The sequence below is a fragment of the Rissa tridactyla genome, chromosome 10 (assembly GCF_028500815.1).
Source record: "Rissa tridactyla isolate bRisTri1 chromosome 10, bRisTri1.patW.cur.20221130, whole genome shotgun sequence".
NCBI classification, from domain to species: domain Eukaryota; kingdom Metazoa; phylum Chordata; class Aves; order Charadriiformes; family Laridae; genus Rissa; species Rissa tridactyla.
In genome coordinates, this window is record NC_071475.1 from 11968114 (window position 1) to 12102148 (window position 134035).

Here is a 134035-nt window from a genome sequence, read left to right on the forward strand (position 1 = left end):
GAAGGCTAATTGCGTAGTTTAAAAGCAAACTTAATAAGTAGTAACTATGAAAATGTTAGTTCTGAAGTTACAGGACTGCAAGAAAGCAGACTAGTCTATGCTGTATGGTAATGCCTCAATCAACGTATGAGAGCAATAATCTGCATTTGGTCTAGCTGTATAAACCTGCTCAATATTTCAGCAGCGAGATATTTTTGCCTTGGTTCTCACGGAGAAAAATACACTCATTTATTTCCCCGAAATAGCGTATTATGATGGATGCAACTGCCAAGCTATAGCTAATGGATGTAACATGATGGAAAACATCATTATTTAGGTGTGGGAAATTGTTCTTTAGGAACCCAGTGTCTGTAGCAAACCTGCACTCCTTGAACCTCAATTCCACAACGCATTTCAGATGTGGATTTTAAGTGACTGTTTCTAATTAGTGTATCACAGAGCCCTGTCAAAATACTTCTTGGTGAATAGCAATAATGTGCGCGCAGGATTTTAAATGGGATCTAGAGAGTGGCTGCGGAACTTGACGCTTGGCCGAGCAGCAAGGAGACGAATGTGGGGACCAGACGCAGCACTCGTGGGTGCTGCGGGTCCTGTGCCACTCCTGCCCCCATGCCCTTTTGCAGCGAAGGCACCTGGGGAGATGATGCAGCCAGCAGCGCAGATCAGGCTGGTATCGCTACATCGGCAAGAGGCTTCTCTCGCGGGCTGTGCATCTCCCAAGGGCTGTGCATCTCCCGTCTACCGCAGCACAGATACCCGAGGGCCACACTGCGGGGGTGAGATGCCTGGCACCGCTAAGAGATGTTCCCAGCTGCGCAGGGACATCGTAAGCTCCCTGGTGACACGCAGCACAGGAGGAAGGCTGTTTCTGCTATTTCCCGCAGGAAAATGAAAAGGAATGATCAAGGCATGTGAGTGCTGGGTACAGCCATGTGCCCAGGCAGCCCAGCTGCTACAGAGAAAATTCATTCTTCGTCTGGGATTTCTCTGGCTACCCAGACTAATGGAGTCAGCCTGGTGTAACACCTGCGGAGAGCTGCTCGCTGCCTGCCAGGGCTCAGGAACCAGCCCACACTGAGCTTCCTTTGGCCATTTATTCACGGTCCAGCAGCGACTCGCTGTAATGCCCCATCACGCCGCTCAGCACGAGTGACACAGGCCAGAGCCCCACAGCCCCGCTCCACGCGCACTTACTCGCAGCTTACACAGCACTTCCTTGCGGCGGAGGAAACCCCTCTCTGCTCCCCCAGCAAGGGCACGAGTATAAACATCTGCAGCTGGCTCCCATCAGCCGTGCAGAAGCGTGTGCTTCAGGTGTTTGATGAATGTCCCTCGCTTTCTATGAATGCTTCTGCTGTGTATCAAAAGAGGCATTAAACCTGCCTCTCCAGCCCTAGCAGGGGCACTCCTGATGGTTTCGGCTGTGCCAGAATAACACGCTTTGCTACTTCAGTGCTTGTTTGTGCTCCCGGAGGTTGTACAAGCAACTCCCATTGAATCCAGTTGGTTCAAGGGACGGGTTTCCAAGCACTTCACGGGTGCCTTAGACGGTTTTGAGAAGTGCATAGCACCCAAAAGCTGGGTGCTTTGGGATGCAGCCAAATCATCCCTGTGCTCAAACAGGAGGGAAACTCCAGCTGTAGTTGTGTGGGCTGAGCCCTTCTCGTCACTCAGGCTTGGCTGGCATCAGAGTGACCACCAGACCCGGCTCTTACCGATGCTGCTAGCATTGAAAGGGCACTAGCATCATTATCTCACATTAGCTGATTGGGAAATTAATGATAATCCACCTTACAAAACTTCCAACTCCAGCAGTCGTGTGAATCCCAATTCTTAGATCACCATCACTATTTCTAGCACCCACTATATTTTTTTAAGCCCTTGGCATAGCCACAACTGTTAGAGGAAAATACCATGCTGGATCCGTCACCCTGAGACAGGAGAGGAAGGCATGGAAGGAAAGGACGGGATGGAAGTCCGCCAGAGAGAATGCGTGTGTACAGGGTGGGCCATGGACCTCGCCTCCTGCCAGCAGCAATCCCAATGCCCCACGCAGACCTTGCCGGGGAAGCTGTCACGCTGGGAGCCGGCCGAACGCAACGGCTCAGTCGTATCTCAAGCCCCCGCGCGTAGCCTTGGGAGTTAACCTCGTTAGAGCTGGTACCTGTTGCAGAGCCAGGCTGGAAGGGGAATCACATTAAGCTGTGTAATGACGAGAGCGAAGCTGTCGGGCAGAGGAGAGCCGTGCCGCTGCTGCAGCCACCCGCCGGGCAGGGGAAGCCACCCCAGAGGCAGCTTTCCCAGCCCGGCAGCCGGGAGTCACGGCCACCAGTCGCGGGAGCAGCACCCACACAGGGCCAGCCCCTTCGAACAGCCCTCGTGCAGGGGGGTCCCAAAAGAATAGGAACACCTCCTCCGAGCCATCAGCAGCACCCGGCTCTGGGCATTGTTCTTGCCACGCTTTTTGCTGGCTGGCATGCGTGGCGAGGGCTTGCCTGCCTGGGCTGCTGAGCAGCTGCTGGGGGGTTTTGTTTGGCTTTTTTATTTTCTCTCTCTCTCTCTCTGTCTCTCCCTCTTAGCTGGGAGCTTATTGTGCATTTCCAACAGCAACAGGGTGACCCAGGTGATAATTCAGCTGCCACTCGGCCTGGCACCGGCACAACTTGGACACGTTTTAGGCACCTGGCATCAGGCAAGGAGGGAGGGAGGACAAAGGGGATCGATACCCTCTGCCCCAAAGGCAAACAAACTGCATCGATTAACTGCAGCGGCCACAGCGACTTGCAGAAATGATCTGGTTTTTAGCAGGTCTCACGAAGACAGACTCCTCTACATTTTTCTCTCCTTAGGGACGTGGTTCAGTAGCCCCCTGTGCCTCCATCTCCAAGGAGAGCCGTGGGATGAGCCCCCCTTTGCTCCATCTCTCAGATGTCTGAGGCCAAACCCTCCAGGAGCACACAGAGGGACAAGAGAACCCAAAAACCTGCCAGCACTCCTGGGATCAAACATTAGGTATAAAACACATTTCTCTGCCGCAGCCTAAATATGAACAATGCAGTTACAAGCTTTGGAGACAGGTGTGCACGGAGAGAAGTGATCCCTGCCTGTAGCTGCCAACGCTTCATTTCAGCTACAGAGCATCCCTGTTTGAAGTGGCTGCGCAGCTGCCGAGATGCACACACAGCTCCCGCGGCTGCGGTCTGGGGCGGCAGGCTGGGTCCTGCTTTCGTGGAAATGGCTCTTGCTCCAAGGGTCTTTACATGCACATTCTGCTGCTGGGGTTCAGCTCAGGCTCAGACCTTCCCCTTCGCCCTCCCCTTCCCCACCTGCCCCCCAGCATTTCCTGCAATTCATGACTCCGTGATTGACGGAGGTCAGGATTTAACGCTTTTCTCTAAATTGCTCAATTTTGGAGCTTCTGGGATGCCTCTGGCACAGCTCTGTGGGACCACCCTGGCCAAGCAAGGAGCAAAACTCCCCAAACCCTGTCTCAGCACATGCCTGTAGACAGGTCTCAGCCCCTGACAGGGGGATGCTGCTTTGTAGGACAAAATCCCATCCTCACCAGAACCGCACTGAGCCTGTGTGTGATACAGCCACGTAAAATGACGAGCAGCCCTTATACAAGCTCACCCTGCAGGTAAGGTACTGATTTCTCTCAGCGCACCCCAAAATGGTGCCGGGTGGCAGGGTTTGTGGATGAGGGTGGCTGATAACCATGGCTCCCAGGGGCCGGGGCCAGGCCAGCTGTGCTGCTGGCAGCCCCTCTGCCACTCTTGGGGGTCCCAGGGGCTTCCCCACAGAGTTGTTGTGCTCCCACTGCCTTTCCCTCTCCTCTCCCTTCACCCTTACACTGTTCTTCTGGCTGCCCGGCTTGATACTCAGCCAGCGAGGACATAAGCCACTGATAAAAGGAGAGAGGCTTTTATTTATTATTCAGCCATCTCCAGGGTTTCGGTGCCACAATGCATTACCCTACTTCCCATATACATTATTTATTTCCTGGTTCAACACAGGTAAAGCTGAAGTGAATGTGAAAGATGTTTGAAGCCCGTACACAAAAGACTAATCCAGCCCAGCTTCCCCAAGCTGAAATCCCTTCCCTGCTCAAAACCCAGCCTAAAGAAGAAATCCTGCTCTTGCTGAAGTCAAAGAGAGTTTTTAATAATGGATTGCCAAGGGCTCAAAGCTTTAACAGATGTCTGAAGGAGAAGCGGTCCTGGATGCAGATGTCCCCTCCCAGGCAGCCCAAAGTGGGTCTGCCCAGCCACCGGTCCCGTTTGGGGCAGGGCTGCCCTCACCGCCTCCAGCACGAGTGATGACGAGCTCTCAGGCAGCAGTGACACCAGCCTCACAAAACCAAAACGTCTTGGGATCTTGCTACTTCTTTTTTTTTTTTTTGGCATCGAGCGTTCAAAGGGAAGCAAATTCAGGAACCGGAGATGTTCCCGAGCCTTTGGGTCACAACCTTACTGCCATCTGCAAAGGAAGCAATCAAATTTCACCTCAACCCCGGTGAATCCCAGGCCAGCGCTGGTGGCTGTCCCCGCAGGCTGCCTGCACGGCAGCTGCCACGCTCCCGGCTCCCCGGGACGGGCACCGGCGCCAGTCGTTAGTGCTGAGTTCCTGTGGACACCATTTCTTTGGAGAACAACGGGATTCCTTTGGATATCACCAGGATTTCTTTGAATAAGCTGTGTTTCCAGGAAGGAGGGAGAGGAATTTGATCCTCCACGCCTCGGTCCCGAGAGGGGTGTGAGAAAAGATCAGCTGAGATTATTCAGGCATTTACTTCTTGATGAAAGCTGGCACTCGCCGGGAGTTACCGTGCCGAGGAAACGCTCCTTTTTCTGTCGTCTCTGATGCAGAGGGCTGAGCAGTCAGACAGGGTGGGCTTGGAGCACCCAGCCTTCAGCAGTGTGCTTTGCCACCCCTGCGCAGAGGCAGGGACGCTGGAGGGGACCTCCTCTGCGCAGGGACGCGCTGGGCTCCCTCTTCGACTTCTCCCACCCCTTCCCGCCTGCTGTTCCACCAGGCCCTGGCACCCTGACGGGTAATTATCAGAGCAATTAATGCACAGCATTTAGAGAACACTTCACCAGCATTCCCCGTCCTCCTCCTGGGAGGTAAATGAGCCCCTTACCTGGGCCTGGGGGCTTGTCCCCTGCGGTGGGGGCTCCCTGGGCAATGTCTGTGCCATGGAGGGCTCCAGGGATCCCACCTCCCCATGCCACCTCCATGCCTCATCCCATCTCTGTCCCCTGCCTCCTTGCTCCAGGACTGGCTTTTGAATGCAGGCCAGCTCTCTAATTCAGGCTTTTCCTTTGCCCAGCAGCAGCAGGATTTGGGGAGATGACCCACAGCTGCTTGCACTGGGTGTGAGCATCACGGAACCCCCCAGTCCCCCTTCTGGGGCCAGCTGGGAGGAGAGATGCCCCTCACGCAGGCAGGGTGATGCCGTCAGGCAGCAGCTGGCCACCAGCTCCCAAACCCTGTGTCCTCCTCCATGCCTCTGCGGCTGCTCAGCCAGGGCCTGCTGAAGAAGCATGGCAGAGGATGGAGATTTGCTGGGCACCTCCGTCCCCCACCCTTGTCACTCCCCCTGTCCCTGCCACCCACTTTGCCTGTGACAAAGCGTCACCACGCCAAGACCAGTGGCCCTCCCTGCAGCCAGCTCGCTGGGGCTGAAACCCTCCTCAGATATGCAAGATCTCCCAGCCAGGAGTGTTGATACAATGATTACCGTGTTTGTTATGTTAAATACCACTATTTAAACAAGCAATGCCCTTAAGCATGGTGTTTGGGAGCCCATGTCAATATTAGCTTGTGAGCAGCAGCGAGCAGATAAGCCCGAGGGGGTGAGGACGTCCTCTCCCATGTGCCTCTGCAAGTAACACCTTCGCCTTAACTTTCGAACCTTTGATCACTTCCCACAATTGTCTTGTCATCAGAAAAGGAATGTGGCTCTTTATAAATAACATTTGCTTTGATGTAATATCTCTACATTTTCTGCTAATAAAATGGCCTTGATTCAGCCCAGCCCTGAGTAAAGCCCATAAATATTGCTTTTTCCCTTCTTAAGAGCACGCTTAAGTCCCTGGGATTGCAAGGGAAGGTGAGCACATGCTGCGACGCTTTGCCGAACGTGGGGAGGATTCATCATGCGCTGCAATTTAACTGTGCACTTAAGTGATTTGCTGAACTGCAGCATTAAATGGGAAGCAGTGATTTCTTTTAACTGCCTATAAATACCATAACTTCTTCTCATAGCTGGAGCTATTTTTTAATGACTGGTGCTTAGCTACATTGAAGTTTAAAACCCCATGGAAAAAAAAAAAGAAGAAAAAAGCCCTACTTCAGCACACGGCTAACACAAAAGCAACATTTCTTGTCCATATGGAGAACATATTGGCTGAACTCAGCTATGAAGCGACCTTTATCTTCGCTCGTGAGATGAGACCAATTAAGTCAGTGGTGGCAGTGCTGCCGGTGAGTTATCGCTCTCCTTCCTCGGGCAGATAAAGGTCAGGCACGAGGTGATGCTGGCTGCGTGGCAGCTCACTCTGCTACCTGTTGCCCTGAGAAGACTGCAGATACCCACGGGTGGGTGGCCCAGAGGCTGATTTCCAGCTAACTGGGAGATTTTGAACTCCCCCACTTCAAGTGGGACGCTGCAGAGAGGGTCTTCAAATGCATGTGTATGTATATACATACATATATATATACACACACACACACAACATGGCACTGTGCCTACATGACTGAGCAGCCTGAACCCAACCCCTTCTGGAGCTCTCCCCCCACTGCCAGCCCCATCCGACCGTGGGGCACGGCTGGGGACCGCAGGGCACGCGGTGGCCTTCGAGCCATATATCACCATAGGCGGGTATCATGGTCGGGGCACGGGGCAGCCGCCTCCCTCGGGGGATGAATTACGGAGCAATAAACCACGCTCGTCTCAGCAGGAGGGTTTTATGCCCGCCATCAATCAGGAGTCACAAACAGCTCCGTTCCCAGCAGGACTGGCAGAAAGCGAGGCAGAAATGGGTGCACGGGGATCCTAGGGATTTACTGGGGGGTTCCTGGCCAGGATGGGAGTGCTGGGCACCTCAGCACCCCCCAGCCCTGGTGTCCCCACAGTATAAAGCCTTGCAGCATTGGGGATGTCGTAGAAACTCCCTTATTACCCGTCCAGCTTCTCTCGGCACCTGGGAACGGACGAGGTGGAGCCAACGGCTGTGGTTGTGGTGTCCTGGCTGCTGGGCTGCCGTGGGTCTCAATGAAGCCACTCACATTTAATGTGATGAAGTGCCAACAAGCCCAGCGGCTCCCAGGCGGGGGGCTCCTGGGGCTTGTACCCGTGTGCCCAATGCTGCCCAGATCAAAAATTCAAATCACAAAGTGAAAACCCAAAGCTGCCCCGAGGAGCCGGGGAGGTTTCAGGAGCTGGGGCCGGGGGGGCTGGGGCAGAGGCTGGTGGCAGCCTGCCCACAGCAGAGGTGTCGCAGGCAGTTTCACCAGCAGACGCCCGTCTCCCTGCTCCTCCATTAGATCTCTAATTGATAAAAGAGCATCACGTGAAAAAAAAACCCAAACAACCCAATATCCTCCTTGTAGAGATTTTGAAGGAAGGGAGTTAAAATGTGCGTTTGGGGCTGGCAAACCCTACAGCGGTAGTTAGATACCTAAGTGCCTTGATAAATATGGCCCTAAACATCTGCTTTCCCATTACTTACAATTAGGAGAAAGAGCAAAATCCAAGCCAGCACATCCAAACGACTGTATCCTAAGCACAAACACCTGGACGGAGAGAACATCTCGAGGTCCCTTCCAACCCTACGATTCTGTGATTCTGGGTAATATTTCTCACCTGATACCTGCTCTCTGGTGAATTTGCGTTTTCCTGACAGGCTTGTTTCACCAGCCGAGGGGAGCTGCTTTCTGAAGCATCCCCGGCAGCCCTCTGCCAGCTCTCTGGGGCGCTCAGCTGCCCACCAGCCTTCTTGTCAAGACCTTAACCAAGACGAAAAGGCAATAAAACTACAGACCCCACCTCATTCTTCAAGAGAAAAGCTCAGATACGAGCAGCAGAAAGGCTGCAAACCTGTTTCGCAGTGGTGCAAAGGGAAAACGAGGCACAGCAGTGCAGAGTCACATCTTAACCTTGAAACCCCTCGGGATGTCCCCCCGACATTTCTTGGGGCAGGAGAGCTGCCTCGCACCCCGGGGGAGCCGCAGACCATCGCCTCTCCTCCCGTAGCCCAGAGGGACGTTCAAGCCACCCTCCCGCTCCCCCGCCACGGCAGCACGAGTCCCACTCCTCACCACGGCATCCCAACACGCACTTTTTTTCCTGCAGGAGATACTTCAAGGACATGAATAAGATGGGATAACGACACAACAAAGCGCCATTCATGTATTTATGTACGGTCTTTTCCCTGGCTCCAGTTAGCTTCTATAAAGCCGTCAGTTTTAATGAGCATTTTGTTGTTACCGTAACGTCGCGGGATCTTCTATGTTTTCCTTGCTCGGCTATGAAAGTTTTCCTTGCTGTTGTATAGATGCTTTTCCAAGCTAAAAATAGGATTATCTTTTTACCGATCAAGTCTGTCTGGGATTATGTATTCAAAGAGCCTGATATAGAGACGTGGAATAAAGGTTTAATGAATCACAAAATTGAATTCTTTAGGGGCTGGCAGCATTTTTCTGAATAAAACAACAACTTAATGTCCTACGTGTTGTACTTTATGAACTGGGACCTAAACTTATCTTGTACAAAGGAAATTACAGAGGCAATCATGGGAGGTCTTTTATTAGTATTTCTTCTCTCCCCAGCACAGAGTAGAATATGAATTGATTGTCAGAGATTTTTTAAGTGCCTTTGATTGAAGAGATGATCTCTGATAAGCTGCTGGAGGAAAATAGAAGCCAACAGCTGCTCCATTTAACATCAGTTAGCCTCCAGTTCTGGCGGTTTGCTAAATAACTATTTTACATTCATAAACACATCTCTGTGTCACAGCCACACTTGCACACACCTCCCGCTTTCTGCGGAGCGCTGTGTGGTGCCAGCTCTTCAGTGGGGCTGGAGGAGAAGTTCAGTCATGATGCCGAAAACATGGGCAGGTCCTTCACCGTCTTACCAGCCTGGATGCCGGCATTTTAAAATACCCCAGCCTTTTCTGACAGCGCTATAACCCTTCTTAAAGTAGGGGAGAGATCATCGCCCATGTTTTAGAGCCGAGGGGAGAAAATAAGTCATTTCTTGTCTGCGGCATTGTGTCTAGCAGACAATTAAGACATAAATACTGAACCTTTGCGGTTAATAAATTTTGAGGGGGTTGCTGATCCCTGGATAACTCTGCCACGGTTTCCCCCTGCTTGCAGCATAGTACATCAAGTCATTGCCGGACCCATTTCATAAGCCTGATAGCTGCTTATTGCCATAAACCCCCTTCGCCCACTCCACACAAATTGCCTTTATTTTAAACACCATCCCTGCCCATTCGCTTCCCAATGGCTCACAGCCCTGAGGTTCCCGTCCCCAGCGGAGGGGACTGCCGTCTTCCCGCCTGGCTAGCAGGACGGACGTGGGCACGAGCTGCCCCAACACGTGGATGGGCACCGGGGAGAGAGGCAGCACGGGGCTCCGTGGCTGATGCTGCTGGGGCCGGGGAGCCCCAGCTGGGATCTGCTTCCCACAGGGAGCATCCCCTAGGGAGGCCCTTTCCTGATGCCATCTCCAGAGTGCTGCAGCTATAAAATGCATCTAAACGACCTCGAGTTCATCAAACAGCATGGCTGTACACCTGCGATGCTGACCTTTGCGTGCAAGAGCATCCCTGTGTGAGTGCAGCTATAGGATAAAAAGCCTCTCAGCCAGCGCTTTCCTGCAGCGGGCTCCAGGAGACTCCGCATCCCAGTCCCACGGCATACAGTCACCTCGTACACAAGGTCATGCCGCAGATGTGGGAGCAGGACCGGAGCGGTGGCCGGGGCATCAGCCTGCCCCCTGCTCCCCCCTCGCCGGCGGCAAAGCCTGACCCCACCGAGGAATTTATGTCCCACTGCTCCGCTGCAAGCAGTATGCCAAGGCACCAGAAATGAATCCCTCCACACAGTTTTATGACTCGGTTCAAGGCATACAGTTGAAAGATGTTGTCCAATGCGGCTCTACTTTCCTCCTCCTCCCTCCTTGCAAAGGAGAGGAGGAAAATCAAGTTTCTGGCTGCCGTTGGCGCCTTCCCTGCCCAGGGCACTCCTGTGCCAGACCCGTCAGCCTTCCGCACGTGTTGCAGCCTGCTCTATTGGCAGCCTGCAGTTGATGCTATCCTGGAAAGGCTCCGAGAAGCTCACAGCCTCCGCATTTAGCACGAGCAAAGCCTTTTCCAAAGGAAACACTTAAAGGCTCATGCAGGAACAAAGCTAAAAGGGCTTGTAATTATTTAGAGTTGGGCAGTGGTTAAATTAGGCAAGCAGAGTCATTACCCGCTTCAGATCTTCAGTGCAAGGCAAGGAGAGGATGCACATCTCCTCCAGCTACGTGCCGGTCAATTCAGAGCCTTTATTTATCCCAGGAAACCTCCAGTCTCCCAAACAAAGAGCAGCTTCAAGCCCCAGCTCTGCAGAGTGGCCTGCTGTAGCGGAGGAGGAGCTGGTGCTGAGCAGCTAGAACTTGCTCCAAACCGCCCCGGCCAGGCCTGGCCATGTTTTGCAGAAGATTTTGTGCCCTCTGGTCCCTCTCGCAGCCGACAGACCTCGCTGGGGCAGAGGGAGCGGAGCCACTGATAAACACTGGGGTGCAGCAGCCCTGGGAGAGACTTCGCAGGCTGCCTCCCTCCCCTCGCCCCCAATCGCTGTGGATTAAAGGATGAGTGGGAAGAAACAGTGTTTTTTGGCCATCTCTCCTGATGAAGCACTCACCAAGGCAGGACTGACTTCTTCCCTCTGCTGCAGGGCTTCTTCTGCTGGAAAAAAACCCTGGACTGTGCCTGGGATTGAGGGGGTAAAATACGTCCCACTGAGTGAAATATTTCTTCCTTATATCTAATCTAAATCTACCCTCTGGTACTTTAAAACCATTACCCCTTGTCCTATCGCAACAGGCCCTGCTAAAATGTTTGTCCCCATCTTTCTTATAAGCCCCCTTTAGGGACTGGAAGGGGCTCAAAGGTTTCCCCGGAGCCTTCTCTTCTCCAGGATGAACACCCCCAACTCTCTCAGCCTCATCACAGCAGAGGGGCTCCAGCCCTTGGATCATCTCCGTGGCCTCCTCTGGCTCCGCTCCAGCATCCTTCTGCTGTTGGTGCCCCAGAGCTGGAGGCAGCACTGCAGGGGGGTCTCCCCAGAACGGAGCAGAGGGGGACAATCCCCCCCTTCACTCTGCTGGCCATGCTGCTGGGGATGCAGCCCAGGATGCGGTTGGCCTTCTGCGAGCGCATGTTGCCGGCTCATGTTGAGCTTCTCACCCACCAACACCCCCAAGTCCTTCTCCTCAGGGCCGCTCTCAATCCATTCTCTGCCCAGCCGGTATTTATGCTTGGGATTGCCAAGGTCAGGTCTGCTCTTACCACGTCCTCCTAGCAGACAGGGAGAGGTGCTGTATTGGTACCATGGCAAAGTGTGAGCTTATTGCAGAGATGGCGGGGAAACTGAGGCAGCACTTTCTGCAGCACAAATGGCTCTCACGGTGCCGGAGGAGCATCGCTTTGGTGCCCTGGCCCAGACATGCATCCCTCATGGTGACAGTCCTGGGGAATGAACCTACCTGTTGCTGGAGGCCAGCCCTGTGGCTCGGGAAGGCATGGCACCGGGGCCAGGGGCTTAGCATGGTGGCTGCAGGACACTGTCCCCGCGCTGCCACTGACAGTCCGAACATGGGAGACCTCGTCTTTCCTGCAGCTGCTGAAATATAGAAACAAACCCGGCAGAATTTGGTTTCGAGACACAATTTCACCATAATTGACGTCATAAATAATAAGCCAAACAAGCCCCCCCACACCCTGCCACGCCGGCAGTTCTGCCTGCAAGAGGCGCCTGCGGCAGCACAGGATGGATTTCTGAGCGCTGTAGTTATAGCAACAGGCGCTGGTGTTCATCGGCAGCAGGTCTGCAACTCTCAGCTGCACCTCGGAAAGTGCAGCTCACTGCACAAAGCCTCTGAGCAGCCACAGCCACCAAAAAACGGTGGGCATGCCACGGGCATGGGCGAGGGGGTGGCTCGCGGGCATGGCACCGGCCCTGTGCTGCAAGATGCCTGCCTTGGGCGCCTTGGGCGCCCGGGGAGCTCCCCAACCACCTTTGTACTGTCCCCATGGGCACAGACCCACAAAAAAGCAAGCCCTGTGTGCATCTCCTGCTTGCACAGCCCCCAAAGTGTTCAATCGACGTGATGCAGAAACAATAGGGACGCCTGCTGCTGCCCGTGGAACAAAGATCTCTCTGGTACCCAGCGCGCGCGGGGTCGGCAAGGCACACTGGTGCCTTTAAATGACACTTTGTTGATTTTCTCCTCTTCACAACATGCAGCCAGGCTGAAGAGCAGTTCTCTTGCCTGCAACTCAGACGCCCTGCTAGAAAATCAATAGTCATTTGGTGATATTCTGGCACTCGGCTCCCGGCATTGCAATGCCTTGGGAGGAGCAGCTCCGATTTGCCAGTCTCCTGAGTAAGCAAAAACCAGTAAGGGTTGCACTGGCCTTGGGCAGACACTCTTGGGCCATTTGAGCAGCACAGCCTGATAAATCCATCCAAAACTTCAGGATCATGATTTTGTGCTTGTCCAAGGGACTGCCCCAGCCCATCAGATGGCAGAGAGCAGGCTAGAGGTGTCATAGGATCAATGAATGTGTTGGGTTGGAAGGGACATTTAAAGGTCATCTAGCCCAACACCCCTGCAGTTAGCAGGGACATCTTCAACTAGATCAGACTGCTGTCCCTTGGTTTGCCCACGTGCCCCGCCGGCAGCACAGTGCTTGCCCTGCTGCTGCCCGCTGGCTCATCCTAAACATCCTGAGAAACAGGGTGCACCCCTCACATCAGCCTCGCTAGAGCCTGGACAGGTTTATATGTTGGATTTAGAGGAAACACATCCCAGCTTACACCAGCAACAGGTATTGCCATCTGGCCCCAGTGTGGAGCGTGGATACTGGGAGCATCTGCGGCAGGAGAGCGGGCAGAGCTCCCCGGGGCTGGACGCAGCACGCACAGACCCGCTCCCGGGCGGCTCCGGGCAAGACGGGTAGGTACCAGCTCCTTTACCTTAGCTTATTTACCTACAGAAACAGAGAGAACAGGACTTACAGAATTCAGCGCTAGAAACAGGATCGCTGTGTCAGGGCTGGGGACTGACCATGGGTTTCTGAGTCGGCACCGGACCAGGCTAAAGCACCGTGTTTCTGTTCACCGGCTGGACCAGGGAGCCAGGGAGCAAGGGAGCAATGGCAGGTGGGCATGCCAAGCACCAGCCACGGTTTAAAACAATCAGGAAGCTTAAAATAGGTTTTGAGCAACTTTGAACCACAAAAATAAAAGCCGCCAGCATCTTTTTTTTTAATGAAGAACAGAAATTCCTCTTTCCTGTGAATTAAGGACAGCACCAGCAGGGCTGCATTTCAGCAGGTTTCAAAGGGCAGCAGACATATTATTTTTAAATGATAAATAAAATGTAATAGCCTGACCTCAGGAATACAATCATCTGCTTTCAATGCACTCCGGTTTCTTTAATTCTTCTCCATCGGCGCAGATATATGAACTGCCACGGATCCCTGCCACCTCCCTGTCCGCCTGCATTACAGCCCGAGGCACAGGAACCTGCTCTGGGTTACAACCTGCCCGGGAAGCAAATCCCTCCCAGAGTGCAGGAGGGGAAGGACATGACTCTTTCCCCTGGGCGCTGTCTGTGATAAGAGGAGAATTAAGACCTCCAATCTATTTCTAATGGAGAGGTTACGAGAGGGCATTTTGTAAGCAATTGAGAGGTTGGTGAAGGAGCTCGGCCAGGAAATGTATGGAGTCTCATTACCTTTTATCTTCCGAGCACATAAAGTTTGCAGAATCTCTGTTTGGGTTAGCAGGACACCTCTGCAAGAATTATACACGCTGCCCGCGTGCTTATTAAGGGAGAAAAGAGCCGTGCTCTATCAGCCAGCTGTGGGGCTCGGCGGAGATAAAGATATCCCCCTGCCCCGCAGTGACTTGGGATAAATCATCCTGTCCTCGTGCTGCCATCGCGCCTAACCTCTGCTCAGCCCCTTCCAGCCCTCGCATGATTTCAGCTGCAGGAGCCGGGACGAAGGAGCATGGCCGGGTCTTTTTCCAGAGTCCAAGTTCCCTCCCCCCTGTGTGGGAAAGAAGGGAGCGCTTAATTTACAGTTCAGCTATAAACACCTTGCTCTAGATAGCGTATCGAGGCCACAGCTTAAATACACACCTTGCTGGGCACCAGGAAAAACAGTGTTTGGATCCGGTTAGCTTTAGGCTGGATCCCAAGGCTGGAGGCTGAGGGGCAGCTGGGGACCAGGCGCCGGCTGGGAAATACCCTTTTTCCTGCAGACCAGCTTCACGGGTGTCACCGTCCCTTGTGCCTTCAACCCCAGCTCCCTGCCAGGCCCCACGGGAGGCCAGCATGTGCTGCTGCCCCACTGCACCACCGGACACAAACCCTATGGAAACGGCTGGATCCATGACATACATTTCCGCACTGAGACCTCCGACAGCCCCAGCCCCTCCGTGGGATGGAGAAAACCACGTGGGATGAAGCTCAGGTCACAGAATCACAGAATGATAGGGGTTGGAAGGGACCTCTGGAGATCATCTGGTTCAACCAGTCCAATAGGTCTGCCCTATTGCTATTGCAAAGAGGGTTTGCTCTGGCCCAAAGCACATCGGTGTTGCCGGCAGGGTTGGGATTGCCATCTGAGGGGATGCAGCACATCGGCCAGGCTGCTGGCAGAGCACCCTGGGCTTCACATGGGCGACTTCACCTCTAGCGCTTAGGGACTGTCACAGCCGTGAAGGCAGCACAGAGATGTCCTCAAGTGCGAGAAGTCAGTGCAAATCCCAGGTGATGCATGAAGGGAGAGACAGCCGCTGCCCGTAGCGCTTGGGCATCCGGAGCGTGGGCAGGGGATGATGCTAAGGGGACTTACGGCTGCCATGGCCACCCAGGGAAATCCGTCCCTTCCAATTGATCCAGCAATGGTTACGAGGCACGCAATATTCAAGAGGCTGCCAACGCAGCTGGCTGGGCATAGATATGTAGTGTAAGGCCTGCGATATCTGCTGTTGGCCAATGCCACCAAGTCATGAAAAGTAGTGATACATATAACCAAAATCCCCGAAGACTCATTGTTTTATCTAAGCACCATCTATACACCCAAAAAATAAAACTGTGTGTGTGAAAGAGAACAAATTAAAATCCAATTTGATCTATAGCAAATAGACGCTATCAAGGGTGGGAGGATGTTAGAGATATATTGGTACGCGCATAATTCCTCGGTGAACTTTTATGGGCCAATTGATAAAAAATATTCTCATGAGAGCAATGCACATTATTTTTAGAGCTGCAGTATTTTACTAGTGAGTCAGTGCAGAGACGTGTGATTTACACGTCGAACACAGAGGGCTACCTCGACATGGGAGGCAGAAGCACGAGTGCTCCATGGGGAATTCTCCCCTGGAATCAATGCACAAGGTCTCTGTTTGGCCTGCAGAGAGATGACAATCTACGCCAAGATTTAGGTGGATATCTCCTGTTAGAAAAGCAGCAGACACTTTTAACAGCTACGTTCCCAAGCAGGACAAAATCCAGTGTGATGAAAAAACTAAAATCCACAGCAGTCCTGCACCTTTTCTTACTATTGTCTTAAACGCCTTCAGCAGAGCAGAGCAATTTCCTCCAGCTCTCCATGTGTTCACAAAACCAAACGTGAAATTCTAGATAAAATATATTAATGTGTCTTCTTTCCAGATGTGTGGTACTGGGTTGAATTCTTGCAGAGAAACAGACTGCCCCGATAAGGCCGGTGCTGTTGGCTATCCGTGATGTCCGTCCTTGCACAGCACAGGGCGATGGCCAGCCGGCCCATGCTGTGTGCGGGCACAGCCACATCCAAGGTTCCTGACACCTCCCGTACTTTCTAAATACAATCATAAACTCATAGAATGGTTTGGGTTGGAAGGGACCTTTAAAGGCCATCTAGACCAACCCCTCTGCCATGAGCAGGGACATCTTCAACTAGATCAGGTTGCTCAGAGCCCCGTCCAACCTGGCCTTGGATGTTTCCAGGGATGGGGCACCTACCACCTCTCTGGGTAACCTGGGCTGGTGTTTCACCACCCACAGCGTAAAACATTTCTTCCTTATATCTAACCTAAATCTACCCTCTGGTACTTTAAAACCATTACCCCTTGTCCTATCACAACAGGCCCTGCTAAAATGTTTGTCCCCATCTTTCTTATAAGCCCCCTTTAGGGACTGGAAGGGGCTCGAAGGTTTCCCCGGAGCCTTCTCTTCTCCAGGATGAACACCCCCAACTCTCTCAGCCTGTCCTCACAGCAGAGGAGCTCCAGCCCTTGGATCATCTCCGTGGCCTCCTCTGGCTCTGCTCCAACAGCTCCGTGTCCTTCTGCTGTTGGTGGCCCCGGACCTGGAGGCAGCACTGCAGGGGGGTCTCACATACCGGAGCAGAAGGGCAGAATTCCCCCCTTGCCCTGCTGCCCACGCTGCTGGGGGTGCAGCCCAGGATGCGGTTGGCTTTCTGGGCTGAAATATCAGCGACATGCCAGCTCCTTGCCCTGATCCGACTGCAGCTCTCATGGAAATCCATCGCAAAGGTTCCTTGTGGGACAGAGGATGCTGGTTCAGACACCCCATACATCATATGGTCAGAATTTGCTTATGGAAAACAGATGGAATTTTTGCTGTTTAAAATAAGAACTACATTCTCTATTTTGGTCTCCTGGAGCTCAGGGCTAAGATTTCAGCTGAGAAGACTCTGGCTCTGCCTGTGGCAGGCCACGGTGCCGCGCAGAGCTCACAAGGGATGTTCATGCAGCCGACAGACGTGGCCGCCACTCTGCAGCACCTCCAGCGCGCTGGCTGGGCGCAGAAAGCCCTCCCTTAACTCGCTGTTCTCAAGGGACCCAAAATTTAAATAAAAGAAAACGAACATCGGCTTTCTGAGCTCACCCGCCAGGTGCGGTTCCTCATTTCTTTGAATTCACAAGTCCTCTGTATGTGGAAGAGGGCTCATTTAGTTAAATGGTGTCATTTACATAGAAAAGAGCATTCAAAACCAAACCTGAAGCAGAACAGGAAATTTACCCCGAAACTTGGAAATCAGGTGCTCAAATGATAACAGCATTTTTGCATGTTACTACACACACACTGCCCGCCCCTGCTCTGCTGACCCAGGCAAATCACAGGGACCAAGGACTCCAGGGTTGCTTTTCTGCATGATTCTTGCCAACTGCATCCTGGGCCGCATCAAAAGAAACGTGGCCAGCAGGTCGAGGGAGGTGATTCTGCCCCTTTGCTCTGCTCTGGTGAGACCCCACCTGGAGTACTGCATCCAGCTCTGGAGTCCTCAGCACAAGAAGGACGTGGAGCTGTTGGAATGGGTCCAGCAGAGGGCCATGAAGATGATCAGAGGGCTGGAGCCCCTCTGCTATGAGGACAGGCTGAGAGAATTGGGGTTGTTCAGCCTGGAGAAGAGAAGGCTCCAAGGAGACCTTATAGCAGCCTTCCAGTACCTAAAGGGGGCTACAGGAAAGCTGGGGAGGGACTCTGGATCAGGGAGTGTAATGATAGGACGAGAGGTAACGGTTTCAAACTGAAGGAGGGTAGATTTAGATTGGATATTAGGAAGAAATTCTTTACTGTGAGGGTGGTGAGGTACTGTAACAGGTTGCCCAGGGAAGCTGTCAATGCCCCATTCCTGCAGGTGTTCAAGGCCAGGTTGGACGGGGCTTTGAGCAACCTGGTCTGGTGGGAGGTGTCCCTGCCCAGGGCAGGGGGGTAGAACTAGGTGGTCTTCAAGGTCCCTTCCAACCCCAAACCATTCTGTGATTCTATGATTTACTTGTCCTTTCCCTGCAGCAGGAGCAGCCCAGCTCAAGATCTTCACCTGGGGCACAAAATAGTCCACAGGCAGAACATCTCACCCCCAGTGCCAGGAAGGAGATAAGTCGCTCTTTGTGCAGTGAGGGCTGCAAGGGGAGAGGGCTGTGTCAGGAAATATTTACTGGGGCTCAACATTCACCTGGGTTTTTTTTTAATTTATTTATGCATCTTTGCATTAACACGTATCAGAACTCAGCCAATTATTATTTTTTTTGGCAGAAATTTAAAATAAAATAATCCAAGATGGTTAAAACCAAAAAACTGAGGGTTTTATTTCTTCCATCCCAAAAACAGGTATTTTCTTCAATCCCAAGGAATTTCATGGGCTGGAGGAGGAGGCCTGTTAAGGCACAGCACGGATCCTGGCGGCTCTGCTCTGGCGGGACAGTGGCACGCAGCCAGCGGTGCCACCAGAAAAAGGATCCGGACAGGTGTCTAAGGAAAAAAAAAGCTGAACATAACGACTTCATTACTTCTAGCCAGCACGGTACTAGTCACCGTAATCAGCTTTGTTGTATTTTAGCCTATTCAGCAGTTTTGTCTCAGCTGGTCTGACTGTACTAACATATGTAATTATTTTACTAAAATCTAATCCAACTACAGAATAAAATAAAAATCCAATAGTAACACTGAGGTCTAATTAAAGACAAAAACCTGATGCCCTCTTTCTAGATTAAACTGTCTTCATTTTACTTCACAAATTTGTACTCACTTAAATCAGTCCATCAGGCTTTTTTAGGCGTGTAAATAACTCCAAGGAGGGGATGGGGGCCCTGGTGAGACCCCCCCGGGGTGACAGGACCCGAGTGCTGCTCACGCAGGTTCAGGTAAACAAGGATTTGATTTTGCTGATTGCATCTTGGGTTGCATGGATCACATCTTGCTTTCCCAAAGGCATTTCCCACGGCTGCTGACGACCTTACCCTTCTGCTTCATACCGGTCAGCAGGGTTTTCACCACGAGGGTTGATCGACCAAGGATCTGGGCTATTTCTTGGATGTTTTCAGCAGCAGGAATAGCTGCTGCATCCCTCAGCCAAGGATACCAAATTTAGCATCTTGTGGGAGGCAGCACCGGTTACAGCTCGCAGGACGGCAGCCTCAGCAGACCCTCTTTGTGCACACAGATCTGAACGTTGGCGATCTGATGCCATCTGGGTCTGCCAGATCCGGACACATTTTGCAGGTCCATGCACAAAGGTCGTCCCAGGTGGATCAGAGGTAGAGGATTTCCAGGCTGATCATTCGATTTGAAATCAGATGACATTGCTGTGTCCGCTTCGGCTTGGCCCCGCAACATCGTATTCTCTTCTCTGATCTCCCATTCCTTTCTTTAAATGGTAAAAGCAGCTTCTTAGAGTACCAAAAAAAAAGGTGAACTGTGAGAAAACACAAGGATGTGACCAGACACTTGCACAGTGCCGCACTGAGCAGGGACCGGAGCCTCGGGTCGCCGTAGCACCGATGATGGAAACGGCCCCAAATGGATTTACACCAGTTGCCTCCACCACGATGCGCCTGCGCTGTCCTGTGGGATTGGGGGGGTCTCTCTGCCTTCTCAAACTACCACAAACACACATAAAAACGTGTCCTAGTCAATAATTTATTATACTGAGATGGCAGCATAATTAAGTTACCGGGGGGGCTTTGGGCAAATATCTGGTAGCATAAGGTGCTACGTGCTTTTGGCATGAGCTTTATTTAAACACATTGGATCAATTTGAATCAATCTGACATGTAGACACTTCAGGGCATGGCTAGTTTCAAATCAATTAAACTCCTTATGACTTTATGATTAGAAACCTGAGGTTATAAAACATTAATATAAAATCACAGTTTATAAAGTGAAAAATAAAATCCCAGCGTAATGTTTCATGAAGATCACAGGAATCATTATATAAGCTTCATTAAACAAACAAGGTAAGGGTAATTAGGCTGTAAATTTGATACAGTACTTAAAAAAAGAGAAACTATAATTAGGAGGTGATGGCCACTTAACCAAAAATAAGGAAGTATGGAAAACCAGGTGCCTTCTGCACGATTTCAAACAAAAATGCAACCAATTCCTTCGGGAGATAGTGCGTCCGAACAAAACCTTCCGTCATGGAAGCTGGTTGCGGCAAACGGCTGCAGGACAAGCAAGGCAAAGAAATTGAATTGCAGTTTGTCTGGAAAGAGAGAAAAAAACCACGCTGAGCAGCAAAGTACATACAGGTCTTGCAGAAAATAGTGAATAAAATCCCAAATTGTGTTACAGGCACAAGTTGTGCTGTAAAGGTGCGATTCAGCAGAGCACTTGGGCAGGTGCTCGGGCACCTTCCCGTGCAGCCATCACATCTGCAGGCGCTCACCGGGAAGAGCTGGTGCACGTCCCGCTAACGTGGACCAGGACCGAAACGTGCACTTGTTGATGAGAACCGAGTTTAAGCTGGGGGTTTGGGAGCATTTCTGGGGGAAGATCTGCCAGTAGATTTCACCTTCTCACGCATTTAATGTAGGAATTGCCAAATTCAAAAGTGCTGCCCCCTGCTACACCAATTTTCTTTAACAGAAGTCCCAGGGGAACTAAATCCTTCCAATGAGCATTCAACCTGCGAAAGGAGCACAATGACCTTGCTTCTTCTCTGACTTGGCACAAATTACCCAAACAGATCAAAATTATCCCCAGGACAATGGCATTTCTTGGGCAGATTCAGGCCTGCACACCATTTCAAATGCCGCAAAAGACCCTGTAAGTGATTCTCCTTCAGAAATATGAATAACGATTTTGCAGATGCTTTTATCTGACCTACCCAATAAATACACATTAATACAATGAAGCGTCCAGCATTTAAAAAAAATGCCATGGATGGGAAAATGCATCTTCCCAGAGGGAAATGCAGGCTTTCCAGCAGTTCCCTCTCTTACACACGGGGTACAAATCGCTTCCTACAGCCCTCGCAGTGCGTGCCAAAGGGCAGGGGCCAAAGTCCACTAAGTTTGCAGAAGAACTCAGTGGCTTCAATGGACTTTGCACCGGGCCCGGCGCAGGCAGGAAATCTCCTTTGCTCTTTGTTATAATGCGATGGAAACCCGGGAGAGCCACACACAGCTTTTGTAGCTTAACCTTTGCTCACACCCGAATGGATGTTGGCTTAAAGATGTAGAAGGTCTGAAGAAAAAAAAAGGAAAATGTAGAATGGGACAAGAAGGAATCATAACTGATGGCAAACAGAGGAAAGCCCTTCCAGCAGACCCCGCTGTGCAGGGCTGAGGTCAGCCCCGGGCCAGCTGGGCTGCCCGGGTCAGATACCACCCTCGGTGGTGGACCTGCGAGTGGAGTCGGTCTCTTCTCCCAAGGAACAGGCGATAGGATGAGAGGAAACGGCCTCAAGTTGCGCCAGGGGAGGTTTAGGATGGACATGAGGAGAAATTTCTTTGCTGAAAGGGTTGTCAAGCATTGGAACAGGCTGCCCAGGGAAGCGGTTGAGTCACCATCCCTGGAGGTATTTAAAAGACGGGTAGACGTGGTGCTGAGGGACATGGTTTAGTGGTGGACTTGGCAGTGCTAGTTTAATGGTTGTACTTGATGATCTTAAAGGTCTCTTCCAGCCAAAACAATTCTATGATTCTACAAAACCCAGGCAGAGCAGCGTGCCCAGCCTGCCCAGTCGAATAAGAGACAATCCCTGCGCAGCACAGCCCAGCCGGGAAACACCAGGCGTTTTCATGCAGCCCAGCTCCACGTCCTCCTCTCCCCGTCCTCCTCCCCGGACAGCCCCCGTCGCCGGACCAGGCTCACACAGCCCACGTGGGATGCCTGCCTGTCTGTCTGTCTGTCTGTCGCCAGATGGTTTCACTTCACACATGACAGCATCCAGCCCCTCCTCCTGGCTCACCAGGGGCTGCTGCAGCAGTCAGCCACCAGCACCCCGGGGTTGGTGGCCAGAGGGGGTCCACGACAAACACACAACCCGTTTCGAAGCCAAGCAGCCAGCCAGGCCAGCAGAGCCTTCCAAACCCCGTAACCACATGGCTCGGAAAATAAGGTATCAAGACTCTCATGAGGCTCAAAATAAAACCCAAATCTGGATCGCTTCAGCCTCGCGCTGCCACTTTGAACTTCTTGGCAACCAGTTCAGAGCCTTTGAAGCTGCATCCCCGGTCCCACCTCCCTCCCAGTTCAAACGCGGCGCGGCCGGCATGCCTCCCTCAGCTGGCCGGCACATTGGCGACTGCTGGATGGGCAGCCGCGGCACCCCGGCAGCATCCTGGTCCAGGTGCCGTGTCTCGAAGGAGATTCATGGGTAAGGCATCAGCTTGGGGGGGGTTACTGCAGGGAATTAATAAGCAGAAAGAAAGGATAAGCCTTTGTGGTGAGCCATCAGGCCCCCAGGATCAGCCCTTAAAGGTCGAGGTATCCAATTCAGGCCCCCAAAATCACGACGTGGGTTTAGAGCACGGGGAGGTTTAACTCACTGCCCGAGGCTCGGCTCGTTTTCAAGGGTGGGATCAATCACTTTTCCACGCTTTCCCCCCCTGCCTGGAAAGGTGAGAAACAGCTAAAACCGAGAGAGACCCCAGAAGTCAGCGATATTTCCCGTGGCTTTGCCGCAGATGCCAGAAACCATAAAAAAGGGTTCCGTGTGTGTGTGTGTGCAAAGGCGGAGGAGAAAAACTGGTTCTGTCACAAAAGCGGTGGGGACGGGGTGGCCAGGTGACACTGTCCAGCCCTTGCCACCTCCCCACAGAGCACAGAGTCTCAAGTGGGACTTGGGGGGTCCCGGGGGCCCCCATACCTGGCTGTGCCACCCCAGGAGTCCCGAGTGGGGAGCGGGAGTGGGAGACGGCGAGGGAGGCTTCCAGGAGCCGGCGTGTGGCAACTGGCCAGGGACGCTGGAGTGCTGGCGGGGAGCCAGCACCAGGCTCCGGCATTTATTAGGGGACCCGCTGGCTTACCAGGAAATTACATAACAGTTAAATACTTTATACGTTGAACTAGTTTATTAAGGAGCTGCTCAAGATCTACTTTTTTTTTTTCTTTTTTTCCATAGAGGGACCGTTCTGGAAATTACGATGCTGTGAGCAGGAGCTGGCCCTGCGATGTGACAGGGCTCAGTGGCACGGTGCCACTGCATCGCCGCTCGCGAGGAACAGGAGCACGGTGAGCGGAAAAAAAGAGCCATAAAAGGGGAGATCTCCCCTAGAATTCTGCAAACACAGGCAGAAGAGCAAATGCCAGCGGGCAGGCGGGAGCAGGGCTGTACCCACGGCTCACACCAGCAGAGCTGTGACTGCAGCACAGGCTGACAAACACACGTGGGTTTTTAATCTGTGAGTGTGGACAAAAACCGCGGCAGGATAAATCCCACAGGGAATAAATGCTTGGCCCATGCTTGGACCAAAGCTGGGGCATGGAGACATCCCCACCGGCACCCCTGCCCCATTGCCCGTTCCAGAGATGGGACCAGACCCCAGCGCTGCTTCTCGGGTCACCTCTAATTATCCATGGGAGCAAATCCAGCTGCGACTCAGTCTGCCTTACGCACCGGGCAGGATGGTAAATGCCAGCACAGCAACTAACGAGCAATAATCCCTGCCAGCTAACGAGTGACTCAGGCGCGTACCCTGGGCTAAAGGGTGCCAAAGCCAACACAGATAAATGGCAAACAACGAACCTTGAGACTAGAAATAAAACAATGCGCTGAGTGGAAAGGTCACGATAGGGACTGACCAGAAAAGTCACTGAGGTTGCTGCAGATAAGCAAAGAAAGGAGGGATGAAAAATCCCCACACTTTCCTGGGGTGGTGGCAGGCAGCGAAGGGGCGCTGAGCTCCTGCCTGCGACGTGCCGGCAGCAGAGGGACTTTGCAGAGGGACACAGCTGTGTCCAGGGGGTTGCACACTCATTCCTACAACCCACCTAGCCCAAGGAGCACCCCGGGCTTGTTCGGTGGCCTCAGGCACGGCAGCAGGGACAAGGAGAGGAAGGCAGGATTAGGCAGGAAAATTGGGGAGCCTGTAACTGCCGGGATGGCTCCGACCAGTCAGCTGAGCGCGTTCAGCTTTGTGTCTACCACCACAAAACAAGAAGGTCGCCCACGGCAGGAGGGTGTGCAGCCGTTATCGGTGTAACGGCAGCCCTTCTGCACGTCCCAGTGAGGAGCGGCAGAAAATGAGTTTTCCATGGCAGGCATAACTGTCAACACAGCGTTTGCACTGCATCGATTATCGCTGGAGAAAATGGGGGCAGCAAGTGTATTGACCTTTACAGGGAAAGCACCAGCTATCTGCAAGCTTTCCGCTGCAGAGCAGGAGTGCGCTGCTTGCCTGTTTCTGTAAAAAAAATGGAGTGCCTCGCTACCCCCTGCCTCCAGGGCACAGGAATCATGTCCTTCCATGCCCTTGGCTTTGCCCAGAAATCACTGTGCAGCTGCACAAGGTGTTCCTTCTCCCAGCACCCGGTCTCCTGCGCTTTCACTCCTCCGCCTTTTGACTTTGAAGGCAAGGTTGGGGAAGATGCTCGTGGAGCTCCTCAGCACTCCATCCTCAGCCACCTCTAATCCTGGACCACCAGGCACGCGCGGGCCAGCGGGCAGTTCATCATGTACAACTGCCGGAGTGTCACCAGTGAGGATGTGGCAAGTGGCGGCTACGGTCACTCACCCATGAAATGTAAATTTAATGTAACTATTTGCAATGTAAAGTGCTTTGCACTTTGAAAAATATGCTCTTATTTGCGCCTTTTATTGGAGAGAGGGAGAAAAATATATTCAGAAACAGTCTCTTGTGCATGTTCAGTTCTTTCTGCATCCAGAGTTATGGAGTTTATATTGAAATTTAGCAGCTGTGGGATACGCAGACCAACAGTGCCATCACCACTAAATCATCTCTTATTTAGCTAATGCCCTTCATCGCTCGCGCTCTCCTGCAAAAGCTACATATAGAATAGAAAATGACCTGCCAGCCTTACAGCACACTGGTCAAAAAAATTCCTCCTTCCTTCCGTTCCTCAAAAATGCACTGTCCCAATAACACCAACAATGTGTTTATAAATATTTCAGGACTAGTGGGTTTATTCTTAGGCAATAATAGGGTTTTTTTCCAAGAGTCTTTTTTGTTTGTTCGTTTTCATTCAACTTAACAAAAGTGTCCACCTCAAAACAGTTAAATCAATTGCGAATTAATATACGTAAATGCATTAGAGAACATTTAATCCACTGCTGATGTTATTACAATATTTTATTCTATTTAAAATTATGATCAAGACTTCTTAACTTTCTAGTCTCACACTACATATTAAGGAGCTGGCTTTTTTTAACCGTACATCTGTAGATATTAACAAAGCAAGAAAAAAAAAAAAAGGCTCGCAAATAGAATTGTTTCAGTTATTTCGAAATAATGTGGGGGTTTTGCCATCTTCTGACTTCAAATTCATCTTTCTTCCACTTTCAGGTCAAATCTCATCAATTACGAGTTTCACAGCCAAGGAACCGGAGCCACTGGTAACTCAGAAATTAAGTTGTTCTTAGCAGTTGAGAAGCAGTTGAGAACTGAGAACTCAACTCAAGCAGTTGAGAAAACAATGCTTATTGTTAGAAGTAATGCAAAGAAACTTCTTTATAAATGTTACTCTGCATCCACAGACTCAAGAGGAAACATCTCCGGTAAATCCCTGCAGAAGATGGATTGAGCAGAGCTCTCACATCCCATTGCTATGGGCTATTAATGCTCACGCAATCAATTAGTTGAGTGCAGGAGAGAAGTGATAACTTCTTTGCTCCTCTAAATAACTCCGAAGCATCTGGCCGCCTCCTTGGTCTTCAATGAAAAGACAGGACTTGCAGCTGGCACGAGGTACTGACCTGCTCTGAAACGCTGACGTACATCCACGGCGGGTGGTAGAGCTTCGGCCAGAAGAACTGGGCACATCCATCCCACCTCGTGTAGGCAACGTGACATCCCTTGTTTCTGCTTAGATCTAACAAGTTACCTATTGCAAGCTAGTTACATCTTTATAAATCACCCCAAAAAAAGAACATACTTTTGCCAGTGAAGTCAAATTATGAAAGACCATGTGGCACGACCTAGAAGACAGTGCAACTGCTTGCTGATTTCTTTTCTTTTGCTGGTTCAAAATAAATTAGCTGTTTGTATTGTATTTTTTTAAATTGCAGGCCAAAGACTTGTTTTCCTCCAGAAAATGTGAGTGGCCAGGCTTAAACTGGTGACAACATTAGTCAATGGAGGTGACAACTGCCTTAACAGTCTCAGACACTTGGTAAAGAATGTCCCTGCACCAAACCTTAATCTTTCACTAGAAGTCAGGTGTGTTAAACACCATAGCAGAGTATCTGGTATCCCAGTATGAGAGCAAATGCACTTCATCTCAGGGTGACACCATCCCTCATCAGAAACTGCTGCAAGGGACATTCATCAAGAAGCCCTGCAGAGACACCCCCCAGCCCCATCCCTCGCCCACGTGAGCCGGAGGAGTTCCCTCCTGGGACCCACCTGTTGATACAGAAAGTTGAAGATCGATGATGGTGCACGAGATTTTCATCATTCACAGAGATAACAAGAGGCAGAGATAAATACTTCTGTAGGCTGCAAGGCTGGTGGGAGTGGTCTTACCTCGCAGTTCATTAAGTTTCAAGAAAGCTTCATCTGCTGTCATTAAGTGCTACGCTAACGAGGCTGGGTGGTTTCCCAGCGACTTGACTCCAGGCAATGTAGCAAAACTTCCATCAGGCACTTCGTTAAGCCCCAGCCTTAGTGATGACTACTATCAGAAAACTGGGAAAAGAGAGAAATGCGGGTCAGCAAAAGCTACGAGGGTGGTTCTGTCATCAATTTGCCGCCCCGCCAAGGATCGACATCAGTAGGAAAGAAGGCGACCTGGAGAAGAGGTGTCCCAAAGCCTTATTGCAAGATCTGCAATGCTTCCAGCGTAGGAAAACAAGCACACAGAGCACTGCGTGCAGCAGAGAATTATTATGGAAAACTCGATCATTTTCTGACTTACCTCAGTGTAAAATGGGGGTGCCCATGGGTTACTAAGGTAAAGCCGAAAGTAACAACTAAGCAACAGAAATACGCATCCCAGAAAGTCATACTGTGCTGAACTCATCCCACACGTGAGGACATGGCGCCAGGTGCCCTCCCAGGGTGCAGAGAGGACACGTTTCCATCTGCCGGGGGTCGGGCAGAGCGGGCTGGACTCGGGGAGAGCCCGCTCACAGGCGTACCCGCACCCGCTCCACTGAGCCGGCGTAAATCTCACCCCCTAATTGTCACTCCTCCAATACTACTCCCAGTGCCCTCCAGCAGACCTGCGGTGTGTAGGGACTGGAGGATTCAGATACCCAGCACTCACGTAGGAACTTGCGAGCATTCCCGGCAGCCGTCCCCGAGGAGGACCGGGAGCAGTTGAGGCACCGGCCGCACTCGGCCTCGGCTCCCCTCACCCCATGGACACAGCTTCAAGGAGACCTGGGGCCGGTGGGGTCCCACGGCATCAATCATCACCTTCGCAAGCTTCTGCCGCTTTTATGCACGGCTTTCCTTCTCATTTAGCATACACAGTGAGACGGGTTAAAACCTAAAGCCATTTATAATAATTATTCTGAAGGTTGTCTACAGATAATGTAGAAAATAACACTGGATTTGGAAAAAAAAATCCCTTTTAGCTTTAATAAAAGCATTTCAAAGCACTAGAAGGTTATTTATAGGGTGTGTAAATGTAACTGGAGGGGAGGCAGAGTAAAGGGAGTTCAAAGGGTGTCTGTGAAAAGAAAAAACCCACTGTGTTATTGACACCACTTCCTGCTTTCTCACACTCAACAACCTTCTTAAAACAAACTAGAGGAAACAACAGCAACAAAAAGGAAAAAAAGCTACTGAGAGCTATTTGAGATTAAATAATACTTTTTGACAGCTGGTAGGAATGCATTCGTGCTTACAATAGCACGCTGCTCCTCCGTACACTTACTGGCTTGTAGAAGCATCCGAAAGCCCAGAGGGAGCCGTGGGTTGGGTCTGTCAGGGGGACGGGGACAGCAGGAGGATGGTGCCTGCGGGAAGAGCTGAGCCCTGACCTGCAGCACCAATGGGCTGGGGCAACAGTGAGGTGCTCCCACGAGGCTCTCCCTTGCTCCATAATCCTCCAGCGTCGCCTACGGCTCATGCCTGGGGTATTTGTGTAGGACAAGTGGTTTTCATTCCCTTGGACCGAGGTCAGCACTCTCCATCTCGCGAGGACCCCAACTATTTTGGGATGCAGCTGTGGCCTCCCCACCACAGTCGCTGCCACCAGACTTTGCTGGGAGGCAGCACCAGCTGCTGGGGACTGCCCACGCAGATGCAGATCAGGATGTGTGGGAGAAGTTTTCCTGGCAGAAACATGGCTTCAGGCAAAAATAAAATCATGTAGTGCCTTCGTTTCCTCAAGGCTTTGGAGCATCCGTAGGCTGAAGGGGGCTAGGAGGGAGGCTGAGGGCTGCCCTGCAGCTCCCAGCCTCTCCAAGGAGCAACAGCATCCTCCACCTCATGCTCCCTGGCCATGCCTGGGCTTTAGGAAAGCCACCCCCACGCACCTACCGAAAACCCTCAGATTTTTCCTTCAGCAGGCTTGCCTGCAAATCCATCCGTAGCATTCTCATTGCAGGTTCTTTCCAAGCCCAAAGTCTCACCCCTTCCTTCAGGCCTGTCTGGGGAATGACCACTTTCTCCTGCACTGGCCCAAGTAGGTAAGCCTTGCCCAGGCTTGGGTTTCCCATTCCACCCTCCTTGGCATCCCCAACCCACCGCCCCCTGCAAATACCGGTACCTTAGTCAGACATGAAGCGATACGCCTGTTCTGACCCACTCATTTCCCCATAAAAGAAGTTAACACCTTGAGAACAATAAGAAGCACAAAATTAAAAACTGCTAAACCAAGTCACGCACAGCACCTTATAGAAGATGAACTGCCTGCCCTCCCCTCTCCCCCAAAAGGCAATGAAGCAGAAATTAAGGACATGCAATTTTGCCACATTAACTGGGATTTCATGCATTACAGAAGCCATCAGCAAGCCAGAGGAGACGACAAGCACCAGCTGGCTGGGCACCTCCTGCTCAGAGCAGCAGAAGAAACTGCAGCTTCTGGAGGTCTCTGCACACACAGAGAAGATGCTCTGCAGATCGTGCCGCAGAATGGGAATGGCACTTCTGCATCAGGACCTCTCCTGCACTTGCAGCTCGTTAGATGTGCACCCAATAGTCTTTAGTCATTCAAAAATGCAACGGAAAAGAAAAAAACCAAACTGGCAGGTGGCTTGAAAATTTGTTTGAGAGAACACGCACTATGAAAAGTCTGCAAATGCGTGAGCATATTAGAGGTGTGTATTGGGCTGGCACGAAGCCTACACAGGGTTGTGAGAAATGTTCTCCATCCTAGCAGTAAGAAAAACAACCCTGAAAAGTGATGGCGGAGGAAGACAGTTATATTCCTTGCAAGAAGCAGGGGTGGGAGGGGGGCACATTTGGATAAGGACACAGGATTACAGCCCTCCCGTAAATCCAGCTCTGAGAGGGAAACGGAGGCAGGTGCCGCGGCTGTATCCCAAGGTCTCACCTGGAAACCTGCACCAATCCCAAGGTGACTTTCCTGCTTCAAACAATTTGCACTGGCTATTAATGAAGCTGGGAGGGTTTGAAGCATAGGACAGAAAAGCTTCACAAACATATACCCTTTAAAATATCTTCTCTTCCTCATCTTTTGCTATTCCCTTAAAAAAAAAACCACAAAACACATTACACATTAGATTACTAAATGAACAGCAAGCCTTGGGGCCTGGAGCCCATATTCCAAATGAGGAAATCGCAGCCGCCGAGGCCGGCCAGGACCAGTCTGTTAGCCCCAGGCTTTCCTAATGAGCGCTAACAACGCAGCCAGGGCGCGCAACAGCAGCTGAGTTTTGGGGGCTGGATCTCGCCCCCCCCACCCCATCTTGCGCGGTTTGGGGAAGAGGCATCTTGGTGCAGGGCAGGGGGAGAGTTTGCAACACGCTTCACTGAGCGGCTCAGGGCTCAGGGCTGAGCGGTGCTGGGTGAAAACAACAGGCTACAAAGGCACTTTCCTATTTTAAAAAATCAGCACGCTGCAGGAAAGCCATCGGTTCGGCTGGCTGCTTCCCTTCTGTTTCGGGAGAGCCAGCCAGTGTATCGGATATTCATTCATTCTGGGCTAACTATCTTTTTCCATTTCTGAACAGCTTCAATTTTCTTGATGTCTCGGGGAATGGTTTATGAGGAAATACAGCCTTGAGGGTGGACAGATGGAGAAAAATCTCCCTTCTCACCAAATTGATCGCTCTAATCTTTCATCTGCTCGGCGCAGACCTGGGCTGCCAGCGTTGGGAGGTGCCACAGCTCTGCCTGCGGAGCAGCCCGGCCGGCTGCGGGGTACCCACCTGTGCCGCTTGCTCCTTCCCCGAGCTGAGACCCAGGAGCAGGATGGACGGCACAAATCCAACCCCAAACTTCACGTGACGGATGGAAGAGGAAAGGGGATGGCGGGGGGTTCAAATCCGAGGTCCCGCTCTGGCACCAAGCAGCCTCAGGGCTTGCCCATGGACATGATTCACATGGATTTAATTGCTGCCCTTGCCCCCTCCCTCTGCTACTGCTGTTCTGTAGCAGCTTCACATCACTTCTGCTAATAACGAGAGGAAGAGAAACCCGCCATCCTTGTTATGAAGCACTTGTATAACAATATATCCTTCCCATGGGCTATAACTAAAACTGTAATGGCAATAGCAGTAAGATACTCTGGGATCTCCAGTGTTGGCAGAGCTCAAGGATGGGTTAAATAAACAGCTGCTGGGAATGGTTTTGACACAGATCAACCTGCCCGAGGGCAGGAAAATGGACTTTGCAAGGTCTGTTCCCTTCCCATGTTCCCTGATGCAACGACTTTTACAGTTTTCGCTCCCCAGTCCTGGAAAGTTGTGGGGATACTGAAAACGCGACCAGCTCACGCTGGCCACAGATGCACCAGTGGCAGAAACCATCTTCCCTCAAAGGGCAACCTTGGCTAGCTGGCATTGAGCAAAATAAATATGTAGAAAGCAGCATGCAAGGAACAGTCATGGCATGCAAAATTCAACTAGGTCTGTAGGGAAGAGAGCTAGGCTTATGGGTACGAGCCTACACACGATGTAATCCAAGTGCCTGCACCGAGATACTCAGGGTGGAGCCGTGGTGACTTGTTTGACCATCACCTTTCTGGTGCTGAGCCGGTTTCTCAATCCTCTTTTCTGGTCCTTAGCCAGTTTCTCAATCCTCCTCCTCCTCTGGGGCTCACTTTTCACTTCCAGGCTGTCCCAGCTGCTCCGGGGAGCAGCCTAGCAAACCCCCACCTGCCCGGTGGCCAGCGTGGCAGGACACTTGCCCAGCCACAGGGTGGTTTCTTGCCAGGGTCCCCATCAGCAGAAGTAACACAGACCTGAGGTGAAGGCCTTTTGTAGGAAACCTCTCAGCAAAGGGCACCATGGGGCTGAGAGCCAGTGGAGCCACCCCGACAGCTCAGACCCCCCCCGCCCTTCTCTCCTTCAGCTCGTCACTCCCGTGACTCTCAATTAACATTTAAGATTTCACTGAATAGCTGGCTGATTTATTTTATTTCTCGGATGGTAATTTATGGAAATATATTCTTAAAAATCAAACAAAATGCACTTTACTAATAGATGGGCCATTCTCTGACATTTTGCAGAGTAAATGAGCATTTGTGCCCAGTGGCATGTTGTCCCATGACTGAACCCCTATAAAGGGCTTCAAAAATATCTATTAGCCAAGCTCATTAGTTTAAATATCATTAAAATAAATTGTATTGCTCCACACAGGGCTCAGATAGGCCCCAAAGTGAATACTACTCTCAGTAGTTACAGGTCAAACACTCATTTGCTCTAAGGACTCTTTGCACAGAAAATAGAAAGGGTGTTAAAATTAGTTTACACAACTGCAGTGGTACAGAAGGTCCTGGTGCAGAAATGGATCAGCCCATGCTTCATTGCTCTGCTTAAAAGCATAACATCGAACACGCAGAATTTATGACAGATTTTCTTTACCCGAAGAATCAACTTTAAAGTCTTACGCTGGTTCTTCAAACATTAAAAAGATCTTTACCTTAACTGCTTTTTTAGATTGATTCATTTATCCATTTAACCTGTTTAGAACCCTATTTTTAGGGAATACTCTAAGGCGGGTTTATTCTGGTGTAGCTCAATTTCTCATGTTTCTGGTTTCAGTTTGGGGAGGTTGGTTGATTTGTTTTTCCATTGATCATGCCCCCCAAAAAATTAAAACAAAAGTAGCACCATCTCCATACAAAACTGCACAAACCTAATTAGGCTGGTTTAAACCACTCCCTGTTACCAGGACTGATTTACTGCCCCCGCCAAGCCCTCATGCCGCTGCCGCACAGGAGCTCCTGGTTGTGCTCTGAGACTCCTCTGCCTTCGGCGGCAGCTTCCACTGATGGTCCTGCTGCTCCTCCCAGCCCTTGTCCCGAGCCAGGCTGTGGCCATGGGCTCGCTGGTGGCCCACAAAGCATCCCCCTCGCACAACGAAGGGCACAAACGAGGCATCTGGAGACGACACAGCAACAGGCCACATACTTTCAACCAGAGCCTGCGTAACTGGACCACCTGCCTGACTGCTCACCCCCCAAACCAATTATTTTGAGCAGCAGAGATGTGGCTCTTGATTCATGTTTTTGCCATTGTTGGCTTTGCTGAGCCTCGGCTGCCAAGAGGGAGAATCTCCTTCTCTTCCTTGTCATACCTCACCAACAAAGTGGATTCCAAGACTCTGAATAGTCACACTTTTGTTGGAACGTGGAAGTCAATAGGATGCAGTGGCATTACTCACAACACAACCGAGGTGCATGTGGTTGCACAGAGATCACACAACCCTTGCACTGCTCTACCCGACCCCGCTACTATGGGTGATATAAGGGAGAAGAAACCTGGGGTGGCTCCTACGTTCCTGGGCTGAATTTGCAGAACTAAGAGTTACTGATGAATAATATCGTCAAGGCAGAGCGCACCCGGCAACCTACAGAGTGATGTTCACAGCCCCGTCCCAGGCGGCTCCTAACTGCCTGCAGCAATGGGGACTTTCGGCCAGGTGTTCTCTGCGTCTCGAAAGAAAACCCTCCCAAAAGGCCAGACCAACCGAGGGAGGCGGTTACACCTCCAGCAGGTATTTGCACACCAGACCTGCAGCTGCTCTAACTGCAAACACAAATGAGACAGCCAGCAGCTCTGAAGGCTGGATCTCAGTCATCTCCAGAGTGAAAAGTACATGTTGTTACAAAAGCAATTTGTATGTTGCTATTCTCAAAGCATCGCATGAGTTGTACTTTCCTTGTTAGCAGCACCTCGAGAACATTACCGCCAATGTAACAGAAGTGCAGTATTAAGGTCCCCCTGTTAGGGCTATGACAGATTGCAGGGAGAAACAATGCAGTGATTGAGGACCTGGACTAATCACGCCAATTGATATAAATTACCGTGTCAGCTATACCGTTGCCACAGTCTGCAGGTTTACACCTCATTAAGCTTCCAAGTGCCAAATGAATCAACAGGGTTCAGCAGAACCATTCTTAATTAATTGTTGTAGCAATAGGGAAAAAGTAACGGAAAAAGAGAATCAGAACTCGCAGCGAACGCGGGCGAGTTTGCACAAACTGAAACTGCTTCTCCGATTTAGCATTTGAGATTAAAGACGCCCATGTACTAATCTCTGCCAGCAAATAACTGCCAGGGGCTGGTTTTGGACTAGGGTGGAGTGAAAATACAGGCTGGCGACTTGGAAAAGTTTTTCATCGAGTTCTTCAGTTCGTTTTGCATAGCTCTTCAGGCCTCAACATTCTGTTGCCTGTGAAATCTCCAGGTTTCAGGTTCCCACCCCACCCGCGGCGGGCAGAGGCCACGGCCGGGCACCCTGGCATCTCATGGAGCCAGTGGAATTTGCAATTCAGCAGCTTATTTTGAAGTTTAAGCCGAATGTGTCCATTTTTTTCCTGTCTACGTTCCCCAAAGCAAGAGGCAAAGTTAACAGGGAGGGAAGAGGCCAGGAAAGCCGTGGTCTCACCTCTGGCAGAGCTCCCAGCCCCTTGCTCTATTCAATCTGCCATGCCAGCTTGGTTCAAAGACACAAGGTTGAGCTTGGCGGGGGACAAAACATCAGCAGCCACAACAGAGTTTGAAAAGCAACAGATTCTCCTGTCCCCCACCTGAGCACGATGCCCTTGTCCTCGCGGGTGGCTCTCCTCCAGTGCCAGAATGTCTCATCAAAGCCTGGAACACCTGGAGCTCAGGGAACACTGCAGAAAACATGAGCGCAGCCTGTGGGACCACAGCATCTCCTGTGGCCAAACATACAGCCAGCCTCCGCAGACACACCAGCTTTGCTTTAGCACCTTTTTATTGCATCTTTAGGATGGATTAAACACAGCCCCTGTGCTCCATCCCAGGCAGCAAACCTGCTGCTGTGCCGCAAGCTGGGGTGTTCTCCCAAGGGGCAGCGATGTCTGCAGATGGGCAGTCAGGCTGGCAGCAGGCAGGGCTGGGGGCAGGCAGCAGGCAGGGAGGCAGCAGGCAGGGCTGGGGGCAGGCAGCTGGGCAGCATCCATCTCTCTGGAGCAGAGTTCCACCGTCACAGCCGGCTCACCGACCAAATCCACCCGGGACTCCAGCGTGCGTGGCTCCTGCTCTCCAGGGGAGTTCTGTGTGTCCCCCCCTGCCTTACCTCACACGTGCATTGTGCCAGCTTCAAATCCCCCCCCAAGCTCACACCTGCTCACCACACAGCTTGTAATCGCTCCTGTAGTGCGACGGTCAGTTTAGTGCTCAAACCACATTCCCAGCGCTGAACGTCCACAGGTACTTGGGTTTTCCTCATCACTGTCAGTCATCCAACCCATTTTCCCTGATCTATAAAACATCCATCTAATATTTACATCGCAGTGGGGCTTTGACAGCTACAGCTTGTAGCTGTCACTGTTTTTCTCTGACATTTTTTACACAAGATCGTCCAGTTACTCTCTACCATCGATTAACCTGTAATTTAAGTAATACGTAAGTAAAATGCAAGTTTAAGATTAAAATAGAATATGAACACAGATTTCACCTCTTTCATGTTTTTAACTGGGGAGTGCTGCTGCATGGCAAGGAAGAGTTACTATTCCTATTTTAAGAGACCAAAACTTCCCCATTCTGCATCCTCCTCCTCAACCCCTTCTTTCTTCTTTTGTGCCTGGGGTCAGACCCAGTGGAAATATCTGGCCCATTTCAGGGGAAACTTGTAGCTGTATTAAAATAACGTTAGCAGCCAGGAAAACCCGATCCTGCAACTCTAGACCTTTCCGCGGGGCCTGGGTAGGTCAGAGTCCCCGGGGAAGGCAGCCAGGGGTCCCCGAGCCGAGCAGCAGGCAACACGCTCGCGCCTCGAACGCATGCGTCAGGGTCTGTATCACATTATCAGCGAAAGTATCTTCCCATGACTTGCTAAATTCCAACCGATTCTTTTAAAGGATGGGTCTGGGACTTCACCCGCTTCCTCAGATTAATTTGAATTATACCTCCTACCAACCTAATACATCGTTATTTTCTGTAGTTTCCCCTTTTCCCATATGAATCCATACTAAATTAATAAAGCTAATGATTCGTTAAGCAAGCAAAAATGATCTTAAACCATATTTCTAAGCCTCAGAATTCCCGTTCCAGTAACTATCAGTATTGAAAAAAAAATAATTGCCAGTTTGGTTTTGATAAAGTTGGGGCCAAAAGTATTTATTTATATTATAAATATTTTGTTCTTTTGCATTTATTACTGCAATCAGTGCGACAACATTTCCACGCCTGTTTTATTTTAAGGGATTTAAGGTGCAAATTGGGGGATTAGCAAACCAAATAGAATAGCAGGAGTGGAAATAGGCTTCCTAGCCCATTTATAAACAGCTAATTGCCAAAGCGCCTCGGTTAAGAGCGCTGCGCGGTGAGAGGAGCGAGGAGCCCAGCACTGGAAGGCAGGTTCTTGTGTGGAAAGTCACTTCACACCTCAATTACAGCTTCTGCCAACCACTTGAGAGCTGAAGTGCGGTGTTTTCTCTGGTGAGAGGATACCATTAGCGCGAGGAGCGGTGAGAAGCTGGGCTGTGAACTGAGCAGCACCCAGGGAAATCACGGCACAGGGGGAGCTCCTCAGACTTTTGTTTTCAGCCACTTTGAAAAGCAAATTAACACACACACACACGTGTGCATGCGCACCCACACGCCTCCTTTACCGCATGTACGACGTAGATATTCAATGGCAGCCAGGCAGCTTTGCAGTGAGTACGAAAAGTGTGATTTAGGACTTTTCGTTAGGGTCATGAAGAGCATGGTATTAAGGTTCCACGAGCGTATTGTTTCAGCAATATGGAACAGGTTCAGGAAAGACATATCATGTGATTGTTCATAACTCAAATCCCTCAGGATTTGAGAGCATAATCACGTTAGCCTCAGTATCTTCTTTGAAAAGAGATTTTTCCCAGTTTTTAGACAGTACTATTCCACTTACTCTCAGAGACCCTACGTATCCTCCACTGCTGTGACCGATGAAGTTTGCTGCCGGACATCTGGAGACAAAAGGGAACTTTCCGCTGGCGCCCCACGCCAAATCCTTGCCTAATGCTTCAGAGCCGGGATGAAGGACTGGAGCGCTGCCAAGCACCTCAGCTTCGTTTCATAGCTCATGTAGATGATCCTCACAGCCCCGACGTTGATGCAGCCTGGCGTGTCACTGCGGATGAAGCAGTGATCCCTCCTGCGCAGGCGAGACCCCAGGCACGACACAGCTCTGCTGCTGCGCCTCCGCCTCGGCTCTGTCCCGCAGCAGCCGGCACGCCATTGATTTGTGAGCCTGAGCAGGGTGAACATACCGCAGAGTTAAGAAGAAAAGCACTTTAAGTGTTATAACTTAGACCAGATCTCATGGAGAGGCAACTTCGGCTCACACCTTTACCCCCAGCCCTAGGGACCAGGCACAAACGCATCAGTCACTCAGGACAGGTATAAAGCAGTGTGGGAAGGTGACTGGAAGGATGGACCAAAAATCTCAACTTTCTATTGCACTCTTGGCTATGTGATCGTTTCGGACAATTTAATTCCTAAATTAATGGCAGGACTAACAACTCCTGAGTAATCTGCCGGGTACAGCAGTTAGGGTATACCACATAGGCACAATCAAACCTGCACAGAGGCACACAGTGTGTCACTCCTTGCAGCGCTGTTCCAAGGTGCAGAAGCACACAAAAAAGCACTAAGGAAATTTAAAACACCAAAGGATACACACCATGACTTCAACTTTGACAGCTTCCCCCTTCCAAGTGCGTTATTCCCAGGACATTACAGTCCCTGTGCGTTACTCATTACGATGGCACACAAAGTGTTCTGGCCATTTTTTATTCCTCGGGTATTTTCCAGCCGGACTAACAGACAGGCTGATCTGATGAGTTACCTGCTCCCAGTTGTTAGCAGCCGAGCAGAAAGCAACAGGAGACAAGCAACACATTATCCTATTGCCACTATTGATCCATCAGCGATCCTGAGAGCATGAAAGGGAGAAGCAGCTCTGGAGACATTAAGTTCTATGTCCAGGACAGCAAATACTGAAAAGCAATGGCAGCTCATGCCCGTGCTCTGCCTGGTACCCCCTGCTCTGGCTCCGAGAGTCCTGACAAACTTCTTCCTAAATCCACAGCACAAAGTGTTGCACTTGCTTTTTACAGTGTCATCACTGAAACACAGATTCGCAGGCTCAGATGCTTTGACCTTGTCTCCTTTTACACTTCTACATTCAGATTTAGAATTAATCATCTAATTCCAGGTAACTGCTTTTTAAATTCGGCCGAATGGGACATGAATCCTGCTGAATGAGAAATGCAGGTCTCTATAGTGAAATAGATTAAGCACCGCTACACTCCCCATTTTGTTTCAAGACTTCAGTTGCAATTGCCTGCTCTAATTTGAGATGGGAAGTCTCGCTATAGGGTAATTAAGCACGCAAGGAGCTCAGGAGAGCTGCCTGCCAGCACCTGGCAGTGGGATTCCCCCTTCCAGAGGCACCTGCACTAAATGGTAATTCCTTCCCTCCATTTCCCACTTCACTCCCTGATGCTTCTCCCAGCAGCTCGGAGGAACAGATGGAGCAATCGCCCTCCTCCCCTCCACAGAGCGGACCCCTGCTGCTACCCAGCGCCTTATGCAGTTGTAATACACATAATTAGGCAAATCAATGGACAATGCAGCATATTAGAGGAGGAGGAGTTACATCAAGGCAAAACACGAATCCCAATTTATTTACCGCAGGAAATGGGATATTTCTGCATAATTGCCAAAAATTGCGGACAGGAGATGAAAAGTAATTACAGCCCTGGCAGGGAGGGTGCCACAGGCGGGTCACTACCTGGGCTATTTGGAGTACAGCTGAGGGGAGTTTGTTCTCATCTTGATACGCAGTTGATTTATGCCTTAAACATCTCATTACCATTTATGAGTTACACTCACAAATCTCTCACACATCCACAATTAGAGAGAATAATGTTTACTGCCATTCACCCTGCCACTGACTCCAGACCGAAAAGCACAATTGAAGGTGGCAAAACCCTCATTGGAAGCAGCAGCGCTCCCTGCCCTTTGTGGGAAGCCACAGCTTGCATGCCAGAGGCCAGGCACACACAGCTGCTGTCTCCTGACAAAACCACCCGCTGAACTTTCTCCCCCGGCACAGCTTTGTCTAAGGTCAAGGCTGGCTCCATGCTCCCTGCCCAGCAGCTTCTCGCGTCTCCTCCTTCACCCCACGCAGCTCCCACCTCACAAAAGGCAGGAGATGGTGAGGTCTCACCACATCCCAGTGGCAGAACAGAGGTGTGACAAGTGAAAATATATCAGTGTAAAGAGCTGGCGTGCTGTGGGCAAGTGTCCCACAAACAGACAAGGCGACAAGGGGAGTGATGGTCAGAGATGGGACCTCCAAGCACACAAAAGCAGCGTTGTGCTTGGAGAAGAGTGGAGCAAGCCAAATCACCAATGAGAATGAGAGAGGCTATTAAATTTCTGGGCTCTTCAAAGGTGATCTGCCGGCCAAGAGGAAACCCCAGGGATCTGTTTCCAGTGTTAGAAACAGTCTCACCCACCCACAGTGGGTTTTATCCTCATTTATTGACTCGAAGCAAGGCTATGCCCAGGGATGACCCAAGAACAGGACCTTTCCAGAAGACAACCACCAAAGTGGTGATGAGGCCTCACAGATTCCCCCGGGCAGAGGTCCGTTTTACAGAGTTATCGATACACAGTGGAACAGAGAGCCAAGCCTTCAGATGCATCCTTTTGTTATTTTTTTTAAGAGGTTTCTGGCATTTAATTTTGGCCAGGTTTGTCCAATTTTCAGGGGTTTAGAGAAGCAGTGACTCCAGCTGCTTCGAGTGAGAACCACAGCTCCCAAGGCACCGATGGCCTTGAGACAGACACTTGGATACTGATATACAGAAAGATATTTAAGAATACATCAGAAATTGTAGATTTTAGTCTCTTGCCCTTGCTCAGCACAAGTCAGTAGCAGAGAAAGAAGTCTCCACTATCAGAGTTGAGCTGTATTCCTTTTCACTGTATTTCTGTGTTCCCTTTCCTGAGTCAGGCCCAGTACCTCTGTGAAACCAGGGAAAAAGATTTGCAAAGTCACTCTGCACATCAAGAGAGTGACTGGCCACTGAGCTCCTGGGGTTACTGGTTAGCGAGGTTACGACCTTGCCAGGTTATAAACCTGAAACTCTCTGATCCTTTTCCGTGCTCATCACCAACCAGTGCTACCCGACTAAAGGAAGCTTCTCCCACAGAAGTGACCGGCGGCTGGGTCAGAGCTCTCCTTCTTCATGGAGCTCTGTCAACATCTTAGTCCTCACCTAAGGGACACAGCTTTTGTTCTTGCCCTCGAGCATCCTCCAAAGTGCCACCAACTGTGCTCAACTGTATTGCAGCTTTTGAATATAAGAAAACGTTTAAAGAAATGCAAACCAACGTGACCAAAGGCATTTCACATATGAGCTAAGTCAGGTCTTCAAATGCAGCATTTGTGGAAACGGTACTGTCACTTCTCCAAAACCTAAGAATATAAAAATAGTATGATTTACGGGTACCACAATACTACCAACCCAAGTTTATTGTGTCAGTGCAAAATCATGCCTCACGCATGCCCGCATAACCACAGGCTGCAGCCCACTTACCACTAAAAAGGAGAGAAACAGATCCATGACAGGCTCAGAAAACACTTTAAAACTAGGGACTTGGTAAGACAACTGACACCAGTGCCATTTGTCTGTATGCTGTAAAGGTGTAAATATCATCTGCTGCTGAAATACTTAAGTCTGCAAGTTGAGAGACATTTCCCTGGGTGCTGCACCCTGCTCCCTGCAGAGCCCCCTGGGGTCGGGGCACCGCATTTGCTCCCCAGGTAAACGCCCAAGTAGCACCACAGCAATTCCACATTCATTTTGTTCTCCCAGTTTATCTTCTCCCAGCTTTGGAGTGCATTCTTCCTTATCTCGGAGACAAATGGCCTCCACGGAGAGCTCTAAACAGCAGAGCTATTTATCTGTTTGACATGTGTTTCCCTGTTTGTTTTCTCCAGCCTTGAGACAGTCGGCCCAGGCTTTGACAATATTCAGCTGTGTCAATGGCAGAGGGTTGCCTGGCCCCTTCGCTCCAGTGCCGTGAATCAATTTCTTTGCCATATTTATCACTTACCGTAGTAAACCAAGTCTAATCGATGCTTTCTTCTTTTGATATAGAGCAAAGCCTTTATGAAATTTTCAGAAAGCTGGCTGGAATTAAGAAAAGCCATGGGAGAAAATAGTATTTAGCCAATTCAGCACTAATTTTTGCTTTGGGGAAAGAAGTGAAAAGGTGGTAACATCCTGTGGGTCACACTGTCCCCATCAAAAAAAGGGGGGGGAAACAAAAGTTTTGTTGAGCTACTTCTGATTGTTTCCAATATTTCACTTGTTGCTTTTAACACCTTATTCTTAAGGCACTACACGAACAAGTGTCTCCCTGCCTAATCTAAGAACATCTCCATTCTTCCAGAGCCAGCTCCTGGATGCAAAGAACTCCCTCCCCCCACACAAACACCCCATGTTGCCCCCTACAGTCCTGCCAAGCAGCGGAGCCCAGCCTTGAGAGCACCAGATTTGCCTTCATTCTCACTCACCAGGGCTCTGTCACCCTCGGGCAGCTCAAGACAGCAGGGCTGGCACATATGCCACCGAGCGCACGACCAGGGAGGGCCCGCAGATCCCTCTCCTGCTCTCCTTGGCAGGAACAGCACTGCAGGCAGCAGCGAGGAGGGAGAACAGAGTCCCCTGGGGCCACAGGCATGGATCCAGGCTGCTGCTGGGCACTTACCCAGGGAGAGCCGCTTTCTGCAAGGACAGCTCACAAACATCTCTGTGAAGATGCAGGGCTGAGAACCAGACCTTGCCTTCGCTTGGGTCTGGGTAAGAACGGAGGTCGGTGTTGTCCCCACAACAGTCTGCTCCAGTGGAGGAGCATCAGGACGTTAACTGGAGCCATCTTCTCACGGCCACCTTAGCTGGCTTCAGGGGAGCTCTGCACCACTGCCACAACACAATGCTGGGGCAAAATGCTCTACTTAGCCTAAATCTCTAATATAAAGTTAACCGATTAATAACACGACATTATACAAATTGTATTTCCAACTCCATTTAATCTCTCCCCCAGAGCACTCTGTACACCTTAGATAACCCACTTTCCCTCCTCCAGTAAAATCCCACAGCTCTTCCCCTCTCAAGCTCAGCTCATATTCAGTAGGAATTTTGTCCAGACACTGCAATTCTGTTCCCTTTGGACTGATTATGATGTGCAACAAATGCCTTAAAACAAAGTATTGGCTCTGCTACAAATAAGCTTGGGTGGATGGGGTGGGGAGGAACACTAGAAACATGGAGAATTTTAAAACCAGCAGAGCACAGCACACATGTGTGGAGTTCCTTCTGTATCAATCCATTTCCAGCCTGGAAAACCTGCATAATTCCTATAGATTAATCCAAATAGCTCCTCTACATAAATTTGACTCTTTATTGGAGTTCACTCACTTCTTTCAGAACCCACAGCAACTTAGGGGATTGAGGGGTCAGCTTTTTTTTGTGTTTCCCAAGTGTTTGTGGTTCATGGATTCAGCAAGCCCCAGTTTTGGCTAAGCAAGGTTACAGAGCTTCACTTTTCTTTTAAGAACGTTTTTGCATGTTATTTTTAGAGAAGCAAGGCTTCTCTTTCGTACAGACGTTGCTCATCCTGAGCACTGTGGGTGTGATGGATAATGCACTCACATGTGAAATTCTTATCACCCAATATGGAAAAACTTCAAAAAACTTCCCACCACTACAAAGGTCACATAAAATTGCTATCAATCACTATATATATCAACATTCATTATCAGCTCCACAACCACTCAACAGAGTTTTGCAAAAAGGCAATGGTGAACATCAACACTGGACAAGAAGGGGAAGAAACCTGGGAACAGGCCTCAGGGTACAGCACAGCGCACCGCGCTCCCCAGGTGCAGATGTGCAGAGGAAGAGCAGGGCAGAAGCAGAAGGACAGACAGCATGGCGCAGACCTGCACGAAGTGAACCGGCACCAGTATGTTTTCAAAGACAGAAACAGAGCTCAACTATGCAGGGCCTCTAAGGTGAGGACATCAATGACACCTAAGTTATCTGGGAGTTAACACCTGTGTGCATGCCATGTTCTCATCTGGCATTTACCATGGCATCACTTTCTATGGATACTATAGATATTTCCACACAAACTGGATTCAACAGATATGATGGAAAAGGCTCACAAAAGGCATAAATAAATTATGCTTTTAGGTATGTGGAAGAAAGAACAAAAAGATTAACCAAAGATTTTATCCTCACTCCAGAAGAGGCAGCCAGACCCTGAAAGTAAGCAGGTCTCTTGGAAAAAGAGGAACATTGTCCTCAACAGGCTGCCCCAAAATGGGAGAAGGGGGGGGGGGGGGGGAAGGACAGACAGCTGAAGACATAGGACATTACAAATACCTATCAAATTTTCACAATGTGTATTTTCTAACTCACACTAATTTAGCTTTCTCCAGCCCATGTTCAGCTGAAGGAAGTTTCAGAGTTCATACCTGTAATTTGGAGAGAGTGGGAGGAGGGTTACTTTTTTTTTTTTAAAGTGCATTTTTTCCCCTCTCTCAGACATATGCTGCATAATTGCAGCTACAGTGTAGATTTTATTGCCAGCATTTAGAAGAGTAAGTGCTCACTGACATGCAAGATGGGAAAGGTTCCTCCCCTGGGGAACCGAACACAGAGACTGATTAAGCGACCGGTAGGTATTTAAGAACATAAAAGATATTGGCAGATCAGGGTTGCAGCTCTTACTGAAGAGGAGTCAGCACAGGAACAGAGCTAGCCTGCTGATTTCCAGCAGGGTGTAGCATTGGTGAAGAATAAGTCTTTAAGCTTAGGATTTTTGTACACTTTTTAATAGTAGAAAGGTGGAAAAGTAATCATGGCTTGCTCCTCCAGAGGCATGAATCAAGCACTCCTGTTTTGCCAGCCTGCTGAACCAAACCTGGTGGTCCATGTCCCCAATTCCTTTTGCAGAGACTGAATAGCAGCATTTAATTTGCAGTAGCCACCTGATTTCAAGAACCTACCTACAATTAATAGAAATTAGCACAAAATATATTGACTGCTTGGATTATTTTAGTGTTATAAAACAAAAAGGAGCAAATGAGTTGGCCAAAGCAATGTGACGACTAATAACAAAGCCAGGTCCAGACAGCGCAGGTTTGCTTTCAGTCCTATACTCAAGACCACCGTACCATGTTGTTTCTTCATTTTGGTTAATATTACTGTGGTCATATTAAGAGCATAACAAAATAAGAACTAATTAGGATTTCTGTCTTTTAAAGAGCAACAGCAGTGTCCACATGTGAAAACATTTCAAAAACAGCACAACAGAATAAATACGTGGCAAAGCTGTTGAAATAACTTACGTAAGAACTGCAGAAAGCTATAAACCTTCTATCTTGCAGAAATATAAGCTATAACCCTTCTATCTTGAACTGATGATAAAGAAATTTCCTTTATTTTGTACAAAAAATAGAAAATATTTCTGTATTTTAAAATAATTTGTCAGCACTATTTAGACTTTTAAAATTATAACCATTATTTTTGAAATGGTTAGCTATAAAGCATTTTAAAATTTAAAAAAAATGCAGCAAATTCTCATAAACAAGTTTATACAAACATAATGATGCTATTTTTCAAGTAAATCCTGACAGCTAGAGATAACTAGAATGATGCTACAACTCATTTCAGTTGTATTGGATTAGCACATCATTCTACTACCGAGTAAGCTTAACGAAAAATGTTTCTAGAAGTTTACTGAAATTATATATTCCCACATGTACAGATCAAATCCGAGACACTGCTGAATCAGAGAAGAAAAATAAAAATCTAACTATGATGGTATCTATCATACAGTCCTATCAATTCTTTTCAAAGCAGTCTTGTCCTCCAAACTGTCAACACAACAAAGAAGAAAAATATCAACTTCTTCCTGCAGCTCAGGATAGCCTTGGGAACAGCTCATTATAGCAGTGAGCTGCGTTGCTAGTGGGTCATGCCATGTTCTAACACAGTCCTTTAGTCTTCATCTTCATTTGTGCTGCAAAATAAAAGCAATGGGTTTGCCTTTGAAGACACCTCCAAGAAATCTCCCTTCCCAGTAGTATCTTTTGAAAATCCATCGGGTTTAGATACACGGTTTTCTTCTTGTTCCTGCAAAATGCAGCTTGCAGCAGCCAATCCTTCAGGCTGTTCTGAAAGTCTAATTGCAGTGTGCATTTGCTTTTCTAATTCTTCTATCAATTTTCCAGGAACAGATGTAGATTGCAAAGAAACCTTTGGTTTTTCATCACTAACCTCAAACGTCGAAGTGTTTGTGCCCTGCCTTAATCCATTACAGTCAATAAGTGGAGCTGTCCTCTCCTCTTGAAGTGTGCCTTGTAAAGAATTTATTTTCCCATCTTCACTGGTTGAGGACTCCCGCTCATCTGAATCAGAGCCTTCTGTCTCAGATGATGAAGTACTGCTTGATTCTTCAGACTCACTTGTCTCCGACTCAGAGGACGGCAGCTGTTGCTTGGAAACTGTGCCAGCAGCTTTTAACATGCGCTCTTCCTCTTCTACCAGCACTGCTGCTGCTTCCAGCTCTTCCAGTTCAAATCCTATGTGGGACTTAGTGAGTGTGGTTTTCTGCAAGGATTCAGAGAGTGCAGCCAACTTTTTTGACCTTTAACACAGAACAAGATATGTTATTTAACTTTACAAACAGAACTTTCCCATTTGATAACGAGAACCCAAACCTTAAACATTTGTACTATTCGCCTGGTTTGCAAACAACTGTCTTCTTCAATAATGATTGTAAAAGTAGATGCTGCAGGAAAAAAAAATAATCAAAAGTATTCATCATTATTATTATTTTGGGTCATTTTCCGACAAGGCTAGACAATATCCCACTGAAAGTCTTCAGTGACACTTGCAGAAAAGTTACTGCTGCTTTGATGTTTCAGCAGTGCCTGCTAAGGGGAAAAGGATTTCAGAACAAACTTTTTCAGGATTGCTGACTCTAGTGGCAAGCTCTGCAGTATGTGGCTTGCTGGATTAAGTTCATATGCAGCAAAAACATTTTGGTTTACTACCCTTCCCGATATATCTGTTAAATGCAGATGAACCAATAGAGCACAGATGATCAAGTCCATCCCAGTGATACACTCTCCTTCTTTCACAGCTAGCTTTGTGCACCCCTGAGAGCAGGGGGTGTTCAATACTCTGTTTGTAGATGTGTTTTGCCTTTCGCTTGTAACTCCACTGAAATATAACTCATCAAAAATATCAGCACCTTTTAAACACTTCAGTTAACATTAGATGTGTCATTACTATAGACTCTTCAATTATTTTTTTTTTTTGCTCCTAAAGGAATTGTATTTAAAAGTGGGGGAAGGGAAATTCAATGCAGCTTCTTACACATTTTACGAAGACAGCGCAACATTTAAAACGCCTCAAATAAAGCAGACGCACTATGTCAGCTTCAAGTCTTTGGTACGGCCATATCCATTTCTTCAAGAGTTTTGAAGTCAGCACACGCTTTACCAGAAAAGTGCATCATAGATTTATAAACAGAGAGAACAAAAAGTAAAAGAGTGCCTTGAAATGGAAGGGGGGGGGGCGTCAAGGGCAAAACGGGTATAAAATAACAAACATACATCCTGTTTCTTGTTGTAGAGTTTTGCCTCAGACTATCAATCAACTTTTCACCGCTTCCTGCAACAGCAGGTCTACTATAAATCCTGCAGTAACTGACTGGGTTTCATTTCCTCTGCCAAACCCGCTAACCTGCAAGGCATGACACACTGACACCGGAGCAAGGAGCTGATAATGTAATACATGACTCCTGCGAGGCAAAAGTTAAAGTGCTTGTTCTCTCAGTTGAATGATTTTAAAGATCTTTATATTCTGTGTCCCAGAGGGCATAATTACTCAGTATAACACAGACGCTTCAATTTTTTTTTTTTTTTTTGCTCCTAAAGGAATTGTATTTAAAAGTGGGGGGAAGGGAAATTCAATGCAGCTTCTTACACGTTTTACACAGACACTGTAACATTTAAAAGCTGAACTTGGAATAAAACATCTTAAACTTCCTTAGGTCAACCCATAGACTAGAAAACAAAGAAATAAGTGTTTCCCAGAAGTAATTGAAGCAACAGAGAACAATTTGTATTTCTAGGATTTTTAAATCTAAAGCTAAGAATTAAATCACAGTATTATCCTAGCAGCCTCCAATATAAACATGAGTATCAATTTTTAAAAATCTGCTTACTTAACAATATTCTAATTTCTTCTTTTTGGTGATACATCTCCATTTTGGTTTTGTCAAGAATTGGAATTTTTCTTGAAAAGTTATGGAGGATTTGAAAAACTGCCAACCTAATTGGGAACAAAGAAAGCATTCTCCCTGTTCCATAGGTAAAAAGAAGAAAAAACAGCCAAGTGATACACGGAAAGGTTCATGAAGCCTTGCAGGCAGGTGGTAAGAGAATACCTGGCTTGCAGGGAAATCTGTTCCTGAACACTGGTGAGAAGCTGGTTTATACCACAAGTCACAAGAGTTTATATCCCTTTCAGAAAGCATTTTACCTTGCCTTTGAAACAGTCTCTTTCCTTCCTTCTAACTATACGCACGTGTCACCTTCCCTGTAAGAGTTGTTAATAATATGAAGTTACAGTTCTTTTTCCTGTCCTATTGCCTGACTGTCCACAAGAATACAATGAGCTCCAAAAGCTAAATGTGCATGGTGACAGAGAACGCTATTTTGTACCCATTTTATATGTAGTTCCTTTTAATTTCATTGACAGCCACAAGCAACTAACTACAGGCACAACAATTTCCTCTGGCAATACATCTTCAGCTCCAGCTACCTCAGTCTCACCTCTCTCTTTTACTATTGCCATTATAGACAGAAAACCCATTTTGAAAGTCCTGTTTGTCCTCACATCTCTTCTAACATGTCTTTCACTTTGTTTCCCCAATCCTATAGGTATTTTTTCCCTTTTCCCTATTTCTGCTGTTCTAATTTTTCATGCATATTTTTCTGCTAGATACTCTCAGTCTTTGAAATCGCTCCCTTAAAATCATAGAATGGTTTAGGTTAGAAGGGACCTTTAAAAGCCACCTAGTCCAACCCCCCTGCAATGAGCAGCGACATCTTCAACTAGATCAGGTGGCTCAGAGCCCCGTCCAACCTGACCTGGAATGTTTCCAGGGATGGGGCACCTACCATCTTTCTGGGCAACCTGGGCCAGTGTTTCACCACCTTCAGCGTAAAAACTTTCTTCCTTGTATCTAGTATAAATCCACCCTCTTTGGGGTTATTAAGGAGATCTATGGCACCACGTATTTCATGGCATTCATAAATACTTCACTATGCTACAGATTACTGAATGCCAAGCATTAAGGAAAAAAATACACATTTATATACCAATTTGACTCAACACACATTATGTTATTAAATTAGATGTGGTACTATTGACAGATAAAAGAATGGCCTCTCTAAAGAAGCGTTTTAGTCACGCAAATGCGTTTTTATCAATGAGTTCAAAGAGAATGAATGAAAAGGCTGTGCCTGACAGCTACAGAAAAACACCTGTGCTACTCGACAACCTAAGACTGTAAAAGGCATTCTTAGTCTGAAAACCTTGGATTAATTCCTTCTGAGTGATCAAAAGACACTACAAAATACCAACAGTAACCGATTTCATAAAACAACTGTGGCTTCAAGTCTCACTTTTAGTCCTTTTTCCCCAAAAGTTTTGATAGAACTACTGATAGAGGACATTCTTTTTACCTTTACAAAGGATTACAGGAAAAAGAGCCATTGATTAAACAGCCTGCTCTTCCTTTCTAACAATAACAGCACAAACGGATACTCTGCTTGGATGAGTAAATGCCTGCAAAAGGCCAACAATTCCATCTATCCTCTTAACCTCTGCAACTGCCTTCTTTCGGCCCTCTCAGGGAGTGGTCCCAAGGAGCAGTGTGATTGCCAACACCACGCACAAGGACACGGTGCACCAACTACCAAGCAGCACGCTTTGGGAAAGGGGTCGGGGTGCGGACTTCACACAGACCTGCACAACCTTCTTTCTCTTTGCACCATTGATGCCTCAAAGATCATGTCAGACCAACCACAATAGGAATCTTCTATTTTACAATTTTTTTTAGCTCTTAGACACCTCTTAAACTGCATTTAAACAGCATTAAAAAGTCTCTTTTCAGTTACTTATATTTCTTATTAGGCTAAATGTTTCCTGCCATCTTCCACTCTGGTCATCAAGTCTCTTCCAGAAAAAAAAACTAAAACAAAACCAGGACAGAGCACAGAGCTTGACATTTGAATATGAGAAACAAACACAAACCGTCACGCTCTTGATAAGTTTATACATAAAAGCAGAAAACTCCACTCCTCAACTTTCCAATCTTCCATTAAAAGAAAAAAAAAAAAATAACACTTGAACAGCAGCTTCTCTCCCCCCTCCCCCCGTGCAAGGGACTAACAGAACCACAATTAGCTATCAGTCCATCTTGTTTAAGGCAATTACCTAATTCCAATGAGAACTGCATTTCAGGAGTGCATTTCACATCAGCCTTAGGAAAAGGTGGCAGCACTCCCTCGACAAAAAACAAGGCAAACAGTGTAAAAAAAAAAAAAAATCAGAGCATGGAAATGCTTTCAATGGGAGACTGTGGGTCTCTGAGCTAACGATTTCCCTAGCTGAAAGATAAGCAACAATTCAGGAAACAAAACTGAGACATCAGAAAAGAGATATCATGTATTAGAGACTTGTAATAAACAGGTCCTGCTGTTTCCAAAGTCTTTTGAGTAGTGTTTTAGAGACTAGACAGCAAATACTTTAATTTTTCAAGTATGATTAATGGAATCGCATGATTACTTTAAGACACGCTCATTCAGTATGCACATTTGCAGTAATGATATCTTATTATTATGGTAATAGTGTTCTTACATAAACATGCATAATAGGCTTTAAAGGTGCTACACATGATAATTATTAGTTATCAAGATGTCAGTTGCTTAAGGAAAATGTTTAATTACAGGTTAAACTGATCAGATGCATGTTTTGTTTAATGTATAGCTTTGAGGAACAGATAACAACAGAGACATCTCGGGTCTTGTCCATATAGTCTGGAATTAAAGTTTCAAGACAGAACTACTGTAATCCTTGTCTAGGCAGGTGGAGAGTTTCTGCACGCTCTAGAAGAAAAAAAAAATATCTTGTTCCACAGGTCTCAGATTATAAGAGAGTAAAACTGGGGTGAAAAGAACAAAGAATCAAAGGACATTTAGCAAATAAAGCAAGAGGGGGGAAAAAAAAAAAAAAAGGATTATGGCAACAGGAAAGGGAAACCATTACAGGGTTACAGCAAAGCCCACCTGTGGCAGCATGACAAGAAGTGATGGTGATGGGGACCGACTGCAGTGCTGAGACACAAGCAGCAGCCGGGGTGGGAAGGAAGCAGGACACAACTGCTCCAGTTAAATACTAATGTTCCTATGAGCTCCGGTTTAGCTTCTGTTCCAAGGAGTAAAAAAAGGCACTAGGATTGGACGAATCAAGACAGCTGTTATCTCCAGAACATGGAGCTACTTGTGAAAGGTCTCAGAGAAGACATATTAGGGATTTGATTGTTTCCAAGGAAGATTTAACATAAGCTGGAAGGAAAGACAGAAGTCAATCTAGCCGCAGAAAGTAAAAAATAAATGCAGGACTTGGGGAATACATCCGGGCACAAAATCCTCTAATTTTTCCCAAATGTTAAAATAAAAATATGTGATTCTGTGTAATTATGCTCTTGTATAAATACTATTTTTTTTTTTTAGTATAATTTTCTTGCGAGTCCAGAGGAGGCCACGAAGATGCTCAGAGAGCTGGAGCATCTCTGCTGTGAGGACAGGCTGAGAGAGCTGGGGTTGCTCAGCCTGGAGAAGTGAAGGCTCCAGGGAGACCTTATAGCAGCCTTCCAGTACCTAAAGGGGGCTACAGGAAAGATGGGGAGGGACTCTTTAGCAGGGAAAGGAGTGATAGGACATGGGGTAATGGTTTTAAACTGAAAGAGAAGAGATTTAGATTAGATATTAGGAAGAAATTTTTCACTCTGAGGGTGGCGAGACCCTGGCCCAGAGTGAATGCCCCACCCCTGGAGGGGTTCAAGGCCAGGCTGGACGGGGCTTTGAGCAACCTGGTCTAGTGGGAGGTGCCCCTGCCCAGGGCAGGGGACAAACAAACAACTCAAAGAGAACTTGCAAATATGAAAATCAGCATTCTACTCCTCATTCTGTGTGATGGGTGGCACTGCATACTCTATCACAGCATGGGAGTTATGTATATAAAACACTGTCCAGAGTATTTGCAAACATGGGACTAAATAGTCCAACTGGCAGCACAGCTTTTCAAAGCAGGAGTCAGTAACATTTCACTACAGAATGGAAAGGGACTTTTCTTGTACAGGCACAAGCTCTAGCTTGCTTCTGTTTTTGTAAACAATAGAAACATTATTTCTACTGCCTCAGTAAGTTTGGCTTTGCATTTCACAGGTGTATACAAACATGTACTTTTCAGAAGTACATAGTGTAAACTAGGTGTAAGATGTGGCAAAACACAATTATGAGGCAACAGAATTTTCTTATTATCTACCCCTGCTCAATCACAATCAAGTCACTGTACAGTGCACAAGTGCTGTCACGGCACAATAAGCTACTCTTGCTCAAGCACAAGACAGAAGCAACAAAGCATGAGAACCTGTATAAAAAAAAAAACAAACCAAAAACATTGACAACAGCTTTGGTTACCAGCCTGGTGTTTGAATGTGACCTAACTGGTCTTGGAACCAACTAAAGTCTTGTTATAGTATGTTGTTCGAGTGCGGTTAGGGCCTACTCACTGTGTTACAATGGGAATCAGTCCACCATACTAGCAGTGCTCTAACTTGGCTGTAAAGGGCTGACAATCCCTACTTTAAATGTAAAACACTTTACATTAATTATCTTTAAGCCTTACAGGCAAGATAAAAAAGTCTCAAAGAAACAGTAGATACTTCAAGTGCAGACGTGCCTTTGCAGTGTCGTAGGTTCCACCAAATATGAAAATGGGCCTGTCTCATTGCCAAGCAGCCATCCCCTGGTAGGCCTACAATTCCTTGAGATGCATTCAAATACAAACTAGCAGCACGCTGTGCCAGTCAGCAGGGCTGAAAAATATAAAAAGGACAGTTATTTAACTTATCTCCACTCAACAGGAGCACTGGACACACAGGATCCATCTAATAGTAAAGCTCTTGCATTAAGCAAAAGGCTTTCTGTCTGCTGGACCACAAGGTATTCCCAACTGCCCTAATTTTATACATTTACTGCATGAGAAGCTACCAAGTTTAAGGAGAAATTGTTAGTCTATATTTAAAGCACCTTTCTCAACAAGGCCTGGCAAAACTCAGACTTGCGAGAGAAAGTTTCAGAGACACCCTCTTTCTTAGATAAAACAGATAAGATAACAAGCAAAACAACCAACCAAGAGTATAACCACTTTAAACGTGTTCTAAATTACATACCTGGCAGCACTGCTTACAATTTCCCACAATTATTCTTTTAGCCAGAGGCACTGTAAGTATTAAGACAATTCTAGAGTAAATATTATCTCAGACATCACCAGACATTATCCCAAAGTAGAGCCTCAGCAGTTCAGATATAGAGGATGTGTAAATTTAGTATCTGCAAGACATTGAAATGTCCATTAAGCTATAAGGGATAATGAAATCTTCTGCCTTGTCACAAGGCTGGTTGAGGACTGGCTGCAATAGGATGTAACTGACGTTTCTGTGTGGACTGTCACTGGTGAACAAAAGAGCATCTGCAAAACAGACAGACCCTTCAGATCATCTTATTTTACCCATACACAGAGTGGTTCTTGCTGGACTCCGTCCATCACTGTCTTACAGCCCAAGCCTTATCTGTCCAGACACAAGGGGCATGAAGAGACATTGTCCAATGTCCAGTCCCTTGATAATGCCAACATTAACTTCCCACAGGAACTCTGTCACGATCTTGATGAAAATTAATATCCCTACGGCAGTAAGTATACTGCTTAAGCTCCCTGGAAGCAGAGGGCTCAACAAGTTACAGTCAAACATGGTATCAAAAGTTAAGAAAGTAAGCTCATACAAGAATGACACAGCTGGCAAAGCATTTAACTATTCTTATATATACTTGAGAAGAAAAGAAATTGTTCCTCAATCTAAAATTCAGATGTCAGCTTCTATCTAGAACTGCTTGTGCAACCAAACTGGTTATCTTGGAGGAAAGTCTCTTAAAGCTGATAACTGAGCTCACCCTTTTAGGCCATACTGTAAGTCACTGAAGCAGCATACTCTGACACCCAGGGGCGGAGGATAAAGTGGGAGAGAGACACATAGTCTTGAATTACCCTGACATAACTTAAACTCCAGGGCTTTAGACCCACAGTAGCATGCTTCTTTCAGAAGGGCAACTAACAGAGTCAAACATCCCTCCACACTTGACAATTTCAAACAGCTGGAAAGAAAAAAAATAATACAATGATTTAATTCTTATGATAGCGAATTGAAAGACTATTTGATTTTAATAAAATATTCAAGACATAAAAGTGCCTAGGTTTGATCAACCCTGACTGGTAAAAGATACGATGATTATGTTGAATGCAAAAGCAGACTTCACTAACGTAGAAACACCTAAAGTCAACATGCACAAAAAAGCATAAATGGTCAAACAATGAGATTAGATAACAAAAGAAATCCTCCATTTCAGGAAAAGAATCCATAAAAATTGACATTTAGCTGCAATAATAAAGACGTCATCACACTAAATGCACCATCCATTTGCTCAAAACTACTCACGGGTTACAAAAGAACACGAGCTTCAGAATCTGCCTGGAGATAAGAGACTAAGACTCAATTACACCTTTTAATGTGTGTTTTACATGAGATTCCATATTTCACCTTTTCTATTTCAGTTTCAAGGTTATTCCTAATGCACGTTCCAAGTTATACACTAGTCAATGACCACCAACCATAGTGAAATAGTTTTGAAAAAGCAAGCTCAGAATCATTGAACAAAAATACTCCAAATTAAGTTCTGAAAGAAATTTGTAGCAGAAAGTCCGTAGTCTTGGTAAATGTTAACAGACAGTGACAACCACTTTGTGTATCTGTATAGACTGTTGCATGACTATGAAAACAAACCTAATTTACATTGCTTTTATTGCTAAGTACCTTATACATGCCTTCACCCCAATTCCACACAAGCTTGGGGAAAGCTATGCACAGATTTTATGTCATCCAGCTCTGGGAACACAACTATTCTCTACAGTGAAACATGGATAAAAGTTTACAAATACTACCATGAAGTTTAAGGCATGAAGCGGAAAAGAAAACACAGCACCTGAACCACAGGGCAACTTTTTAATGGAAACAAAAGGCCCTCATTCAGAAGAGCACAGATAATATTCTTTTATACCTGTGCCACACACAGAAAATACCACAGGTTCCTAAACAGAAAAGTCTAAAACATAATTTACGTCCCTTTTCAGAACTGGCAACTCTATCCACAAAATTCCATATTGTATCTGTTAAACAGAAATATGAATATGCAACATTTACTAAATCCCTTTGCAGCCTTTATTAGCTGGTTAGCTCATCAGAACTCTACCTGGTTTATGAGATCTGAAAGAATCACAGAATAGCTAGTACAATTAACAGCCAGTGAGATAAACACAAACAGAACCATTCAGATGTTTCATGTGCTTAGTCTACTATACATTTTTATAGTAAGAGGCAGAACCAATAAATAACTCCATTAAAATCTCATTAGCTCTGATCAATGAGTACAGAAGATAATATAAGAAGAAAGCTGAATTTAATTTGTTAGTGAAGAAGAAACAGGACTGTTTTCTTCAGGATTCAGGTAAAAATTGACTTAAACTTTAACTAATATTCTACATTATCCGCAGCAAAAGACAGATGAGTGTAAAGACAACAGAAACAACACAACATTCGTCCACATGATTTAGTACTAGCTTAACCACGGTCTTCATAGTAAAGAAACAAACCATCTCCACAACACAGCACTAAAGACTAATTTCTACACTTCCTTATGAAAAACCAACTGCTAAAATAAAATGTGCTCAGTCTATTCAAGGTATTTTACGCAACTGCAGGTATGAATTAATTCTTTGCATTTCTCAAGAGAATGGATTCTGTTTTTTAGCTGAAATAATTTAAGTTTACAGTTATACTGTCCATGTCTATACTTACTGTTAATTATTTCCTAACAACTCTTGGAAATACCAGGCAACTTCAATCAAATTTAAGAGCAACTAGAGGTTAAAAAGGATCTTTAAATTCCTACATATTTCATGAAAATAAGCAGAGGTAGATAAAAAAAATAATAACCCTCATGAGAAAGGGCCATCAGAACAGAGCTATGGTGTATTACCTCGGTAGGAGGCCACGGCACGCACCTACCAACCAGCTGACCAGCGCCAAGACCAGCTACTGCATGTGCTGCCTCTTAACTGGTGGAGGTGTCGAAGGGTGTGGTGAAAAGATTGGGGCACAAAGCATGGGTTTGTAGGAAGTTTATAGAATTTTCTTTTTCCTCCCTCCTTTTTAGACATCAGACAAAGCGGAGACTGGAAAATCGTTCAATGCACACCAAATCTTTATCTTAAATATAGGAAGACCACACTATAAAAAAGGGAGCACTGGGTTCAAAAAGAAGTCTGGAAAACAGATCTCCTCGTAAGCAAGACACCACCACTTGAAATTGACAGGATTAGAAGAGCAGAAATCCAGAATAAAGACACTACTTTTGACAAGAGAAACCCACCACTTATCTTCAGGTGACAGAAAGCAGTCCTGCACCATAAAACAGTGGCTGATGTGGAAGAATCCAATGGGTTTAAACGGAACATAAAATACTTTAATCTTGAAAATCTGGCTTTTAAAGGGCATTACATGAATTCTGAAACTAAGAGAGTTTCAGAACTAAGAGAAACTAAGATATACTGCAATCCAACTTGCAGTCTTGTAAACATGAACTGCTACCCACGTAGCTTAAAGTATTACAGTTTGTTAACCATAAATCAAATATAAAACATAGAACCATCATTTCAATTTAAGTGACTTCTTTTAAGTTAATAAGTCTGAATATTTCAAGTGACTTTCCCTCCATATTTATTCTGAAATTCCACAGCGCTTCTTTCATAATGAATCTAAATACTGCATGAGCTGAACTTCACATTTATAAATATTTTAAAAAAAGATGAAGCTTTCCAATATAACATCTTACTTTCATTACTTGGTCTTTTTGATAAGTTGAAACCAAACATATCCTGGATTATAAAAGAAATCAAGTACAGCTTACTTATGTAGATGCTACTATGAAAATATTCATAAGAGAAAACAGACAGCATTAATATTGGACTATAAAAAGAAACTGAAAAGTATTTATATGTTTTAAGAATACTTTAACTAAGCTTAGAAGCATCTCAGTATTGCCAAAATAGCTTCAGTAAGTTGCAGACAGTACAAACATCTAACAATGGCACAGCTTCTAAAGTTATATATGATAAATACAAATAATGAAAGATGAATAGATAACTCATCACAAAACAGATGCAGAGAAAGCAACAGATTTTATAATGTGATAGTAAGTATTGGCTGCATTACAGAAATGGAATGCTGACAATTGTTCTACGTTAGCCCCATGTCCCTCAAATTTCCTAATGCCATTACCTAGAATTTGGTCTTCACCGTCACCGCTGGTGATCTATCAGATAGCACACCTAACACTGTAAATTATACAATTTGTATTACAATATGGGAATGAAAGGTGCTCACACAAAGCAGTGCAGAAGATGTGAATTTCAGTGTCAGGATAATGCTAATAAACTCGTGTATTACAAAAATAACAAGAACAACAATGACAACAGACAGGCTTAAAGGCACGATTAGAAACTCATTACTCCAACATGATCCTACCCCTTTACAATGGAATTTATCCACCAAGCAACAAAAGTCCTAGTGAGGTCAATCAGTGTTTTAACTCTGACGCTGCTCTGTTGCTTCTGACTGACACCCATAACACTTGAAGGCAAAACACCACCTGTAGCCTTCCCACTCACAGTCCATTCTCAGCTCACACAATCTAAACAGAAAAAGACACCAAATCTGAGCATCTTGCAAATTCCTGTCAGGAAAGCAGATTTTTGCAAGGGCCTAAACTGAACAGCCTGCTGCCATCTCCCCCCAACACCCTGCTGTGTTTGTAGAGCACCTCATATCAGATGCTCTAGAGCATGATCATGCCTCTTATGAATAATACTAATGAATTATAATAATACCACCACACCCCACTGAATTGGCTGCAGATCTGGCTTCCTGACCATGACAGGGAAACTTGCAGGCCACACATGCAGCATCACGTAGCTGGCTCACACTGCCCAGTTCTTGCAGGAGTCATCCCCAGGGAATAGTGGGGAGTGGGCATTAGGCCACAGACTAAATTATCATCTCATTCAACATTTTTTCTCTCTCTCATTCTACCTCTGTTCTGTCTGGAGATTTACGGGGCAATCACTGCAAGGGGTGGGGGGCAGGTGGAGGAGACCATGCTAGCTGCTGTCAAGGTTGGAAACAAAACAGGAAGACGTTACCAGCCCGCAGATCATCTTCCCACTTTGATCACAGCTGCACACTCCACCTGCTTAGAAAGGCAAAACTACACAAGCTCATCCTTCCCTTCCTCAAACCAGAAGGAGAGTCAGCTGAGATGTGCCGACTGAAAAGACATGACACAGATCACTGACCCTTCTGTAGGCAGATAGGAACTGCCTCCCAACAACTTTGGAAAATCAAAGCAGTAGCCTGAGGGGGAAAAAAATGGCTTTCTTCTTTGCTTTCTCTACCCACAGCAAGGTGCATTCAGACACAGCCTGAAGGAATATGAGCTTCAGAAAAGTGATGGAATAAATAGAAAAAAAAACCACAGAGTAAAGGAGAGGAAAAACATCAAAGGAAACTGCAGCTAGCAGCTGGGAGGAGAGATTAAATCCCTTGTTAAAAATCCATGTTTTACAGGGCTTGCTAAAACATATATAAAGGGGAATTTCTGGTATTATATCCACCTGTCTATCAACTTTTTCAGCCTTCAGGGCAAGCAGTGTTTTGCTTTAAGCCTCTTAAGTCTGTAAATAACAATACACAAGTAATGTAATATACCAAGTGCTCTATGTGCACCTACTGCTTTACAGACAATTGAAGTGACAGCTCAGGCCTGAAATAAGATGCAACACTTAATGAGAGGCATGGCAGCTCAAGATGACAGTAAACAAAAAGAAACTGTATTAAAAACATGCATCAAAACAGTGAAAGAGGAGACATAAATAATATGCTAGCAATTTATTAGTTACTATTTTTAAATCAAAGAACTGTGATCTAAGGATTAAAAGCAGATGACTCGGGATGAAAATAAATAAATCTGTGTTCTCTACCAAATTCAGGCACCAACAGTCACCATACCCTTTGATAAATTGGTAAACCCTTATCTAAGTTCTAAGGAAAATTATAGCATTTCTTCTTATAAGACTAGAAAAGGCTGTTTTAAGTAGCATAATAAATTGCACAGAATCTCAGATACTTTCTGCACCAGACCCATAGCTAGTGTTTGAACCACAAGGTATTTTTTTGAGCTATGCTATCTTGATGGAAACAAATAAGACAGTACAGAATTACCTAACAACCTAGGGAGAATGAGCCAACTCATAATTACTCTTCACTAGGAAAATGTGAAAACTTATTGCTGTCTGAATTTTTCCTGTTTTCTGTTCAACTAGATGGATTTTATTTGTAATTCTTTTTTGTTATACTGCACAATGGCTAAAAAATGAAATCTCTGTCCCATCATACTTGCAGACAAGTCCAAATCAACCTTTAACATTTTTAACAATAAACTACTGAGTTTATTCAGTTTCAGGTCATTCAGACATGTACATTCATGGAACCTTTCCCCCCCCCCCCAATTATCTCAATTTTTCAACACCTTTTTGAACAGACACTAGAATTAGTCTGTGTTTTAGCACAGTCTCACAAATGATGCATTCTAAGGTCATGCCACTTCCTCCTCCTAAACAATACTACTCTGCTTCCTGAGCTGAACATTGCACTCACCCTCTTACCTCCTCAGAGATAAATAGGTGCTCAGGTTCAAACTGTTCTCAAGCATCACCCAACCTACTTTTCTGGAACTGCCACCCTCAACTGTCATATTCTCCAATCCATAACTATGATCTACAATCTTTTATTGTGAATATGCCATCTTATACTTGATTGTCTTAAAATGCATGTTTTCCAGATAAGCACATATTGCCAACATGGGTCAGTCTGTGCTATTCATTTTCTACCTTCAAATAAATAACATTTAATGTCAGATAAAATTTTTTATCTAAAAGACATATACTGTATTTTCTTACAGATTATTAAAGATACTGCACACAATACTCAGACAAAAACTCTGAAAACAACAATCTTAACTTTATAAAGCAACAAAAACCTACCTGTCTTTTCAGTGGTTTTGTGGGTTTTTTTTTTCCATTTTCCAGCATTTCCTAGAACACTGACATATTAGTAACTCGTACAGTTGGTGGTACGTAAACTGAAATATGCATATAATGAACCTCAAAGAGCCTGCAAAGAAACCATTTGAAGTGGCCATTCCCATTATTGGTAAAAACTTGAAAACCAGCTGGGACACCTGAAAGTTAATACACTGCTACCGGCCACCGAAGTAGTGAATGAAAAGCAAACCTAATGCATCGTGATTACTCAAAGCAGTAAGCAAATGTAGTGCTGCATGCTGAACTAGCTGCCAGCAGTTGTAATGCCAGCTTGTAAAGCCTGCTAAGAAGGAATTACAATAATTGGGGATTGTAGTCATCAGCTACTATAGCAAGTCATCACAGGACAATAAGGGTGAAGCCTGTGTAACCAGATAAAATACAGCTTGCTTACCACGTTCATGGAAAAGGCATGATCACAAGCAGCACCAAGATTTTTCAGTTTATCCCTTGTATCTGTATGGCTCTTATTAAGCTGAAACACCAAAGGAAATAATAGCCTTCGAATTAAAAATCTCCCAAATCCAACAAGTTGCTTTGTTTTGCAGGGGGTGGAGGGCAGGGAATTAAGTGGCTTCAGTGCACCCACAATAACAATACCATTAAAGAAGTATAGTGAAAAATATAATCCTCTAACTACAAAATAGATCAAAATAAGAGATTTTGTGATGGTGGCAATGGGATTGTTACACTATCTGATAAATAACATAACTGGCTACATCAGAACATACACTAAAAGCATATGCTAATGGCAAGGCTGCTTTCAAAGCAGCAACGTGAAAGCAATTTGGCTTTTCTCTGCACAACCTACTTTGAATATTGGAGTTTTTTTTATCGAACCTGAAATTACCGCAGCCTTCACTAAACTACAGTTAACAGGGGCAGCAATGAAGGTAAAGTAAAATCTAAACTACAGACAAAGCAGGGTACAGTTGACCATGCAACTGTAATGCACATAAAATACAATACTATGAGTTGTGTTCTTCCTAAGGTCTTAACTGCATGAAGTGCTTTAAACATGCTGTACAAATCAGTTTAATCCCACAGAGCCAAGCAGCAGGATTTTCATCCAGAATATATTACTGCTTATGCCTTTGTTCTTCTGAGTCATGGCTGCTGAATCCAAGAGGTTAACAGCTGAAAATTAGCATATTCCTCTAACATTTGAGAATGCTTTAAAGCACTGATTGATTTTTCTTCTCTCAATACATTCCCTCCTCCCCTCATTACAGATCGAAAATTTAATAAACTAACATGTTAGCAGTACACCATTTGAAAACCTTTTAGGATAGTTTTGTTCCTGAATCCTCCTGTTAATATTTTCATAGTAGAGGTGCAGAGTCAACAAGAGATACTCTTTTCACCCCTCATTTAGCACTACAGTCCAGAGTTTCAGGTGTTACAGTTGGGTCATTCCTACGGAACATGGCAGTGCCACAGTGAAGAGGATTTCATGAATATAAACCCTACAAGCAGCAAAAAAAGCAAAGACCGAAAGATTTTTAAAAGCCTGTTTTTCCTCTGTTTAAGTATTTTGAGCTTTACAAAACCCTAAACTGCCAAAGAAAACAAAAATGCCAAGAAGAAACAGCTGCAAAAATGGCACAATCAAAATAGTTTCCACATACTTTGAAACACTTTTCAAAGTTTTCCAGGTCTTAGCAAATTTCCTACATTTGCAGATAGATGATCAGTTTCACAAATAGTTTTAACGTACAATTGGAATATATGTTAAAATTATGTTTACATTCATCTAAAGATCATAGTATTTGACTACAGAAGCTTAAAGATGTTATATGGTACAAAATACTTCCCCAAATCTAGAAAAAGCTTAAGGTAATTCTTTCAGGAAGGCTGTAATACATGACCCGTTCTCAAATGTTTTTAGCCCTACAAGCAAGCACAGCATAGGATATGGGTGAGCTCGTGTGCGTAACAAGATATGAGGAAAATAAGATGCTCTATAGAGGAGAGAACTTAACATAAATTAATAACAGACCTGTACAGCTATACAAATACTCCTATGAAGTGAAGAGAAGGCTTTGAAGATTCAGTGTGGTACAGTGTGTTTAAATGGGCACAACAGCAGTCAAACTATCAGCAAAACTCCGATCAAATGTATGCTTTGAAGAAATGTTAGTAGGCTGTCTTATACATGCAAACCTGGTCTTTTTTTGCCAATATAGAGAGATAGTAACTTGTAAAATAAACTTTTAAAGTCAGTTAAAGTCAAGAAAGAGGTCAGAATGAACATAAAGAAATCTTCCCTCTACCAAACTTTAACCAATGCAATGGACTGAAACCATGATGCTGAAGTGTGAGTTCCTTACTCCCTTGTGCACTTTATGATCCAATGTGACACAGGCAGTAAAAATCCTAAATCTCACGGATCTCTTTTTTTTTTTTTTTTTTTTTTTCACTGAAAGACTCAGGCTCCCTAATGTCTTTGCAACATCAGGCCTTAACACTTCTGGCCCACATTACACAATATTGATTAAAACAGTAATTCAGAAAACCTGGGGAAATGAAAAGGAGGGGCTGAACAATCACAGTCATTCTCATCACCTCAATGACATGCTGTGAATGTAATTAATCCTACATTTATTTAGAGAACTTCACACCTTACACATAAAGCAGCAACTCCCTGCTGGTTTCAGACTAGGTAATTATGTTGTAACAAGGACTAGTTTTCGATTATAAGGGAGATGAAAAGTGAAAGAGACCTATGAAGCTAGCTTCTCTTTTAGGGTATGCCTCACCTGCAAATCAAGAGAAATAAATATAACCTGCTGAGGAATATCTTAATTAGCTTTAATTTAGTTAGTTCCAACAAAGATAGCAGCTTCTACAGAGACCATAAATGCCACCAGGAATCCTGGTTTTTACTTTAAAGCAAAGAGTGCATGCTTGAACTGGCATGTTACACCTACAATGACCAAAATTAGCAAGATGACATTTGTCTTAGATTGCAGAGCACACATATGCGACTACAGAGCAGGCATACATTAAAGCAGCCTATATACCAGTATAACAAATCAAGTTGCAGACACAGTTCCACAGGACACACTGAGGCAATTTAACAACTCATCCCTCTTAACGTACAGATCTCTTTAACTGCGGGAGTTGAAGCTACTACGATAGACAACAAAGAACGAATTTACAATTTTTTGCAATAGAACAGATAAAGGGTGAGATGGTAAGTTAAAAAGTAGAGAAATAGTAACGATGAAAAATATAATACAAATTACATGGGATGAAACATCTTATTCTCCTGCACTCCTCATAACCCATAAAACTTTGAGAAGTATACAACTATACAACTGTGCCGAAGTGAGTGTACTAACCCCTAGAAAACTGCCACGAACACCAACAGCTTCACCTCCAATTCAGGAACACAGAAAATACGCATTTACTGACACTAAAGCAATACATGTTTAAAACTAAACATGTATTTAAATGTTAGGTAAAAGTATTTTAAATTGGCATGGACTCAGCTGTTCACTTACATAGGAAAGCAGAACAGTATGCACTTCACGGCCTGCCCAGGCAAGGACTCTCAGAAGCCGTTCAGCCTTACACATAGCCACTCAGGGCCAGCAGGCATCTTGCTGCCGAGCCACCAGAAGGCACATATGTACAACAGTGGACAACAAAAAGAGATGTGAATAGACACTGGCACAAAGGAGAATACAAAACGCTGGAGAAAGGCTTGGTCTACACAAAGGAACCTCAGCACAGCAAGACTCAGTGGGTAAACTACTCTGACTTCTATAAAGACACAACTCCCATGGGGTCACAGACACATAATTCCCCTCCGGCAGAAGGGAAAAAGCTCTCCTACAACAAACCCACTCCTTGATTCCCCTGCTCCGAGCAGCCCATACTGCAGCTATCAAATAACCAGTGGTTCCCCCAAAGCTCCTTCTCCACTCTCTCATCTCCTTCTGCTCAGAGTAAGGTGTGAAAGATGGAGAAAAGCTCAGACTTATAATACAAATTCAGTTTTAACTTCACCTTGGAGAGGTTGCCATATGTATCATAGTGGTTTGTAAAAGCTCTGACCTAAAGAAAAAAAAAACAACATGCAAACTAGACAAATTAAATTTAATTTTATTATGGAAATGAAAGTAATACCAGAAGTGACAGCAGGGTGGATGATAAGCTCACTTAGCAAGGGGATCAAATGAAGTGATGACATGTCATTATGACCTCAGGGGTTAAAGACGCAATTTTCCATCTGGCTGCATCTGGCTTTTCAAAATAAATGTTGACACCACCTGCCGAGATTTACTACAAGCTGCCTCCATAGGTCTTTGTTTAGCTTTTGGTACCAAGGTTAACATTTACTTTTCTCCCATTTCTGGCAAGTTTGGCTGAGTAACATGCTCCTTTTCTTCAAAGCCCAATGAACAGTTAAAAGGACTTTACATTCCACTTAATACAATAGATCAAATTAGTAATAGTAACTTCATAAGCAGCTCAAAGAGAAACCTAGAAAGCAGGCAAAACTAGCTTTAAGATTGCAAACAGGAAGACAAAATTTTAGCTGCGCTTGCTAACATCCTGCATTGTCTAAGACTTCTAGGAATCTACTTCTCTCTTAGTAACAGGTACCTGAATTAAATTATTTTTCCGAGGAAAAAAAAGAAATCCTTAGAATTAAAGAAGTAGCTTGTACTCACCATACCCAATTGACTATTAGCCACCTGCATGTGTATTATTCAGCAGCTTAATCATTTCCAATTCCAGATACATTGTGTTTAAAATAAATCATCTTTTGCCAGCCCAGTGACACATTCACTTACTCATCTAATTTAGCCACAGCCAAACTATGATCTCAAACCAAATTTGTAATCAGCTATTGACACACTGTTGGCTATAGGTTTTTGTTTCTCCATTGAATATTTACCAGCTACCAGTGGTGTTCCTCTGCTGGCGGCTTAATCTGGAATAGGACCGTAAACTTACTACAACTTGATATATCCATTACATTTCTGCTTGTGACAAACTTTTTTTTTTTTTTTAAAAACCTACAGCTCCCAGACTTTTCTCTGCCAGTACAGGTGAGCTAAACATATTTGTTTCCTGCTGTTTTTAAAGTGCACAGATTCTTCACTAAAAAGAACTTACAATCTGTTTTAACTGTTTAAACAAAGAGGCCCCAGCCTCCACCAGGACTTGGTTACATACCAGGGAAAGAGGAGAAGAAAAGAAAAAACCCTCCACAGATTTTGAGAGCACCCTGGGACTACAGCTATGAAAAGACAGGAGAAAACAAAGAAAGTTAATGAAGCTTGCATGGAGCAAAGAACAGCTAAGAAACAAAACAGAGAATGTACCCAGACTGATGAGACATGCAAATAACTTCGCTGAGAGACCGCAACAAAAATACCTGTAAATACCTTCCCCTCCCAAAGCGTTTTCACCACAAAGGCAAGTATCTTCTTCCCCTGGAATGGAAGATGTACCGCCCTGCTCTCCAGATGCCTCACTGGCCTTGGGGAGCTGGGAACCCTCATCCTTGACAGACAAGTCACCACCCATTTCTGTATCTGTTAAGGTATTTTCTGAATGACAAGTGAACTTTGCTGTTCCATTCGACATCAGGGAAAAAACAAAGTGTTCCTGTTCACTTCGCACATGCTTAACTTCAAGCAGATGCTTCACTGCTAAACGGAACAGGAATGACTTATGCGTATGCTTAAATGCTTTCCTGATTCAGACCCTAAGAATAGGAATGGCTTCTGCAGTTCCTCTTTCTCTTGTTCTCCTAATGACAGACAACTATTGTGCCATGTCATTATGACAATAAGATAACTTAATTGCCCTCTTTCTAGAAGCTGTCAGTTCTGCTTAACTGGTACATAATGTATGCGTCTGGGAGTAAATGTGTTAATGTATCAGTCACTTATACCTACCGTACATTTTCCTCCGCTGTATTTAAAGAAAGACTTGGGTTTTATGACTGACTTGCTAGACATTATATTCATTGTTATGGGCAGCAGTGATATTACTGCCTTATGACTCATTTCTTCGTGAAAGATGCATGAAATAACTTTCTCCTTCTTCATTTACTGCACTTTTTCAACTCAATGTCAACCTGAACATGAATTTCCCCATACCTGTATTTAAGGTGTGGCCAAAAAATGCCTCCTCAAAAACGTCAGTGTAAAATGAACTGGCTGTTCCTGTAACTCATCAGGATTGATGAATCAAAGTGTTTGGAAACGCCTGTAGTTGCTTTAGAATATTTTGTGCATTGTTTTCAAATCACACAGAGAAGATTAAGAATCAACAATACCTACAACATGTAATAAGCACCTATGAACTGAGGCCTTTAATTCTCTAAGAAGTACTGGTAGGGTTACACCTAAATATACAGCCTTTGCAAGTTGGCTCAGTTCTCTCATATTCCCCTTTCTGATCATGATTATTACCAAGTTCCCTCTATATTCCCTCACTGCTTCTTGTGTCTTGTGCACTTACGTTATTTTTTCTCCCATGGTCTCTTGTTAAATTGTGAACTGGAACGCAAAGACTGTTTTTAACCATTGTTATATGAGTCTATATGTTGTTCTATTAACAAACATGACAATAGCATTTTTTGTGTTTATATTACTAAAGCCTTCCTTTTCAGAGAAATATTACTTGCAACTCATACATGTACTTTTGTGGGCCTTCAGAGAAGGCTGTGAAGACATAAACAGTGAGGGAGAAAAAACAAAAGCTGTATGAAAAATAGAATAAGTCTGACAAGAACAATATAACGCTTAGTAAGATTTGAACACACAGCTTTATGTTCTTTTAATCCATTTCTCACCATTTTCCTACCAATACTTTTGGTTTTAAACCATTAAAGCATGCTGATACTTCTAACCAGTCTGGTTGCAAAGTTCCCGAGACTCTGGAAATAAGTAAAGCCACACTAACTCCACTGAAAGAACACATGTGAAACATGGAGTGTTGACATGTCTGGAAGTGGCAGAGCCACTGTTTCCTCTCAAGTGAAGTGGAAGCCACAGCAAGCTGCCAGGGAGAGTGAGTTGGCAAGCAACTACAGGTGCAAGAGGACACAGCGCAGAGCAATTTTTGACACTTATTTGGGTGTTAATAATCAATTGTTACAAGTGCTACAGTCCATAAATCAACTGTTTCATACAGATGTAAATGTGCATCCATCTGACCAGAATTGGAAGTTGTCCATTCTATTGGAATTCTATTAGAATCTGTCTGTTGTCAATTCTGTTAGAATCTGTCAGATTCTAATTCAATCTGAACTAGGAGTTGTTATCTCCTACTGTTACCTAAGTGCTATATAAACCTTTTTATATGTATGAACATGTATAACGTAAGATAGCAATAGAATGAGAATTCCCCAGAAGCTCTTTTTTCCCCAAAGAAAACATTAATATATTAATGAAAATTGACATTTTTATTTAAAATGCAATTCCTCTCTCCCTTCTCCAATGATGTCACTACATAAAAAGATGCACTAAATGTCTTCACTTATGTAGTAAGAATAGCTGGATAGCCAAGGTTACTAAATGAAAAACACTGATCACATTTCCATTTACAGGAGATAGCATTTCTTTCGATTTTACTGATCCTTGTTCATAGATGAAGTATGCTAAAAACATTTCCCACATCAATAACTACTTAAGAACTTACTTGGTTTTTTGAATCCAGATGCAATAGTCTGTAATGAAGAGATCATTAAGGATGTAGGCAGGGTCATTCTCCCTAAAAATCTTGTGAATATCCAGCAGACACTTCAGAACTGCAGCTTTTCCTGGAAATAGATATTTATTTTTGTAATTCACTAGAAATCATCATAGATAATCTTTACCATCTTCTCACCTTTGAAGCTTTAATAACCATGCTATCTACAACCATCTTGTAATTTTAAGTTGATTCACAGTCTCAGAACAGCAGTAATGTGACTATGCCCATCAGTATCCACATCGACAAGGACGTGGAGCCTCTGAATTCAGTAGAAATCTCTCTGTAAGAGTAAAACCCCCAAGGCATAGTCGTGCGTGTAATTCTCTACAGCTGAAGAAGCCCCCCTCCCCCAGTTTTTCTACTTCTCTGAGCTATGCCGGCCCAAACTTCAGCACAGTCATACAGTCCACAGTATTAAAAACAAAAAGCAAGCTGAAAAGTAACTCACAAATAACAAAAAGTTATGTCCCACCATTTATCTGAAGAAAGAGGAAACCTATTTCCCTGTATGCCTACACAAATACCTGTGTTGGAAAATAACAGGGTTGGGAACACACAGCCCACAGCAGGGTCAAGCATGCAGGAGACACAGCAATCGTGTCAGCCAATGTAAGCGTCTAACATCTAACCATTGCCTTAAATTAAGCAGAACTTTTCCTACTTCGGTTAGTTACAGAATGATTTGGCAAACTGAGCCCCAGAAAAATTCACTTCAGGCTCAAGAAGGTGCCATTTGACACACAGTTGATAAATACAGTAAAAGATTAAAATCTTGAATGTTTTCTCATTCCACAACCAGAAATCTTTCTGTAGTCAGTTTAATTTTCTTCATATACCATCATTTATGAAGAATTTATTAATGTAACCTCCAATTGGCTGGAATCTCCTCCCTTAGTTTTCTGATGGAAGTTGCTAAAGGGTTAAGTGCTGGACCACTAAAAAAAAAAAAAAGGAGAAAAAAAATATTTTCACTGTTTAATGGGGGGGGTGTGGAAACCTGCATTCAAATGAAAACAGCCACTACTGCAAATGGAATCTAATAACCCTCTCCCAAGAGGCTGGCTCCTCCTAGGCTATGAAACCTGAACATGGATGAAATTACATTTTACAGATTGAAAAAAAAAAAAAATGAAAGAGCGAAAAGATCAGAACTCCCCCTGCTGTTCAAGCACAAAATCACAACACTTGTTTGTTTTTTAAGTAATTGCATGCTGAAAAAATATCGACAGAGAATGAAAACGAAGGGATGTGGAAGATGGCAATAAAGAGAAAGAACATGGAGCGTAAAAAGCCATGGCAAACAGAACTGAAAAACTCCACTGGTTTGGAAGAGACAAATTGAAGAAAAGTCAGAAAAAGAAAACAAAATGCCAAATATAACTGACAAGCTTTTAGGTTATATCACCATCAATACTTGTCAAGCCAAGCTTGTCAAACTTAACTATTTTGACTAAAAAGAAGTGTGCTCTTTTACAAAGAACTGATATGTGGAATTAAAATTTCGCTAATTTTTTAATGTTCTAGCTGTCAAGCTGCCAGCCCGAACCATTTACATCATCCACTACTGTTACTCATCTGCCAACAATGTAAATTAGTGACTGTAACACTAATTCTCAAGAAAAAGCAGTATTTCTTCACAGATTAAAGTTTTGGATTATAGTAGCTTAATGGGCCTCTAATCAGAGAGGTTGCAAATCTAGCCAGACTTTAAATAGAGAACCCTATGTACAGGCAAACACACGGAGCTCAGCAAACTACCAAACTTCTGCTTTCAGAATATGAATCTTATACACGTACCTCATAAACAAGAAGTCTTATACAACACTGTATTTAACTCCTTACCACAGAAATTAAAAATAAGAGCTGAAGAGTAAACACAATTTAAGCTTTAATGTAGGATATTCCATAACACAGAGATGATTTTTGGCCTTTTTCTGTGAAATTCCACACTGTTAGGTTCTGTCTTTGGATATCTACTTCAGTCTTCAGTAGACATCTGGTCTTAACTTGCAGGCTGTGGCTTTGTATTCAGTAGTATTATTACTTACACTGGCTTAAGTACTCATTTGCCTCCTTCTCCACAGCTTTTTGATGTGCCAGTGCAAGTATTCGTGAAACCATATAGTGAACTGGATCAGAGAACTGATGAAGCCAAAAGATGAACAGACCAGGGGATTTTTGGACAGCTATGTCAGTTCAACTCACTGAAAGATGAGGCAAAAGCAAACCTCGCTGAAAGGTCAGTCAAAGCAAACCTCAAATGTGCTAGTTCTAAAAGTCTTACTTCTTTTGTAGCCCTAGACTTGTCATTTATTAAAATTCACTGTATACCGGAGTTAAGCAAGCCATGGAATAGCAGATGAAGACATCCCAAGGATAACCAGTTTCATTTTCTTCACATAGCTTACAGAGGCAAGCTCTTTTAAGTTCAAGGGTGAAGAAGAAAAATTGCCTATTTTAAAAAACAGCAATGAACGTTTAAGAGCAGGCACAAAAAAAACTTTGATAATAACCTCAGGAAAATATGAATGATTTATTTCTAAGTGAGTTTGTGCGTATCTTCTGTGTAAAGTTACAGCTCTGCATTATACCAATCAATAAATACATTGCCTTTTATGTACAAATTATTCTAAAAGCCAACTAGTTACAAATAAAAGCACAAATAAAAAGTTTCCAATTTCTGTAATAGAATAAAAAATATTTGATCTTCTAAGCTATTAAGATTTAAGATGTAGAACTTAAAAATATATGATTTAGGGCAGACTCTAATACCCTCTATTTTTTGGTCTGAAGATCTGTGTTAGAGGTAAAGGACGATATCAACCAACTTGAAACTGGGATATATTGCAAGATGGGATATCAAATCTAAGTACTGACCCATGGGTTTTCTGAGGTGGTTTTCTTTTCCTGCCATTATGTCCCTACATTGCTGTTGGGGAGAAGACGAGTGGCAACTTCACAGGAGAAGCAGCAGAGTAGCTGAGCAGACAAGGCAAAAATCATAAAAGTCAAAGCATATGTCTGCAGATCACTGGATTCTTCTGGAGTTCATTGCTATGTGATCTGGATTCTTCTGGAGTTCATTGCTATGAACTGGTAGACGACAGCCCACAACTTTAATTCTACAGTTTCAGAAATCCAGTTCTCTTTCAACAGATTAGTTCAAAAAAGGATATAATTTGACCCCAGCTCCGAATCTGCCATTCGATATAACAGCCTACTGATTTTACACAGCATGAAATTCTACCAGCTTTCATACTGAATATTCGGAAGCAAAATAAATTAGTAGTCCAATCATTCTATTTTACATAGTTATTTTTCCTGCAGACTTCTTTATGTTTTTCTACATTTTAAAGAAGGAGGAGCACTCATCTAAAAAGACAAACTGAACTTCACTGTCTCATTAAAAAGTGAGAACAGCAGTTCTAAACAGATCCTAAATAGCTTAAAAATGCAGTACCCTGTACCTTGAAAGTGACACACCAACACAGCAATAGTATTTTTAAAGTCAAGCTACATAACTTGAGGCATAATAATCCAGTCCCATCAGAGTTCTTTACTATTTTTAAATATTTACTGTGTTTATTATTATTACTGAAACATTGTATTATACTATGTCCCAACTTCCCTTACCAGCATCCTGAAAGAAAGCTCAAGTCACGACAAGGTCAACTCAAAAGCTAAATACCAGTCCTCTTGCAGCTACATGAAAAGCAATAGTTTGCAGTACTATTTAATTGAATTCATTATCTGTTACTTGGCAGTCATTTTTACCTATGTTCATCACACATGTACTGCAATACATTGCCAAACCGGTAATCCATCATTTCCAGTAAACAAAGAGGGCAACAGAGTATTTAATGCTATCTATAACTACTATGCTTTGCGCATTGCATAGTTTGCTAAGTATTTTGTAAAACAGAAATTTCTCAAAAAGCATGGCTCAACTTCCATTGAAGTTGGAAGGAAGAAACATTTTCACTCAACAAACGTGCCTCAGCAGTATGAGCATTATCTACAAACCCATTTATTTTAAGAATACAGACACACACTTTTTTTTCTTCACCCAGCTTCTGATTATAGACAGTAACACATCAATTTTTTATCTTTCCCAATTCTTTGGTAGTTGGCTATTTTAAAAACTTAGCACTTTTCAGACTATGCACACGCCATAGTGGTGACAACTAATTTGATACACCATCCCCAGAACTTCCAGAAGTTAACATTAATCACCGTTACTTTTATCACTGCACTGCTAACTTGCTAATGCCCCTCCCAACAGATTTATGTCCACATGAAGGAAGTAATATATTTGTGTCTGCTTCCCAGACATCACCTGGAGCTTATCAGGGCTTATACTCAAGATAGTGTCCTCCTCTCTACTATGAGCAACTCCAGTTTCAGTGAGCACACATTCTCTTTTCTTGAAGCTTGCACGTGCCTTTTCAGCATCCTGAAGGATCCAAAGCCAGCTCTGCAGAGGAGCAGGTTGCCCCATGCTGCACTGTTTCCCAGGCAACCAGCACAGCACAGACATGCAGAGAATGGAGCCAGACCTGCTGCATTTAACTTCTTCCACTGCTTCTAAACCATTCCAACCAGCAACTAAATCAAGTTGAATTTCTTTTAAAGCTGATGGCAGTAACTTTTATGCAAATGACTGAGGTCAGAACAAACAAGGCTAGCCTATCTCCCCTGTCAGTAGAGAATGAGTTAGCACACCCAAACTATTTCCCCAGAGAAGATGGGGACTTTGCTGTTGGAGCAAGACCATGGTGGGTGACACAAAGAGACCATGACGATAAGCACTACGGGGCCACTGTGTTTCGGAAACAGAGGAGGAGGCGGCAACAGCAGCCACACGTCCAGCGTGGGAGGATGGAGCAGGAAACCTGACCCAGGTATTGTTACCTCCCCTACCAAACTACTGAAAATATTTTGTTGGATCATTGAATGTTCACTCCAATATATTTTTCCATCATAACATTAAAAGAAAAGCAAACAGCTTACCTCTCATGGACTATACTCTTAAGAAAAAAAAAAATCTAAAAGGCTGGAAGCACTGTGTGATTTCACTTTTGTTATCAGAATTTTTTTTTTTCCACACTTATGAACAGCAGCATAAGCCAGTGGAGATAAGCGAAGAGGGACAGCATATATCTTCCCCTCAAAACTTCACTACCCAACTGTTATAATGTAAATGGTACTTTGAATCATCAATAGTTTTTGGCAGTAGTAGAGATTAGTATTGCCATTTGCGTTTTTTTCTTTTTTTTAATCCTGCAACACACAAGCACTGAAAATAAACCACCAAAGTGCTGCTTCTCAGTGATTCTTCTGTCCAAAAAAACATAAATAACCAAACACAATGCTTAATTTTGAAAGTAGTAAGTCACAATAAATAGAAAAGTTCCAAGTAACTTTAACAACCCAAGATATAAACATGATTGTGTACAACCACACAACTGAAGCTGGAATAATCACAGGTTTGAAAACTTGTACTGTTACATGAAAGCTGTCTGGGATGAATAGGGAATATAAAAAGAATATCGCTGCTGAAAGAATAATTTGCAGTCATTAAGATGATGACAGCTCTACTCCTGAAAGAGAAACAAAACAAAGCTACAAATATGTAGTGTGTAGTCAGTTCTTCAGTTTTAAATAATTTTTTTTTAATATTATTTATTTTTCAACAGAATGGTTTTCATGGTATTCACTGCTTGGTTTTTTTTATGAACAACTCTACTTGGCTGTTATTTAGAACTGTCTTATTTTCCTAATAACAAGCAGAGAACTAAGATAACATACAGAGGTCAGAGATGATGCAAAACCAGTTTTGATGCTGATATAAATTCATGATTTCTGTTCTTCCCAGACTACATTGGACTTAACAGAGTCATCTCGACCATTTTGCCTTAATCCTACAAAGAACTGTAACACTGAATGTGAACCACAAAACTACCCCTTGCCCTTCAAAGCATGATTCTGCATGTTAATACTAAACTGGCACACACAATGGGACAGTTTAAAGAATAAATATGGCTAGATGTCAAATACAGTTATTCAAAACAGGACAAAAGAAAGTAATTAATGGACTGGTTCAGTTAAAAGAAATAAAAAAACAACAAAAAAACAACGGACGTAACAACATAAGATCTAATTCTAGAAAAAGAAACTGGCAAGGAGAGCAGGAATTCAACATTAGGGAAAACTTCCTTTCTGTCAAAATCCTAACATCACTGACAAGGGTTAAATTAAAATAACAGTTCTTCTAAACAGTAAATCACGATCACGCAGGGAAACTTCCCAGATTTACAACTGCAAAACCATGATGAGCAGAACTTAATCAAACAGAACAGCTGGAACAACTGAAGATGATGATGCTTTAAAAGCTTCCCTTAGATAGAGATAAATCATGGAAGTTATCAGAAATCCTTCCAATCTTTTTTAACAGGGTAATTAAATAACACAATGAACAACATAAAACAACAGGACTGCTGCTATACTTGTAACAATAAGTGATCCTGGTTTGAAATAAAAATTTTAGACACCTTTGGAATAGGGTCTAAAAAAAATTATAGTATCTAACCTACCATAACAAAGGCTTCATTAAAACTTTCTTTTCCAACTGAAAAAATCTCTTTACAGACAAACACAGTAAGAGGAAAATAATTTAAAGACCTTTTCCCTGGAGCTTTATAAATAACAGTTGGACTATCCTGTTTTATGAAGATACAAGATCTGATCAAAGATTTTTCTAAGGGTAAGACATTTGTAACATTACTTTTGTATAAGTTTTCTGGCATGAATAACATAGCTGAATTTACACCACAACTGCCTATATTGTCTGCTGGGTAATAAGTGAGTTGCTTCAAGGGTTTTTTCCTGGTAAGGACACTAATTTTGTTCTCTTCTCTCCCCACCCCCATTTTCACAAAACCACAAGACGTCCAGAAATCTATCCAGTATCTACCAAATTTGGGTGAAACTCACCAAAGGATTCAAAAGTTATTTAACAAAACAGACATACAAACAACGTGGCTATGCAGGCATCACTTCCAATCACTAAAAAACTCACCTAGTTGCAGTATCATGACTGTATCATTGAAGGCACGTGTCACTAATCCAAAATGTCTGTGTAAGGGATAGCATAACACTCTTCTTCCAAAAGATACCAGGACGTCATGAATGCTAGTGAAACTCTGTGTGCATCAGTGAGAAATCTGAATTAGACGGTGTGCTTTTCCATACGAAGAAATTAGGGTTTTATTTGTTTGTTTGTTCTCCTTTAAGGAAAATTCATAGCAGAATAGAAAAAAAAACCCCACATTTTTATATATTATGCATCTAAAAATCTGTATTTTAATAGATATGGAAATCAAGATGTTAAATAGAAACAAGACACTGAACATTTAGTTTGCATGGCAGGATAACAGAAGTTCTATACGTTTTAGTGGTTTTGAATTCAAAAAAAGAATGTAGAGAACATTAGAATAAAACATCTAACTCAAGACTTTGCCATTCTTTAGATTAAAGCAATAAATTACATCTGTCCCACATTATTATATATATTAAGGGGAAGCTATAAAAAGCCTTTTAAGAATAAAGAAAAATTAAAACCACATGATATTAACAAAATACATGTGTACATGTAAGATCTTTAAAAATGATACATGACTCTGCCTTTCATGAAAATTATAGATATTCTAGACAGGGATAAATATATCTGCCTAGGGAAAGCAGTTCATTGTCCTCCTTTATAAGTGAGGAAGACCTCTCATTTACTCAGGCCAAAGGCATTAATGAGTTATTAAAGACTTTCTTGAGAGAGTGATTTCCTTTCCAGCTTTCGCTTTTCAAGACAAAATATTCCATTTATGAATTCAAGTACAAATACCTATTTCATCTTGAACTCTCAATTAATTAAAATTAATAAAAATGCTTTGCTGACAGCCAGCACTTTTTTCGCATTATACGACTGCCTCAACCCATTTTTCATTTTAATAGATCACAGGTAAGCATTTAAATAATTTATGTTTTGTTATTTAATATTTAGAGCCTAAGGTGTGTACATGTCACACACAGCAAAATGGCAGTCAGTTCAAACAAACCATAGCTGAGGCAGTTTTGTTTACAGATTGATGAAAACACCCGCCTCTACATGGTTTGTACAACACATATAGTTATTAACAGCTTGGTGCCAGGAGACTGAATTTTCTGGGTGTGAAATATACTGTTGGCACAGGCTGCGCCAAGAACTGCTACATTATAGGATAAGCACATGCAGAGAACTCCTTCGCTATGGATATGGATCTGAGAAAAAAATATCAGAGAGTTAAGGCAATCACTGCATTTTAACTGCACTCCTTTGTGACTTGCTCCTGCAGATTATCCAATTGGAAACAAATTAAAACTAACAGATCTAGAAAACCAGTTGTCACAGAAGAAGTTATGACTTAATATACATTTGTCACTACTAGAAACATTTGAAGGACTGAACCCAAAAGTCACGTCAAATTTCATTTTTGATCCTGCAAACTGAGACTTGGCTCAGTAATTGCAGAAACGAGGACAGGACAGTCCTTTCTAGCTTGCTGCCGTCATAAGAAATAATGGATTAAAGGCCAGGTTAAGTCCCTTGCACTTCCAGCTCTGTAACAACTTAATTACACAGGCCTGTGTGCTTTCGGTAAACAATCTGAAAGAGCAAAGAATAGAATTCAGTTTGTTTCCTCTAATCTATGTTAGTTTCAAAGGGCTAGCAGCAACTAAATAAATAGGGATGTGACAAAAACACTGAAAAGAGGGGAGTGGGTAAAGCAACACATGCCCACTAAACTCTGCAAGAAACCTGAGAGTATTCAGCATGTGTCTGAAAGATCACACAATCAGTAAAGCCTTAATGAAATAACAGTTCTACACCTAGAGAACTGAGGTCTTTTTGCTACAAGAATATGGAATTCACCTTCTCCACAATAGGTGGAAAAAAAAATAATAATCCAACACCTTTTGATTGAATTCCAAGAGCTTTTCCTATTTGGTTTGCATTTACTTCTGGGCTTCCCAGTTCCACTCTCCAGTGTATTCTGAAGACACACAGCAGAATGGAGGAGAAGCCAGAAGCCACCTGATTTGCAGCCAAGAAAAAGAGCAAGCTAGAAGTGAAGAAAGACTCTGCAGTCAAAACCCCCAAAAGTGAACAATAAGCTGCTTTATTAAGGTCTGCCATCTCCAAAAGTTATTAAAACACATATCTGAGGTAGGACTTAAAGGACACAAGAACACTAAGAAATTACATTCCCTGCTTTTTATGCCCTTTATGCCCTTTCTATTTTAACATGCTTTAGCCAATTAAATGGGAAGATATCTACAACTTCTGATCAAGGAGCTGGAAGGCCCTGTTTTCTTGCCCTAAGCATGGAGTTACACACGCATATGTGGACATATGTGAGGAATAATTACCGTTACTTCCTAAATAAAGGTCAGGACTTGCGAATCAAGCCCAGGAGCTAGGGACAGTGTGTACACGCGCAGCTTTTTCATAGTGCCTATCCTTAGCTTTTCCAGAATGGGCCAGAAGGCAGCCCAGCACCCAGGCAGATGAGAGGTCATATTCCTCCTGCCTCTTGAGGCTTCCGGTAGCTGGGAACCCAGAAGCCACAATCAATTTCTTGTAACATTTATTAAAAAGAGGATATACATTTAATTCACCTTCAATACTGAAACAGTAAGCTTTCCACAAAAGCAACATAGAATACCAAAACCAAATAAAATGGCAAACACACAACGCAAAACTTAAGTTTTAACTTACCTCCAGCCAGCACAACGTTGCACTCAGTTTCCTGATGTTCCAGGCTGATTCAACCTGATTTTAAGAGGAGGCCATAAAACAAGTATTATCTAATTCAACATTCAAGACTGCTGGCAAACTGTCTAAGATAACATTCTGGCAGCAATTTAAGAACCTTTGTGAATATGAAGTAGTAATTATATTATGTGCATTGAAATGGCCACAGGACAGCATTAAAAATTATATTGCAATGCAGATGTTAAATAACTGGTTTCCGTATTGGGAATATCTAGCTCATGCACAAAGCCTTCAAAATACAACAGCGATCACAGAAAAATGATATTTTAGTGGAATTCTGTCCCTTTCACCAAGCAACAGAAACTCGAATCAACAAAGCTCAAGCTGAAATGCCTTGTTTCGCAAAAACAGCTCAAGACTTTTGGCTTTCAGAGAGGGTCCTAAAGCCAGGAGTACATGTAAAATGTCATTATTCTTAAAATGTGACAGATTCATAGTATTTGTGTGGTAGTTTGGTCTAGTGGGATGATTAGGGCAAAAAGCCAGGAAGCCTTGATCTATAATCCTGGCTCTAGTAAAGAGTTGTGTGGCCTGAATGTCTTGGGTTTCCTATTAAAAAGGGGAAAAAAAAAAAAAAAAGGAAAAAACCCACAGTGTGTTTTCCACATATACCATATGGTTATTGCAAAGATCAGAAGTTGTGATCCTCATGTATTTGCAATTTTGTGCAACACTAACACAGAGTACAACAACCATCCTACGTCATTCTGTTGAATACGCAGGTCTGGATGTTTCTGCCTGACATTCTAAAATCCATGCCTTGCAATTCAGTCTGATTAAGACAGAATGGTTTGGATTACATGTTACAATATTTTGATTAAAAGACTTAAGAAAACATCTCATTGGTTAATATCAGCAGAGGAGATACTAGGCGCAAAGTTGTATCTGGGAAGAAAGTCCATTTCGACAAGGCAAGCTACCCACAGAACAGCATGGAATCTATTCTAAACTTCTATCTTCTTAATTCTCTATATCCTGTTAAAAGCCTAGGATACAGCACACAAAATAAAGCTGGCTGCTGCTTGAGTAAGAGATGGGCAAACATCAGAATCCTGAAAATGGAAACACACCTTTCTACTTCCCTCCAGTGTCTGAATACTAGAAAAAGAAAACTCTGCATTAGGATTTCTTTTTTTTTAAAATGTGTGTCAATTTTAAAAATTTTAAATGCCTCACTCTAGTTTCCAGAATGCCTCAGGAAACACAGTGCATAAGTTTTAAAACTCAGTGCATAAGCTTTAAAAAAAACCCAAACAACCAACACCACCAAAAAACCTAAAAAAATCAGTTTTGTTAAAGGCATATAATGGTAGCCTATATAAAACACTAAACGCATAGCTTCAGCCCTACAAACTTGACGATTTCCCATGCTTTTTCAGAATCCAAATCAGTAGTGGTGTTACTACAAACATACTTATTATAGCACTGTCAAAAAAAACAGAAGGAAGAAGCATCAATATAAAAGAACAATTATTTTGTGAAATATGCATTTACATAAATCAAGACATCACAATACAAAACAAATCAGAAACAAACAGAACTGTTTGGAGTCTCCTGCAACTCCACTTCTCTCCTACAGCTAAAATGCTGCTCCAGAGGAATGGAAATATTTAGAAGTCACATTAATCCCCACACGCACCCCAAAAGTTCAATCTAGAGACATAGTCTTCCATTTTAACTTACTCAATTATATATTTTTAATGCTTGGAAGTAAGTTCACTTTAAATGGCGAGTTTCCTAAATGACAGTATAGGGTCCAGCACTAGGTTCCTAAAACATACGAAATTTTTCTATTTTTATTTTTTTTTAAACTTACATTCTTGTCTCCTTCATTGACACAGATTTCATAGCAGTATGCCAGAAGGATATCAGTTAAACCAAGATATACATGATGACGGCTTCTTTTATCCAGAAGATAAGATTTATTTGTGAGCTTTCTCAGCTGCTCTTTCTCTTCCTCAGAGAAGACAACTATAAAAAGTAAAAAGATAATTGATTATGAATTTAAAAGGTGGCACATTCATTTTAATAGGTGGTAATACTACTTCCAATGGTCTCTTTAAAAAGTGCATAACTAATCACTAGTCACTCATCACTCAAGAAAAAGGCTAAATCATTCTTACTTTCATTTTTAACTTTCATTACATTCTGAAATATTCCTTTCAAAGTCAAGTTCCGGCCCTGCAATGTATTTACTGTATGTACACACTGGCAAGTTTGAATCCCTCTGAAAGTGCCAAGGTTGCATGGGTATCTTATACAGAGATAAATGCACAATCAGGATCTGAGTAAAGTGAAGTTTATTAAGTTCACATTGTACAGAATAAAAATACAAAAGCAGGATAAAAAAAACAAATGTATTTTCTTATTGTAGAAAAGGGTAAGAACTAAAGAAACAGGAAAGGAAAAAAAGCAAAGGTACATTTTGTATTTCCAAGCCTCATCAATTTTGACTCGCGACGTAGGCATGATTTAGGAGCGTGTTTTATGCTGTCTGATAACATCCTTCCAGTGTGTGAGGAAGATCAAAGAAAGATCAAAATCCTGTCCCCACTGATGAAAGCTGCATTTCCTTCCAAAGAGTTACAGTATCCACCATTTAGGACCATCATATTTTGCTTATCTTCAGCGTACCTCATTTAGTTAAGAATGTCTATACTGAGCCAACCAAAACAATCTCCTCGCCCTGTACCATCTCTTTGGGATGCATAAGGAAGATGACAACAACAACATAGCAGGCATGCTTCAATAATGCATCGAAGCATTTCTCTAGGAAACAGCGGTATAGACGTGGATAGCTAAGATTGAATATTGAACGGTAACCCTTATTGAGAGTACTTAAAACACTTCAGAAACGATGGCAGTTTGCCTTGAAATAGCAGTAGAGATTAAGTAGATAGCTGACTAGAAGCTGTCTCTGTACAAACTCAAAAGTAAATCAAGAGGCCATTTAGTACAATTACAACAGCCAGAAGCCAGAGCTAAGCTATTTTCACCCAGGCTGCACAGAGCGCAGGCCTTCCACATCAACAGGCTCTGATTTACTGAATAGGACAGATGTAGTGAGCATGTTTTGGTCACACCACAGAAGAAAGTTACAGGCACAAGGTGACTTGGCAAGAGAAAGCAGTGTTACTAGCTCGACAGCTGATGCTTTATTGCATTAAGGAAGTCCCACACAGTGATTTGTTCAAGCACCAGTAACACTGGAACCAGCATTAGACTTGTTCTGGTCCTGATTCACTTGTTCCTGTCCTGTTACACTTTCAAAACAAGCCCTAAGTGCCAGGGGTAGATACATGATGTACCCCTTAACTCACTGAATTGTAATTATTTATCTGGGGGGAGCAGGGAGCAAACTCAAAACCTTACAATTAGTATCAAAATGTCTCTTCAATTATTCTTTTACCACCCCCTTGTTTGAGTCACTATGTTCTGGCATACTTAGCTGGGGGCAGAGAAAAGCTGTACAAACTTAAAAGTGTAAAACAATTAATGATTACCACACTGAGATGAGGCAGGCACCTGGGAAGGATCAGCCTTTGGGGCTCCCCAAGACAGATTCCTGAATATTGCTGAGCTGCCATCTTCCACCAGCACTAAAGACTTGACCTGATAACCCAGCAATTCTTGCCCCAACTTGATTCACTGTTTTTCCAATTTAGGATTTTATATCTTACACATTGGTATTTCCTATGTAATCCTTGAGCTACAAATGATCCTGTCTCAACAATCCTACCTGCAATTTTACTGCTCGTATTTTTCTGCAGAGTTTCTCACACTTCTTCCTTAGCAGCAAGAGACAAGGTTACGCAGCTGGGCATAATCCATAATCCAGAGCCCTGGACCCTTGGGACACAGGCAGCTAAACCGCCGGGGGGAGCATACAGCACAGGTTACAGAAAGAAAAGGTTACAACTCCTAGTAAACCATGCCCCTTTTTACACTCTTCGCCCATTTTTCTATCATAAGGATGAAGATCGCAAATGTGCTTATAGATGTTCCTCCTCAAACACTGCTCATCATCATTTTACACAATCTGCCTATAAAACATGTGGTCTTCTTTATCCCAGGAGTTTTCTACAAGCTTTCTAATTTTATGACATGTTTTGAAACAAATGTTTGTGATGCCAAAGGCGCGTACATATGCACACACCTCATCTTGAGACATAAAATTACAAATTAGGAAAACCATTTTTGAATGTTTCATCTTTATGAACTTTTTTAATGTTTCTATCAGCTTCACAACCATGAAATATTTGATTTAAATTCCTATGGAAACTTCTTGATGAGCTAAACATTTCTTTGGAGTCAAGCCAGTCTCGATTTATTTACAAGCTCCCACGAAAAGAAATTCCAGCTTTTATCTCATCTTGAGAAAGCCAATCTCTTCCACTTGCTATGATCTAGTACAAAGTGACAATTTAGCAAGACTATGGCAGTTTTAATTCTGTTTTTTTTCTGTTAATGCAATGCAGTTCAATATTACTCCTTAAATCAGAAATATAGACGATATAAGGAAATTTGCTGATAGAATATAGATATAAGTTCTTAAATTGCATTGATTCTTCAGTGAGTCACCTCTATCATTCATATTAAAATTATCCATAAAACCATATGTGCAACATTGTAGCACATTTGAAAAAAAATTAGTTTCTGAAAAACATAACATGGAAGCACTTCGTAAGTTGCTACAGTAGGGTGGATTTAACGAGGTATCACAACAGGGTGTTTACAGTTAGAAGGTCCAATTGGAAGAAAAAAGGCATTCCAATTTCAGCTAGCTTTCACTAAAAAACCCTCTCCTGGAGTACAGCACAATTTATAATAAAGTCATACACAAGTGGCACTTTTGCCCTGAAGAGAAGCACAAAAGAGAAGAGGTAAAACTGAAGCTAAAGAAGAAAAAGAAATCCTGAAAAGCATACAGCCAGAAGTTTGCTAGCAAAGACTACCAGAGCAGATCAGATTCTTAAAGCTTAAAATCACTTTTGATGACTACAGTAATACAGAATTTTGTTACATATAAACTAAATAATTCCTTCAAATCACCTGGGAATTCATCAAAGACAGAATACCTGTTCTGGTGGATGCAAAACAGTTATGCCAGCACTCTCAGATTTCCAGGCGCACCTCAATGTGCTTGCTACAGTTACCAGTCAAGATGCACACGTATCAGAAATGCAACTGTTCTTCTTCAGAAACTCATATGCAGTACTGGATCCACTACTGATCTACTCTTCTCAATCAGTGACTACAACATGAAGTTTGGTTTTGTTTCACAGCTGATCAAAAATCGTGGGAGATAAGAAACAGTCCAACACTCAGAGCAAAAAAAAAAATTTACTTTTTCAAGTTTTACTAACAAGTGTTTGTTAGATTCCCTAAAACCCACATGCTAGAGGAACACGTAAATGTGAACCATACTTACCTTCTAAGTAGAAAGCAAAGAAACTCCTAGTGAAGTTCATGAAACGTACGAGAGAAAAGTTTTCTTCCTCTAAAATGCAAACTCTCTGAAGCACCATAACATACACAACTGGATCATAAACACAGAAAATACAAGTCTAGTAGACAATTCCCAAAGGTAAATGTTACAAGATGTTCCTTAACCCACTGCAAAGTGCCAGGTGTTCTAAATAAAATTTCTCTCCCTGGAGAAAATACTTCAAATTTTACAGACAAATATCTATCCATTCCTTAAAGTTTTTTGAAAAATAAATTATTCACGCCTGAAACTCATTGTGAACGCATCAAACCCACCACCTACTTTGTTCTCCTAATTCAAAAATACAAGTTCATAGTATAAGATTAACAGAACAAGTAAAATTGTAATTACATTTTATTTATTAAGCCTGTACTTTGTACACTTATGTCACCAATGTTTATATAACAATACCTGTACAATAATTAATATCTAATGCATCTGCTGCTACTTACCAAGTACTAAATTTGCAAGTTTTCCTTAAGTTTGATTTTAAAATGTTTTGTACATTTGTCAGTGCCAAAACCATGCTTCTTATAGCCACAGTATAACTCTGTATTAATATAGGCATGTCTAAAGGAATCAGAAAAATTAATCTGCCATACTAAGTTACTGTTGGACAGTACTACAGAGACTGCCTTACTTTTTAATCGTCTCCTTTACTTATTTTAAATCAGCCATTCCTCATGTTAAAATAAACATATTTCAAATTGCTTGTCAGTACCCAACTGTCAGTAAAGTACAGCTTAATGTCTAAAGGGGAGGATGAGGTCTGACAGCTAGATGGTGTTTTGTTACGGTCTTACTCATATTTCACACTGATATCGCATCACTTAGATCAAGCCAGTGTAGGATCTGTATCTCAGAACCAGTGTGATACTTATTATTCTAAATGTGTTAGGGGTACTTAGATAAAATGTGCTATCTCGACAGATAGCCGACTCGTGGTCAGACTGAGAGAATCACAGAGAAGTATAGGCCAGGAAGCACCTCTGATAATCAGCTGGTCTAATCTTCTGGTGAAAGCAGAGCCTTGGCTTATGGTCCTGTCAAGCCAAGTCTTGAATTCCACAGCTATCTTGAAGGAAAATAACTGAACAGAACTGATTCCCTCCCGCCCGCTTTTTTTTTAATGTTAATTAAAATATTATGCTATAATATTAAGCTTCTTAAATGTGTACTTCTATCCCTGTAAGTAAAAGAATCAGCAACACCAGATAAAGGAGGAGATTAGTCAGCAAAGAGCAAATTTGTCAGGAAGAAAGTTAGCTATTGATTTTAATCAGTTGCAAACAAGACTCTCTTCTTTTCAACCTCTTCCTAAAACATGAAAAGAGCAAAGGCAGCACTGCTATGACTAGAAAGATGCCCAAAGGCTGTGCTAAGGATCAGCATTTCCCCTGGTGCTGGATAATGCCTTAAAAATACTTGATAATAATACTGTAAACTTAAACAAGTAACTGAACTAATGAAGCTGATTTTCTATTGATTTGTCTTTTGTGCTTGAATTTGTTGCTATCTGATAATATATGAAAGGTTACTGAAACTTTCCGCAGTGCTGACATGCCGACAACATCCCTTTCCTGCATGGGCTCTACATCTAAAAAGATGGCACTGAAGATTCAGAGCCATTTTTGCAGAACTTGTAGGAAGAGCCCATCTTTGAGATCCCCATAAGCTCTGTCGAGGAGACTGCGATCAGACGAGCCTCAGTTCTTCGGGAAGTGAACTAAAAGTCTTAAAACCACAAAGCTGTCTTCCTCTGCATACCTATATTAATTCACTCTAAACTACTACCAGTCAAATCTGGTTTGTTCATCCCTCCCTTTTCTTTACAATTCTTCCATTCAAAAGTTTAGCTCCTTCACAAATAGCTTTTCTTCCATGTCAAGCTTTCACCCTTCTCTAATTCTCAAATTGAAATTTAGAGCCCATTTCCTCCATATCACTTCTGACCTTCTTTCAGGCATTCTCCATAAACTTTCCAAAGTCTCCAAAAAATTTCTTGGATCTTGTGATTTCCTTTATACTAATTTTTGTCTTTATTATTTAACAAATGTGCAGTTCCTATAAACTACATCAAAATCATACATCATTCTTTCTTCCATGTCTTACTATTCTTGCCTTTTAAAATCCGAGATACTTTACAATAGAGACCTATCATTTATATGCCAAGAATTATGCATGAATAAACAGATTTCTTTCCTCACATGAAAAACACTTGCTCTGCAGCAGAACACTGCCAGGAAGGTACACATGCTGCAAACGCCTGGAAGACTGAGTAAAACAGGTAAGCAGAACAATTGAAGAAACGTGCTAAAAAAAGAAGAAAAGTACGTGATTCATCTTAAACTTATGAATTTACCAGTAATGGTATATATTTGAGCAGAGCCCTACTGAAAGATGGATCTTTAAAAAGAAATTACCTCTTATTCTATGAGGACACCAGAAGGAAAGAATGGTCACTGGTAAGCATAATAGGTTACTGTAAACAAAATACATTATCCCTGGAGCATACGAATATTATATTAAATACATACATCAGCCTGAGCCTTTGAAGATTATTGTGTTGCCTAAAAAGGAGTTTTTACAGTTGTGCAAGTTGAAGTAGAATAAAAGTGATCTTTTAACTAAGTTGAATGGGATTGTTACAAAACGGAACATCTTTCATCTGGAATCTGTAGAAGGAAGACTCTAACGTAAGCTTCAGTAGCAGCAGAAAGCAAGCTTTCCAGAAGTTTTATTCCCTCATGGGAAAGGCTGTGTAATTAGTTAGGCTTTATGGAGTATTACTTGACTTGCATTAGACATTGTAAACGTAAACAAAATCTGTGCCTTTCAGCTTCAGAAAATGTCCACTCCAAAAAATGATATTTTGCTACAAACATTATGGTGAAACCTGCTCTCTACTTCTGGTTCCTCAGCCATACTGCAAAGGCAATGAATTCAGCTGCCTGGAGGCTAACAAGCCTATGGGGAAAACAAACAAATAAAAACCCACAAAGGGCAAGAAAAGAATCGTTGCAATACACAGTAAAATGTAAAAAAGGATGAAAGAAAGAAAAGACATTTAGGACAATGAAAGAAGAAATTTAAAAAAGACAAAATATACACCATACACACAGGCTGGAGAAAAAGTAAAAAGGTTAAATAAAGATAGATTCAAGGTAAAGACAGAAGAGAGCCGAAGACTTTAAATGCTAATGAGAAAAGCTGATCCAAAAAGAAAAAAAAATCTGGTAATGAGACATTAAAAAAACCTGATGTAAAAACAGAAGAGAGAATAGCCAGGGATGAAAATAAGAACAGTAATCAACCAAATAAAATCTTCAGTTAATTGTAATGCCATGCAAAAAAAAAAACCAAAACAAAACAAACAGCGATCTGTATTTCTAATTACTCCTTGTATCCAAAAACATTATAAAGACAAAAGTAAATGAGTTTTTGCTTCCAAGAAACCAATGAAGATATAAAACAAAAGGACATCAATATAAATCAGCAAAAGGAAGAAACAAACAACAAAACCCCATCTTGGTTCAGCATTTCTGAATAAGAAAAATATACTTTTAAAGAACCTGCCAATTTTTATGTCACTTTCCCACACTAAACTCACTCTTCCGTGTAGTAACTTGAGAAGTCAGTTCCCAGTGACATTTTGGTTCCACAGACACTGTGTAGGTGGGAACTACAGGTACCAGGTATCAAATTCTAGTGTCAATACCTCAATATTGTGGTAGCCTGTACTATAATCTACCAACAGTTGTAACATTAGCATGCCTACCTTCTTATCTTACCAGTCATTTACCTTCAATGAACAACCCTCTAAAAAGATACACCATCTCATGTTTGAGGGTAGTGGACTTCTCCAGTATGAGATGAGATCATATCTGACAGCATGTGATTTCCATCATATCTCTCAGTTTCCATGTTCTTTGGTAATGGCTTGGGACAGCACATGTTTAATCAAGAACATAACCGTCCTTTACACAGGACAGACAAATGTTTCTGCAAGCTGTTGATGGCAGTACAACTACCATGAGTTGTAGACATTTTAAATACGCCAATATTTGAAGTCTCTTTACAAGCTCTATGCTTGGAAGTCCCCATCGTGAAAGATGATGGAAATTATTTTAGATGCTTTCCCTAACACAAGATATGAATTTGGAACTCAGGAAGAGTAAGAAATACGGGTACTCTTAATTTTATGTCTCTTTTCCATAAGCAATAAAAAGAAACTGCACGAAGGTTTCAATCCCTCCTACTTTATGCTCTTAAAGAGGTTCAAAAGTAAACAGGGGACATTTCTATAATACAAAAGGTTTGACCTCACACCTACCTACAGGGGAATACATGCATACACAGGGCCAGAGAATTACCACACATTGCGTCACAGAACACCTTGAAATGTACTGCAATATGCGTAATGTTTGTGTCCCTAGAGCTTCTGTGCTCAAGTACCCTTTCGCTTTTTATAGCTAAGCACTACCGTTCAAACGCTTCTGACTACAACCACACTGTAGTGCCAACGATGGCCTCCTTATCCTTCTAGCTGCATAGCACACTTTGCCTTAATGCAGTCAGACTTCTCCCCAGTTCTAGTGGAAATAACATAAAATTTCTCAAGTAGTAAAGAAGGTCCCTCACCTAGCACAGTCCTTGTTTCTTTTATGTGCCTTCTCTATGTCATTTCCACTTCCTAAGCATGCATACTGGAATACATATTAACGCAGATATGCAGTCAAATTGCACTCAGCTTGTCAGAATTCCTGAATCTGTAACTCCGATTAGGCAGACCACCCCTTTGATTGGATAAAGTGAAAAAGCAACATAAAACCACAGGGAACTCATCCTATTGATGATCAGATTTCAGGTCCAACAGCCTAGACCCACCTCCTGCCCTTTTGTATTCCCATTCATAAGGGACCTTCAAGTGGAACCTGTACTCCCTCTCATGGTGATTTCTTTCACCACAACTCACTCCAGTTTAGGAACCTCCAATAGTTTCAGATCCTCATTCAGCTGCTTCCCATCCCCAGCTGCTCTTGCCATTCAAAAGCAGTAACAACATTATGAAAACTGAGGCCTTTCTAAGGGAAAGGGTGGGCTGTTGTCATTAACGTAACCCAAACACCAGATGGCCTCTTATGTTACCTATATTTCCTAAAGATCCACAAAACTACATACGCTTCTTCACTCAGCCACACAAAGATCAGACTAAATGTTTTTTATCATCCTTATTAAATATATATCTGTTATAACAAATGGTTTAGAGAAAAGATGATCCTTTATATAACCCCATTTTCTGAGTAACTTTCATTAGCAGGCTTGCCAGGCTTTCGAGCAGTTTGTCTGTTGTTGTTGTTGCCCCTAAGTCCCGCAACACACGTATGTGGTTTTCTTCGGAATCTCAATTTGGAGTAAAAATATTCTTTATCAACAAAATCATCCAGCAGCTCTTCATTTTCATTATGTTCCTTAACACAGGCAAACATTAGCAGTGTTTCATTTACTAAGGAGTGAATGGGTGAAAACAAACAAAAGAACCCCTCATATTCTATTTTCAAGCTTCTTGTACCTTTGTCAAATGCTTTTTAAATCAAACGCTTATGATGGATATAATTAACAATTTCTGGCTTCAGAGGCTGAAAAGAGACCAGCAATGAAGATCAGATTACATTCACAGCAAAATACACAACATTTACCCAAATTCCATTGTTGTTCTCCTGTAGAAAATGTGAAAGTGCAGGTATTATTAATGCACTAATATTTGTTAAGAACCTCTGGTGAAGGGATTATCATCATCTACTTTAGTTATATCGGATTTTCATACTACATAGGAAATGAACAAAGGACAATAAAAGAATATGCATAATAGTAATTTGTAACGCTCTCTGCAATCACTGTGTATGGAAAGGTAATCTCAGTTATCAGTTAACAGCACTGTTACAAGGTCATCTACTAAACCTGAAACCACCCCTTTTAGTTTCTAAAAGGACACAAAGATTTTGTTTTGAAAAAAAGTCTCCAAGACCCATAAAAATAACAGTAGCATAATAAATGCCACGACTTTCTGTGGTACTGCGTAAATAAAATAAAACATTCTACCGAAGGCACGCTTATCAAACAGAGATAAGGGCTGATATTAGTACAATCTTCCACAGCTAATGCTTGGAAAACTTGCTGTGAAGTGTCTGCACCATATTTGGAAGTAGGCACAAAAACCAGTTTTGACTATTTTTTCCACTGAAAATATAACTAGGAAAGGGAGAACAGTTACTCGAAAAATCTGAAAAAAAAGAAGAGATAAGCACCAGAAACAAAGGACCCATTTTCTAGCTATGACAATCACTACACAAAGATAGGACTAATTTGATTTCAGATGCTATGACTTACTGACACTAGCAGCTCCTTTGAAATCTTAAAAATTACAGTATACCTTTAAAAGGGAACTTTTTCTTCATCGATACCTGAAAGTCTAGAATGGCCTTTATAAACAGTTAACTCCAAAATTTGTTATGCAGACGAAAAAGAGATCACGTGCTACACTACATCTTAAGCATTTATCTGTTATGAAGTGACCAATTTATAATGTACTGTCAACTGCTCCACACACAACTGTCTCAAAGATTTCGGTATGTAACTGTCCCTCATAGAAATTTTTTTTTCCTCTGAGGACAGGAAAATTAACAGAATACTCCTCTAAGAATGGTTAAGACTGAAAACTGTAGGATAAACCCATACTTTTTCCTTTAAGAACAACTAACTAGAACAGAACATGGCATCACAGGAATTATCATTCAAGCAACAGGGGTGTGTGTACATGTATGTTCTCACCAAATGTATGATTGTCGTGTTCCTGATGACTTTCTCCCTTAAAGGCTGTCATTTTTTTATGAACATCAACCCACCATGGTTTGTACATTAAGACATGCTGAATAGCTTCATCTTCAAAAAAATCAGCTCTAGGAAAAAAAAAAGTCATATGCTATTTATTTCAGTTTATAGTGTACGTGTGTATATTTTAATACATACTCAGAATAGGTTATTTTCCTACATTAGAAATATGTCGGACTTGAAATGAGAAAATAATGATTATTAAAAGCATAAACAATATTCTCTTATCTTACAGTACCCCTTCCTTACTTCCTCCATCTTTCCTGAGCCACCCAGACAGAAGCCTAAGAAATTGATGAGTTTGCAGCATCACATGAAGGTGAACAAACTTGATTTGTTCTGGATGTATCCAAAGGAAAGCATTCCAAAGAGGAGACTTCTCAGACAATATTACTGGCAGCAAACCTGATTTTACTGGGAAGCTCTCCCACTTTAAAACTGCCTATACTTTGTGGAGGAAGAGTATGCAGCTGAACGGCAAAGATAAAGTAGGGATGGGGACAGACTTTTAGGTAAACAAGGGCATAATGTAGCAAGGTGAAAAAAAAAAACCAAAAAAAGAGTTGTACATAAATTCTGGAAGAGAGATTATCTTCATCTCAGCACTAATCCACTGTGGTAAAAATCTCAATATAGTAGTTCTGAGAGGATTTATACTAAAGGATTCAAGTTCTAGGCTTCCTCATATCATTTTTAGCTTTTTCTTCAAGCCAAACAATACTATAAATACTGAGAACTAAAAAAAATAATGCAGGAAGTTTCTTAATACCTTCTTAATCATCATACAAATTCTACCCAGTCCGCTGAGTACAGAATGTAATTTGCTTCACTCTTACACTGACAGATTTTTTTGTTGCTTTCCTTCAGTGTCTTTACAACATAACCTAAAGATATCAGTCAGTGTACATCTTCCTCAAAGGCAACAGAACACTTCTGTTTGCCACCATTTCTCCCAGAGACGTCCTTCTCATCAGGGTACACAGGAAAACAATTTTTGTTGAAGAAAGGTTGGTATCATCTGTTCTGAAGCATCCAAAAGACAGCTATTAAACTAAATGGTTGTAGCTCACCTACCAGGCTAGAACACAGGGTCTAAGATGGAAACTTACAATTACTGTAATTTGCATCCCATTATAGGTTAGGAACTACTTCAGTTCTAGTGAAATGTACTTCCAAGTGACATTTCAAGAAAGCTTTTCTAATTTTGATGTGCTGGAGAAAGACACACAGCTGCCTCTGAAACACCTGACTGGGGAAAAATTCCAAGTTTGCAAAGATACCTCCTGAAACAACTCAAAATGGGTTGAGCCTGCCTCTCCCCAACAAAACACACCAGAAGTACTAATTCTCCCTACTAGGGACTACACTCTTCTCCCACCAAATCAATCTTGCAAGAATCACTGTATTAATAGATCTCATGGCTTCAATTTAGTTTACTTATTTGGAAGTTTCTGAACCTAATTCAACCCAAAATACTCCAACTTAAAAGGCAAGAAGAATCATTTCCACCTTCATTACATGGGACGAAGCACAAAGAAACACAGAGTCTTGGTTTGGCACTTTTCCTCATTCTGCTGTAAAAAAGGCTTCATCTGATGAAGGCAAAAGTGGCCCAGACAAAATCTTCACCACTTCAAAGCTCAAATTTACTTTCTCATAGACCAGGATGTTTCAGTAATCCTTGTTTCACAAGGGGAAGACAAAGTTTGACATCTACAACCTGAAATGCTGGCAGGGATTGGCTACTCAGCTGCTGAAGAGGCGAACTATGAAACAATGTTCTGCAACAGTTCACAGCAGCCCCTGCTCGAATGCAGATTTAAGCAGTAACTAAACAGCAGAGTAACCCCAAAACTGATAAGCAAGGTCTTGTGTCAGTGTCACACTTAAGAATACCCTCTAAGGCCTACTGTGAAGAGACAAAGAAACAGACAATAAAAAAAAATAAAGCTATTATTTCCAAAAGTGATCTCAAAACCAATAATTTATGAAAAGAAAAAGTGAATATATTTCAACTGAGGTACTTTTACTTGACCAGGTGAAGTAAATCAATGCTCACAGGTAATGATCAGGGTCAAACTTGGCAGCCTCAGCTGCCAGGCGTTTCCTCCTACGTTCATCTACAGGAGTCTGGTCTGGAGCCTTAATGTCAATAACATCACTGAGTTCATCCTGCAAATGGAACAAAAATTATATGATCAAGCCACAAGTATGATATGCAAGATTTATTTAGTAAGAGTTTAGGAAGGATGCTTATCAGCATTACACTGAAATCCCTGGTCGCTTTTTAACCTCCCTTGCAAATCTTGCAAATTCAGGCTCCATTGTGCAGACAAAACATCAAAATTCCAAGGAAATTCAATTATTTGAAGTTCCTTAGAATTCATGATACTATGAAGTCTACTCGGGCCATTTTATCTTAAGGCAGACAGGTTATTTTGCATTATGATAAGATTTGCAATGTTTAACAAAAGCCCACAACAAAGACAAGATAAAAACCATAGATACCGTTCTTGTGACTTTTGGGATTACTGTCACACTCTGAGGTGGCCATACATTAATTAATGGGCAGTTGCAGTGCCCTTTTAAGCATCATTAAGTAGTGGTACATTAATGCTGATGGGAAACGTACTTCACAAATTTCATGGTAATGAACCAATGTATATATCCAAACAGAATGTAAATACTTTCTCCATAAACAGCAATCCTTCTGCTCCAAACCCTGAAAATACTACAATTATGCAATAACGAGTTACAGAGTTACATAATTAAGTTGCTTTAAATAGCTACAACTTAAATTGCTTAGAGTAAGAACACTACAAAAAATTGTTATAATTTACTATTTTAATAAGAGCTCTATATACTACAAATATTATTATACTATCTGGCATGCTACAGGCTGTAGATTAGCTTCAATCTATTCATGAATTAAAAAAACTGCTGAACGCACAAGAGCAAAGTAACTGCATTTTAAAGCTCCTGTCCTACCAATTAACCCACAAAAGCAAATTTCAGTGCATCAGCATAACCCTAGTAAATCCCACAGATAGCAGGTGGGCAGACACCTTGAAGAGTTCACACTTCAAAAGTTTTTGTCTTGTGAGAACATCAAGTCTACAACAAAAAATACGAAGAGAAAATTACCATGAATTTCACAATAAAAAAAAAAATTAATGCAACAACCACAACAGGACTTATACACTAGCGTTATTTTTTGAGTAATTTCTTTTTAATTTAAAAATAAATTAAAATTCATGGCATCTGAAATATACTGTACGTTGATGTTAAATATGTTTGAAGTCAGAACAGAAGACAATAGCAAATACAAAGCACAAGTGTTAACAGCAGACTGTTAACAGCAGGGAGACAGTTTGCAGCTTGCCAGAACTATTCCCCTGGCACGTGGCCTGCTTCATACAGGCCTTTTTCTCCGTGCCTTCACAGGCGAGCTGAACCATGCTGGTGACAGCAGCCCACCTCCAGAGGCCATTTTTACCAAGGACCCCATCCAGCCCTTTCCTCCAACACTGAAACTACTGCAGAAACAGACTGGCCTGTTGACTCTGCTACACAATTAACTCAGTCTCTACCATCCCCTAAGTTCTGCAGCAACAAGGACTTCTCTGTATTACTACGTGCAAAAGCAGAATATTCTGAGTCACAGAATGGGGTAATGGAGAAGAACAATTATCTAATGATCCCCTCCTGACTCTGGAATAAGCCGGGAAGCCTTTCCAACAAGAAAGTTACCCTGAACTTTTACAATACAAAAAGACAAAAATGCACCTACCTGCAGCCGCTGGAACACTCCTGACCGCAAATTCCCAAAGCCGTAACAGTACTGTAGTGGTAGCATGCTTTCTGCACTTTCTTCATAAGGGGTCTGCTCTATTTCCCAGTCAAATTCTTCTTCTTCCTCCTCAGACAACTCAGCAGAAGCAGCTGTATCTATTGCATGGTCAGAGAAAGAAAATTATTACATAGAAAATACATATTATTTAATAGAAAGGCAAACACTGATAACACAATAAGCCTTTCTCATTTTACTACATCTTTTAAGAAATCTTATATGACACTGAGTCATAAAGGCAGACGCTTACATCAGGAAACCATAGGTCCTGCTCCAAATTCTCAAACTTTCAAAAATGAAGACTGGGAACACTGAAGTTTTTAAGTATACTCACTCAAAGACTGAAGTAATTGTTCCACTGATTTCAACAAGATCAGAATTTGATGCTAAAAGAACCCTGACAGGATCAAAGTAATGTTATCAATAATTTCAGATAAATATTAAAAAATTAAACACAGCTAGTCAAACCTTCCTGTCTGTTAAATACTGATTTCAGCCAAGTCATCCACTAGAACCTGTGGTTTTAATTAGCTTATGCCATTTGAACTAAAAGTCCAGTTGTGCTAGCTTGTAGAAAGCAGAAGACTCAAATGTGTGTGTATTATACAGCCACTAGAGGGGTACAAAGATCTACAGAGGATTAGCATATGTTAAGCACATTTTGGAAAAATGTAAACATAACTAAACCTATAAAGAAGACATGTACTTTTATACTTAGATGAACTTTCAGATTCATTCACACTCTTCTCATACCTTGGACTAGGCAATAATAGAAATATTCTATTTTTCTACATATATCACTATGTAGATCTACAACTATTAACTATTTCATTATGTATGAGTATCACTAGTATAAACAGGATTTTTTTTTTGTCATACCTATCTCTTCTACTAAAGGTTTTCCTGATCTTGATTTCTTTGGTGCTAAAAGAGATGTCAGCATGTCCAGTCCCTCAAAATATTGGCCAGGAATCTCCTTAGGTAACCGAATTGTAAAAGTTCCTTAAAGGGAAGTCAGAATACAGTTATTGCATTAAAATATCCAAGACAAACAAAAATGTGCATTTTTCCTCTAATGAAAAAGGCTCACAGAAACTGGGACACATGCAGGTAGCATTTTATTATGCATCAATCCCTGTGCATGTTTTTAACCTTACTTCATAAAAATAAAAGACTTTAATGATAAAGCGTGGAAGAGAATATTTAATAAGTGTTGGTCTCTCGACTCACATTGTATAAAAACAAACCAACAGAATACAAGCTTTATTTTATCTTGAATCCTTCCACCAATCAAGCGTTCAACAGACCATAGGAAACTACATTCAGCAATCTGATTATTGTCTTAAGTCAAGGACATAATAAAGGCTTTGCAAGCAGCAAATTATAGGTTTTATTTAGTTGTGGGGTTTTTTTAGTGAATACATTAATTCCAGAAGGTACATATTTTACTCCAGAAATACCTTCCACCTTAGGTGTGGAGAAAAGATAACGTCTTCTCTCTTAAGACATATTCAAGAGAGTACCTCAGGATTATCTCATTTCTGCTCAGCACTACCTGACTTCTTTGCAGATTTACTAGACTAATGATCTTGGTACAATGACATGTCCCCATGCCCCCACAGGGCTTCAGAAGGACTTGTACATAATTTTTTCATTACTAGGACAGTTCTGAACACATCCTTTGTGCTTAAGGATGGCCTAAGTAAGTACAATAAACCCCAAGCAAGATTTTTTTTTTTTTTAATACTACATATGAGAAACTTTACATTTATTTACAGTATCGTACACTTCAATAAAGTTCTATGCAATTCCAGTGCAGCAAAGTACAAATTATTGCAGAGTTAGCAGCATTTTTAATGACACACATACTAAGAAAACTAACTAATACCTTTGTCCGTATTATAAGATGCTTTTTCTCTGCCATCTTCTACAGTTCTTCCAGGAAGTGTTAGTCTGCAGGCAAAAAATGAGACGCCTCATTGAATGCTTGACTAATTCCACAACTTAAGTGTTTCAGCCTATAAAAATGTAAGTCACATTCCAAAAGCAGTACAAAGGACTTAACTACGTGACTCCTGTTGACACTAATGGAAGTCATTGAGTTAAATCCCCATGCACCTCAAAATCTTTTTCCCTAGATATTGGTACAAGAGACCAGCATCCAAGATAGAGAAAATTTGTAACTCCTGGTTTCCCAGCTTGGATGAGGCCACAGCCACCACAGAGATGACGCCCTTGGCACAATGTACAACACTGGGAAGATTCTGCAATTTAAAAACTCTAAGCTAACCCCCAGCAACAGGATATGAGAACTCATCCAGAGTTCTTGTACTGCTTACTCAGAATAACTTTGATACTGAGATTGCCTCTTGTTCCTTTCCTATAGTGTAGTGGGGAACTTGCTATCTAGAGAAAAGACACAGCCTGGAACCTCACTTCCTACTGCCTCCACTCACATGACTTTTCTCACCATATGTTACTAGAAGTGCATCAAAACCCATTCTTCAGCAAATATACTGTATCTGGCTCTGGGAGAAGACACACATTCTACACAACTTACATACATCCAAAGAATTGCCTTGCCATTTTACAATTAAAATTCTATCGTAAAGTAAATTTAGAAAAGTATTTCTTTAAACTCCTTTTAACGTGATTTAATGTCTAGAAACAGAGGTCAGATCCATAAAAACAATTCTTTGCACAAAATGGGCTGTCTGCAGTCTACAGTGTAAAACCTGCAGATGAGGAACGTTCTGAAGGGACCAAACTGAAGTTCATTCTCTGCTGACTTTTATTTCTTTTACTAAATCAAATTTTTTTAAATCCTGCCACTACTTGCCTGAGAAAGTATGGCTTAGCATAAAATTTAAAATCTTCCCCTTCAAAATACACATCGAACTCTGAACCTCTGGCATAAGGTACTTTGATTACTATTGTAAGAAAATCCGGATCCTGGGTCAGCTCAAAAGCTGGAGTGATCATGACGAATCCTGCACGAAAAGCAACCACTGGCTTTGCGGCCCTATCAAAACAGGAAAACAAGAAAAAATTATTGTAATCTCCAACTTATGAGAGCAACTAGTGACTTCGAAAATTCTACAAGATGACCATTTCAGGTTCACACAGAATTATCTTCAACATACTCATGACAACAACAGAAGCAGCACGTCATCAAGAATGTGAAGGCATCATCTCTCTGAACCCTAATGAAACAATTGAACATAAATGAATGCAACTATCTGGAGCACAGGAAAGCACCACCATATCAAGCATAAAAAGCACACTAAGTTCAGTTCTTGAACTTGGCAGCTTTTTGTAACTTGCTTATAATTTCACACATAGCAGATGTTAAATCTGTACAGTTCATTAGTGAACTGATCACAAACCACTACTAGAAAATACTGAAAAACAGTAATACTTTCAAAAAATTAGAACTGTATTTTATAATCCATACAAATCTGACTTTCACAGTTCTCTTTATTAACCATTCTGACAATTTCATGAGCAAATATTGAGCATTAATCATTAACAGGGCTAAATTAATGGATTACCCTTATTTTTCTTATGGGTAATCAACTTCATTTAACAGGTATAACAAAAATGAAACTCTCCATTTCACTGTATCACTTGATTCCAGGGCAACATTTCCACCCTTTCCAGGCTGAGAAGCTGCATTGTGCTTATCGACTTGTAACTAGATAGGAAATACCTGGACTGAAGAACACCTGCAAACTGATGTACATTTCTGTGGACTTTCTTCTTATCTATTTAAACACTGCATGCTGTCTAACAACACGGGACAAGAGGTAATAAAAATCCGCTAGCTTGCTCAGACCCTTCAAGGATGATACGCCAGCCTGCCTGCATTTTTATTTTCTGTTTTACCTCAAGCCAGGACACGGAACCAGAGGTTCATAACATTTAACAGCAGCCCCAAAGCCAGGCCCAGCAGTTCCTGCTCTGAGCTGCTCTGGGCTGCTGCACTTTGGGCATCCCTGGCACAAATTAATGACCCCAGGTCATTAAATCTGGAGGTTCCCACACAAGCCCCGGGTGTTTCACAGCCCAGGAACCGCTGACATCCATCCCACAACAACGCGATATTCCATACCCAGCAGCGCTTTTTCCAATCTAAAATAAGGCATCCCAAAATAATTAAGCTTCCCAGCCTTTTCTGTAAAAAGACTACTACATACTAGAGGAAAAAAAAAGCAAACAGAATTAAAATGCTTCTGTTGCAGCAAGGGGCTGGCAAGAAAAGGGACAAAAGCTTTGCTCTGCTTTCCCTCAAAAGTACTACAGTAAGACATAATTCCCTCCGCTGCTCATTAAACCGGGTCAATACGCGATAACTTTACCACAGGCTAACTCCGGAGCCGCGCCGCAGGGCACGGGAGAGGGAAGCCCGCCGGCCGTGACCCCGACGCCCCCGGGACAAGCCGCCAAGACCGCGCCGACGCGCTGAGGGAAGGGACGAGCCGGGCTCCCACGGGCAGACCCGCACCAATGGCCAAGGGCCGCGAACAGCAACCTCCACAGCGCCCCGAAGCCTCTGAAGGGAGCTGGTTCCCCGAGGAGGCGGCTGCCGGCGAGGAGAGCCCCACTCCAGACCGCTCCGCTGAGGCCGCCCGCCTTAGGCCTAACCCCGCCACCACCCACAGCGCGCGCCGGGCGCTCAGGTGGAGGATGCGGAGGATGCGCATGCGCGGGCAGCGCCGGCGGGGCGGGAACCAGCGGCGGCCCAGCCTGGCCGCCTCCCTGATGTACCGCCCCGCTGCCCGCCTTCGGGAGGGAACAACGCCGGAGAGAACAAAAACGGAAGAGAGCGTGGTACTGACGAGTGAGCGGCCTCTGGCCCTGGGGGGAGGCTGAGGGAGCCTCTACCGCCCCTCGGGCCCGGCCTTCCCTTACGGTACCTCATGGGCCTCGCCGGCCAGGGGGTCCTTCTCTCAGGTGCCCCCCACGGGCCTTGTTTTTTAACAAAAGTGGTGTTGTGGTGGGCTAGTCGTCCTGGTTCAAGGGAGGTCTAACTATTTCAAGAGGTGAAAGTAGCATTTGATAAGATCCCAACCCCTAACAACTGTCAGGCTAAGAGAGTTGGGAGTGTTCAGTCTGGAGAAGGGAGGGCTCCAGAGAGACCTTAGAGCCCCTTCCAGTACCTAAAGGGACTACAGGAAAGCTGGGGAGGGACTCTTGATCAGGGACTAGAATGATAGGATGAGGAGTAATGATTTTAAACTGAAAGAGGGGAGATTTAGGTTAGATATTAGGAAGAAATTCTTCACTCTGAGGGTGGTGAGATCCTGGCCCAGGTTGCCCAGAGAAGCTGTGTCTGCCCCATCCCTGGAGGTGTTCAAGGCCAGGCTGGACGGGGCTTTGAGCAGCCTGGTCTAGTGGGAGGTGTCCCTGCCCAGGGCAGGGGGTTGGAACTGGATGGTCTTTAAGGTCCCTTCCAACCCAAACCATTCTACAAAACGTGAGTCAGAGGATGGGGTGCTGTAGTGCGAAGATAGCCTACATAACCTCATCTCTTTCCTCCTTTGTGATAGCTGCAGCCATACCTAAATCTGTAGGCATCTGCCATGGTCAGATACTGCTTCTTAAACATAACAGGCTACTGAAAGTAAATTGTGTCTCGCAGCTCATAATGCTTATATGAGTAAGTAGGAGAAATGCTTGTGTGTATAACTAAAAGAAGAATGCTTATATGTATAAGTAAAGTGACAGTGACAACAAATACCTCTGGAGAGGAGAGAATGAAGCTAATAACTGAATAAATAGCAATAGGTTTGGACCTAATGTAATTTAAATTGAGGTGGTAAGGATAAAATGATTTCAAGAACTGAAATACATGGAAGTGGAGGGCTGCAGAAGTAGACTAAACAGAAGAGTGACCTCCTGAGCACTTGGAACAGGAATTCCCAGTTACGTAAGTCTCTTCTCAGATAGAGGTAAATGTGAAAAAGATTGACAATGTGAATAGAGGCAGATCCTGATGAACTGAAAGAAATGCAGCATTAAGGAGAAAATGCAGCAAGAAGCTCAAAAAAATGCTAAAGGAAGAAAAGTTGGTTTAAAAGCTTTAATTTACCTATCTTTAAATGTAACACCTAATGTAGAATTAATCTGATTTTTCTGTCATTAGACCGTGAAAGGTATTCTGGTTACAGATAATTCTCTACATTTTTAAATGCTACTGACTGTCTTCCTCTCCCTGTCCCCTCTGAAATGCATTCAAACATTTTTCCTGGAAGGAAAAAAAACATAATTACGTAACTTGTGCTAATGAATTTTTTTTTTTTTTTGAAGACAAACAATCTTCCAGGCAGATAAAGATTGTTTTTTCTTGCTGGAAATCCACTGAATATAACATGTCTTCATGAGAAAACATCTTCACTGTTGTACAAAACTGAACCAGCAGTTTAAATACTGTGCAAAATGTTTTGTTGATATGCAGGAAAAATAAATACTTGCTTCAAAATAGGTCTTTTCTCCCCATTGATCTAAAGTTGATGGATGGTCTTAATATTTGGCCTAAACATTCTTGTGCCCAGTTTTTTATATGCAGAAATTGAAGATGCATGCTATATGAAATGCATTTTTTATTAAGAAGTTAATAACATCTAATTTCAGATGCTGATTGGACTTGGACCAAAGCCTCAGTCAAGTCCTCAGAAACTTTTGATGCATTTCCAAAGAAGTTCAGCAGTAATTAACTTTTAGACCTTAGCAGTGTAATCTATATCAAGAATGTTGGACAGGATGCTGAATTATGAACCGGTAGGCACCATCTTCTCTGGATAAGTTAAAATTTGCATAAGACAAGTCTGTGAAAGATGAGGAAGAAAGTTCATCAGAGAGTTTATTCTTTTCTAACTAACACTTTCCAAGACTGCCTCAGAATTAGTTTTTTTTAGTCTAAGAACTCACAGCCTTTTTTGTCTGGCAATACTTTCCTTGTGAAAGAAATATTTATATGCTGATTTCAGTGAAGAAATCAGCCATTCTGCTTTTCCATCCAAATAAAGTATGAAGGAGAATCTCTAAGAATTTTTTATTATTTTCTTCTGTAAAAAGCATACTGAATTTTTAGAACTGTAATGAAAAGGCTTCATTTAGAAATGTAGAAAGACTACATCTTTTGGTGCATCTTTCTGATGAAGAAGTGAATTTGGCTGCTATTTGTTTAATGGAGCACTGAAGGATGAAAATGCGTTATCTAGAATGTTTTGGGCAAGTAGTTAGTAAAACTTGCTGTCCCTTTGAAAAACATAAACACGAAGCTTTGCAATTTACAAGCACAATTGACTCTACGTGGCTAATAATAACAAGCAAATCTGGCATAATCCCACAGATATGATACATAATATATTCTAATATAGAATTGGCATGTACATAAAAATGGTAATCAGAAACAAAATATGCATTTAGCTTAACAAGTAAAAGGAGGAATAGAACTGTTTCTCTACCCAGGAAACAAATGGAAATAAAGTAGGTATATATTTCAATCAGAAACATATTTCTATATGAAATACATTATGAAATACAATATAATATACAGCTATTTCCATTATCTAGATTATCAGTGCTATAATTTTTACAAACAACTAGAAATAATTCTGTAATTGTCAGACTTAGACTTTGCAAAAATTCAGTGTAAATGAACAATGTAAATGATAATTGAAGGCTTTTCCTGAAATGGAAATAGAAGATACCATTGCACACTTAAGTAAATTTCATACTATTCTTCCCTTTAACTTTGAAAACAGTGAAAAACAAATATTTTGACTTCTTTTGTCTAAGTGGCCTGAAGCATTCCTCCAAAACTAATGCATTTTAATCTGAGTTTCCTTTCCCCCTAGATTTGATTTTCCAGGAGTTTATAATCCCTAACAGTTTCACCTACAGAAGAACTGTGTTTGTAATACCATGTCTTCATAGCTTTATTTCTGTTCTTTCCTCTTGCAGTTTCCATTATCCAAAGATAATGAAATTTCTCATTTTATTTCTCCAGAGAAGGGAAGGATCCTGGATCACAAAGACCTTCTGTGGTTTTTCGGGTAAGGATTACAACATGGGACTCTAAAGGCAGGGTAGTGGTCTTTATAAAATCAGGATCAAACTTGCAACAGTCTTTACAAGAATAAAATGTCTTTCTTGGTGTTACATTTTGTAGTGTTATCTGCTAGACTGCAGATCAGACTTGCTTTGAAGTAGGTGGATGTAAAGTTTGCATGTGAGAGATCGAGTTAGTGACTGAAGGACGTCAACTGTAATATCAGTAACTGTAACAGAGGCCCTGATGAGCCTCTGTGAGAGCCTGACTTGCTCCTGCTAAGCAAGAGAGTTCTTAGATCAATGGCCCATGGAGCAGTGCGGAGACAGGCACAATGGGGTATTACACATATCTGTGGGGTTTTGTGCTGAAGCAACTTTCAGGTTTTTAAACAGCTTCCTAGGGATCCGTTGTGGTCTCGTGTGTGTTAAGAGCCCTTGGAGTTCAACTTGTACTCCAGCAATAGCATATAAACACCTTTTTGTGCTAGTCTGGGTTATTGGCTCAGTTGTAGGATAGTGAATTTTTGAAATTTATTGCTCACTAGATAGATAGTGTGTGGTACAATTTTCTTTCTATGCCTGATCTGTAGAGGGTGTATTTCTTTTACAGCCCTGTTCCCGGGAACTTGGCTCTTTTAACCCAGTCGTTTACTCTCACATTGAGTTGCTTGAATCTTTGGCTGCTGCAGAAAATAGCACCTCTTACAAACCTTAGAAATTGTAATCCAAAAAAATAAAATTCACTAAGAAGGCTCAGTTTTTAAGATTTTCTCAAAATATAACTATGCTTTAAATTAGTTCCTTACAAATCTACATAAAAAATCTTACGTTATAGTACAGGTCGTTGAATTATTTACCTCTCATTATATATGATGATGCCATGATACTATGTCTGCAATATAAAATATGCCTAACACACTTGGTATTAATAAATTTTTTCAAGTCTAAAATATGTAAAGTTTTACTTAAGCTGGCTCTCACTATTGTTTTAGATCTAAGCCATCCGTCTGACTGAATATCTCAGTAGCCACTGTCACGTATCAAGGCTCCCCATCGTTGCCAGTCCATTGCTTTGCTGCCAAAGTTGAGCACTTTGGAGAGTGCAGTGGACTCAGCAGCACGGATCTGAAGCTGTGCAATGCAATTCTGCTTCAATCAGCAGTGGAACTGGTTTTGTTTGAGGCTGCATGCTGGTGGCACAGAAGACTTGATATTTGCACAACTTAATTTGAAAGAAAATGGTGCAAGTAGGCAGGTAAGTGGCACGCTACAGCGTGTCATAGAAACAAGGGGAAAAGTCTCTAAAAATCCCTTAGAATGGTTTTCAGATTTCATAATGTTTACCTTGGTATTTTTATGCAGATGTTGCTCACGAACCTCCTATATATGAAAGAGAATTTATTGATAGTATAAAAATTACACATTTGTTATAGGTTGAGGATTTTGGGGGGTTGCTATGGTACTCATTATTTTATTAAGTATAAAGTTTGGTAGGGTTTTATTGTAGTACATATATTTTCAGAAAAGAGCATATGTTTATGTATTGTGGCTTTTCTGTAGTTTCTCATTTAGTATTGCTACTTTTTCTTAGCGTGAAGTAATTTATATTTTTACATCTGCTCAGAAGCTGAGTTGGATGAAATTCTAGAACAGTAATCGTTCATTGCATTTGCATCGGTATTAAGGTAAAGTACATTTTGGGATACCATTAGTGCAGGTTTGTTGTGACAGCAGTATAAAATGGCCAGGCTGCATAGCTTCACTGCCAAGTGAACGTCCATTTAAGTAGTGAAGGACCAGCTCTTGGAAGATTTAACCTAAAAGTAAACCTGACATAGTGCTGTGCGGCAAGGTGTTCACTCTTGGGACTTAGCTTCTCTTTGTAATAACTATATCTCCATAACAGACAGATATTCCTGTGGTTGAAATAAGAGCCTCTCTACATATTAGAGAATATATATATTTTTTTACAGTTCGGTTGCCATATATACCTCTCTCCTTGCCGACAGGGTGAATCATGGTAACCTGCAAACATCAGGTATTTGGTCACCAAAGAGACCTATTGATGTGTTAAGTCAAAATGAGATGTATCATTTACAATGGCAGGGTCCTGACCTGCAAGTTCAGGAGACGTTGTCCTGGCAGGCTGCATGGTTATGTCTGAAGGGTAGTGCTGGTAGCACTGTGACTTCAGTGGTGCTCTCGTGGCACTTATTTGAAAACTAATGGATCCAATATCCCTACGGAGAGGTGAGAGACACGATCAGAGTGGTTCTGGCCATCAGCCCCACAGCCCTTCCCTGTTGCTGTTCCACAGCACGTGGTCGCTGCAGCGCAGAGCAGTCCCTGGAGCGGGGAGCAGCCACGTGGCCCAGTTCACTGCCACTCACACCCCGAGGGACATGTGAGGCCCCGCTTTCCCTGCCATCCCCATGCCAAGGATGGTGTCTCCATTCTTTGTGCAGCTTATACTCCACGAGGCAGCCAGAATACTTGTATTTCTGTCTTACTCTATATTTAAAGGTGATAAACCAGGTTATGAACCTAAACAGGATTTATTTCTGTGAAATTCGCAGTGTTGCCGTCTCTGCTGATGTTGCACAGAAGACCGGTGAAGTCACTTGATCAGTTGTACGAGGACAAGTTCAAAGCCAACCCAAAGTAAGTGAATGCTTATATTGCTTCACTGTTTGACAAGTTCTGCAGTTTATCCCAACACAACCTGCCTTCCCAGCAGGCGGGAGGAGAACAGCGTGTGGGCAGGTGATCAGCTGGGGCTGCAAGGAAACTCAGCACCAGTTTGCCTGTTAGCACAGTCGGGTGGAACACACTGGCCTCAGGGACCGTTTTCTTCCCTCACCGAGATTTTTGTGGAAATCAAAGGTACTGTTGAGTAAGACAGTCCGATTTTACGAGGATCCCCGAGCCCTGCCTCGCCTTCCTCCCTGGAACGAGGAAACGCTACTTGATGCCCGCGTTATTAAACAATATGCCTTTTACAAAGCCTCTGCCATCCCGTTACCTCAACGAACCGCCTTTGTGGCGAGCGCTGCGGGGACCGGGTTGCCAGTCCGGCTGGACCGTGGAGGGGGCGGCTACTCTAGAGAGTACGGTAGGGCGCGCCCCGCCCCCGTTGCCGGCAGCCGGGCCGGGGCTCGGCGGCCACGTCCCCACGCGGGGCCGGGCCGGGCCGGGCCGGGCGGGCGATGCCGGCGGCGGGCGGGCGGCCCGATCCCCCCCCGCCCCGCCATGCGGCTCTCCTGCAAGGTGGCGGCGGCGCTGCTGGGCCTCGGCAGCCTTCTGCTGCTCTATCTGCTGGCGGGCAGCGCCGCCGCACCGCCGCGACCGCCGCCCGCGCCCTCCGCCACCGCCCCGCTCGCCCGACGGCAGCCGCGGCTCGGGCGGAGCCCGCCGCGGAGGAGCCCCGCCGGGGGCAAACTCGCCAGCGCCAGGTAACGGCTCCGCCACCGCGCTCCCGCCCCACGCGTGACCGCCCCCGGGCCCTGCCCTCGACGGGATCCCTCCCTCCGGGTCCCCTCCGGCCCGGCCGCTGTCAGGCGTGCCCGGCCCCACGCGTCTCCGCGCCATCCCGCCCCGCGGGTCCCCTCTGCTGGGGCCGCTCGCTGGTGTCTCTTTGCCGCCTTCGGGCACTTCCCTTTCCCAGATCTTTTTCAGTGGTGGTTGGAAACCCTCGTGGCCAACAGCTTCGGTTGTAAAAGTATGAACTTTTTCCCGTGCGTGTTCACTTGGAGCCTAGCTCCCAGAGATGCCACGAAGTGCGTGGAGGTGTTACCTCCGCCTCTAGTCCTTGTCTCCGTGCAGGGCGATACCCGCTCTGCGTGCCTGGGCGAGAGCGGCCTCTGGAATAGCGGCTTTTACATTAGTTTTGGCCTTGTTTTTGAAGGCTGACGTGGAGAATGTGGTACTGGCTGGCTGGGGTCTGTGAGGAGCTGCTGTCAGTCTCGCAGGAGCTACACTTCTGCGAGTTTTTCATTAGTGCTGGAGGGAAAAGGGAAGGCAGCTGGCTGGTTCGGTGTGATACCACTGGGTTCCAAACTGCGAGGCACCAGCGGATTTTAAGCTCTTGAGCTTTTTGTTTTGAATGCTTTTTATATGTAAATTAATTTAGCAAAACTTTAAAAAAAGAGTTTGAAATCATGGAGTGCTGTTTTCCTTCTTGCAGCACCTTACAGGCACAAACTTTTTTAAAAACTGTAATTACTTCAGAAAAAGATACGGTCAGCATGCTTTCGGTGGGTGGAGGACTGTTTTCCCCTTTGCATTCCAACTACATGATGGTCAGTGTGACCTCATATATCTAATTAACTTGGTATGTCTTTGTGTCTTTGATTCATGATTTCACAGAGATGTTTGAATGAAAGACTATTCCTGTTTCTTGAGCTCTTACTCCTTAACTTATTAAAGCAGTTGGTTTCTTACAAGCATTGTTACCCTACTGAATGCAAGAGATGTTTACCGTGGCTGAGAATGGATCATGTACAGAATTCAAATGCATGTATTAGAGCGGGATTATTTCCACTAGCAACTGTACCTCCTGAAGTCATTTTTCTTTAAGGCATATCTCTGCGATTATCATGGAAATCGAGAACACTACTAAAGGAAGGAGCCCAGAAAGTATGAAACCACTAGAGAGTGTAAACAACTGTTCCATTTCAATGAGTTTTTCAGTCAGCATCTTCATGTTCCAAAATTTGACATTATCTAACTTTTCTGTTATTTATTGACTTTGCAAATACTTTTTACAAGGTCTGCAACACAACAAGAAAAAAAGAGAGGAATGCTGTATTTAAATCATGCCTTTTCCTCAGATGTTTTTTTGTTTGGTTTTTTTGAGGGGGTTAGTTGTTGGGTTTTTCCTTCACATCTGCTGGCAGGGCATGATCCTGCACCATTGACACCAGCAGGAGTTTGTGTAACTGAGAAGCACAATTCTGTGCTTCTCTGTGGGTCCAGTTCTATCCTTTGCTGAAAGATCCTTTATTGTGTTAGTTATACTAAAACAAAATTTATTTAACTGAAGGTGTCCATAAAAAAATAATTTTTTGGGGTGGTACGTAATGTGGTCCAAGCCGAGGAGATGTCTGCCGCCTTGGAAAGGCAGAAGTACCCGCCAACGGGTGCCATTCTGGAATGAATCATGTCCACACACGCATGCTGAAGGCATCAGGTGGTGGGGTCTGCTTAGTTTAAAAAGCCTGATCCAAGATGCACTGAAAGCAGTGCAAGGCTGTTTCCAGCAGGCTTGAATTTGGAGTGGAAGGAACAGACAATGATTTAACTAGTTATTAACTTCAGGAGTCAGCATTCCCATCGGTTTAATAGGCTTTGCTTATGCATGTGCTTATAGTAAAGCACATCCAATGTAACATGCTGAATTGGGGTTCTTACTACCTATTCATTCCTATAATATAAATAATTATTATTTTAGTCGCTCCTTATGAGCAAAGGAAAATATTTTTTCAAATTTGATGTGAGAGATTATATATGGTCTAACTGATTCCTCCAGGATAATAAAAAGTCTGATTAAGACTGTGTAAGATCCTGTGATCTGATCATAGTATATGTATTTACATGTAGACTGCGTGATTGATTCAAATAACCTTAGTGAGGTTTTGTCTATGTGAATGTAAAAAGTTGTTTTAATTCAGTTTTGCCAAGTTGATTTGTGTAGTTTCGTCACAAGTATGCAGGTTTTGGGCTGAACTCAGAAATAATCAGAGGCTTTATCTAGAGTGTGCATTTGCTTTGTAAGAATCAGTCATGTTGCAGGCAAGGTGAATTGTATTTTAACTGGGATTTTGTAATACCGCTTTCTGTAGTCACATCATAATAATAGAAGACATTAGTTTTGAAGTTTTAAGAAGTGTGAGTTTCTTCTAATGTAAAAGCGTAACCTAGTCACATATCATTAGCTGGCTGGTACCTAGCAAATGTTAGTAAATACGGTTATGTGACCTGCTTTGGCCATTAGATAAGCATTGCATTTAAGTTTCTGGTTAGCTTTGAAAACTGATTTTTGATGGTGGTTTTACTGATCCTTCCTCTTGGAGGTAACAAGTCCTATGCCTTCAGTAAGATTTTTTTCATATGAAGAATTATAAGTATGTGCCAAACCAATGTGTGCAAAGTATCAAAAAGCAAAAGGGTTATTTTACATTTGAAGGGCAGATGTGACCACACTTTCTATTAAACCAGCGTGGCAAGGCTCAGGAAGTGAACCTTTGCCAGCACATTTAGTTCCCTGGAAGTAGCTTTTCCAAAGCGAAACATCTCTTATATGGCAACCTGTCAAGATACTTTTTCTCTTTGCAGCCTGTGTGCATACACATACAAGTTTGGCTAGAGTTTGATAGCCTGTAATAACATGCTGAAGGCCCAAATACCTCATGCTTGTCTAACAAAGAATCCACTTGAAAAAAGAACAAGATATAAACATCCATTCTGGTTTTGAGTGCTTTTCTCCCTTTTCTCTGAGTGGTAGAAGGAGATGGAAACTTCAACAATTTTTTGTTTGTCAGCAACTACAGTCAGTTTTGTGCAACTGCATTAAAGTGAGAAAACTTTATTTGAAAGCATGTAGAGCATTTCTAATTCATATTTTAAAGCGTGTGAGAGAATGTGTTTCTTATAATGGAGCCACTGTTGGGACATTGACTCAGTGTTGACTGTCAGGAAAGGAGCCTATTTAGTGAATCACCAGTTTTGATACATTGCCTAAATCTAACCTTGTTTATGCTGCAAGACTAAATGAGATCATAATACGAAGGTTTCAAAAACTAACAACTATATTGCATTTTGTAAGAATCTGCATGCATTATCTTTCTCTCAGGAATAAATTTGAAGGCTTGAATAGATTAGTAGGCTCTGTAATGAGATGGGAATGCATTATTTTGAATGGATCTGGATTGATTTAGACAGGCTTTCAGTTAATTATGTTTGAGACACTTTGGCTGTGACTAATAAGAAAATTGCATGTAATCTAAACTTTAAGACCTAGAAATGTACACTATTGTGCTTGAGCACTCAGGCTTCTTCTGCGATGTCAGTACCCATGCCTGTCAGAAAAAAATGTATGCAGTAAATAAAATACCACTGGGCAACTGGATAGGAGTTGTTCTGTATTGTTGGACGGCCTTTGGTATAAATGTTGTATCGTGCTACGTCTTACCAAGTCTGTCTTCATCTGTTTCAGAGGGATGTATTCTGCAAGTATTTTGTGATGCTTTCTGTAGTGCTTAATCTTAGGCAGCTTTAATTTTAAAGCCATATAATATTAGACTAGGAGAAAGGGAGAGCAGGAAGCCATTTTCTTTCAACAGATGGGTAAAACAGGGAACAGAGCAAGGAGTTTAATGTAATGTTATATTAGTTAGATTTGTAATATATCGACAAGCTATATTTATGTACTGAAATTAGAAGAAGGATATCAAAGCAACAAAGACCTTGTGCATATAATTTCTTTATTTGTTCTTGTCAAACACATTAAACTTTAAGGCCCAGGTCTCTGTATTGTTTTAGATGCATTTAAACATTTACTTTAGGTCATAAAATCCAATTATAGGCTCTATCCATAAGCAATAAGTTAGACTATAAATGAATGAGTGCACGTATAAATGGGAGAAAGATTTGGCTAATAATAATTGCAGTACTCTGTGGATCTATGTGCATTTTAATGTGCTTAGAAGTCTCTTGGGGTAGGTAACTATTACTACTGTAACAGCTGTTCCCATTTTACAGGTAGGACAACTAAAGCATAAAGAATTAATGACTCTCCCAAAGCTTTGCAGGGGCTGACTTACTGAAATAGAGCCAAAAACAGTGCTCGCTTGCCCTTCAGCCACTACCTGAGTACTTCTTTATGTCAAAAGCCTATTAATGTCTTAGGTTGATAACCTAGCAAGATATTCTTTCTTGCTAGCCAGCTGTTTTTTGTTCTCTGTAACAAATTTTATCCTTTGTATTAACTTACTCCATCCTTTAAAACAAAGTATGCATCTTTTGTCTATTCCATCCTTGTGTTGTCTAGCAACATCTGAGCAGGCAGCATCTCAGAAAACTCTTAGCTTCCCAGTATGTTTGCATCAACCACTACATGATAAACAAACATTTGCAATTAGAGGAGGAGATACACTGTATCAAATCAGGATTCAGTGTGTACCTTATATGACATTTCAGCTTAAAGAAGGCTGACCTACCCTGTAGAAATGAAGTAGCTGCTCCACAGGTATGAGCTAAGTTCTAACCTCCAGTTTCTCTCTTGACAACACATGGTGGAGGCCGCCTTGTCTTCGGCGAGGATCCAGATAAACCAGCAGAGCTGTTTATTCTGTGTGAGGCAGCAGCATCCTAGATGCTGTTGGTCAAACTGGAACTGTTTTGGTTTAAAGATGTTGGCAGTATCCTGCAGATCTTTAAGGAATATCCTTTCATCCAGATGTTATTTCTCCCTGTCCCTTCCGTTCATCCTTGCACTGTGTGTACATGCATGTATAAACAGGAGGGAAGGGGAGCTGTGATGTTCTTTGTTGTAATTTGTTTGTTTGCCTTCCTACCAGTTTGACTTTGCCTTTACACCTCCCTCTTTTCAGACTTCTGAAGAATAATAGTAATTTTGCAAAGGCTAAGCTACAGTTGCTGTTAAATGCATCCTGCTACAGCACTTCTTTATCTCCTTTCCAGCTCACCTTTGTTTTCACAAGTCCTCTTATTTTCCTTTTATACTTATAAAAAAGATGCCAAATGTTGTGTCCCAGTGTTCTTCTGTACCTTGTTGCTACTTTCCTCACTAACTGGTGCTCTCAGTGTCCTGGACAGCTACTGAGGTAGTTCAGACACTACCTCATGCTCCTTTTCTTGGCGATTTTTGTTTCTACTTAGGCCATTGCAGGCTGCTGAACCTCTTCAGCCCAGACTTTTGTGATTCATAATTCCTCATCTCCAAGGCTCCGCTTTCTTCTCCACTCTCTGGGGCTTGGAGGCTGTCTGTGTTGTCTCTTGTTCATCCTTAGCTTCCGTGGGCTTACAGGGCATTCTGCTTTCATGTAGGGTTGCTTCTGCTGAGACTGTTTGTTGGAAGTGCTTGTCTACATATACAAGATTTTTCACTACAAAATAGCTGCGTAATGGAGAGTTCACCGGGGCTAAAATTTGCAAAGAAAAGCTTTGTGCTTTGGTGTTGGGTTTTGAAATGTTGCAATAAAAGCTTAGAGTTCCTCTCCCAGTGAATTCCATTGCCAGAAGCTATATCAAAGCAGTTCTCATCCTGCATATGGCTTGATTTAGAGACTCAATTAAGGAGAAACATTAAACAGATAGTGAGAAGGGGGGAAAAGGGGATCTGTGTGAGCAGCTAATTATTCACTTCAATAATTCAGTGGGTTTTACACTAATAGGTTGGAAAGTAAATACCACTTCACATAGATGTAGTATTCCATTATTTATACACTGATGAAATTGGGGTTTAATTAAGACTAAAGCCTAAGACTTTAAACCCTTAATGAAACATGTTGCTTTGTATAGTCAGTAAAGTACTATTGGCTGGTATTCCTTAACACAGAAGTGGATTTCTCTGTAGTATAGAGCATTGCTGTTACACAGAGCAGCATTTTAATGCCTGGAAAAAGATAATGACAGCTTTATTAACTGTCATTTTTGTCTTTATTTAGAACTTTTGTTTCTAATATTAACTTTACTGATTAATTGTATGTATGTAATTATGCGTGCTGAGAAGAGGCAGGGATTGATGTCCTCTGTTTAGTGATATGTCAAGACCTGGTAGTGGTCTATGATTAGCCTTTTGATCTCTCCTATAATGATTATGATGCTTGTGATTTAGTTGCTTTGTCAGCACACATCCATGTAACGGGGTATAAATGCGATCTGTGTCGGAACATGAATACGATACGGTAGAAGCATTCCTGGAGGATGTGATTTTACCTCCATACTGATGGGGGAAGGGCACACAAAACCAAAAGGTCATATTTTGAAAATGTCTCCAACTCCCCAAAAGAATTGATTTTCTGGCTCGCAAGTAGCTTCAATATGCTTTTTAGATGCAGATTCCCCTATAGTCTAGATGAAATTTATTTAAAGCTGACACAGATGGGTGCTAAGTGAAAACCCCATAGTTTGGCCCTTGACTGCTTGTGGAATATAGTCTGATTCATCTGGGACATGTGAATATGTTTGTTTTTAAAAATCTCTGTTTTAGCAAAATCTCAGGGATTCCATCGGGTGAAATGGAGAGCAGTCCTTTGAAACTATGCCAATTCCTTCAGGCCAGGATTAAGGCATGCATTTTTAACAGCAAAATTAATTAACTGTTAGAATAATTTACATATGGATGGAGTGGAATTTTTTTTTAAAGTATGGATGTCTTCTTCCAGTCTAGCCATTACGGCCCTGGTAATGAAGTTACTGGATGTAGTTCTGGGATCTGCATTGTGTTAGAAAGTTGGCTAGGTAGTAATAAGTTCTGGCTTCATAACCTCTAAGCTGGAAAAAAAAAAGCTATAATTTTCACAGAGCAAGTTGTTGTCTAGTTTGAGGTGCTATTGAATTAGTTTCAGCTGTGTATGTAGCACAGTGATTTATGCAAATTCAGAAATGTAGGAATAACCCGAAAATTGTTGTAATTTTAACACTCCTGATTTGTACCTTTGACAAAAATTGACATGCCACTTGCATGTTCTGTGGATATCTAATCAGAAAAAAGACTCCTGATCCCTTACAAAAGGAAGGGAAAGGGGAAAAAAAAAACTGATATCTGTGAATGCGGGATTCTCTTCATGTTTACCTCAGTATTTTTTATATGCCTATTATGAATTTTCAGGAAGCCTGGAGAACACAAACGTTCAAAAGAACCTTCATCTTTGCCATGCATGCATCTCGCAGTTGTGGCATGTGGGGACCGGCTGGAAGAGACGCTAATCATGCTGAAATCGGCAGTTCTCTTTAGCAACAGGAGGCTCTGCTTTCACATTTTTGCTGAGGATTCCCTTAAGCCTGAATTTGAGAAGAAGGTGAGTTTCTTTGTCATTTGATGAATGAGTTTTAAGTCACAAATCTCTGAGAAAAAATAAATTGACATCAACAAGTAGTAACTAAACACTTTTTTTACTGTATGTAGTTTATAAATTCTTTATGCATGCATATTTCTTAAAAAAAAGCTATATAACATGTAGTTTCTAATTCCTCCCCCCATGTCTTTCAGTTAAAGGAATGGCCTTCCTCATATACAAAGAAGTTTGAATACAACATTTACCCAATAACCTTCTCAGTAGGAAATGCTCAGGAATGGAAAAAGTTATTCAAACCATGTGCTGCCCAGCGCCTTTTTCTTCCGGTAAGGCACCTGGATTTCTGAGTAGGTTGCTTCAGAAAAAGGTTAATTCCACAGAAAGGAGGATTTGCTGGTGTTAAGATTAAAACCATTTTCAGGCTGAAACATCTGCTTAACGATATTTTAGTCTGTGCTTTAGCCATTTAAAAAAAGCAAAACAAAACAGAAATCCAGCCTCGCTTTTTCTCCCGCTAACAAAGGATGTGTGTTTCTTATTTGTCTCTAGTTCCATTAGCCTCTCGGACTCTTAAGACTCAGTGCAAGAGCTCTTTCAGGGTAGATGCTGCATGCCTTCCATAAATAACATTCTTTTCAGTGTGGAGTCATCATATCCTCTTTACCCACTGTCTCCCTTTCCATGTGTTAGCCCTTATAGCCCTTAGACTGATGCTTTCAGCAATCCCTTTTCCTTGAGTTTTATTTCTTTTTTCCAAGACTGTCATATTTGTCCTTAAGGTAATGATTCCAATGTACTCAAAGTCAGATTTCATGCAAGAGACCTGTGTATCCTGGGATCTTCAGGTTCACTGAAAATTTGCATTCTTTACTGCAACTACTTAGTGTCATAAACTTTGAAAATATTTAAGGTTGCTGGAGAGAAGGAAGGTGTTGATAACAATTTTACATATGCAGAAATACCAGAAATTGAAAGAACTTCTGCATAAAGCAACTTCTGTGGAATTGAGAACATCTATCAAAAATATCTTTTGCATTGCTCTTGATTGGGGTGACTCCAATAAAGTTCACATGATCCAGATTTCTTCATTGCTGTCTTATGAGAAATGGCGGGGACAAAGAAATCTTTACTTTCTCAGATGGAAACAATCAGGAGACAGCTGCACGTCCAGATACGTAGACTATGAATACATATGTGAGAAAATATGTGCTGTCAGCAGTTAGGTTTATCTGCCGTTTAGAGGTAGACTATCAAATGCCCAAAGGCCAGATGGGCTGGAAGTAACTCCAACTTCAGCAGAGATCCTCTCTTCCCTGTGTAAATATTTATATCACCCAGAAAATAATCCCTAAGCGTTAGCTTTTTCAATATAGATTGTTTGTAAGGATGTACTCAAATGGGGTTATTTTCACTGAGTAAACACAATTCTCTGTTCCTCTTATTTCTGTGGTATTTTTTGTCACTTTTGTAGACTCTCATCACAGAAACAGTTTCACTTTTATTTGTCATCACCCTTCTGATGACAGAAAAGGGTTATGTATTCATGCTGATTCCTTCGGGTTGGGCAGTGCTTTTTAGGTTCCTTTTTTATCACATATTGCCGAAGTTCTCCAGTAACTTCTTGTAAGGAATATTAGACTGTCGTGTGTTGTCTTAGCAAAAGTAGGAGGCAACCTGAACTGTAAATGTTTGTTTGTTTCTCCCAAGTGCTCTTTGAGGCATTTGCAAAATGTGTGGTCAGGCTGAGGTTTATGGCTTTGAATAGGAGGAGTTGTCCAAGAGTAGTTGCAGCTGACACTAAGTTGATGTGGATATAGTAAAGAAAACAAGCTGTAGTAATAGCTGAGGTGGCAAGTGTCCAGTTGCACTTTGGTACTCAGGTTTGCAGACTGACAGAACCTTGGGCTGTTTCTGTGTAATTTCAGCCACCATTATTTTTTTCAGGGCTTGATAACTATGTTCTGATATCCCATTTGAATGAGACAGTGCTGTAGAAATCCAGTCTGCACACAGTGGGAGCAAAGGGTTTCTAGTGTTATTGTTTAGAGAACTATTTTGACTTTTATTTTAAATAAATACCAGCAGGATGTCGGTATCCTTTTTTTCTTATCCTTCCCTGTACTAAGTATTTTCCCCTGCAGTGGCATAAAATGCGACTGGATTTAGGGAGGACCCCAGGAGAGCTGTAGTTGAGTTTATCAGCTGTTTAGCTCTCAGTTGTGCAAATTGTCTTGCTCCTGATAATGCTAAGCCCGAGTGGAATGTGAGTCTTTGATTCACAAGTGCCTCTCCTGCCAAAGAAATCTCTCTTCTGCAGCACCAGCAGGCGTGTGAAAGTGGACAGGAGGGTATGAGGAATGTGTTAAGGGAAAATTGTATAAGAATCTTTCAGTGGTTTTACTCGCTGATAAAACTGGAGCTCTGGGATGTGATCCTGCAGCTTGTAGTAATGAACTGTTTTGTCCTGGGTAAGACGTTGATATACACATTCCCAACTTGTTGAATGTGTTTGGGTTGCTAAAACATTAAGGAGGTTCACACAGCATCCTGCATTTTGTAGAGGCACTCTGTGACATCTGATCACATTTGCCACTTATGCAGGGAAAGCAGATTGAGCCTCCGTGTAATCCCACAAGTCTAAATCTCTTGCTGCAGTCTACTACAGTAAAACTGTCAATGGAATTTGCAAAGACAGAATAAGGACGATGTGGATCTTTACATGAGCACAAAATGAAACTTTAAAAATAAGCTAGGAGGGTAATGCTCTCAGCAATCACTTGGAACTGTTCTGTAATACTAACATGGATGTTAAGACACCAGGTGAAAAACCCTCTTCTGGTCTCACGAATGTTGCATACCACGGAGCTGACTTGCAGCTGTTTCTGTATTGCTGGTTTGGAGCTACCAAAACAATCAGCTAAAGTATCATGAAATGCTTAAGGGATTTTTGGATGATTTTAGTTCTAATAGTAACTAACATTTAGAACCCTTCTCAAAACACTTAATCTACTTAAGAGCTTTTAAAGTAGATTAGCAATATCCCCATGCTATAGCTGTCCTCTTGAGTACACTGAAGTATCCAACCCAGTGTATCAGAGACAGCACTGGGAATAGATGCCAGGACCTTACCTAGACAAAAGTCTCCATCTCTGTTGTAACTTGAGTTAATTGCTTACTACAATTAAGTTTAGTAGCTCAGCTTTGTGGTAGTGCTACGTTAGCATCAAGATTTGTGATTTGTCCTTAATTTTGGATAAAGCTCTGATAAACTGCCATGATAGCCGTTGCAAACCATTAGGTAACACAGCTTCACAACACACCAATATGTGTTTACACAGTAGTGTGTTATTACTTGCCAACCTTGCTAACACAGAAGATCTATGGAGACAAGAGTTGTGAAATCAAATTACAGATAATTGAGTATTTAAGTGAAGTGTCAGGCTAAATATAGCCAGTTCTGTGCAGAACTTTTTCACAGATTTACTAAGAATGCTCTACATAGCTGCAAAAAAATCACACTTCTTAGAAGCTGTAAGCGCCTGTAGAGCGAGGAAGAAGACAAGCACAGTCAAGCCATATTCCTGACCATTCGTTTCAGAAATCACAGTCTGTCAGATATGTCTACATGGTTTGTGCTAGCAAGCGCGAGCTCAGACTACCAGACACAGTCTTGTGTTGCTTATGCTCCAGGTCAGATCCATGTAATTTTTAACCATCAGTCACGTCCCTCCAGTTAGCCCTCCCGGCACAGTCGGCACTGCCAACCCTCGCTCTGCAGCACCTGGTTCAGGCAGAGCAAGCTGGAGCAAGGTCTCTTGTACCAGGCTTGCCTTCCGGTACTCAGCTGCTTTTGACGTTGAAAATCAGTGGTGTCAAAAATACATCATCTCCTTCTGTATGCTTTTGAATAAGCAGAAGCTAAATATTGTTTTAAGGGCTGTGTAAATCCTGAAATATTTATATTTTTTAAACTCTAGTTTGGGAACAGAGCTAACTGAAGTCTATGGGACATGGGAAATGCTGGAGTTATCTAAATTAAATTTATCCCCAATATAACTCCATTGAAATCCCGGGAGCTATGCAAGGAACACTTACAACCACAATTTCTGAAATTAAATTCCCCTACCCAAGGTGAAGTTAAATGCAGAGCCAGAAGGGGATGTCATCAATTCAAACTGACGTGTAGGTTTTAAATAAGTCTTAAAACTTCACACGTGAAAGAGAAAATTGTGAAGGGCTTAAAGGAAGTAGCGCAGCTTTTCTTTTAGCCTGTTGGGTGTCACTGCAGGACAACACCTTGGACACAGGAAGGGGAAGAATCTTTTGGCAAACCAGAAAGGAGAGCATGTGAATTCTGAGTGGAGGAATACAAGGCACAAAGTGTGGGGTCAAATGCTGGTAGGCACCCACTTCACAAAGATCTCCAATACCTGCTTGAATCCATTTATATGTAGGAAAATTATGATGGTTCATGACTTCCACAGACTTAAATTTATGTGTGTGTTTACGGTTGGTGAAAGAACAGTTTTCTGCTGGAAGAAGCAGTGCCCAGGCTGTCACTTATGCTTGACAGGAGTGTCTGTATGCACCCATTAAACTCCCCCCTAACCCTCTGCTGGAAAATGCCTGAACTTGTCGTTTTAGCAGGGCACCCTAAGGAAAAATCTTACCTGGTATACAGCGTGCTGTGCATCCCTCAGGCAAAATCTAATAGCTTCTGCTCTGTTTGTATTCATGTGTTAGCTCCTGTCTCAGACTAAATTTGGGGCATTTTTAAAAATTATTTTTATATTTTTATTTTATATGACTTCATATAGTAGATAGCCTGTTGAGCATGCTTAAAGGTAATTTTTCCCCCCACTTGTTCAAATTCTTAATGTTGTTCACGCCCTTTCACAGGTAATCTTCAGTCACAGTATATTTCTGTTTATGTAAAAATTAATTTCTTTATTAGAATTTATGAAGTTACCTGCATAAATAGAAGAGTTTGTCATTGGTGTCATTGCAATTGGATAAGAGAGGGATTGTTCTGTTCCGCAATGTGGTGAAAATCAATAGGCTTTTGGATTTGCTTTTCAAAGAAAGAAAGAGAGAGAAATAAGGCTTTTGGCGGAAACCAAAGCAAGAAAATTTCAATCCTTCAGGAATTTTGGACAGTTTTAGCAAATAATGAAGAAGAGCAACAAGAATGAGTTGGAACTGATGGTCAGCTTCAGCTAATGTTATTTATTACCTAACAAACAACCTTACAAACAGCTGATGCAAACAACAAGGGAGTTTTCTTGGACTGTTGAAGCACTATATATTTTGCCCTACTAAAATTAATAAATGAGCATGTAAGGATTTGGATAGCCACAAGGGGGAACATTGTCAACAAGAATAGATTAAAGATCCTGGATCTAATTTACAGTTTCCACCCTTCTGACTTTAACTTTATTGTGGTTATTCTTGAGATAGAGTCCAATGACAGAGATCAGAATCTGACCTCGTAAGTATGACATATGACATTTCTATTTACCAAGCAAATTTTGTTCTTCAGTAGGATGCAGCTACATTTTTGTGATCGATAGGGTTTTCTTAATTTAAGTGAAACATTTGTATATACTGAGTGTAAGACTCCTAAGTTGTAATAGGAAAAACAGTCATTAGAAAGGCATAAGGAAACCAAATGATACCAAATGGAGATGAAAAGTTTTCTGTTATAATAGCTTACCCTTTCTGTCTGTGGAGGAAGCTGTATGTTTCATCAGGGTATGCGCTAGTCAAGCCAACTGCAGGATCAGGATCCACATTAGTTTTTGGGACAGATTGTGAAAGCACCTTTCATACACACACAAAGTAGCAGATTCATAGGGTACAATATAGCGTATCATTTTCAGTAGTAATCCTTTCAGAAACCTTGCTATACCGTGTGCAAAAATTACGTGTTTTCTACAACTGGTTAATTATTTTTTTTGTACCACTTATAGATCTTTAAAAGAACTAACAAAACTATGTAAATATGTATTCTTTGCATTTAATTTCAGAACTGATACTAAATATGCCTTGCAGTTGTTTGTTGGTTTTTGGTTGTTTTTTTTCTGTGAGTTTAGTGGATTACTATGTGGATTTTTTATATTACTGCTTAGTGGATTTCAAATGAAGATTAGAATCCAACTTGTGTGGTCTGGTAGCTGTTGTGCTGTGCAATTTAAAAAAGCCCAAACAACAAATAGCAAGCCAATAACCCGATAACTGTTGTTCCTGTGTGTAATTACATTTAGCTAATAAATCAATAACCTTTTTCAAATTATCGGTTTAAAATAAAAGTAACTTTTGCCCATAATCTTCCTTTTTGTTGTCTATTTGGTTTCTTTTTCATCTCTTCCTCTCCTCGCTCTACAAACCTAAAAGGTCATTTTAAAGGATGTGGACTCTCTCCTTTATGTGGACACTGATGTTCTCTTCCTGAGGCCCATCGACGACATCTGGCATATCCTGAAAGACTTCAACTCAACACAGCTAGCTGCTATGGCCCCAGAACACGAAATACCAAAGATTGGCTGGTACAGTCGATTTGCGCGTCACCCTTATTATGGGACAACTGGAGTCAATTCTGGAGTGATGCTAATGAATTTAACACGGATACGCAACACTCAGTTCAAGGTGAGAAGAAATACAGCTGTTGCAGGAACTAGTGTTTTATGTATTTTTCACATCTTTTAAAACAGTATAAAATTATATAAAGTAAAAAAAAACAGTAAAAAATTATATAAAAGTATATTAAAAAATCTGAAAAATATAGAGTGTATATTTGGATACTAAAAGCAATTATAGTAAAAATTATTATTCAAACAAATGAAATTCCTCAAGAGGCTGGAGCACTGAGAACTTGTAGATGAAGCGATCTGTTAGCAGTAGTAAAAATGACTTCTTCAACATTTATTTTTCCCTTGAAAGATACATGAAAGAATAAGGATCTTCAGTGCAGTCACTGTGTTGTTTTAAAAGTTGGGAAGCTTGATGTAAATATCCAGAGAAACTGGTAATAGTTTGCATCTGCTGTAAATAGAATTTTGTATCCTGCTGCAGATCAAGTGACTGCATGAATTTTGATATAAATGAGATGGGAACACTTTCTCTGACACCTCCCTTCTTTTGTGACTTGTAAAATATCTATTTGTTTCATTGAGCATGTATTCTTTAGCCTCTTTAAAAAATTTATTTACCCCAAGTAGTCTTGTTCCTCAGTCAAGGCCAGGAGTTCCTATAAAGGAACAGCTTGAGTAAAAAAAGCCCTTGCTCTTAATATCATAATTCCCAGTTTAGTGTGCATTTTTCCTTGCTTTTATGCCTCAGTTTTCACCTTGTCCCTGCATTTTTGCATTTTTCCACTTTTTCTCCCTCCTGTTGCTCAGAATAGGAAGATTGTGAATAGCAGGAGCTGACATCACAGCTGGACCCGGGAGACCTTGCTTTCCTGTTTAGATAAACAATAGCATGGTCAGCTTTGCTCTTCCAGCCCTGTCCGGGTCTAGCATTTCCTGGCAGTTCTTCATTTTTCATCTAAGTATCTGTCATGGCTTCGCAGACTCACAAATATGTGGGTGCCACACTGTGAGTCATATATCACATCACTGTTCACTCACTGCTTCTGTTTTTCTGTCCTGCAGAACAGCATGATACCGAGCGGTTTGACTTGGGAGGAAATGTTATACCCGTTATACCAAAAGTACAAAAATTACATTACATGGGGAGATCAGGATTTACTAAATATAATTTTTTACTTTAACCCGGGTAAGTAATGATTTTTGGAGTCATGGTTATCTGTGTTAAGAAAATTTTTTTGAACTTGAAAATTTTTTAAAAAGTGCTATTTGTTATTTAGGATATGTGTAACGTACTCTGGCATGAAGTGCACCTAGGATTTACAACCTATGATAATAGGGGGCTCGGACTTGGTTCCATTGAATATGTAAATCTGTTTTCTGGAGATTCTGAGAAAATAAGGCAGTATAACATTAATGATCAAATGCAGGAATGAAGTTCAAGTTGTACGCGTGCTTAAGAGTGTCACTGGACCGGGGCCTAGTTGAAAAATATTTTTGTTTCAGATGTTTATCTGAATGTAAAATTGCCAAACTTTCTTCAAAGCTGTGCTCTATTTTTCTGAAATTCAGCTGTATATTTATGCAAACAAGTAACAATGCTAATATAAACAGAAGATGGACACAGCCGTTGAAATAATCTCCTCTGAAACTGTTGCCTTCCCTACTTTCACTCCTTCACTAAAAGTTACTTTTTGAGAAAGGTGCTTCCAGCCTTTCAGCTGCATGATCCAGCCTCAGCAGGCACCAGGACGGTCACGTCTATATTCTGCTGCTTAGATTTGTGCATTTTCTGCTCTTCTGTATTCTGCTTGCTCTGGGACTCTGAAGAGCTGTGGAGGACTTCAGGTCTCTCAAAACCTTATTCTCAGAGAACAGATGGCAAAACCCACCTGTCCTAGTGTGGACCAGCATCACCAATATGTATGACCAGTACGTACTTGTCAATCCAGCAAAATGTCATATCTGATTCCTGCCTGTCACTCTTGCACAATGCCTCCATAAACAGCTTATAACATTTTTGTGTTGTCCTTTGTTTCCTTATGAATTGGAGTCATGTTCTCATGAGTGGGTATTTCCAAGAACTGACAATTTTAGGCATCTTTATTTTAAAAGGGTGTGACTTTTTCCACAAGTGCTGAGACAGTTTCTGGAAGTTCAGCCCCTTGTAAGTATTTTGCACTGATCACACAGAAATGACTTCAGGCACTTCCAAGAACAGTAACATCTACCATAGTACGTGCTTCCCAAAGAAAGTGAGAACCTTATTTCATGGTTCTGAGTATGCTGAGTATCCATTCTTATTTGCTTTTCCTTGTTTCCTATGCGACCTTGTATTCCCTCAAGCCATCTTAAGAACAGAATAAGTCTGGATTTATTTTTATTTATTCTGTTCCCTTTTCTTTTTCTCTAAGGAGTCATAGGGTAGGTAATTGGATATACCCAAATCCAGGCAAATAAAAAGAGAGAGCAAAAGCAAAGCAATAAGCTAACATCTGTTTACTGCAGACAGATGTCAAACATCAGTGTGTCCCTCATACACCATGTATTACCCTGAATCCTAGTGAAAAAAATGAAGTGGAAGAAATCTTCATTATGAAATCATAAATAATTTCCAAAAAGAAATGAATGTTATGGGAATAGGGTCTGCTGGAGGAAGAAAAAGATGAAGCCAGATTAGTTGTGAAGTCAAACTCAAGCTGCTAACTTAAGTGTGGAGGAAAAAAACAAAGATTGCAAAAATATTTTAATTTTGTGATGAGAGCATTCTCTATCAAATCCACATGTTGAGCCTCCTCTGCACCATAGTCTGTCTTTTCCTTCTAACTGGTAAATAATTTTTTACGAATTACGTAACATCAGTCTGCACAAGAAAAGAAAACAAAGGAACTGGATACAATTAAAGGAGAAGACAAGACTTTGACAAGGTTTTAAACTGATGGATTGTTGAGACTGGCCTGGGAAGGAATCAGTCAAGACCGCTGCAGGTGGCTTTTTATAGATGCAGTGCATTGGCTTAAAAATACACAGAACTGTCTTACCTGGGGCCAGAAGAGATGCAGCTTTTTCCCATCTCCGAAGGCTGTTCTGATGATTAATGGATCTGAAGGCTCGCAGAGCAGCTGGAGTTTGAGTCCAGCTGTGACAGCAAAAAATGCGTAAGAGAGTCGTGGTAAGAAGATCAAGAATGCTCAAGTGACATGTACAAAAGCTAATAAGCACCTGACAACATCCTCTCCCTGTAGTGACCTGCTGAGGAGCTGTGCTGGCAAACATCTGTTCAGGGTTACTGAAAGGATCCCCGTTAACTGAAACAGGGTTTGGATCAGGCGTTCCAGCTCTTCCTGTCCTTTCAGCAACACTGGGGAGCAATTCTGAACGTGTGATAGGTCAGACCGCATGGAAACCACTTACAATCTACCCTTTCCTGAGCAGTCTCCTGCTAGAGAGGGCTTGAGGCTCCTACTTCTTCAAGACCCGCATAGGACCAGCTGCAGACTTCCTGGGAAGCTAAGAAAGGCCAAGTGATGAATTCAATCTGCAGTGCTTCTGACATGACCTGCTGGCATAGTGCAATGATTCGTTTTACTCCATTTCTGAAGCAAAAAGGTCACAGGGATTGGCATGATTTATTATATGCATGTTGCAGATGCTGTGGGTGCATAGAGAAAGTTTGAAAAAAAAAAAAGGCTCAGTAGGAGAAAGGAGGTTACAAACCCTTTTGAGAAATTAGGCTCATCTGTAAATAACCTGGACCTGTGAAATTAATGGATGACAACTCTTAGAGGAACTGTGCATAAAATACACTACTTCTTACACTCTGCTGTATCACAGTGTAATGAATTGTCACAGCCCCAATGAAAGCTTCAGCAGCAAACACTGGATATACTTTGCAAGCTTTCCCATGCTGTCTCCAGAAGGATTCTGGATTTTGCGTAGCCCTCACTGCTGTGTGTGCTTCCCTAATCATTTCTGTAACTCCGGAAATTTCTTACTAGGGCAGAGGACCCTGGATAGTGCCACCTGGTGCATGCTTTCTTGGTTTGATTCTGTCACTTCTAGCTTTGTAAAATGCTCTCTTGGTTTATGTTTGCAGCCAGGCTTTCTGTTGCCCTCTCTTTCTGTTAGTTCAGGTCTAGCACTGCTGAGATATGTACAGTCATCCCCTGAGGAAAGGAAGTTTCTGTGTCTAGCTGCTGCTTGGGATATTTGAAAAAGAAGTAACCAAATTTTTTTCTGATCATCAGTCCCAGCTTTTTCAGAGAAACATGGTTTAATTTGTTGTAACTCTTGTTTGACGTGTCTTTTTTTCTCCCTCCTCTCCCCATCTCCCCTTACCAACATTGGCAGAGTGTCTCTATGTGTTTCCATGTCAGTGGAACTACCGGCCTGACCACTGTATGTACGGAAGCAACTGTAAAGGTGCAGAAGAAGAAGGTGTCTCTATTCTGCATGGAAATAGAGGTGTCTACCATGACGACAAACAGCCTACATTCAAGGCACTCTATGAAGTGATACGTGATGTAAGTCTTCTGTCTCAATAGAGGCAGTCCTTTTATTTCAATGCAGATTACTGTTTTAACCACGTTGCTTAGACTGCTATTCCAGCAAATCAGGCTGAGCGTAGCTGTGCTTTAGGTATACCTCTCAGACACAAAATAACAAGGTTGCTTTGGCCTCTCCTCTCTTACTCCAGGCATGTATTTGAGATAATTTAAATGATCCTCCTTCATATTGTAGTAAAATTCTAATCAAAAAGGCTGATAAATTGCTTTTCTATAATACTGGAGGTGGAAAAAAGTCTTTGAGTAGAGTTCTTCCATGTGGTACTGCAGCTCTTGTCCATAAATACCCAATGAAAGCTTGTCCTTCCTGAGCACCTGGAGCCTCTGGGTACATGGAAGGCAGAAGCTTGCATACAGACACAGGTCCATATTTCCACTTTGAATGTTGTATGTGTACACGTCTGCTCTCTAAAATATCTGTTGTGTTAAAATATCCCTATGTTAGTAAATCTCCTTTAAATACAGACTCTAGAAATACAGTTTCTGGGAAGTTGGCTGTTTCGGGTAATACACCCAGACAAACTTTTCTGAAAGCAAGCATTCCCAAGCAGGCCAGTGGTTGAAGTTGATAGGCTTCGATGACACTCTGGGAAGGTGAGGGATGAGTCATTGCCTGCCTATATAAGGTTTTATCTTACAGAAACTTCTAAAATGCCCTTTTGTAACAAGTGAAAACTAATAGTTATTTTTTCTTTTCTTTAGTTTCCATTTGAAGACAATCTCTTCCAGTCTTTGTACTACCCTCTGCAGTCTAAGTTTCTGGATACGGTGCACACTTTATGTGGGAGAATTCCACAAGTATTTTTGAAGCAAATTGAGAAAACTATGAAGAAGGTGTATGAAAATCGGGTCATTGTCTACTTGGGGGCCAACCACAGATACTAAATGTAGCTATATTTTTACAGAGTTTTTAATTCTTGCACCCGATCTCATGAAGCATGTAAATGAAGAGTATGAACTCCTTTACTGAAACTCAGAATTAAAATATTTTCCTTATCCAATTTCCTAATAACCTCTGCAATTACAAAAACAGAGGAAATCCTAGAAGTCTACCTAAACTCTCCTTTCTTAGGCCTTTTGTTCTCTTCCTACATTTACTCTTGGTTGTAACAGGGCAAGTTGATAATTCACTTTTATTTGACAAGTTTAGTTTGGTTATTTGTTTAATTACAGCTGTATTCACTGTAACGTTTTCTGAAGTTGTGCAAAAGCTTGTACTGATCTTAGGCTTGACAAAGAAGCTATGGTTTGAGCTATGTAACATATAGGGAATATAACTCTTGAAATATTAGGGCAAATGTTCTTGATTGTCATGAGGACACTGAATTACAGAAACGATCACTCTTGTGATAGGATGAGTTAAAATTTACTATAGTAAAGGGAAAGTATTTGCTTAAAATTGCACTTCTGTCTGAAGGTATGTTACTTGCTATTCTTCAGATGTAGGACCTAAGATTTCTCTTACTTAAAAAGATTAGGGGAATAGAAGTGCCTATTTACTTTCTATTTTATAGCACTTTTGGTGGAGTGATTGTCATTTTTCCCCTCTGCTCTTCCATAGTTTCATGAAGGCTTCTCATGAAGGAATTATAAGGAAAATAATTACAGCATAAATAGGAAAACAGCGTACAAGAAATGGGAGGGGGATGCGGTAGAGCTGTGGCACCTGCACAGCTAATGGAGAACAGAAAGAGAATCCTTGCTTGCATGGAGTAGTCATGGTCTTCCCCTCCAGCCTCTTACAGTTTTAAGAATGTATTCCCTAACTTGGTAATACTAATTACATTAGATACAGTCTGAGAATATGGTGAGTGAAGAGTACAAAACCAGGTACTATTGATCTGTTTTCCCGTTTAACTAATCTTCTTTAATTGCTATTTGCTGCACAGTAACAATGGTAGGCCACCGAAACCATTCTTCCATCCCTGTGTTGGGAGACTGAGAATGCTGCCTCTGACCCCCATTTTCTGCTTCGCCAGAAACCCGGGGCATAGAAATGTGTTTCTGCCTGGCACTGCCATTCCTGGAAGTAGAGAGTTTCATGCTAGGATCATAACGAATGGCCTCAAAGTGAAAGAGCATACAAGATGGATTTGATGTTTATTTAAAATACTTCATTTAGCTTAGATTTCGAAAGTATGATGTTCGTCTTAGGATATGCACAGACAAGACCTTATTAAAACTCAGCAGTAGCTGAAAGGTGCTTGGGACAAGTCACTGGGGAGCTGGAAGTGAGGACACTCTTAAAGAGCAGTGATACAAGAGCAGACTCCCAGAGGGCATTTTCTGAGTATAAACCCTGAGGGGTGTGTGTAGGTGAGTGCTTAAAGAAAACAGCAGAGAAAATCATCTTACTTTTCAAGTCTGTTTGGCAAAAAAAAATTAGGCATTACTTGGAACTACTCCCTTTTATATCTAATAGGCAAAGTAGGAGAGGGGTGAGGAGGGTGAGATACGTGAAGCTTTTCTCTAATGCAAGGAAAACTGATACAGATTGTAGATCTTGTACATGTAACATTTATTAGAGAGAAATACTTGGGGTGTGTGGATGAGGGAAAGGATGTTGCCTAAGTTAAAAAGTAGGTTTTCTGAAGAATTACAGTTTGGGGGGCTTCTACCCCGTCCAGTCAGGACTGATGCACAGTTTCATAAGAATACCGTCTCCCAGAGAAGGTCCTTTTAGCTTGCACGTTCCTCTCTGCTTGTGTGGCAGCTCATGAGAGGAGGGGAAATACAGGCCTTGCTGGCGTCTCAGGCTGCCAGATAAACAGGCTGTACACGGGATGAAGTGCTGACGAACTTTTTCCAAACACTAGAGTGTGAAAACGTCTGTGACACATCCGTAAGTGTGCTGTGTGAATGACACGACATGGCAAACAGCATCGCTACAGAGTCATCTGAGAAGAGGAGGTGTTAAGAGAGAGGCTTGGAGTAAGGGGCATACGGTCTTGGTCCTGGCGAATTCACTGCTGGTCTGTGCTCACAGGCGTGACAAACACAAATGTCTGTTGTTTGCGCCTCTATGTGCTGCAAATTCTGATCGACTTGTGTGTGTTTCTGACTCAGATCTGTGGCCTTTGCCACAGAAGCGTAACTCAACATGCAAAGGACAGAGGCAACTCTGCATCTATTTTGATTGAAAGCCTGAGACCCAGAAAAGCATTTAAACTTAAGTATAGATGTTACAGTCTTTTGCAACTTGCCTTAGTATATTCTACTTTAACTGAAGTTTTAGTTGCCACTTTAAAAGAACAGTACATTTGTAAATACAGAGAAAAGTTTGGAAATGTAACCCAAATGAATCTTGAAGACTTCAGAGCCAGAGGGCAATGAAAGGAAAAATTCAGCAGGCTGTTTTAAAAAGTTTAATATAACGTAAACCTAACATATGGCAGGTAAACCTTTTAGGCTAGCAATAGTGAGAACTTGTAAAAGATATTAGCTTGCTTTTTGATCCTTATTTTCAAGTATCAGGGTAAGGCTGACTGTTGGTCAAACGAGGATAGATGAGGCGCATGCTGGGCTCTCTGAATTCCTCATTTCTACGGTATCTACAAGCCACAGAAAGTTGCAGAGCAAAAGTCTTGTTCCCCAGACAGTCGCGACTCTGGTGCTAAAGCCTCTGAAGTTTAGGAGGCTGCGATTGTGTAAGCTGTGATTCAACAGAACCCTGCAACTATGGGCACATTCAAATGAAGGAAAAGAATTCATCACAAAACAAAGGCATTATTGCATATAAAATGATTAGAGATTGAAACAGTGCTTTTTATGTTTACAGGAGGTGCTACGTTATGTTTAGAAAGAACCGTGTTGTGTTCTCAACAGCTATTAAAAATATGAAGTATATGCTTTAACATGAAGACTTTTGTTAATGTAATATCAACTTGCAGGAAGAATGGGGAAGGTTCCCCCCTGCTGGGCTTTTTCTGAGAAAAAAAGCTATAATTTGAGCTCTCCAAAGTCTTTTAAAACAATTATGCAGCTTTGATTTTTTTTGTTGTTAGAACTATTAATTTATATTTTATTACAGCTTCCAAAACAATGTTATATTTTGGTTTTAACAGTAGTGGATTCTAGTATTAACCTTGTTTAGAAAACAGTTCTCATTCATTTTGTATTTCATACTTGTGGCTAATTCCTTGTTTATTAGCCTTCATTTATTTTAATAATGGGATGTGTAAATACTTATATAGACTTTTGTATGCTCATTTCCCCTTGCTCTCATGTATTTTAGTTATTTCCAAGGGTATAATGTAACCAAAAGACCTTTGCTAATGTAACACCTTGAGCAGCGTCATCGTAACATAGTGTGGAAATGAAGATAGTTTTCTTTAAACGAACAGAAACTCCAGCACACAGAATGTATTGGTAACAAAGGAAAAGAATCACCTTTGGCACCGCGGCAGAAAGAGCAGAGTACAGCCCAGAGAACTGGGCCCGGGTTATTTGAACGTAAGCCCTAGCCCAGCAAATGTTGGATACTCCGAATTTTGCCTGGGTAGTCAGTAGGCTTATATGCAATGCATAAAGTTAAGCATGTAACCAAGTCCTTGCTGTATCAGCGTCAAATATTCAGGTTTTAAATTTGCTATATTTTACTTGAACTTGCCGAAGATAGATAAACAGGGGTTTTATATTAAGAGCTGCTGAGCACCTCCTTTTAGCCCAAAGCCTTTTAAGAAAGTGTCAGGCTACCAGTGCGCATTGTACAACAAAGAACTGCCAGAGTGGGGAGCATTTGGTTTCATCATTTGTATAACGTGAGAGTTTTTCTAGCCTATTTGCCCGCATATTACAAAGTGGGCTTAGATAGCTCCGCTGTCATTTTGCTTACAGATGGAAACTGGAAACTGCTCTGTGTGTGTGTACACACAACAAGAGCGTATGTGTAAAGAATTCTGTACCTTTTCTCGATCATTTAATTGCTTGTGTATTTTTATTTGGCAAGTGCACCAATTGCTTACAGCTCCCAAGGAGGCCTAGCAGTGCATTTCTGTGTTCATTAATCCTTTGTCTTACATTACAAATAAAGGAAGTTTTAAGCAAGCTCTGCATTTTGATAATTTTCTTTAAAATACAAGATTTTGTGTGTGTGTGTAGTGGGTCTGGTTGGGATGGAGGTTAGTATATGTAGTGTATGTATACAGGGTATGTCTGCATCGAGCAGAGAAACATGTTCCTCTTCTACAATTTTACTTTTACCGTAGTGAGAAAGTATTATATTGGATGTATTACTGAAAGAGACAAATGCATACATTTAACATTTCTCAAAGTGCTAATGGTGCAACTCCAGTTGAGTTATGATGACCATAGATCAGGACCTGGTCTCAAAGGAAACAAGATTTACCTCTCACTCATACTTTTTACTATTTTTCCACTATCTTCTGCTCCTTACCGGATTGGATCATTTAGGATAATTTCCCTTCCCTCCTTCTTGTATTTAATTTTATTTCTTTGGCACTTGCATGGTCACTGCTGTGATGTGCTTGGTTGTGCTGTGACACCTCTGCGTGACAAGCTTGTGAGTTGTCTATTCAGCCAAACCAGTTGTCCACCTGGTGATGAAATTGTTTTCTCACTTGCTCGACTTGCTTGACTGTGTGGTATGTTGGCCTCAGTCACACTCTCTTTGAAGTCAAGAATAAAACTTCCATTGATATTCATGAGAAAAGGCAAGGCCAGCTGTAAACCAATAGTACTCTGACAGCGCTGCTTCGTCTCTGGCCGGGCAGGTGTGTGGTTGTGTGGTGTTTGGTTACATATGTTCCACAATCAAACTGGTTGGTGATGGTCTGATCCAAGATTTTTCGCTCACAAATGTGGCTTCAGTCAGTAGTGTTGTGGGCAGAGCACATGGTTTTTCCAAGGTACAGGCCAGGCGGCGGTGACACGGGCACAACAGCAAACAGGATCAGCATTTACCTTGTGCTGGTGGCTCCGAGGAAGGGACCTGATCCATGATTCCCCACACCACTGGTGCCATACTGCTGGAGTCGTTACCTCCATTTAATCTCCGGTTTGCAACAAATAAACTCTTCGCTGAAGCAAGGCCTTGGAGCTTGGTTACCTGCTGCTGAGGGACCTGGGTACAGGAACAGTCTCTTTCTCCCCTCCCACACTGCTGAATGCACATCGATAACCATGGCTTGGACTCAGCAAACATCCTTGTCACATTGTCATGGAGCACCACGTCTAAACGGAGCTCAGCTATCATTTCGCATTCATCCTCACAAGTATGATCATAGTTGAGGTAACTTCTCTGCATGTTCTGTGACATTTAGAGCTGGGAATAAAGTACAACTAACCAAAAAAAAAAAAAAAGAGATTTTAATACTAGGATAAATCTTGATACTTTATCAACTTTAGCACAAACTGTTGATAGTTTTAATTTCAAATAATTTCCTTCCCACTGCTTCAAGAAGAGATTCCTCTCTTAAGAAACAGGTACCTGTAACCATAAAGGAGCCAAATTTCAGAGTGTGTTTTGCTCCTCTCCGTCAGATCTAGTCAAGTATGATGGTAGTAAATAGCTACTATGTGCCCATCCAGGGATGGGATGGCACAGGGACATGGTTTGTCCCCACAGAGGCTGGAAACATTCCCCCTTTGTCCTCTTGAGGCAAGTGTGTATCTCCTCTGGGATCCATACAGACTACAGCCTCCTGTTGGCACGAGATAAGGGATGGCTATTTGTACTTCAAAAGAAATAGCAATGTTTGGGAATTTTGCTTTCATTCTGGATCGGAATAAAAAACAAACTGTCAACACTTCCTTTGAAATGAAAATTAAAATTGAGACATAACACCAAAATGAGAAGCAGCATTTAAGATTAACAAAGCACTTTGTTAATGTTTTCTTTTGAGTTAAAATATTTTGTTTTGACTTTTACATTTCTATAAATGAACCATAATTGCTTATGTTATTTTGTGAAAACAACAGTATAGTCCAAAAGTGTGCTGTCTTAGAACTAAAATATTTTGGTTGTATTGAAATAGTGACACTAAAGTGACATGGCCCTTTTTGTAAAGAAAAACGTGTCATCAGTTGACCTGTTCCTGCAGAAGCATCTTTGCCAAATCCTTCAGAAACAGTTTAATTCCCTGCTGAGGTGGCTGGAACTGTGTGAAGCAGGTGCCTTCTCAGGGCACACAACTTTAAAAAAAGGTCTTCCGATGGCCGCTTCTAAAGGGCGACTTGTTTTGAATACTGGCTTCCTCGCACCTGAGGGAAAAAACAAGTCTGGTTTTAATCTGGATGATCTTGCAGTTTGTAGAGAAGCCTACAAGAAGCTTTCGATACTGGGGATATACCGGGAGGAAGGGCTGAGGAAGCCAGCTGGGAAAGGAACCGGCACTGGTTTGCCAGCAGCTTGTGGAGTAACATGAGAAAATACGTGGGGACTTGTGTGTTTGCGTAGGGGTCAGTGGCTGAGTTTGGCAAACCCCAGAACGCTTATCACATCTAGCTGTTCTTTTTTTTTAATCTCCCTGTGAGTACACTTTCCAAATAAAACCCAACTCCCACAAATACCATTTTTCTGTTTTCAGCGTTTTATGGCTTTCAGGCACCACACTTGAGCTGTTCCCATCTTTTGACACTCCCAAGTCTTCCAGATCTATTAAAAGCCTATTAAAGATTTTTTGTCATTTTCTCAGAGGAGGGACATAATTTGTCTGGAAGTGGCTATGATGTACTTTAAAGAAAAAAAACCCCAACTTTTCCATCCTGAATGGTTCAGAGACATGCAACTTTTTAGTGTCATTTTAGTGTACAACACTTGAGTTTCTGCAGCTATAAACTAAAAACCAAAACAAAGAAATAAAACCCCTTAACCTCCTTTCGTAAACCCTTTGATGTATATTGATGTACAGTATTTTCTGAAGATCTAAGTGGGTCTTGAAACATAGGATTGTTGTCATTTTCTTATTGTTCTCACTATTTGAATTCTGCCACATCTCGCTTGCTTGGTATTGTATTGAATTGCTACAGATTCTTTCAAAGCACGCTAATCAATTTTGGTTCAAACCGAGCTGAAATACCTTACAAATTGCTGTCAAACATCAATGAGTGAAATTGCTTTAAGTCAGGTTAGGTCAGGGGTCTCTAGGTACCTCATCTAAGCTTCATTATTGAAAGCAGAAGTATCTGCTGGTCCTCTGCCCTCCATCATTGTAATCAGCATCGGCCTATTGATCGGTGCCCAGGGGCTGGGCAGTCTATAATTCTGTGGAGACTTTCAAAAGTCTTGTAGTTCTAAACATCATGGTGCTGTATAACTTGGATGTTACTTCTGTGTCTTCCTTCAGTACGGCTGAACATGGACGTCAGTCTTACCAGTGCTCAATGGGATCTTATCAAGTGTAAGATAAGTAAGAAAATAGAGGTTTGTCCAAGTGCATCAGGCAGAACTGGACTCATATTGTAGGCAGGGCCTGGTCCTGCTCTCTTTGAAAACTCTCACAAAATATGTTTTGCAGAAGCTTAAAGAAATCTAAAATGTAAATCTAAACTAGGCTTTTTGTAAGTTTAATGCAAGAAGAAAACCAAAATCTGGACTGTAAAATTCTCGTCATTATTCTGTTAAATGTTCAAACCCACATCTCCTTTCCTACATGGTGATGTTTTCATAGCTGATTCTCAGTAAATACTCCACAAGCAGCATTGGGAACTGACACAAAATGAAATCACACTCTGTGTGTTTTTATTACAAGGTGTGCCAAGTACCTTACAAAAAAGAGTAATTACCATTTCTGTTTCATTAATGAAGAAACACGGGTATGATTGCCTAACTCATTTCATTTGCTTGAGATCACACAACAAATCAATTATGAAACTACATACAAGTTTTTGTATTCTAGGGTTATATTTAAATGTTCCTCCTTTGAAAATGGAAGGAAAAGATGATTTGCTCTGAATTGGAATGTTTTTCAGTTGGTTAAGGAAATGTGGGTTTCAAAACACGCAAACCTGCCCTAAACTGAGCTTCATCCTAAAATGAAATAATTTGAAATAATCTTTGTTACCACACAAATATACCAGCCATTCATGCGCTTTCTTTGCTTTATTTCCATAGAAGTAATTGTGGGTTTTATTTTGTTTCTGCTCCGGAGGATATGGCTCTACTTTCCTCAGAAGCAGGTAGATATTATTTGCATATCTTTAAACATTTTCCCTGAAACAAAATAAAACAAAATATAGAGTTTTCATTAATTCTATGCGTCTGTTACTGAATTTCAAGGACCTCTTGATATTCAATCTCTGCCTTTTTTTAAAAAATTATTTCAATTTAAAATGGCTTCCCTGGAGAAACCAAAAAAGTTTTTGGAAGTAGATTATTTGAAAAACTTCCAAATATACTTTTAGAAGCATAGTATTTGAAAAACTTCATTCTACTTTTTTTTCAAAATAGGAAATAAAAAGATTAGGATGAAACCGGAGGCGTTTTTCTCCGACTGGTAAATCCTGCAGAAATTGCTCTGTTAGCTTGTCTCTCACTTTTAGAGACAGGATCTAAGTGGTGCCCCTGGTGTCCCTGCCCACCCTCAGCGCAGGGTCCGTGTTGCAGAGTGGTGCCAAGGAAATGTGTAATTTTTAAACAGCAAAGGTGTAGAAAGTCGTAGGACTGCAAGGACACCTACCGCATTGTACAGCATTAAAATCAAACCTCACCTGTTAACTTTGTGAGTGTAAAGAATTGGCTCTGAAGTACTTAATAGAACAGGTGAGTGTGTTTTATTCTATCAGAAAGTGTTAAATTAGTTTTATATTTCTACAGAATATACTACTGAATGTAGTACAAGAATTTAGAAAAAGCATATTTCTTTTTTTTTTTCTGCAACTTGCTTTTTCAGTGAAGAAATACTATGTTGTCCCAGTTTTCACTAGTAATTGTAGGTATCTTTGGAACAACAATTTTTTTTTTTCTGTTTTAAAAGAACAGGCCAGCAACACAACATTTCAAATTGACAATTAGAGGCTTTATTTTGTTGGTTTTGGTGATACCTGTAAATGGAATGGGATGTTGTTTAAGGCAATTGAATTTGCTTGGGTTTTTTAAGTAGGTTGTGTAACTGCACTAGACTTTAATATGCATGTTTACGCCTCTCTCAGCTTGTTTTGGCTGGGGGGATTCTTTAAGAGCAATCGTGCTGGGAAGTGCAGTTCCTCGGGAAGAGCTGAAAATTGAGAGCATGTGAGCAGCTCTGAGAATTATTAGAAAGAGCAAGCTGTGCTGGGGTGTGAGCTGATGGAGAAGCTGGGGGGGAAACGCAGTCAGCTGGGGTATGAAAGTTATTTAAGAGAAGCTCTGCTCTAGGGAAGGTGTGGTCTTTATTTTTCTGCTTTGCTGAAGGTTGTAAGGGTAAGCTAGTATTTTTGTTTCTTTCACTGGACTTTGATAAAGTGGACCTTGAGGAAAAGGAGATAGGCTAACCTGTAATCTGAATT

The 134035-nt window shown here is 42.5% G+C and overlaps 2 protein-coding genes and 1 long non-coding RNA gene across 4 annotated transcripts; 2 read left to right on the forward strand and 1 right to left on the reverse strand.

The window, feature by feature from the left end:
• Window positions 1–43258: 43258 nt before the first annotated feature.
• On the reverse strand, window positions 43259–98017 carry SHQ1 (SHQ1, H/ACA ribonucleoprotein assembly factor). 2 transcript variants are annotated; one of them, XM_054216183.1, is made up of 13 exons: window positions 97699–98017; window positions 96180–96362; window positions 95229–95293; window positions 94220–94342; window positions 93281–93438; window positions 91550–91662; window positions 89431–89558; window positions 82543–82650; window positions 78928–79082; window positions 77055–77108; window positions 74322–74445; window positions 67190–67310; window positions 43259–45536 (listed from the first exon to the last, which is right to left on the reverse strand). In XM_054216183.1, exons 2-13 carry the CDS (start codon window positions 96320–96322, stop codon window positions 44888–44890), a joined length of 1941 nt encoding a protein of 646 aa, XP_054072158.1. In that variant the 5' UTR covers window positions 96323–96362; window positions 97699–98017; the 3' UTR covers window positions 43259–44887. The 2 variants fall into 2 exon arrangements, with proteins under 2 accessions (XP_054072158.1, XP_054072159.1); XM_054216184.1 differs by lacking the exon at window positions 82543–82650.
• A 3336-nt stretch (window positions 98018–101353) lies between these two features.
• Window positions 101354–104181, forward strand: LOC128915858 (uncharacterized). Its single transcript, XR_008468773.1, has 3 exons — window positions 101354–101400; window positions 103975–104059; window positions 104133–104181. It is a non-coding gene; the product is annotated as an uncharacterized LOC128915858 (long non-coding RNA).
• Window positions 104182–104574: 393 nt separating this feature from the next.
• Window positions 104575–128635, forward strand: GXYLT2 (glucoside xylosyltransferase 2). Its single transcript, XM_054216577.1, has 7 exons — window positions 104575–104850; window positions 112251–112440; window positions 112632–112763; window positions 118831–119082; window positions 120090–120213; window positions 123375–123547; window positions 124292–128635. The coding sequence occupies exons 1-7, from the start codon at window positions 104648–104650 to the stop codon at window positions 124472–124474; spliced, it is 1257 nt and encodes a 418-aa protein (XP_054072552.1). The 5' UTR covers window positions 104575–104647; the 3' UTR covers window positions 124475–128635.
• Window positions 128636–134035: the final 5400 nt, after the last annotated feature.

What these genes read in the sequence shown, in the direction of transcription:
- GXYLT2 (XM_054216577.1), top strand. Translation starts at nt 104,648, where the DNA reads ATGCGGCTCTCCTGCAAGGTGGCGGCGGCGCTGCTGGGCCTCGGCAGC. An exon ending in CCCAGCGCCTTTTTCTTCCG is followed by an intron (nt 112,764 to 118,830) that starts GTAAGGCACCTG and finishes CAAACCTAAAAG; the next exon opens with GTCATTTTAAAGGATGTGGA. An exon ending in TACGCAACACTCAGTTCAAG is followed by an intron (nt 119,083 to 120,089) that starts GTGAGAAGAAAT and finishes TCTGTCCTGCAG; the next exon opens with AACAGCATGATACCGAGCGG.
- SHQ1 (XM_054216183.1), bottom strand. Translation starts at nt 96,322, where the DNA reads ATGATCACTCCAGCTTTTGAGCTGACCCAGGATCCGGATTTTCTTACA. An exon ending in GCTAAGCCATACTTTCTCAG is followed by an intron (nt 95,294 to 96,179) that starts GCAAGTAGTGGC and finishes TTTTGCCTGCAG; the next exon opens with ACTAACACTTCCTGGAAGAA. An exon ending in GAGTGTTCCAGCGGCTGCAG is followed by an intron (nt 91,663 to 93,280) that starts GTAGGTGCATTT and finishes TTCCATTTGCAG; the next exon opens with GATGAACTCAGTGATGTTAT.